Source organism: Bufo bufo, chromosome 1 (genome assembly GCF_905171765.1).
Source record: "Bufo bufo chromosome 1, aBufBuf1.1, whole genome shotgun sequence".
NCBI lineage: Eukaryota > Metazoa > Chordata > Amphibia > Anura > Bufonidae > Bufo > Bufo bufo.
The window spans coordinates 275,446,454-275,557,634 of record NC_053389.1 but is presented as its reverse complement, the minus strand read 5'-3'; the positions used below and the strand labels follow the sequence as shown (position 1 = coordinate 275,557,634).

At 41.8% G+C, this 111,181-nt stretch overlaps 1 protein-coding gene across 1 annotated transcript; it reads left to right on the top strand.

Annotated features, from left to right (window-relative positions):
• Nucleotides 1-3,577: 3,577 nt before the first annotated feature.
• On the top strand, nt 3,578-81,341 carry RFX4 (regulatory factor X4). The gene is given in 19 exon segments (XM_040439592.1): nt 3,578-3,690; nt 3,692-3,813; nt 26,071-26,157; nt 28,535-28,595; nt 45,722-45,845; nt 50,005-50,066; nt 51,626-51,839; nt 52,610-52,687; nt 52,771-52,934; nt 53,979-54,079; nt 56,015-56,073; nt 57,184-57,328; nt 59,146-59,240; nt 60,430-60,547; nt 64,183-64,302; nt 64,869-65,027; nt 75,780-75,939; nt 78,750-78,888; nt 81,072-81,341. Coding segments are annotated over 19 exon segments (2,391 nt in total).
• Nucleotides 81,342-111,181: the final 29,840 nt, after the last annotated feature.

The following is a 111,181-nucleotide window of genomic DNA, read 5'->3' as shown; positions in this document are numbered from 1 at the left end:
GGGATGCCACGAATGAACACTGAACCTACAAACGTGAGTACTTACAAACCTCTCTATACATTGCCTGCAACAATATTCGGTATATGTATTCTCATCGATGAATGAACAGTGGAGCAAGAGACAGATACAATATATCGTTATCCCTCTGTGCAATGTGTGGTAATTAGAAACACTTTATCAAAGACACATTTACCAGGGAAACCTGAATAGAAGAAACAGATGAAGTTATACCAGAATAGCAGATAAGGCTCGATTGAGTGGCAGAGACTCACACAGCATTTTCTACACTTTGGAACTACCATCACCTTTTTTTAACCTATACTGGTGTTACACAGCTATACACCCCTCTTTTTATATTATATTTTTCTTATTTTTTTCTCATCTTTCTTTTTCCAATTCCATGTATTTTTTTTGGTTTACCTCCATTTCAGGAAAACTGTAATAGACTAGATGTAACTTATCTACAGACAGAACCGTCTTTATAACTCAACATCAATCTTGACTGTCCTAAGGACAACTTTCGAAAATATTGGCGTAGATTTATCATCTCCCTTGTGGCAGAAAAGTTTATTTAAAAGGTCGCAAGCTGTGTTATTGTGACTTTTTAATTGCAACATTTTGAGAAAAAAATTTTTTTTTTCATTTTCAACAATTTTCTAGTGCAAACTGAGCTGTCGTAGATTTCTGTTTAGGCGCACGGACTGCCGGAGGAGGCCTCATCATAAATTAGTTGCATCATCCAGCAGTGCAGGGGATATCAAGACTAGCATAGAAAGCACCGGTCTTGATGACTCTCCCCCAATGTGCTTAGTGCAAATTCATTGTGTTCTTAGGCTTGTACACTACTTCAAGCTCCGCTTGTCATTAACTGCTCCAGTATCCGGCTGATTCTGACACTGCTGGTTACACTGTACCTGGACTGCAAAGCTGTAACTTCTCCTCTTGTGGCTCTGGTTTTAGACTCTGGCTGCTCTGGTACTCAGGTTCTGGCTCTGACTGAGCTACACATTATCTCTGCACACATGTACACACAATGGAGCAGTATTCCCTGCCCAATTCCTGTTATTTCCATGCACACTAGATGACTGCAGATCATCTTGTAGTACTAGCCACAGACATTGACAGTTGAAGGGGTTATCCCATGAATAATGTAAACAATTATACATAATCTAGTACATGAAAAACAGCCCTGTACCTCACATTCATTGTTCCAATTGTCCTGCTAGATTTATTTCAAGCTGCCAGCTCGGGGGCTTGCCTATTTTCAAGGGTGTGTCCTTTCTGCTGCAGTTGGTGGCAATTGAAGAATGGAACTGAGCATGTGCTTCCGTGTTCCGTTTTTGAAATCACTCATTATAACTAAATCTATCCCTACACATTAAGGGAGTTGCGTCACTTTATCATGCAGAGAAAGGTAATACAAGCCACTTACTAATACATTGTGATTGTCCATATTGCTTCCTTTCCTGGCTTCATTCATTTTTCCATCCCATTATACACTACTCATTTCCATGGTTATGACCACCCAGCAATCCAGCAGTGGTGGCTGTGTTTGCACACTCTCTGGTGGCCCAGGACCATGGGAGCTCACATAGGCTGGTGCTTTTTCCTATAGCCTGCAAGCACGGCCACCGCTGCTGGACTGCAGGATGATCGTAACCATGGAAATTACCAGTTTATAATGTGATGGAAAAATGAATCCAGCCAGCAAAGGAAGCAATATGGATAATAACAATACATTAGTAAGTGTCTTGTATTAACTTCCTCTACATAATAAATGCTATTCGCTGAAGTAAGACAACCCCTTTAAAGAGGCAATTTCTTACTACTGAGGATATAGGGGTTGCAGTGGCACCAAACTTGAGCTATTGGCTGGGGTGCACCACCAATGAGGCCAGGTGAGGCGATCACCTCAGTCAGCACCAGGTAGGGACAAGAGGGGGGCAGCAGAAGGTCCATGGGCAATGAGCGTTTTCATCGTGGAAACGCTCATCTCTACATATTCAACTGCATCGCATACTCAGGACAGTAATACAGTTGAATGCTGCGATAGGGCACGGGACCATTGTCTCCCTGGCCCACCGTTTCCCCTAATAGGTTTTAGTCCTAGTTCCTGTAGCCTATCAGAGGCCGGTGTCATCATTATCGCGCTGCCTGAGCCGGGCATTTTAGTTTTCGCCTCAGGCAGCAGAAAGGCTAAGTGCACCCCTGGCCATTGGCACCTCTTCCACTTAAAAAGGTGGCCCTATTACTTATTTTCAGTGGTCGGGACATCAAGTAATGGATCTGCAAGGATCAACTCACATCGTGTGATTAACGTATCTTTATCTGGGATAAAGCATCATGCACACAGCAATGCCAAAAAAAAAAACAGCTCTATCGGGACTCCATGCATCTAGGGAAAAATGTCTGTGAAAATATACCTCCATGTGCCCCTGTATAAAACAGAACCATACGGACCTAAACAATCCATGGGCACCATAGACACAACCTGTGTAATCCACATCCCAAATACGGCCGTGTGCATGCTGCCATCCAGCCCCGAACTTAGATATAATGCAAATAAAAATTATAAATAAACCTTTTTTATTAAATTTTTTTTAATTCTTCTTTGGTACAAATAATTGTCAGTGCCAACCAAGCGAGCGAAATTTGTGGGACTGGTAAAGAACATTATTACTACTATTACTAAGAGTAATAGTAATAGTAGTAAAAGTTTAAAATTGTAGTAAAAGTCTAAAATTGTATGTGGAAAATCCCTGGTAAGGGAAAGTGATTTAGTAAGAGCTGCCTTGTTCCCTCTGCAACACTGGTATAGTTTGCTGTTTGCGGAGGAGGGAGCAGTGCCCGTATACACGGTGAAAGCAATTCATCTGTAATCTCTTTTCTCTTTCCCTGTTGGAGTTCTATTCATATTCTAATCACAGATTTTCCTTCCTTAAAAAAAAAAAAAAAAACAGCCACTTTATCATCGCCCCAAAGCCCTGGCTTTTCACTTTTAACACATCTAATTCCAACTCCTAAAACTCTGCTATGGTACCTTTAAAATCTGCCAAAGCTAGATTATCACCTGACCCAAGAGATCGCAGACCCTAAATCTAAACACTTTGCAAAAGTTGGTAGATGCAACTTTTTGTTTTTACTATTTTTTCTTTTTGTTTTCTTTTATTTTGCAGTTTTATGTCCAGGATTAGTCTACATAATGTATGACACATGACGCGCAGATATTCAGCAACATGTGTGAATTATTACACGTGAAGCACAGTTATGTCTTATTAACGGCATCTAGTATCCGGCAAAGCAGTTTCTGCATGGTACAATCGAGTGTTGATTTGTGTAGAGCAAACATCAGTTTATGTAAGGAAGGGGAGGACAAGCCTGTGGAAGTATAAGTAATAAAAAAAAAGAGGTTTTATAATAGAAAGGGGGGTTGAAGTGCTGGGATTGCGTAGATTTAAGCCCCCCTTTTTAGAGGAAAGTCTTTATTATTCAAAACAGCACCACAATGGGCTTCACAGAGAGCCTTGCCACATCCCCATCTGACTACCAGCCATTCATCAGGCAGCCTGGCCTATCAATGACATGTCTCCCATCAGGGCTCTTATAAAATGATGCTTTTTCCCATGCAACATCAGCAAACATTGTGACTGGTCTGTCTCTGCCCTGCTGGATTTACCAAGTGTCCATTTTCACTCCTTGCTCCCTTCACTGAGATAGGGGGTCTCACATCCCCTAGGATTTTGGTCTTCTGTTCTGCCCATGGGAAGATCATGCATTGTGGGTTATTGGAGGAACCAGACATGGATTCCACAGGTTAGTTCAAGTTTTGGCTTAAACAACTAGATCATTTAACCAATTTAGTTCCCCCCCCCCCCCTCTCCATCCTCTAATTTATGCTGGGGAACTTTTTGTTAATATTGTTTTGGAATTATGGAATACACCAGAAGCCTAACCACGGAATGATCTAACAGGGGGTGGTCACTAGGTTATATTATATTTATTCTTTTTTTTTTGTTTGCTTTTTTTATAGTTTTTGTGAGGTGACCTGGGATACTTTACATACATTTCCAAAGTAATGCCTGTAAACTTTTTAGCTCCTTGTACATATTAATGACTTTTTTTTTTATGCTTTCGTTTTTTAAGTAGTAACTTCTTTAACTCTTCTGCTAATACACCTGTTGCATGGAATCAATCCGATTTGACAAAAATAGTATAAAAACATATGAAGCAAATGTAAAAAAAAAAAATCTGTGCAAGCAGATAGAAATGATATTTCTAGCAATTTATTGTACTGGAGAAATATATGATTCAATAACCGTATATTATATTGTGCAGGAAGCATGAACAGCTACTCTCCAAGTTATTAGGACGTTACTCCCTTTTTGAATACTTGCACTACTAATGTGCTAACTATACCAAATGTACATATAAAAACATCATATACACTACAACTTGTAAGAATTTTCCAAATTTTACACTTTTTGCTACTTTTTAGAGGAATGAGCCCTATCTAGACTTATAATGACTAAGTGAAAATCCAGGACACTTCTCAACATGGAAGCCATTCACCACCCCACACCCGGTGTGCCCCTTTATAGTCCTGATATGAGGTTACCTATTAAATATGGAAAAGCTTTTTCAGCCACTGATAAAGTTTTTCCCCAATTTATTTTGCTCCATTTTATCACTCGTACAAAGTTTTACAAAATAAAGAGGCATTGATGGTTAGTTTTTGAATCTGGTAGTCATTCGAACAAATATAGAACTTTTTGGACATTTTTCTACATGAAATATGTTTCTATATAGCAAGTCGGATTACACTGATAAAATGTGTGGTCATAATAAATAAAAATAATAGCACTGAATTCTTATCATAATCATAAATTGGAACCAGAATCAAAATTCACAATAAAAAAATCCTTACTGGTCAAAAAATTTCCGTCCTTTTCTCGTTAATATTTGCATAATTAAGTATCTTCTGGTCAAACCCTAGCACGTTAGCACTCATATATTGTATTACGTACCGTTATATATTTGACCTGTATTTCTTAACACTTTTGGGTGGTGTCATAAAGCACTTATACTGGAAGCAACAAGTGTTAGGTGCAGTCATTCTTTTGTAATGGGGCACAGTAGGCGCCCATCAGTATAATCTGTTTAATGACTTTCTTTAGATCACTATATTTCATTGTATGGCTCATCCTTTTCCCGTCTGATCTAATTATTCAGTAGAATGTTAATACCACAGCTGCGGCCAGTGACTTCACTCCTTACAAAAAGTTTCACGCAAAGTCATCCCACCAATGTCTGCAGTGTTAGAAAATGTGTTTCATAATAACTTAAAATACAAGAAAATTTAGATAAAAGAAGAGATTAAAATATTTGAATAAAACTGATTTATTCGTAATTTAATTTTTCTTTTTATTTTTTATTTTTTCCATGCCTGCAGACTTTAGGACCCATAACCAGACTTTAGGACCCATTAGAAAAAACACAAATAAATTAGTATTTTTTACTTTTTAATAAAAAATGTTAATCGATCACATTTTAACTTAATTTAGATTATACATTTTCTGAATGGAGGTAAAAAAAAATCCGAAAATAAAAACTAGATAAAGATATAAAAGAATACAAAATGGACTCCTGCGGGACATATGACATTATGTTTATATTTATACTGGGTGTTGGTAAGGAGGCATTTCTGAGAAGTTACTTTTAGAAGCAGTGGGTAAAGTTTGCCGGGGCCCGTTACCATGGCAACTGTCCATTGGCCTGTTGTCATGGACACCACTGTGGAGGAAAGAGATCCGCGACAGCAAAATATTATGAGTTAGCAGTTCTGTGCGGAGGAACACCAGGCGATCTGCTTCTTTTAGGAATAAAAAAACAACAAAAGGGATTCAGTGTTGAGGCAGTGGGATTCAATAGAGCATGCGTGTCGTCACATAATGTCGGATTCCTGCGGACTCTAGAACACAAGAGTCTGTATAATACTCCGCAAACACAAATCACCCGCTAGTAGGCTTCAGTCATCCCGGTCATCTCCTGTACCACAGATCACACCTCTCTCACAACTTCTATCTGTCTCATATCTATGTAATATCTATCTATTATCTATCTATCTATCTATCATCTATCTATCTATCTATCTATCTATCTATCTATCTATCTAATATCTATCTATTTATCTATCTATCTATCTATCTATCTTATACAGTATCTCTCTCTCATAATATCTATCTCTTATCTATCTCATATCTATTTATCTATCTATATCACGTTGATGATCTATCTATTTATTATCTATCTATCTACTTTATCTACTGTATTTATCTACTCTATCTCATATCTATATATATCATATCTATCATCTGTCTATATAATATCTATCTATCTAGCTATCTTATACAGTATCGCTCTTTCATAATATCGATCTCTCTTATCTATGTATATCATATATATCTAATATCTATCGATTATCTATCTATCTTATACAGTATCTCTCTCTCTAATATATATCTCTTATCTATTTATCTATATATATCACGTTGACTATCTATTATCTATCTTTCTATCTATCTCATATCTATCTATCTAATATCTATTATCTGTCTGTCTATCTATTTCTGTCTATCTATGATCTGTCTATATATCTATCTATCTATCTTATACAGTATATCTCTATCATAATATCTATCTCTTATCTATCTATCTATCTATCTATCTCATATCTATCTATCTATCTATCTATCTATCTATCTCATATCTATTTATCTATCTATATCACGTTGATTATCTATCTATATATCTCATATCTATCTATCTATCCTATCTATCTATCTATCTGATATCTATCTATCTATCCTATCTATCTATCTATCTATCTATCTATCTATCTGATATCTATCTATCCTATCTATCTATCTATCTATCTATCTATATATCTCATATTTATCTATCTAATCTGCAGGAACATTCTATCATATTGCTCTTCACTTTAGACTAAAATATGGCATTTCAATTTACCAACCAGTTCACTTTATATAAACCTAACATATGGCATTGATACTGACACACAGTTATTATCTCATTTTATGATCATATTAATTAATGGACTAGAAATAAATTACATACCTACATAAGTACTGTGTAAAAGTTTTAGGCAAGTGCGGAGAAAATGCTGAAAAGTAAGAATGATTTAAAAAAATAGAAGAGTTAGGCTACGTTCACACTTGCGGCAGAGTGATCCAGCAAGCAGTTCCGTCGCCGGCAATCTGCATGCAAACAGACAGCATTTGTAGACGGATCCGGATGCGGATCCATCTTACAAATGCATTGCAAGAATGGATCCGTCTGTCCATATGTCATCCGGAGAAACTGATCCATTATATATTGTTTTCAAATTTTTACCGGTCTGCGCATGCGCAAACCGGAAGGACGGATCCGGCATTGCGGTGATCCGGCACCAATACATTTCAATGTAAATTAATGCTGGATCCGGCATTCCGGCAACTGATCCTGGATTTTGGACGAAGATAATACCACAGCATGCTGCGGTATTATCTCCGTCCTGAACAGTCAAAAAGACTGAACTGAAGACATCCTGATGCATCCTGAACGGATTTCTCTCCATTCAGAATGCATTAGGATAAAACTGATCAGTTCTTTTCCGGTATTGAGCCCCTGTGACGGAACTCTATGCCGGAAAAGAAAAACGCTAATGGTGAAAGTACCCTTAATAGTTTATTATCAAATAACAAAATGCAAAGTGAATGAACAAAAGTGAAATCTAAATCGCATCAATATTTGGTGTCAGAACAGCATTAGTTCTTTTAGGTACACTTGCATAGTTTTAGAAGGAACCCGGCAGGTAGGTTATTCCAAACATCTTGGAGAACTAACCACAAATCTGTGGTAAGTAGGCTTACTCAAATCCTTCTGTCTCTTCATGGAATCCCAGACAGATTCGATGATGTTGAGATCAGGGTTCTGTGGGGGTCATTGTTCATCTTTACGCTGAAGATAGTTCTTAATGACTTTGGCTGTGTGTTTGGGGTTGTTGTCCTGCTGTAGAATACATCTGGTACCAATCAGACGTACTGTATACCTGATGGTATTACATGATGGATAAGTATCTGCTTGTATTTCTCATCATTGAGGACACCATTAATGCTGACCAAGTCCCCAACTGCTGACATACAGCCCCGGACTTGTAAGGATCCTCCAGTCACTTGGACTTGTTTCCACTCAATTATGCACAAAAACATAGGAAATGGGGTGCAGAAAAATAGCAGCAGGTGTTCAGGACTGATCAGCCATAATCTGAAGGCATTCTCACTGTGCAGCCTTTTTTCCACAACTGCCTAAAATATTTGCAGAGTACTGACTATCTTCTATCTATCTATCCCATATCTATCTATCTATCTATCTATCTATCTATCTATCTCCTATCTATCTCCTATCTATCTATCTATCTATCTATCTCCTATCTATCTATCTCCTATCTATCTATCCTCTCATATCTATCTATCTATCTATCTATCTATCTATCTATCTCCTATCTATCTATCTATCTATCTATCTCCTATCTATCTATCTCCTATCTATCTATCCTCTCATATCTATCTATCTATCTATCTATCTATATATCTATCTATCTATCTATCTATCTATCTATCTATCTATCTATCTCCTATCTATCTATCCTCTCATATCTATCTATCTATCTATCTATCTATCTATCTATCTCCTATCTATCTCCTATCTATCTATCTATCTATCTATCTATCTATCTATCTATCTATCTATCTATCTATCTGTCTGTCTGTCTGTCTGTCTGTCTGTCTATCTGTCTGTCTGTCTGTCTATATATCTATATATCTATATATCTCTATCTATCACTATACTATTGAATAATGTATTCACTCAATACCTTTATTTCTATATACCTAAAACAAACCTATTTTTGCCTCACTTTTTACTATAAGATGATTCCGCAACAAGTGGAGAGATTCTATCGCTTCACTTAAATTTATTAAATAACTAAGCAATCTATCCGTCACTATGGCTCAGGGGAGATAAAATCTTTAAATTCTGAAGTAATCTCAGTTGATAGCACTTACTTTTTCTTCCATTTATACATAAGTACCCGCTATATACATAATGTTTATGTCGGGAGCCCTGGTAATTTGCTTCTGGCACCTAATTTTTTTAGTTTTTTTTTTCTTATTTCCCAGCTACTAGGATAAACCATACTGACACGTGGAGTACTTGGCTTGACTCCTAATATCTCTAACAATTTTTCTATTTCTGATTTTGTAGCTTTCATTGTGCTAGTGTTCACAAATACATCATTAAGTATAGATTCACAAAATAAATAAAAAATAAAATCCCCAGTTTAAGATTGGACATTAGAAATTCGAACTAACTTACTGTCCCCAAAATTGTTCTATATTTCAGGGAACTACCGTAAATCCCTGTTCCATGGACCAACTTTATGTCCTGTATCATCTGCATCTTTTTTCTAATTAGGACTAAGTTAAGGATAGTTGCACATTTTTGTGATTTTTGTAAAGAAATAAATATCAACCAGTAAATCAAGAGTCTGAATAATTCAGTTACAGTGTATGGTTGTTTTGTAAAGTTCTAGTTGTTCGCGTACAAGCAAAAGCTATGGATTTTGATATATTTGAATGCCTATGAAGATAATACATAGTATAAGGACTAATGTTGGCTATGTAGTTCCTAAAGCTTTGGCCGGCGCCTCTTCAGCTGATGCAGAACTAAAACTCTTTTCATGTCCTGATAGTTTCCAGCTATCAAGACTTGATAAGAGTTGTACTTTTGCAAAAGTCACAGGTTGGAAACCGTTGTTTTAAATCTAATGTGCAATCTAGTGTTTAGATATAGGTATAAAATCGTATAGTGGCTCACTTGTCTACCCACATGTAATAGGTGCTCTATGTCTGGCTGATTCACCCAATCAGTAAAAAATAAATGAGAAAAGATATTGTTTAGACAGGCACTCTATATCCGGAGTCATGCAGAGGCAATAAGTACAATTTATTAAATAAAATAAGAAATAAAACATAGAACATAAGATTTTCCCCCCAAAGAGTGCAACTAAAAATATTAAATAATAAATATTTGCAAAAAAAGACACAAAAAGGGCAAAAACAACAAATATCGACACCACCGGAGAAAAGGGTATAGTAGGTTATTGGCCGTGCCTGGTTGATGCACTAGGCCTTACCTAATTAAATTTAGATCAGATCAGGTATAGACACATATATAAGCAGTAGGTACAGTCTGCAACGATTAAATAAAGAATCTTTTCCCCCAGATGGTGCAGATCATTATCATCTCCATCAGGGACAGTTTCCCATATCCAGGATTAGCGGACAATATACGGCGTCCCGCTAATGTACAATGAAATGGGGGCGTGGCTACAAAGGGCTAGCATTGTCAAAGTGAAATGTTGTTATGTTGCCCCAATGTGGTTTCAGGCAGCCGCTAGTTCAGTCCCAATCATTTATACTGTGCAGCATAGAACGTGACTAATGAACTTGCTTGAAGTTTTATATCCAATGTTGTAAGTCACGGGCGATTATGTTATAATGTTTCAAATATGTTTCCAGTGATATAATTGTAGCTTGATATAGTTCAGTAGTATAATCAAATAAATTGCATTGCACAGTAGTACATATAATCACTTGGGGCACTGATGCCAATGTTGTGGATAGCTAAGAATTATATTGCAGTAGTTGGAATATATGTCCCATTCGTTAAAAGTTGTTATAGTAGCGAACCAACACTACCCAGTGCTTTTAGTGGCGTCCCACCATGCACGGTTGTGTTGGCCGCTATTACCTGTCCCGGCATCTTCACGGGCTATTACCGCTGGTGTGTGCCTGGTTCTCCGTGTGCGTCTCACGGGGTGCTGTGAAGCTTGGCGTCCCACAAGTCTATTATTCAGTTTGTTGGGATGCGTGCACAGGCCAGGGCAGACAGGTTTTTAAATTAATGGAAGAGCTTCCACTCAGTATATGAAGTCTGGTTCCTTTCGAAATGGAGTATGCGGGTATTATAATTGTTATACCAGACGCGTTACGAAGTCCAACTCGGACTTCTTCATCAGTGGTTACCCGCATATCCCCAGTGCGTTCTTTTTATACACTTATCGAGCTGGACTTAAAAGCTGGAGTGGATATTCTTTCTTTCTTTGGGAACATTCCACCGCAGTCTGCATGACTCCGGATATAGAGTGCCTGTCTAAATAATAACTTTTCTCATTTAGTGTTTAGATATCATTTGGTCATTTTCCGCTTTCTGCATTCAGAGCTTATAGGAGTCTTTCCACCATTAGAAGTGATGACATAAAACTAGGATATACTGTCACCTACCGATCCATGGGGCTAGACTGATAACGACCCACCAATTTTCAGACTACAGGACAATAGCAGCTCCTGCACAATATTCTCTGGTCCATTCAGTTACTTGGGACTGTATCGCAGGTCGCTGCACAACAGGTGGATGGTAACCCCACTGTGCAGGGAAGAAGATAAGGGGATCTCATTCCCTTTGTTCTAAGGAATAGCAAGGGTTCCAAAAGATCAGCCCCACATAATTGTAATAGTATGGCATATTCTAATGATAGGAACTTAGGGTTCAAGGAATGGAAAGGCCATAGCCATTGCCCGTCTTTCGCTTCTGAGCCATCTTTAGAAGTTGAGATAGGCAGACTTGGACAGCTGGGCTCCATAGCAGGTGCCATGCCTGCCACCCTGGCAGCTATAGCCATGTTCCCATTAAAAACCCCTTCCCAGGACTTGAGAGCTCCTGCTTCTTCTGCGGATGATAATGACACTGGAGGTTTAGACTGTTTTGTGAGTGATATGTGAAGAACTATTCCGTCAGTATGGGTCATCTGCAGCAGTAGGGATAGGGATACAAGCAGACATGTTTCTACATTGCTGCAAATGGTGATACCTTAAAGCTGGGGCGTAGCTAGAGGTGGGGCTGGTGGCACATGTGCCTTGGATATTGAGTAGCATATCTCTATGCTAGAAATATCACTAGTCTAGGTACATACTTTGCACTAAGAAATTTTAAAATATACTTATGTCTGTTTGTACAACGCTTTACCAAACTGTAGTAAAAACTATTAAGTGAAAATGACATGGGTTCTCCACCTTGGACAATACCTTTTGGTTTGAAGACTCCCATGTCAATAAGAATTAAATAGGTTTCCTGCAGTTAGGACCTCCAACAATCATCTGTAGTTTTTGAAGAAACCTAACAGCAAGTGTTCAATTCCTCTACTGCCCCACTACAGAGAATATGAAGCATTACACAGTTGTCATTAGGATCAGTGGACTGCCAATGCAATGCGTGAATGTGCTGGATACTCCAGAGTTAGAGATACTGTAAAGAGAACCTGTCACCATAAAATGCAGTGCAATCTGCAGGCAGTATGTAATAGAGCAGGAGTAGCTGACCAGATTGATATATGGTTTTGTGGGTAAAGATTTAGCAAAATATATAGGGGGTCATTTATCATACCAGATACATCTGGTTTTTGGTCTAAAAATGTTGCAGTTGCCATGACTTCCGATCTTTTTTTTTTTTTTGCGACATTTAAGGTGAAATTTTAGAGACAGACCACTTTTCAATGTGGTCTATGTTTAAGTCAGAAAAGTGAGATTAGACCTGGATATGGCACATTTACTATCTGCAACACTTGAAATGTTGCAAAAAAAGTCATATCTTACACCACGCAGCCCTCTGGTGTATTTTTTAGAAGTAAGTTATACAACACAGTGCAGTGCACCAAATACATGAAAACTGCAGCAAACTTAACCAAATTTAAAACTGAAAACTATCACTGATAACACCTCCCCTGAGTACAACTATCAGTGGCTGACACCTCTGTATACAGACTTACACAGAGAATGCTATCAATCACTAATAACACCTTCCCCGTGTACAACTATCGGCTACTGACAGCTATCTCTGTATACACAGTAACACAGAGATAGTAGTCAGTTACTGATAGTTGTACAGGGTGGAGGTGTTATCAGTGATTAATAGTATTCTCTGTGTAAGTGTGTATACAGAGATAGCTGTCAGTAGCTGATAGTTGTACACGGGGGAGGTGTTATCAATGATTGATAGTATTCTCTGTGTAAGTGTGTATACAGAGATAGCTGTCAGTAGCTGATAGTTTTACACAGGGGGGGGTGTTATCAGTGATTGATAGCATTTCTGGTGTAAGTGTGTATACATAGATAGCTGTCAGTTACTAATAGGTGTACATGGGAGGTGTTATCAGTGATTGATAGCATTTTATGTGTATGTATACAGAGATAGCTGTCAGTCACTGATAGTTGTACACACGGAGGTGTTATCAGTGATTGATAGCATTCTCTATGTAAGTTGTGTATACATAGATAGCAGTCAGTCACTGATAGCTGTACACAGGGGTGGTGTTATCAGTGATTGATAACATTCTGTATGCAAGTATGTATACAGAGATAGCTGTTGGTCAATGATAGATGTACATGGGGGACTTGTTATCAGTGATCAATAGCATTCTCTGTGTAAGTGTGTATACAGAGATAGCTGTCGGTCACTGATAGCTGTACATGGGGGAGGTGATATCAGTGATTGATAGCATTCTCTATGTAAGTTGTGTATACATAGATAGCAGTCAGTCACTGATAGCTGTACACAGGGGTGGTGTTATCAGTGATTGATAACATTCTGTATGCAAGTATGTATACAGAGATAGCTGTTGGTCAATGATAGATGTACATGGGGGACTTGTTATCAGTGATCAATAGCATTCTCTGTGTAAGTGTGTATACAGAGATAGCTGTCGGTCACTGATAGCTGTACATGGGGGAGGTGATATCAGTGATTGATAGCATTCTCTATGTAAGTTGTGTATACATAGATAGCAGTCAGTCACTGATAGCTGTACACGGGGGAGGTGTTATCAGTGATTGATAACATTCTGTGTGTAAGTGTGTATACAGAGATAGCTGTCGGTCACTGATAGCTGTACATGGGGGAGGTGATATCAGTGATTGATAGCATTCTCTATGTAAGTTGTGTATACATAGATAGCAGTCAGTCACTGATAGCTGTACACGGGGGAGGTGTTATCAGTGATTGATAGCATTTTATGTGTATGTATACAGAGATAGCTGTCAGTCACTGATAGTTGTACACGAGGGAGGTGTTATCAGTGATTGATAACATTCTGTGTGTAAGTATGTATACAGAGATAGCTGTCAGTCACTGATAGTTGTACACGAGGGAGGTGTTATCAGTGATTGATAACATTCTGTGTGTAAGTATGTATACAGAGATAGCTGTCAATCACTGATAGTTGTACACGAGGGAGGTGTTATCAGTGATTGATAGCATCCTCTGTGTAAGTATGTATACATAGATAGCTGTGATCACTGATAGTTGTACACAGGAGAGGTGTTATCAGTGATTGATAGCATTCTCTGTGTAAGTGTGTATACATAGATAGCTGTCAGTCACTGATTGCTGTACACGGGGGAGGTGTTATCAGTGATTGATAGCATTCTCTGTGTAAGTTTTATATACAGAGATAGCTGTCAGTCACTGATAGCTGTACACGAGGGAGGTGTTATCAGTGATTGATGGTCTCCTCTGTGAAAGTGTGTATACAGAGATATTTGTCAGTCACTGATAGTTGTACACGGGGGAGGTATTATCAGTCATTGATAGCATTTACTATGTAAGTGTGTATACATAGATAGCTGTATATCACTGATAGTTGCACACAGGGGAGGTGTTATCAGTGATTGATAGCATTTTCTGTGTTCTTGTGTATACAGAGTCTTCCTCTAAAAATTGGACTTGTCCCTGTAAGATACCTTTATATTGGCTGACTAGATTACAAATGCAAGCTTTTTAAACAGTTTAGGTATTTTCCCTTTAGTACTGTACACAAAAGGCAAGATATGTTCATTCCTCAGCTATTTTTTGTGTGTGTTTTATGCTTCCTGACGGTTAAACATGTGTAACATGGCGATGTGGTCTATTTTATAGCAGAAATAAATTCCTGTGAACTGCAAGTGCACAAATGGTGGTCAATCAAGACAGGAAGTACTGGTGTTACTAGCCAATCTGAAGCATTACAGCTTGTAAAACACTAAAAGCTGCAAGGAAGATGTATACTAATTAATTTTTGTGGAAAACAAAATGTTCTACAAATGATAGATATTAAAATTGATGTGTGTTTGTAATGGGCCTATTAGATGGAGCAATTAGAAGAGAAAAAATGTTTATACAGCTCTTGAAAAGTTTTTAGAAAACTTGCAAAGAACAGAGGTGGCGAATTATCATCTCCCTGCGTTGCTTTTGTGGCGTAAAAAGTTGTAAACACCATGTTTGCAAGTTTTCACACGCCACTTACTACAAATTCTGTGGCATTTCTGCACTGTCCTTGCCACTTTCTGAAAAGGTGGCCTGGCTAGAGTTGGGAGTGGCCCAACACATTTATCTTTATTTGTGCCTATTTTCAGGCACAAATGAAGACAGAAATCTGTCTCACAAGGTAGCTTTTCACAGTCTGGGCAAACTTGTGGCCATGGAACACAGCATTCTTACAGTGTCCACTCCAGCCTGCAGTGCAGGGCAATGTTCGTTCACTCCACGATCGGGTTTGTTCACTGTAACTTGTGATATTCAGCACATCATTAGGTCTCAGCCTGTAATGGTGGTACTCACTCTTACCTGAACCAAGGTGGTTCGGAATCCCCAATGATTGCACCTCCTTGCAATTCTCTAGTTTCACATAAAAATACTCCAGCCTCTATTTCACACTGTGTCCGACTAATAGTCTTCCCACTCTAGCCTGGCTGCGTAGTAAGGACCCCCAGCTTTTTATAGCAGTTTCTTCTCTCACACCTTGTGGCTTCAGCTACACACTACTTACTGTTCCCTGCTGCAAGCCATTATATAATATGCAAAAAGACCATAATGTCAAAGGTTAGTATATAAAATGAGAATGCTTTGACTGGGAGAAAACGTCTGTAAGTGGGTAAGTAACTGGCTCAATGATAGAAAACAGAGGGTGATTATTAACGGTACATACTCAGATTGGGTCACTGTCACTAGTGGAGTACCTCAGGGGTCAGTATTGGGCCCTATTCTCTTCAATATATTTATTAAAGGGTTTCTATCACTTCGTTTCACCTATTTAGCTTTCAGACACTAGCGATCCGCTAGTGTCTGCTTTATCTAACCATCCTAATATAAGAGCTTATTGTCCTGCCGTTTAGCTAAAAAAATAACTTATATAGATATGCAAATGAGCCTCTAGGTGCTATGGGGGCGTGATTAGCACCTAGAGGCTCCGTCTACCTTAACAAGCTGCCGCCGCCCAGCGCGTCCCTCCAGCCCGCCCATCTCCTCCGGAATGCGATGCTCCTCGTATTCGGCGCATGCGCAGTGAATGTCTGATCGCTTCCCTGCTCAGACATCTCCACTGCGCCTGAGCCGATGACGTCATAGTGCTCCGAGGAACAGGCGCAGTGGAGATGTCTGAGCAGGGAAGCGATCAGACATTCACTGCGCATGCGCCGAATACGAGGAGCATCGCATTCCGGAGGAGATGGGCGGGCTGGAGGGACGCGCTGGGCGGCGGCAGTTTGTTAAGGTAGACGGAGCCTCTAGGTGCTAATCACGCCCCCATAGCACCTAGAGGCTCATTTGCATATCTATATAAGTTATTTTTTTAGCTAAACGGCAGGACAATAAGCTCTTATATTAGGATGGTTAGATAAAGCAGACACTAGCGGATCGCTAGTGTCTGAAAGCTAAATAGGTGAAACGAAGTGATAGAAACCCTTTAATGATCTTGTCGAAGCCTTGCATAGTAAAATATCAATTTTCGCAGATGACACTAAACTGTGTAAAGTAATTAACACTGAAGAGGACAGTATACTACTACAGAGGGATCTGGATAGATTGGAGGCTTGGGCAGATAAGTGGCAGATGAGGTTTAACACTGACAAATGTAAGGTTATGCACATGGGAAGGAATAATGCAAGTCACCCGTACATACTAAATGGTAAAACACTTGGTAACACTGACATGGAAAAGGATCTAGGAATTTTAATAAACAGCAAACTAAGCTGCAAAAAAAGTGTCAGGCAGCTGCTGCCAAGGCCAATAGGATAATGGGTTGCATCAAAAGGGGCATAGATGCCCGTGATGAGAACATATTCCTACTACTTTACAAATCATTAGTCAGACCACACATAGAGTACTGTGTACAGTTCTGGGCTCCAGTGAACAAGGCAGACATAGCAGAGCTGGAGAGGGTCCAGAGGAGGGCAACTAAAGTAATAACTGGAATGGGGCAACTACAGTACCCTGAAAGATTATCAAAATTAGGGTTATTCACGTTAGAAAAAAGACGACTGAGGGGAGATCTAATTACTATGTATAAATATATTAGGGGTCAGTACAGAGATCTATCCCATCATCTATTTATCCCCAGGACTGTGACTGTGACTGTGACGAGGGGACATCCTCTGCGTCCGGAGGAAAGAAGGTTTGTACACAAACATAGAAAAGGAATCTTTACAGTAAGAGCAGTGAGACTATGGAACTCTCTGCCTGAGGAGGTGGTGATGGTGAGTACAATCAAGGAATTCAAGAGGGGCCTGGATGTATTTCTAGAGCGTAATAATATTACAGGCTATAGCTACTAGAGAGGGGTCGTTGATCCAGGGAGTTATTCTGATTGCCTGATTGGAGTCGGGAAGGAATTTTTTATTCCCCTAAAGTGAGGAAAATTGGCTTCTACCTCACAGGTTTTTTTGCCTTCCTCTGGATCAACTTGCAGGATAACAGGCCGAACTGGATGGACAAATGTCTTTTTTCGGCCTTATATACTATGTTACTATGTCACAAGGGAACACTACCTAATGTAGCAGCACACTACTCCATGAGTAAAGATACATGCAAACACTTGAAATATGGGTTAAGTTGAATTGCAATACTGATATACTTACCGTACATGAAAATTAGAAGTTCTTTGCCACATATTTTTTCATAATTGTATAGGGCCCATCTACCAATGGCAAGGCGACTTCTGTAGATGGGGTCTACACTAGCTGACTTGTTGTTCCTGGGCCTAGGTCTACAAAATTGAGAGCAATGCAAGATCTTATACTATGATCTTTGTAGTGTGCACCTATCACATTGTTTGGAGATGCTGGTCTAACCATAGAACACTACGTCACCCATTAAATTACATACAAAAAATGTTGGGGGCAGCATGATACAGCAGTTTTCAATATAATACAGTGAACAGGCTGAATACACATATCCATAGTCCCTATTAGCCCGATGGGGGCAAAAAGAGTGTCCTTTTGTCTTCCGTATAAAAAGGTATGGATTGGGCTAGTAGCCCAGGTTATTCTATGCAACAGCAGCCATTAAATAAAACTGTACCACGTGATATACATATTTTTTAATGTGGGACCCTATGAGTGATATATATCACTGTATGGCATTTGTCACAGGTCGCCATCTGACATATATCTGTGGAGCATTTCTCGGTGTATGTGTCAAATGGACGCTATTAATGTGATGTGAGCACTATATTATTCTAATATATATATGTCATTAATTGTCATTTTGCAGTAGATGATGTCCAAATACCGAAATCATAGTTAAAATAAATTATAAAATACTAATGAATAGCCATAGGTATGTCTGGCGTGGCAACTTAGTCCCATTTACTTGAACAAGGCTAAGATGCAATGCTAGACACAGACCATGGACAAGAGTGGTGAGGTTTGTAGAAAAATATGAATCTCTTAACACTTCAATGGGTAGAAATCTTTAGAGGTAACAGATTAACATGTTTTTATTGTGAATAGTGCCCATATAAAGTCAATATACCATTGGATAATTGGAAGGTGTTTATAATACCTTTACCATGTATGGTGTTACATATGCATGATGAAGACTTCTTTGACAATTTTCTTCTAACTCATGTGACCTGATCATTTACAATTCAATATACAATCAAAACCTGATTTTTATTGTCTATTTTGGAGGTCCCAGTCCCATCAGACCACCCTCTTCTCTGCATGACCCTGTCATTGGCAGTTCATCTCCTCCCCCATTACTTCCCTTCAGTGTTTTCTTTGTTATTTTGTAATTGGCCAGAATTCCTTTGATTTCAGTTCTGCATTTTATTACTTTTTATGTTAATTTTATATGCACTCATTGAAACTGTATGGGTATTGCTATTTTATGAGATGCTTGTGTTTAGAATTCTACAATGCAGCAAATATAGCTTAGATCTTGTATACATCTACATACACCAGAAAGAATATGACCTTATAGTAAAAAAATGGTTATGAAATGACCTTCTTGGTAGAAAACTATCAGAAATTTGATTGAGCTTATGTGTTTGCATTTCTAATTGGGGTTGCACTACTACCTTGTAGAACTGGAGCCCTGGTTCCAAATCAAAACAGAGGCAACATCTACCATGGGATCTCCAAAAGAAACCAGAATTAATTAATAAAATATTGTATATTTATTTGTACATTTTGAAACTTCAGTCTCCGTCAAAGTATTTTCCATTTGAAGCAATACATTTGTCCAAAGTTTTTTCACTGCTGAAAACATTTTTTTAAACTCAACGTTGTTGCCTTTTGTTGCCTCGTTAACATCAGTAAAACATTTTCCTTTGAGGTTTTTTTTTATCCGAAAAAATAAAAAAAAGGTCCCACAGAGAGAGATTGGGTGAATATGGAAGAGGCAAGGGTGTTATGCTATTTTTTGTCAACAAACTTAGCACTGTGCGGGCAGGTACATTGTCATGATGAAAGAACCAGTCACCTGTTTGCCACAAATCAGTACGGTTTCTCCTTAGCCCTTTCAGCACAGGACGATTTTTTGTTTTTGTGTTTTCATTTTCCACTCCTTGCCTTCCAAAAGCCATAACTTTTTATTTTTCTATTCACTTAGCTTCATGAGAGCTTGTTTTTTGCAGGCCAAGCTGTACTTTCTAATAGCAGCATTTTACTACTGCATTCAATGTAGTAGGAAACTAGAAACAAATTCCAAATGGGGTGGATTTTAAAAAAGTGGAGTGTGTTTGACCTTTTGATCACTTTTTATTTATTATTTTACCATTATGGCATTCACCATAAGGGATAAATACATTTATACATTTATATTTTAATACTACAGGATGTGGCGGTGCAAATAATCACTTGTTTTATTTACCTTTAATATAGAGAAAGGTGGGTGATTATATTTTTAATATTTTTTATTTTTTCCAAAAAAAAGTTCTCACTTTTTTTTTAAAGTTCCCCTAGTGGACTCTAAAATACTAGAATTAGTTTCTCTCATAGACTGCATTTATTTAAGAATGCAGCCTATAGGAGATTCAGTATATTAACTGCCACCTGCAGGCATCCATAGGAATATACCTGTGGTAGGCATGTTAGTCTTGAGCAGGCTCCAGGCTATCACCATCAATGAACGTCTTCGTCAATCTGAATGTGGGGAAGTCATTTGGGCCCCAGGAGAGCGCTTCCTGGCAAAGCCACTTCAGCTGCCTTGGTCACAACTGACCACTGTATCTGAGGGGTTAAATGTCTACGATCGGCATTATCACTGATCACAGACGTTAGCCTCGGGTCTCTGCTGTTTTAAACCCAGCATTTATGGTGGCCTCTGTGCTCACAAGCGGGCACCATGTTTAAAGACCCGACTTCTAGCAGATATGTACGGCTGTGGTTGGTGGTGCAACCTTCTCATAACTTCAAAGTAAAAACAATGGTTGACTGTTTGATCCTGAGTTACAAATTTTTAGTGCACAATCCCTCTCACATCAAAAAAACATACCAACCGTTTCTGCTGCTTTATTCCCCCAAAGGGAAACAAAATTTCACAGCTGCACATTGTTCATATTAAGCAGCCATTATGAAATAGGCAAAAGATTGAATAACTTGTTGAGAAAAAAAATCACTGGAGCCAAACGTAACCTTCTCCAACAATGTCGGCTGGCATACTGAATCAGAAGGGTTCTGCGAACATTCACCTAGCAGCAGAAGCGTGTACTACTAATGCTCTGCCTCCAAGAAGACAATTTCTGTTCCTTTGGGAGACTCCCTTGTATATGGAGTTTGTATCACCCCATGTTTTTATCAGTTTCCCCAATGGTCACTGGTCACTGGTTTCTTCTCACACCCTAAGAAAACATCCTAATAAGTTTATTGGCTCGCTATGGTGATTGATATGTTCTGGTACCTTTAGACATAACTGGAGGATCCCCCTGTGTCACTGGTGTTTTTTTTTTTGGGGGGGGGGGATTTACTAAAATATATCAGCTTAGCTTATAGTACAGTTAAGATTTAGTTTACGTTGAACTCTATGTACACTAGAAAAAGATCCTGGAGAATATATTCAAAATATCTATAAGCCCCCACTGACCCAACAGAGGCCAAAAGAGTGTCCTTCTGGAAGGTACAGTATCTGTTAGCATAACTTTTGCCCAACTATATAAGTTGTTTTTTTTTGCAATGGCAGCCCATGGGTGACAAGGTATACATTGGGAGCGTACACCTTCAAAGGAAGGTTCCAATGCTGTGTGCACAGAGCCTAGATATGCACATAATAGGCACTTACCTGTACTGCTGATGTGTGGGGCTTGAAGTGTTTCTTACAACTGGTCTGTGGTGTCCAATATGATACTTAATAAGCCAATTAATTCTCAGAAAGGTATTTCTGGTGCTGAAGGGGTTAAATATAAGATTAAAGACCCTGTCCAGTTTAGAAAGCCCATCTTCATATACTGTATCAGAGAACTATGAGTTAATAGAGAGGGTCCTGTATTCAGTATTCTCATCTCTAGGTTAGAGTGTAGATCGAATAGAAAGTATTTCTCATTCTGGAGGACCTGTCGGTTCCTGCGTTACACAGAGAACCTATTGATTTGAATGGGCACTGTGTAATGCTTAGTTTCACCTGTGGTGGCATTGCAGGGAAACTGAGCACTAAGACACTATATGATCAGCTTAGTTTCAAATGATCTTTCTAACTGGTGGGGATTGTCCAATGCAGGCATTGTTTTAAATGGGAGATTACAGGTTGAGCTTATTTTATTTTTCCATGGGCTGCTGACAATCCTTTAAGGCTAAGTGCACCGTTCCAGTATTGTGTTCCTGCATAGGAACAGAATACCAGAACCGTAGGAACCGACATATACTGGGTGCTTCACTGTAATGGAGTTGGTCCGTTGGGTGTCCAGCATGAATACTGGCAAAAAAATACTGCTGTGTGCATAATCTGTGACGGAACTTCCACAGTATATGTGAACCTAGCCTTAGTTAGGTTTTACATACTTGTTGCTATGTTGAATATTCTTCTTTATTAGTTGTTCAATTTACTTTTCTATATACCATCTCCAAAGTATTTATGATGAGCAAAATATAGAGATTCATATCCTACTTTATGGAATTAGATACATCGAGCTTTCATCATCGGTGGGGAGCCATAAATTGCAACCAAGTCCTCTTCATACTAGCATTGGGTTCAATCTTATTGCTCCCCATTTATTACTAGTATGAAGACTACCTGAATCTTAGGACTCTAATAAATAAGTTCTAAAAATTAGAGTCCCAGTGAAAAAGCCAGACATGTTTCCATGACACATAGGGGCACATTTTTTAAGACTGGCGTTTTTGATGACTGTCTTAATAAGGCGCTGCACTGGCGGTGGATCCGCTGAAGTTATATAGAGGCGCCGGCCTCTACTTAACATTGGCGTATCCACCACCACTTATAAATGGAGGACAGAAAATGGTAAATGAGATGGGCCTGCCAGCCTGTCCCGCCCACTTTTTTAGACCTGGCGTGAGGATGGAAAAGTCGCAGATTTGCGCCGCAATCTGCACCAGAAATACGCTTAAGATATATATTTCATATTTCTGTTTAATAAATGACCCCTATAGTCTTTATATGCAGACTAGGTTAAGGGTGAACCAAATCACAATCCACCCAAACATGGAACTAAGGACTATATTACACCAACAGATTATCTGACAGTTTTTTTCCTTGTCCTCAATCAACTTACAATATACAAGTTCCACTTGATGTGTTCCCTTCACCAACCAGTAATTCTGTTGTCCCATTACCCCAGTTAAATCAATCTCTTAGTGTATAAATGAACGGGTATTCAACCTTTAGATTCATTCCATTGTCTCTGGGTAGACCTCTCAGCATTTACTTGTAGCCATTTGCTCACCGACTTAGGTTTTGTGAGAATGTTCCTTTGCTTGCCAAGTCTAATGACCTGATAGGATCCTGGTTATGGATAGCAGTATGCACCGCCCTTCAGGAAGGGGCGGATAAATGGCTACCGGTTGCATCTGGCATCGTCTATCTCAGGGGAAACAAATGAAGACAGATAAAATTCCCTCTTGTTCTATCCTTGTTTCCAGCTGATGTTGAGAGTCCTTAGGAAAACAGCCAAATCATTCAATAGTTTTTTTTTTTTATCTCTGCTGTGCTATAAATAGAGACATCATATAAAGTGTTAAAATAAGAGCGGGAGCAGATTTTGGGGTCGCTTTTGGCCTCTTCGACAGTTAAAACATGGATGTAAGAATGCCAGGATAGCCCTGCAAGTCAATGTACCTGGCACTCTCATGACAGTGGCACTTTGTGTTTGTAATATTGCTTATTCCTCTTGACCCCTATAAAGTGCAATAAGCAGAAGAAAATTGAGACTTTTGGAAGGTTTTTTATAATCGTGTGTGCAATGGTGTTCCTGAATACATGTAGTGACATGATGATTTCCTAGTGAGTTCAAAGGATATTTTCTCAAATAATCTATATATTAGGCATTATCAGCATTTGTTCTGACCGAGGGACACAATAGAGTCTTTTGGGTTGTAATAAGGGCTGCGCATTGCCTGTTGTGTTATAATTATATTAAAAAGTGGTTATTTTTGCATTTTTCCTACAAAAGAGTAATACATTTTGTGAACTGTTTGATGGTTTAGTTCATTGGGCTGTAACCTCTGGAATCCAACTCCCAGCATGCCTGCCTGTGGTGTATTGTATACCTAAATGATTTCAAAATAGCCTGCCTTGACTTATCTTGTAATTACCTTGAGCTGTTGCATGACTTCATATCTTCCTGCATTCCCCTGCTGGTTCAGTGTCTGTAGCATGTCTGTTCTTCTGATTGCATAGTAAGATTGTGAATGCATTACTGAATGCAGTGGAAAGTCTACTTTCACACTCGCGTTTTGGCTTTCTGTTTCTGAGATCCGTTCAGGGCTCTCACAAGCGGTCCTAAACCGATCAGTTTGCATTCTAATGCATTCTGAATGGAAAATGATCCGCTCAGAATGCATCAGTTTGCATCAGTTCAGTCTCTATTCTGCTTTGGAGACTGACACCAAAGCGCTGCTTGCAGCGTTTTGGTGTCCGTCTGATGAAACTGAGCCAAATGGATCCGTCCTGGCACACAATGTAAGTCAATGGGGACGGATCCGTTTTCACTGACATAATCTGGCACAATAGAAAACGGATCCATCCTCCATTGACTTTCAATGGCATTAAAGACGGATCCGTCTTGGCTATGTTAAAAATAATACAAACAGATCCGTTCTGAACAGATGCAGACGGTTGCATTATCTGAACGGATCCGTCCATGACGGATCCGGACAAAACGCGAGTGTGAAAGTAGCCTTAATCCATATAATGGTGTAAAGCTCATTTTCCCATATCTCTCTTGGATCAGTATTATCTCTCCTTGGGGTGAGGAGACTTATAAGCCATATATGCTCCTCTAGAATTCTGGTAAGAAAGGGATGCAAATGAGCTCTTCACAAGCTCTGCCTCTAATGCCACCAGATGTAAGTCAGCTATCCTATAAGTCATGTCTGACCCTTTAAATAGGCCCTGAGACATGGCTTGGATATTAAATAAGCCAGCACCTCTTCTGCAGACAGCTGTTTCGGGGTGATTGCCCCTCATCAGTGCAGAGCAGAGAGTACCGGCTTAACTGGGTGAGAGGCCTAAGTCAGTGTAACAGTGGATCAGTGTAACAGCCTTCTTCATAAATGAGCATGCTGCTCTTCTTAAGGTTGTCAGGGAGCATGTGAGATCCACATCAACCTAATTTGTTGAGATTGAAAACTCCATATATGAGTCGCCAATGAGCATTTAATTTCTGCTGGAGAACAGCCTGGTGGTCCAACATCACGATCAACAAGTCCCTGCTGCAAGGTCTGCCAGTGAATCTTACATTACTCAAACAATACTGCCACACAAAGCTCAAGATAATACCACCATACAAAGCTTATATAATATATGAAAATGAACATACATATACTCCTACATACTATACATACCTATCTTGTAAACGATTGCCTCTATTTGGACTTGTGTCCTTATCTCTTGGTTTATGATGCGGCAGGAAACAACTTGTACCAAATGTTGCCGAAGGCTCCCTGCAATTTTTTGAAAGGATAGTTGAGGAAGAAGAGACCATTCATGATCATCCATATTACGATAGAATGTTCATAGAGGCAGCCATATGCAGAGAAGCTTTTGGTCCCCAATGCATATTTTGTAACTGGGCTCCCAACTACCATGTGCCATTTATAATACCAATATCTTGTATGTGGCCTATGGATCTCCTCAGAACCCAGGCGCTTCCTGTGCACCCTTATAGATACCTGGCCATATGATATCACTCATATGGCTACTGTAGAGAATGATTATGTTAATTAAACAAGACTCATTAAAAATATTGTGAACTTGTACAGGTTTCAGTTAACAGTATAGCTGGCAGTGGGTGGTGCAATTAGGAGGTAGGCCCATTTGTGCCTTCTGACCAGAGTCCTGATGCAGTACCCCCTTATACTGCTCAAAGTAGGGCTCCTTATTAACACAAGGCTCATAAATATAGAAAGATACATACATTAATTCATACATAACCTAACAATGTAATACATGCTCTATTTGTATTTTTTTCAGAAAGTTGGATTGAACGGTGTCTCAGTGAAAGCGAAAATAAACGGTATTCAAGCCACACATCCTTGGGCAATGTTTCTAATGAAGAAAGTAAGTATTTCTTCCTTACAGTCAAAAATAAATCTGTACTGTCTTGAGCTGTTTTGAGTGAAGCATTTATACCATGGAGATTTGCATTCTTATCTTCAACGAGACATGGTACTGGGACAAAACATATGGCCCTGTATTGTAAAGAAGAGACAAGACAGGAACATAGTAGAGGGAAGCTGGAGGAATAAGCAAGAAGTGTTTTATGTTTTTTTGCATCCTCCATGACCGTGCGTCACACAACACCACATAATGTCCGAGGTAGCCACAGCACCAATACCCTTTGGGTTTCTTGGCCGCCACCATTTGCATCATCTTCTGCACTACAGTTTTTAGGGGATATTATTTTGTCCCACTGCTCTTCCATCCAACACCATGGCACTATCTTAACTGAAACCTGTCAACTTTACACCAAGTTGTGATACCGTGATGTTAACGGTTTGAATAATTATGTCTTGCTGCAATGTTTGCACTTCAATGTAATATTTGAAGGTGTTAAAGTTATTGAAAGATGATGAAAGTTGTGACAAACTGGCACCACTAATGTCTAAGGCATGGACAGTTTATTGAAGGTCAGGAATATTCTCTGTGCAATGAGGGTGCTATGGAGTGGCAAATGGGTGGCATAGACACGTGAATTGCAGCAATAACTTTTATTGAGGTAAATTGTATGAGGTCAATACAGTGGCCAAATCAGAAGTAGTACTTGGGCCACTTCTGACAACACCACCTTTTTTTCTCACATAAGAGGCACAGCTCTAACACAGTCCTACAGTCCACACTCACAGAATACCCAGAGTGGGGAGATGCAAAGTATAACAGCTCTTCACTGATTCAGGGGTATATGGCAGTTTAGTGGCTTTACGTCACAGAGTCTTCCTAAGACCTCCATGAGTCGTGAAGGTATCGTTGCAGAGATTCCCTAAAACCTGTTTGTAGGCCAAACTCTCATCACTTCCTCCTCCTGCTATCACAGTCACTGTGGCTAGTGTTGCCACGCTGATTGATATGGAAACAGGCCAAGTAGACTAGTTGCCAGTAACACTAGCCCTTACAGTGTCCTCCCAGGCTGAAGCCTTGCAACAGAACCTGGCTCATCACAGCAGTAAAGCAATTTAATTGGCTTCTGCCCAACAAGGCTACCCAAACTCCATCAGGGTAGGAAGGACATCCATTTCCATAAATTTACCACTGAATCACGTAAAGAAAGGGGTACCAATGTACTCTCATGTGGCAAGGGGCCACAAATCATGGAATCTGGGGAGCTGACCTACCTTACTAGCACCATATCAGAAAGGCCATAGCTAGTATAAAGTGCTCTTCAAAGGAGAAAGGACAACACCACCTTTTTTTTCTCACATAAGGAGATAAGGCACAGCTCTTATAATAAAATTGGAATGGTTCCAAAGTATTTTAGGGGATTTCCTCCACACCTTACAAATATATGACACTTTACTTTACATACTTGAATATACAGATTACACAGCATAACTACTATACGTAATGGGGAACAATATAATGAGACCCTATATAATGTGTTTATTAAGGGCTCGTTCACACGAACGTGTGAAGCCCATGCTGTGGACCGCAAATTTGCGGTCCGCAATGCACGGGCACCGTCCGTGAGGCAGCCACATGGGGATTGTGAACCCATTCACTTGAATGGGTCCGCGATCCCTCCGTTCCGCAAAAAGATAGAGCATGTTCTATCTTTTTGCGGTGCGGAGGCATGGAACGGAACCCCAGGAAGCATTCCGTTTAGTGCTTCCGTTCCGCATCTCCGGATTTGCGGACCCATTAAAGTAAATGGGTCCACATCCGTGATGCGAAATGCACACGGAACGGTGCCCGTGTATTGCGGATCTGCAAATGCGGTCCACAATACGGCAACGGGCAGCACACGTTTGTGTGAACAAGCCATAAGGCATAAAACTCAAATTATTAACTAGCAGTAACAACTGGTCTCCAATATAAAAAACATAAGGGCAATAGAAATGTATATATGGAGTTCACACATGCTTAATACAATTAATAAAACTGGAATGGTTCCAAAGTATTTTAGGGGATTTCCTCCACACCTTACAAATATATGACAGATCAGAAGAGTCTCCAAAATCGATGACAAAAATTTCCCCATTTACTGTAGGAAGCAACATAGAAGCAGAATTGGTAATATGTTTATTTTAGTAGAAAATGGTGCCTAAAAATTACAAAAAAATTGACTTGGTAGCAATATAGGCTAAAATCAATAGATTTATAGACTAAACTTTACCAATGTTATTTTTTAGTTGGCTCAGCTAAAAAAACTAATACTAATAATATTCTATCATTTTCATACTATATATTATAAAATAATTATTGTGTTTCTTTCATTTTCTAGCAGATGAAGAAAAGGAAAACAGGGCATCGAAACCGCACTCCACCCCAGCCACTCTACAATGGTATTCAGACTTTTTATGTCTATGTTTTACATTGTAATATATATATATATATATATATATATATATATATATATATATATATACTAGACATTAAGCCCGTTACAATAACGGGCGCTAGAACAGTAGTGCATAAACATTAGTAGGAAAAGTCTATATTAAATGGCAAGGGAACTAACTGGTGGCTGTGGCTGAGACTGCTGGCACTGACTAGTGGCTGTGGCTGAGACTGCTGGCACTGAGTGCTGGCTGTAGCTGAGAATTCTGGCACTGACTGGTGGCTGAGACTGGTGGCTGTGGCTGAGACTGGTGGCTGTGGCTGAGACTGCTGGCACTGACTGCTGGCACTAACTGGTGGGTGAGACTGGTGGCTGAGACTGCTGGCTGTGGCTAAGACTGCTGACTGCAGCTGAGACTGCTGGCACTGACTGGTGGCTGTGGCTGAGACTGCTGGCACTGAGCGTTGACTGTGGCTGAGACTGCTGGCTGCGACTCATGGCTGAGACGGCTGGCACTGACTGGTGGCTGTGGCTGGTGGCACTGACAACTGGCACTGACTGGTGGCACTGACAACTGGCACTGACTGGTGGCTGATACTGCTGGCACTGTGACTGGTGGCTGTGGCTGGTGGCACTGACAGATGGCTGACACTGCTGGCACTGACTGGCACTGGTGTGGGCAGCACGGTTGCAAGTGAAACGTCGTGTGTTGATTGATAAGCGCGCCGTGCATGCGCAGTTCAATTATCGGCACACACGCACGGACACTGAGCACGCACACAGGGCTTTTATTACAAAGGATACTGACATCTAGTGGTATATTATCGTGTTATACTGACATCAGTTGGTATATTATCATGTTTTACTGTCTTGTTTGCACTCTCCCTTTATGAATACTTATCAGGTTGTTTTCGTTGGGCTGTAGCGCCAGTGGCGTGCCTAGGGTGTTTGGCACCCAGGGCGGGTCCTTTCTCTGGCAACCTCCTACTTTTAAAAAATTGTACCCCCTCACAGTAGTTATGCCCTCTCTGTGCCCCTTTCACAGTTGTAATGCCCTCTTTGTGCCTCCTTCACAGTAATAATCCCCATTGTTCCCCCTTAATAGTAGTAATGCTCACTGTGCTAGTAATGCCCTCTGTTCCCCCTCCATATAATAATGCCCACTTCATTGTAGTAATGCCCTCTGGCTCTGTGCCCCCTCCATAGTTTTAAAGTCCTCTGTGCCCCCTCCATAGTGATAAAGACCTCTGTGCCCCGTCCATAGTGATAAAGTCCTCTGTACCCCCTCCATAGAAATAAAGACCTCTGTACCCCCTCCATAGTAATAAAGTCTGCTGTGCCCCCTCCATAGAAATAAAGACCTCTGTGCCCCTCCATAGTAATAAAGTCCTCTGTGCCTCCTCCATAGTAATAAAGTCATCTGTGCCCCTCCTTAGTAATAAAGTCCTATGTGCCCCCTCCATAGTAACAAAGTCCTCTGTGCCTCCTCCATAGTAATAAAGCCCTCTGTGCCCTCTCCATAGTAATAAAGACCTCTGTGCCCCCTCCATAGTAATACAGACCTCTGTGCCCCCTCCATAGTGATAAAGTCCTCTGTGCCCCCTCCATAGTGATAAAGTCCTCTGTGCCCCCTCCATAGTGATAAAGTCCTCTGTGCCCCCTCCATACTGACAAAGTCCTCTGTGCCCCTTCTGTATAAAAAAAAATCACACTAACTCACCTTCTACCGTTCCTGTAGCTAACATACCTTTCTTCCCTGCAGACACAGATCGCTCTGCAGCACTGTGTGGGGGCAGAGCTTATACTAATTTCCAGGCTGCAGGCTCCGCCCACACTTGCTGGCAGCGCGATCCGTGTCTGCAGGCTGAATAGTGGAGCGGGGAGAAGTCTTCCTGCTTCACCATTCAGAGAGCCGCAGACTTGAAGGAGTGGAGGAGCACGGGGAGCTGAGCGGTGAGTGATGGGACATCAGCTCCCTGCGCCCCCCCCCCCCTTAGTACGCCACTGTGTAGCTCGCTCTCGGTTCCCTGCCTTTTGCCTTTTCCCTGCCTTTTGGTGTGGGCGGTGCGGGTGGTGTGCCGTGTGTTGATTGGCTGGTGCGCCGTGCATGCGCACTTCAATAATCGGCACACATGCACGGACACCAGCCCTGAGCACGCACACAGGGCTTTTATTAGTATAGATATTTTTTGGAAGTGCCGTGGAGTTTTTATTTCTTTATATATTTGGTTGGTCGATCGCACCTATAGCCGCTGGCACTCCTACTCCTCAGTCTTGATTGCGCTGCTGCCCAGTGTTATATTTATTATATATATATATATATAGCAAACAAAAAATACACAGCAGCACTAGTCCAGTAGTACTGGTGCAAAATCCTCCCAGCCGCAGGCTCAACGGCTAACAGATAGACATACGTTCAAAAGATGAGGCAGCACTCCAGACGTAAAGTGAAAAAATTATGGACCCTTTATTACTCCTCTGCAACGTTTCAACCACTCAATGCAGTCTTTATCAAGCATAAAACATCGTGTCTCACAGAGGTATATATACCTAGAATACATAGCAGCAAATCAAGTGATAATCAATTAATAAATAATATAATCATAAGAACAAGTGCAAAAATACATACAATATCTTCATATAGTGAACAATGTATCAATAATATAATTTACATGATGTGTTCCAATGTGCAAATCAATAATATTCATGATTAGTACAAACATATACCATAAACTGTGTAAATTGTACTCATTAAAACAGTGTTACATCACCTGTGTATAAGTGTTAGCAATAGCTATAGTTAATAAAGATAAAAACTCACTCAGCGGGGACAGAATAGCGGCGCCAAAATCCGCGTCCTCCAAGTCAGACTGTGCATGTCCAGAAACCTAGCAACCGCAGCTCAAACAGACAGAGCCAGGAGACGCCACCCGGGTCACGTGATTGATCACCTGACCATCCACATGACTCACAAAGCCATCGCGAGACCAGTCCGAGAGCAGCGCCTAGACTCGCCACGCCAGCGGGGAGGGGCAAGCGCACAAAGGCCAACACTGCCAGTAATACTGGCGTCGTTGCCCCAGTAACAGCCGGCCGCACACCGCAGGCAAAGCGAATCCCAGCCAGAAGAAAGGAGACAACGCAGTCAAGACATCAGGGAGAGGGGGAAACAGAAGGCACAACAGAGAGAAAAAAAAGGTCAAAAGACCAATAGAATGGATGTCAAAATTGAATGACATAATTAAATGGATAAGGACACCCGACTAGTCGCTGTATTCAGGTTATAGTCTGGAGCGATCGTGGTACCTTTAATATCAAGACACACAGGGGGAAAGCCCTATAAAATAAATGCCATACACATTGAGAGTAAATGGGGAGAGACCAGTAGTTATATTATTTCCATGATCATCACCACGGGCCTATAACGGGACGGAGGTCAAGGACACGTCCATGCCCAAACACCTCCAGACCCAATATCTCCCCTAAACTCTACAACCAGGTAAATTAGGACCACCACTCACTTAGCAAAAGCCCTATACAAGCGGCCAGAGTAATCAATAGTAATAATAAGTCTAAAAATAATTGTGCCCCATGATTCCCCTCCCTCCCACAACATGTAGAGAGAGGCCCAGGATTCCGCATCCGCCATCTGTCAAAACCGCTGCAAAAGCATTGATAGAAAAGATCTAAAAGATAAAAAAAAGAAAAGAAAAAGGATAACTATAAATCCAGTTGTCAAAATTAGATGTACAGTAAATGACACCAATTGAATTCCAACAACCAGGACAAGAAAAATAAAAAAACAGCAGAATGATGAGGAACCATATCTATATCACACTCCATTTAAACTCGACATTAAGACCAACTGGTCTCAGAGTATTAAGGCGATGAATCCAACGTAGCTCTCTCTGTTTGAGAGCCAATGTCCGATCACCCCCCTCCTTGACAGATTGATCTGATCCAATATCATGAATTTTAGATCCTTCTCCCTATGACCTACCTCAACAAAATGTTTTGGAACTGGCAACTCTTTCCTCTTGCGTCTGATTGAGAAACGATGGTTGTTTAAACGTGTCTTCATGTAACATGTGGTCTCCCCAACATATAGAAGACCACATGGACACGAAAGCACATAAACAACATATGCACTGTCACATGTCAAAAATTGACGAATGTCATAGTGGGTTCCCGTTACAGGGTGAATAAATCTGCCCCCCTTGATCATAAATGAGCAGTTCACACAACTTCCTTCGGGACCCAATGTGAGTTTGTACCAAACCTTTGACTGGGATGTCAGCCCGAACCAATTTGTCACGCAAATTGGTGGGTCGCCTATAAGATAGCAGGGGAGGTACAGTTAAAGCTGCAATATTGGGCAGATTGCTTTTCAATATAGACCAATGTTTGCGAATGATTTTGGCAACCATCCCACTTTATTTGGAATATGTGGATATGAACTGAATCCTTACCGCTTTATTAGGTGTAGTGTCAGTTACAATCTGCAGTGGATCCCTAACCTTATTCAAATGTTTATCAATCACCCGAGGGGCATAACCTCTCTGTCTAAACTTGTGCACCATCTGGGAATACCGGATAGGTAGTATCTCAGAGTCCTGTACTATCCTTTTAACTCTAAGCAATTGACTATATGGTAATGAATCAATAGTGGAACTAGGATGACAGCTATTATAATGCAACAAAGTGTTGCAATCAGTTGGCTTAGTGAAGATATCAGTGGATAATTTGTCACCAACCATAGTGACAGTGGTATCAAAGAATTGCACATGAGTGTCAGAGTATGTCAAAGTAAATGCAATGTCGGGATCCAAATCGTTCAAAAAAGTGTGAAATGACTCCAAAGAAGTGGAGTCACCATGCCAAATAAGGAAGACATCGTCTATGTACCGCCACCACCCCAGTACATGACTGAAGTGGTGGGATATATAGACAAGGTCCTCCTCGAGGGCCACCATGAAGACATTGGCGTAAGTGGGCGCCACATTCGACCCTGTGGCGGTCCCTCGTAGCTGAAAAAAAAAAAATTCCATAAACAGGAAATAATTATTCCTCAGTACCAGATCCAGTAATTGGATAATAAAATCTTGACACTCCAAAGAGTATTCGCTGTCCAATAGTTGCCTCCGGACAGCAGACACCCGCCTTGTGTGATCAATGGAAGTATAAAGACTCGTGACGTCAAAAGAGGCCACAAGACAACCATCAGGTAACGTGATATCAGAGATTTTATCAAGAAAATCTCCTGTATCCCTAATGTAGGATCTGGCACTGACTGCATATTTACGGAGTAAACGATCCAAAAAAATGGAAATATTTTAAAAAATGGATCCGGTACCAGCGACGATTGGCCGACCTGGAGGATCAACCATCGATTTATGAATTTTTGGTAACACGTATATGACCGGTGTACGTGGATGTTGTATAATCAGAAAGGAATAAAGCTCCTTATCAATAATGTCCCGACTCAAAGCGACATCAAGGACCTTCTTGATATGTCGAGCAATTTCAAATCTTGGATCACCCGCCAATGCCTTGTTTACACTCTGATCACTCAGCTGCCTCTTGATCTCATGGATATATTTGGAGGTATCCATGACAACAACCTTGTCAGCGGGTTTAATTGTGAGGCTGTTGTCATGGCGAAGCCCCTCAAGCAATTTGACATCAGAAGTAGTCATATTAGGATGTTTAAGAGGCGTATTGGCAACCTCATTACGCAAGGTGGTCATATCCACAGAGATAGCCTTAATAAAGGTATCAAGTGCAGGTAGATTACTATGAGGTGAAAAATCACTCTTAGTAAATACCCCAAATGACTTAAACCTCAGCTCAGTATGTGTCACTATACCAGTCGATTGGTCTGTAGGCGGTCGGTCCGCAAACCAAACCTTAAGTTCGATATTCCTATACAGACGCTGCAGATCGACCTCCAACTGAAACCAATCAACTTTGGTAGAGGGACAAAAAGAAAGACCCTTAGAAAGCACATCAATTTGCATATCAGACAGAGGTACAGAAGAAATATTTGCCACAGTGGATTTACATTCTGACTCATTATCCATTAGGCCTGGTTGCCCTTCTTGCGGAGTGCCATTGGTTTTGTCAGTTTTAGAGATTTGGAGTTTCCTCCATCTGTGGTGCCTTCTACCACCCCGTCTGGTTCTTTTGCTGTAGTTGAACCCATCTCTAAAAAAGACTGTGAAGAAGGTGAAAAAGAAGTGGCTGTAGACGCAGACTGTCCAGACTGCTGATATTTCTTGTTAACAGGCCGGTACGAGGACATCTGTTTCTTTAGCCCTTCATTCTGCCACGTATATATCTTTCCCTTAGCATAGTCATCAGCGTCCCGCTGCCATTTTTTCCTTTTTGTAGCTTCCTGATCTTTAATGAATTTGGACACGTAGACCATACAGTTATCATCATATAGTTTCCATTCATCAGGCCCCAACATGGATTGCAGTGCTAGTTTAGTTTGAGACTGCCGAGTCCTGCTTTCAACCAATTCATGCTGTAGATATTCCAAGTTGAGAAGGATTACATCAAATGCATATTTGTTTGAGATCTGAACAAACTTTTGTGCAAATACTGAATCAGTGGGAAATAGATTAGGCTTTAGCTGTGAACGGATCCCTCTAGGGATCCTATGATCCTTGAAATACTGGCCAAGGGTCATCAGGTGTAAATCAGTGGACGCAATCTTCTTAGCATCAGCTTCATAACATCTTTTTAAATCAACCAAAGTAGGAGTGGACAAAAATGTAGGCTCACCCACCAGACCCTGCAAAATTCTCTCCTAATCCGCCCTGGTATATGTAAAAACATCGGGGAGATCCATAATGATGATTCTGAGAACACAGATAAAACTTGGATGCAAGCTGAGTGAGTCCAGATAACCAGCAAACAAAAAATACACAGCAGCACTAGTCCAGTAGTACTGGTGCAAAATCCTCCCAGCCGCAGGCTCAACGGCTAACAGATAGACATACGTTCAAAAGATGAGGCAGCACTCCAGACGACGTAAAGTGAAAAAATTATGGACCCTTTAATCCCCCTCTGCAACGTTTCAACCGCTCAATGCAGTCTTTATCAAGCATAAAACATGGTGTCTCACAGGGGTATATATACCCAGAATACATAGCAGCAAATCAAGCGATAATCAATTAATAAATAATATAATCATAAGATTTATGAATTTTTGGTAACACGTATATGACCGGTGTACGTGGATGTTGTATAATCAGAAAGGAATAAAGCTCCTTATCAATAATGTCCCGACTCAAAGCGACATCAAGGACCTTCTTGATATGTCGAGCAATTTCAAATCTTGGATCACCCGCCAATGCCTTGTTTACACTCTGATCACTCAGCTGCCTCTTGATCTCATGGATATATTTGGAGGTATCCATGACAACAACCTTGTCAGCGGGTTTAATTGTGAGGCTGTTGTCATGGCGAAGCCCCTCAAGCAATTTGACATCAGAAGTAGTCATATTAGGATGTTTAAGAGGCGTATTGGCAACCTCATTACGCAAGGTGGTCATATCCACAGAGATAGCCTTAATAAAGGTATCAAGTGCAGGTAGATTACTATGAGGTGAAAAATCACTCTTAGTAAATACCCCAAATGACTTAAACCTCAGCTCAGTATGTGTCACTATACCAGTCGATTGGTCTGTAGGCGGTCGGTCCGCAAACCAAACCTTAAGTTCGATATTCCTATACAGACGCTGCAGATCGACCTCCAACTGAAACCAATCAACTTTGGTAGAGGGACAAAAAGAAAGACCCTTAGAAAGCACATCAATTTGCATATCAGACAGAGGTACAGAAGAAATATTTGCCACAGTGGATTTACATTCTGACTCATTATCCATTAGGCCTGGTTGCCCTTCTTGCGGAGTGCCATTGGTTTTGTCAGTTTTAGAGATTTGGAGTTTCCTCCATCTGTGGTGCCTTCTACCACCCCGTCTGGTTCTTTTGCTGTAGTTGAACCCATCTCTAAAAAAGACTGTGAAGAAGGTGAAAAAGAAGTGGCTGTAGACGCAGACTGTCCAGACTGCTGATATTTCTTGTTAACAGGCCGGTACGAGGACATCTGTTTCTTTAGCCCTTCATTCTGCCACGTATATATCTTTCCCTTAGCATAGTCATCAGCGTCCCGCTGCCATTTTTTCCTTTTTGTAGCTTCCTGATCTTTAATGAATTTGGACACGTAGACCATACAGTTATCATCATATAGTTTCCATTCATCAGGCCCCAACATGGATTGCAGTGCTAGTTTAGTTTGAGACTGCCGAGTCCTGCTTTCAACCAATTCATGCTGTAGATATTCCAAGTTGAGAAGGATTACATCAAATGCATATTTGTTTGAGATCTGAACAAACTTTTGTGCAAATACTGAATCAGTGGGAAATAGATTAGGCTTTAGCTGTGAACGGATCCCTCTAGGGATCCTATGATCCTTGAAATACTGGCCAAGGGTCATCAGGTGTAAATCAGTGGACGCAATCTTCTTAGCATCAGCTTCATAACATCTTTTTAAATCAACCAAAGTAGGAGTGGACAAAAATGTAGGCTCACCCACCAGACCCTGCAAAATTCTCTCCTAATCCGCCCTGGTATATGTAAAAACATCGGGGAGATCCATAATGATGATTCTGAGAACACAGATAAAACTTGGATGCAAGCTGAGTGAGTCCAGATAACCAGCAAACAAAAAATACACAGCAGCACTAGTCCAGTAGTACTGGTGCAAAATCCTCCCAGCCGCAGGCTCAACGGCTAACAGATAGACATACGTTCAAAAGATGAGGCAGCACTCCAGACGACGTAAAGTGAAAAAATTATGGACCCTTTAATCCCCCTCTGCAACGTTTCAACCGCTCAATGCAGTCTTTATCAAGCATAAAACATGGTGTCTCACAGGGGTATATATACCCAGAATACATAGCAGCAAATCAAGCGATAATCAATTAATAAATAATATAATCATAAGAACAAGTGCAAAAATACATACAATATCTTCATAAAGTGAACAATGTGTCAATAATAAAATTTGATACATTGTTCACTATATGAAGATATTGTATGTATTTTTGTACTTGTTCTTATGATTATATTATTTATTAATTGATTATCACTTGATTTGCTGCTATGTATTCTGGGTATATATACCCCTGTGAGACACCATGTTTTATTCAAAGACTGCATTGAGCGGTTGAAACGTTGCAGAGGGGTAATAAAGGGTCCATCATTTTTTCACTTTACGTCTGGAGTGCTGCCTCATCTTTTGAACGTATATATATATGTATATATATATATATATATATATATATAAACAATAAAAGTCTGCAGCACTCCTTGCTGGGAGATTAAAGCTGTATTTCTTGTATCAAACAAGCAAGATAAAACTTTCTTCTTAGGTCGCGGTGCTTCACACTGCATTTCACAAGAAATACAGCTTTAATCTCCCAGCAAGGAGTGCTGCAGACTTTTATTGTTTATTCATCATCCTGAATCGAGGGATTACCGCGGGCACCCTTTTTCTCAACTTCCAAGGGAGTGCTGCCTGACTTTTTATGGAGATACATATACAGTACAGACCAAAAGTTTGGACACACCTTCTCATTCAAAGAGTTTTCTTTATTTTCATGACTATGAAAATTGTAGATTCACACTGAAGGCATCAAAACTATGAATTAACACATGTGGAATTATATACATAACAAACAAGTGTGAAACAACTGAAAATATGTCATATTCTAGGTTCTTCAAAGTAGCCACCTTTTGCTTTGATTACCGCTTTGCACACTCTTGGCATTCTCTTGATGAGCTTCAAGAGGTAGTCCCCTGAAATGGTTTTCACTTCACAGGTGTGCCCTGTCAGGTTTAATAAGTGGGATTTCTTGCCTTATAAATGGGGTTGGGACCATCAGTTGCGTTGAGGAGAAGTCAGGTGGATACACAGCTGATAGTCCTACTGAATAGACTGTTAGAATTTGTATTATGGCAGGAAAAAAGCAGCTAAGTAAAGAAAAAAGAGTGGCCATCATTATTTTAAGAAATGAAGGTCAGTTAGTCAGCCTAAAAATTGGGAAAACTTTGAAAGTAAGGGCTATTTTGACCATGAAGGAGAGTGATGGGATGCTGCGCCAGATGACCTGGCCTCCACAGTCACCGGACCTGAACCCAATCGAGATGGTTTGGGGTGAGCTGGACCGCAGAGTGAAGGCAAAAGGGCCAACAAGTGCTAAGCATCTCTGGGAACTCCTTCAAGACTGTTGGAAGACCATTTCAGGGGACTACCTCTTGAAGCTCATCAAGAGAATGCCAAGAGTGTGCAAAGCAGTAATCAAAGCAAAAGGTGGCTACTTTGAAGAACCTAGAATATGACATATTTTCAGTTGTTTCACACTTGTTTGTTATGTATATAATTCCACATGTGTTAATTCATAGTTTTGATGCCTTCATAGTCATGATTTACAGCCAGGTGAGGTCAAATATTAGGATCGGATTTTAAATGCCAATCCGGGTTTTGGCAGCACCTGGCTGTCCAAAAATAGGCAGCTGGGCTCAGAAGCCATGTCTCTGTGTTGGGATCTGGGAGCTTTGTGTCTGGATGAGGGCTTTCTACCTGTTTGGCGTGAAAACAGGTTGGTGCTGCTATCAGCAAGGACTCTTTGAGGCAGAATTGCCGCATGGTATGAATTACCACCAACACGTGGCAGCAAGGTGACTTTTTGTTTGAATATGACTGCTTGTTTTGTCACTTGCCTAAAGTGTGAATAAAACACTGAACTGTTTGATACAAAGAACTTGTTGCCTCTATACTGCGTCCGCTAATCCTGTCTACCAGAGCAAGTCCTCACAATTGGTGGAGGATGCGGGCAAGAGCAGTGAGGCTGGCATGAATGACGATATTTTTGGTTTCTGCATTTTTCAGGCACGGTTGTTTGTCGTACATTAAACTAGCTGTATTACAACCAGTGCCCCACAACAAAATGGAGGCTGTTGTGAAGGCCCTCATAGAGGCTAATCTGCAGCAGCGATAGACAAACCTGCAGCAACGCAAGGCTAATAAGCAGCAGCAGCAAGAGACTAACCAGTTGCCGCTACAACACGTGATGTCTTTGCAAACAGCAGGACCAACCCTGAGCGTCCACGATGCCCGGAAAGCAGTCGGTGCCGCGATTTCTAAGATGACCCCCGCAGACGACATCGAAACCTACCTGGCGATGTACAACCTCATAGGCCTAGTACCGAAGTCTGCCAGAGGGCATCAAAACATCTTAGTCATTCTAGACTACGCCACTCAGTACCCGGAGGCGGTGACACTGCGACGTACCTTGGCCAAACTCATAGCTAAGGAGTTAATGGAGATCTTTTCCTGAGTAGGACTACCTAAAGAGGTTCTGACCGACCAAGGGACCCTTTTTATGTCCAAAGTGATGAGGGAACTCTGTAAGTTGCTGCACATAAAACAACTACGGACGTCCGTTTACCATCCGCAAACGGACGGTCAGGTAGAACGGTTTAACCAAACATTTAAAAATTGGTTGAAAAAGGTAGTGTCTAAAGATGGGAAGGACTGGGACCTCTTTCTGCCCTATCTCATGTTCACAGTGCGAGAGGTACCTTCTCGCCCTTGGAACTGCTACAGTATATGGCAGACACCCTCGCGGTCTCTTGGATGTGGCCAAAGAGGCATGAGAACAACAACCCACTACACATAAAAGTGCCATTGAGTACGTTACCCAGATGCAAGATCGGATAGAGACAGTGTTGCCTCTTATTAGTGAGCATATGGAGGAAGCTCAGCGAGTCCAGAGTCGGGTCTATAATCGGCAGGCTCGGGTCCAGATCTTTAACCCGGGTGATTGGGTTTTGGTTCTGGTGCCGACCGTGGACAGTAAGTGGCAAAGTGACAGGGGCCCTACGAGGTACTCGAGAAAATTGGAGATGTAAACTACAAGGTACACCAGCCAGGGCGGCAAAAGCCGGAGCAAGTTTACCATGTGAATTTACTCAAACCATGGAAAAATAGGGAAACCTGTACAGAAAACAGCCCGCGGCCGGGTTTTCTAGGAGAAGAGGTACCGGTCCCTCTGTCTGATGCATTAGAGGCGGCTGCCACAGTAAAAATTGCTTATAGCCTCTCCTCTAAACAGACTAAGGAGGCCAGGGAGTACGTTAGTCGGGACACGGATGTGTTCTCGGACCTCCCTGGACGCATTTCCATAATCCAGCATGACATTGTCACTGAGCCTCAGGGGAAAAGTCTGATTAAAACCATAGGCTCAGCGACAAGCCATATCAGAGGAGGTGCAGATAATGTTGCAGCTAGACGTCATTGAGGAGCCAAAAAGTGAGTGGGCCAGTCCTATAGTATTGATACCCAAGCCGGACGGGACGTTGCATTTTTTTTAACGACTTTCGAAAACTTAACGAGGTTTCCAAATTCGATGTGTATCCCATGCCCGGGATGGATGAGCTCATCGAGAGGTTAGGACAAGCCTGGCAGGTGCCATTAACGGAGGCTGCCAAAGAGAAAACTGCCTTCATTGCGCCTGAGGGGCTGTATCAATATAAGGTCTTACCCTTTGGTCTGCATTGTGCCCCCGCCACTTTTCAGCGACTAATAGACATTGTGCTTCGCTCACAACGTCGGTACACTTCGGCTTACCTGGACGATATTGTCATCCACAGTACCGACTGGGAAAGTCACCTACCCAAAGTGCAGCCTGTAGTGGACTCCCTTCAGAAAGCTGGCCTAATCACTAACCCAAAATGTCCGATAGGGTTAGAAGAGACTAAGTACCTGGTGTATGTCATTTTTGTTTGAATATGACTGCTTGTTTTGTCACTTGCCTAAAGTGTGAATAAAACACTGAACTGTTTGATACAAAGAACTTGTTGTTGCCTCTATACTGCGTCCGCTAATCCTGCCTATCAGAGCGAGTCCCCACAACATATACAGTACAGACCAAAAGTTTGGACACACCTTCTCATTCAAAGAGTTTTCTTTATTTTCATGACTATGAAAATTGTAGATTCACACTGAAGGCATCAAAACTATGAATTAACACATGTGGAATTATATACATAACAAACAAGTGTGAAACAACTGAAAATATGTCATATTCTAGGTTCTTCAAAGTAGCCACCTTTTGCTTTGATTACTGCTTTGCACACTCTTGGCATTCTCTTGATGAGCTTCAAGAGGTAGTCCCCTGAAATTGTTTTCACTTCACAGGTGTTCCCTGTCAGGTTTAATAAGTAGGATTTCTTGCCTTATAAATGGGGTTGGGACCATCAGTTGCGCTGAGGAGAAGTCAGGTGGATACACAGCTGATAGTCCTACTGAATAGACTGTTAGAATTTGTATTATGGGAAGAAAAAAGCAGCTAAGTAAAGAAAAACGAGTGGCCATCATTACTTTAAGAAATGAAGGTCAGTCAGTCAGCCAAAAAATTGGGAAAACTTTGAAAGTAAGGGCTATTTGACCATGAAGGAGAGTGATGGGGTGCTGCGCCAGATGACCTGGCCTCCACAGTCACCCGACCTGAACCCAATCGAGATGGTTTGGGGTGAGCTGGACCGCAGAGTGAAGGCAAAAGGGCCAACAAGTGCTAAGAATCTCTGGGAACTCCTTCAAGACTGTTGGAAGACCATTTCAGGGGACTACCTCTTGAAGCTCATCAAGAGAATGCCAAGAGTGTGCAAAGCAGTAATCAAAGCAAAAGGTGGCTACTTTGAAGAACCTAGAATATGACATATTTTCAGTTGTTTCACACTTGTTTATGTATATAATTCCACATGTGTTAATTCATAGTTTTGATGCCTTCAGAGTCATGAAAATAAAGAAAACTCTTTGAATGAGAAGGTGTGTCCAAACTTTTGGTCTGTACTGTATATATATATATATATATATATATATATATATATTGATATCAATATGTCAGATAGAACCTTTTCAGTGGTGAATACGATTCTGTTTACAGTAGAGTCAATCTAGGCACTCTCCCATGCCAACTCTTATGTGATTGATGCCCAAAATGTTGCCATTGTCATGATGTTCACCATCAAATAACATCTCTTTATGATCTGCCAAACTGTGAACTGTGACATCACTTCTCTTTGTCTCTATTAAATCTAATTACACGCACATACCAAGCACATTCAATGCTCCGCACTTAGCAACCAGCCATCAGTATATATAAAAAACTGTTAAAGTTTAGGTCAATTAAAATTCCTGTCTTCAGAGAATAAATGAAGTTATTCCGAGCCAGATCACAGAAATATAGAAAGACAGTAGACATATACGGAGAATCTGTTTGGTAACTGCAAATTGCATTGTAAGAGAATAGAGAGTGTGTTTCTGATCATTAAAGACTGGATTGAAGTAGATGTGCTTATTATAGTCATGTTAGATTATTATTCCACCTCCCCATGTCTTACTGGTGCTCATTCACAATAGCACCACTTTTTCCTTTTGGAAAGTAGAAAGGTGTTAGCGCTAGTTTCTTCTAGAAGCACCGAACAGGCATATTTACCTTGGAATTGAACTACTATGGCTCCAAAATGGCTCGAGGGGCTGTGGAACATTAACCCTTTTGTATGTGTGTGCCTTGTGGCTTACTGATTTTTACATAAATGTTTCAAACTACCAAGTTATTTCTGTTTGACAAAAATAAGTAAAATCAACAAATGCCTTAAAGTGAACCTAAACCTATAAATAAATGCCCTAAAATGATTTGTTCTAATATACTTTTTATTTATTTTTTGGGTTTCCATGCAATCCATGTGGACCCTGCTAGACCCTGGTACTAGACCCTGCACCATGCAAGGTTTTAGCAGCAGGCTCAGACAGGCCCACAGATCCCCCGGTGGGCCCCTGAGCAAGGGGGGTCCCTAATCCCCCACCCCCTGCACAAGTGGCACATGGCACACTGCCTGCACTGCATATAGAAAGGCAGCGTACAGCATCTCAACCAGCCTATGTGATCGAATAGAAAACTGGGTAGATTATTTAACATAGTGCCCAGTTTATTATTATAGACGCATTGGGTGGCTGAGATGACTTCTTGGTATAGATTCAGGCTAATTAGAATCCTTTTTCCACAGATACATTCCCTCTCACTGCAGGGCCCATAATCATATTGTAGCATCCTGCCTGCTGCTGCTGTGTGAGCGGATAGTATATGCATGTTGCTATACACTGCGCCCCCAGAATGAATGTTACTGGTGGGCCCTAGGCACCCCAGTCTGACACTGTTTGGCAGTGCATAACGAGCATGCTCAGGGCAAGAGCTCAGCAGAGCACATTGCTCCTCTGCCTGTCCCCCCTGCTTTGCTAAGGTGTGGCATTGATGACAGGAGCAGTGATGTGCTATGGAGCTCCTGCCGCTGTGTGGCCGCAGGGTAATCCGTACTCCAATACACAGCAGAGTACAGTGGTACGGGTTTGAAAGTGCTATAGGTACCTGAACTTCAAGTGCATATATAGAATGGAAAAAAAATAAACTATACTAGAAATATCATTTAGGGAATTTACAGTGGGTTTTAATAAACTTTATTTATACAGTAAGTTAAAGAGGAACTGTAACCTCTCCAGACATGTCTATTTGCATTCCCCATATAACTTTTTGCTAGGTCATTCCTCTATTATTTCTATTAGAAGTTTCTGAATGACTTGCCAGAGGTCAGCTGTGCATTCTGAAACTGGCAGCATTTATTGGATAGTGTCAGACTGTGCAGGAACTCACCCCTAACTGGTAACACCCAGGTGAACCTTTATTGCAGCCTGCTGGCAAATCATTCATAAACTTCTAGTAGGAATAATAAAGATATGGTACAACATACAATCATAAGAATAGATGCTCCAATATTGTTATTATATGGGAATGCAAGTAATTACTAATACAGACATATCAGGAGAGGTGACAGGTCTGCTTTAACCACTGCCCAGGCGTGATTATTTTTTTACATGTTGTACTTGGACATTTTATATTGCATTTTAGTTATCTTGGACAAAAATATTTTTTTTTCTATTAATCTGTATTAAACATTTTCAACAGTTTGTCTTCATCTTTCACTGGATCTGCAGGCTGTTCCTTCTCCTTTTCAGTGAAACCTGGCTGAGAGCTCCTTTGACAGCTCACTCAATCTGTAGCCCTTATCTCGTTTCCTGAAAAACTAATAAGAATATGTTTCTGAGTTGTCAGAAAAGTACATATAAGAGCTACAGAGCAGTCATCAGAGCAGATCTCAAAGGGTTTCACTGAGAAGGAGAAGGAAAAATCTGCAGATTCAGTGAAACTGAAAGCTGCTGAAGACACACTGTTGAAAATGTTTAAAAAGGACCATGTAATGAGCAGTGGGAACCAACTGTACCAACTAACCGGCTAGTCCTAAAGGTTTTATCCTGGTGATTCCCTGGTTTTCACCCTTTAGCACTTGTACAGGGATCCCGCCTTCACAGCAGAGGACCCACTAGGCTGCTAACTCTTGGAACATTCCCAGTGTAGTTGGCAGCTGACCCACGGGGTCAGAGACACCAGTGTGAAGCACCAAGGGAACAGGCAATGCTTGTAGTCAAGAAACAGGCCCAGGTCAGGTCAGGCAGAATTTGTGTGTATCCGTGAGACTGGGCCGAGGTCAGAGCATGCAGAAAATGTTCAATATGGTAGTCAGGATACAGTCAGTGGATGATCAGAGTCAACGAACCGGCAGAGGTACGATACTCGGACAGACAAACACATAAGCACACCTTTACTGGAACACTAGGAAGCTAGGAACCTAAAGCTCAGGGAAAGGGGTGGAACAAACAGCCCAGAATAAATAGGAAGGTTGATCAGCACCTTAGTCAGCACTGAATACTAACCTCAATACAGACGGGGTGAGTGGAGCAATGCCCATATTCACCGGAAATATCGGGGCAGCGGCAGAAATGAGTCTCCAATGCAATAGACCAATTGGAAAAATAAATTTTAGTTCAAGATAAGTACAATGCAATAATAAAAACTGTCCTCAAAGGTGTCCATAGTCTTTAAGCAAAATATTTCTAGAACTGTATTATATTTTGTTTATGTGGATTTTGAATTTTTTTGATAGGCTGGAAGAAAACTATGAAATTGCAGAGGGTGTCTGCATCCCCAGGAGTGCCCTCTATATGCATTACTTGGATTTCTGTGAGAAAAATGACACACAACCAGTGAATGCTGCCAGTTTTGGCAAGGTATGCTCATTATTCACAACAAAGATACAATCCAATTGTTTATTTACAATTAATATTCCTAAATGCACCAGTTTACTTGTTATATTAGGGGAAACCATTTTATGGAAGGATCTTTTTAAGAATTTAAAGTATCAATATCTTGGAAATCAGTCACATGCACAAATCCATCTCTAATGAGTACCTGATGAGATAGATCACAAATGAGAGGTCATTATTTAGGTTCCCTGCTTTTTTGGCAATCCATTCCTGTTAGAAAGGTCCCCTAATGATACATAATTCACAGAATGTCCTGCTGATGAGACACTCAGCAATCAGTTGCAATATATGGGGAAAGCAGGCAGTAAGTGTTCAATTTCCCACTGGTGCCACCACAGTGGAAACAGAGTAGGCTTCAGGTGTAATGAACTGTTGGGCCAAGTCCTTTACAGCAAAACTATGGCTTATAGATGAAGGTCCTGAATTGGGTACTGACTCCATTTAATCAGAATTAGGATTTTTTTCCAAGACACTTTCTAAAATTACCTTTGCAATAAGGTAACTCCCAGGGAAAGACACCTCTTTGCATATTCTTTTTCCCATGTAGCATTTCCAATAAGTCTAAATACGCAGCTGGTCTTTTAAAGGGTTTCTATCACTTCGTTTCACATAATTAGCTGTCAGACACTAGCGATCCACTAGTGTCTGCTCTGCCAAACCATCCTAATATAACAGCTTTTGGGGCAGCCGTTTTGCTAAAAAAAGAACTTTTATTAATATGCTAATGAGCCTCTAGGTGCTATGGGGGCGTCATTAGCACCTAGAGGCTCCGTCTACCTTCAGAAACTGCCGCTGCCCAGCGTGTCCCTCCAGCCCGCCCATCTCCTCCGGAATGCGATCCTCCCTGTGAGCTCCTGTATTCGGCGCATGCGCAGTGAATGTCTGACCGCTTCCCTGCTCAGACATCTCCACTGCGCCTACGCGATGACGCCATAGTGCTCCGAGGAACAGGCGCAGTTGAGATGTCTGAGCAGGGAAGCTGTCAGACATTCACTGCGCATGCACCGAATACATACGCTCACAGGGAGGATCACATTCAGGAGGAGATGGGCGGGCTGGAGGGACGCGCTGGGCGGCGGCAGTTTGTGAAGGTAGACGGAGCCTCGAGGTGCTAATGACGCCTTCATAGCACCTAGAGGCTCATTAGCATATTAATAAAAGTTCTTTTTTTAGCAAAACGGCTGCCCCAAAAGCAATTATATTAGGATGGTTTGGCAGAGCAGACACTAGCGGATCGCTAGTGTCTGACAGCTAATTATGTGAAACGAAGTGGTAGAAACCCTTTAAGGAGAACCAGCACTCTGCCTAAGCTTAAATTACCTTTAATTTCTTCATAAATTACATTTGTATGGTTTTATTTCTTAGGAAATATAGATTGTGCTTAGTTAAGATTATTATACCAGTTTTATTAAGAAAAAAAAACACAAAAAAAAACAAACAAGTAAGTGATTTTGCAGGTCCCAACCAACAGAAATCTATAACCCAAGTCATCTAAATCTTCTACATGGACCAAAAGGATATAGGCCCATTCCTTGATACCACTGTCCACCTGTTGAAAACACTGATTAGAATTTCATTGCTTCTGATTATCACTATTTGGTCAACAAACAAAACTGTACAAAAATTAGGGTTTGTTAAAAAATCTAAATGTGTCAAAATTCAGTGTCTAATAACATAGAAAACGTGTTAGGCCGAGGACGGTAGTCCCTCAATAGGAAACAGAGCTTCTTTTGTCTTCATTTTTAACACACTGCAAAGTGTAGCTCCCAAGAAAGTAAAAACGTTCACTTTCCAAGTTACGAACACTTGCTTTTCCTATTCTGTGCTGCCTTTAATTGGCCTTCAATGGCTTAACCCTTGAGCTCCATGAGCGAACATAACCCCATGGTGATTTCCCCCCATCACCCCCTTTGGAAAGGGTTAAATGAATTTGGGTATTGAGTCAAGGAATGTTAGATCAGTAGCTGGAACAGCATGGGGTGTTCTTATGGCAAGCTTCATTGAGTCTATACAAAAAATTGCAGAAAGACAACTGCCCAGCCTGTCTGCTCATTTATCAAAGTTCTGCGCCTCCTCACAAAGTTTCTCCTTTTTCTGTAATGTTTGCTGAAGTTCTGCTCCAAAAATAAAACCAATGAGGGCAGAATCCAGAAACACCAAGGCTTAGTGCAGATGTGTAAACAAATCTATTGGAAATGTGTGATCTTAAGGTCACTCTCGCCGTGAATGACTTTTAATAACATAAACCCTCAGTTACAATGGATAGAGAAACATCTTGGAAATTCATCAAGTTTACACCTCTTTTCTTTGCTGATATTAACGGCTGAATGCATACGCAGCCATCTGTTTGGCAAATACACAAATGTTTTGTAATAAAGTTTTTTTTCGTTCAGCGTTAGTTTCATGTATTCACACATATGTGAACTAAACCAGGAAAACATCATTGTACCAGTGCTCTTCACACCAACTGTTTCCATCAAGAAAATGTAAGACCCTAAAAGATGTTCAAAAAGAGCTGTTCTTTAGGATAATACAGTTTCTAACCCTAATAAGTTCTACAAACAGATGACGTATTATGTCAAAAGAAAATAACATTTTCATAAAGTACCTGAGAAGTGCTAGAGTATAAAATACAAAAAGTTCAATAAATAAATCAATAGATCAGCACACATTAAAATAAAAAGTACAGTATAGAAAATGACTGTTATAACTGCCTATCTTTGGTCAGTCTTTTGCTTTTGACCTTGAGTGATTCCAAATTACCTTCCTTTTTTTTTGGCATGTGCTAATTTGAATTTTTGATGCCAGGTTAAAGTTCTCTTTGTTTGTGGTACAAGTGAATGGGACAAAATCAAGCACAGGGGCTATGAAAAGTGTAAAACTCAATATAAAAGATGAAGATACTGCCGCATATAAGATGATTGAAGGGGAAGGGGTGATGGCAGTTCAACACCTACTGATTTAATATTGCTGGTCATCTATCCTAACAATAAGCAAGCAGTTTTAAAAATCTGAATAACCCCTTTCAGTTCCTAGAAGCTAGATCATAGTTGTAAAAATATCCTGTATATTGTAGGACGTTCAGTCTAAGAAAATTGTTCAAGCCTCCTCCCTTATGATGTATCATATAGAGACCAAATAATATAATCATGTAGTACACAACTACATATAACAACTACATATAACTACTATAACTATACTACATAGTGCTAAATGAATGTCATGATACAATGTAACCATCTCATACAAAGCACAAATACAACAGCGATAACACTGACTAATCACTGGGCTATGATGCTGGATCCAGTAAGCTGTCTTTCTATTGGTTTCCTATTCTGGTACCAAGTATGAGATGGGGAAGAGGAGCAAGGTCCAGGAGCCTAGATGATTAGGGCCAGTGCTTAATGGAGTTTCAGATGTGTGGGCAGGGTCCAGGAGCCTAGATTGTTAGGGCCTGTTTCCCCCCTTTTTATTGGTTGTCAACATGTTTAGTTACAATTGACCCAAATGTACAAGTGGAGTCCAATAGCAAAAGTTAACATGAGAAAATATTACTAGTGCTGTCCCATGCCACCATAACCAACAATCATCCCCTTTTATTTTTATTTTTTACTAATGCAGTGCTTGTAGACTTAGAGCTCTTTTTACCATAATCAAAGTAGTTTGTTGTTGCCACCCCAGGATTGGCCAATAACAAGACCATTGCTCTGGCAAATATTCTTTTAAGAACCCCAAAATACAAAATAAAAAGTCAAAAAGGAAGATGAGGAAAGAAGAATTAGAAAAGGAAAAAGAACAAAGAACAGGAGTAAGAGGCCAAGAGATTGTAACTCCAGCAGGAATTGAATGCTCTTGAAGGATTATGTCCACCATGCCAAACAAGGAGCAAAGATGTAAATCTCATCCTTGATCACTATTCAGGGGTACCAAGTAGACCGGAACTGCAGTAGGGAATTGAGACCCAAATTGTTATACGGGTTGTTATAAAATATAATATAGGCTTGTCCATATAGACTTTTTTGCAGGAAAACATTTAGGTTTACTGAAACAAGGTTGTGACCCTAAACCCATTCTATTTTTATAAATTTGACTGACCTATGGTAACACATTTTATTTCTTGCAGATAATTAGACAGCAGTTCCCACAATTAACCACAAGGAGACTTGGGACCAGGGGACAATCAAAGTGAGTAGAAAATCGAGAGCAGAATTCCAGCCTTCTTTATTACCCCATATTAAAGGTCATTTCACACTAATTTGTCATTTAACATTTTTGTGGATGTGATATTTTTTTTTAAAGAATAACATTTTTACATTTTACACTTTTTGGTACCTGGGACGCTGAATGGTGCATTATAAAGAAATGGGAAAGTTTTAGACAATTCAACTTCACTCAAAAATTGTATTAATTTGTTTTAGTTATATTTGTTTCTGGTAAAGCAGGGGGGTATCCAATATGGCTGCCTTTACAGTTACCACAGGGGCTTTCCAGGTCTGCTCTGCTCGCTAGTTACAAAGGCTTAGAGGGAACCAACCTAATAATCAATCATAACGGTATACATAGGTCATTTGCAGTATATTAGCTTATTCTGTCATTGGACCCACACCTAGCTTTATAGACAGAATGAAAGTATCAACTCCCTCTATCTCAAACTTTTCATATACAATATTTGCAAAAAAATATGAAAAACAATATTGAAAAAAAAAGTCACACCAGTCCCAGGAAAGACCGTGGCTCGTTGAAACAGACAATTGCCAACAGTGTTTCTGCACATTGTGGGTAACAATCGGGGTGGACTGGCCATAGACCCAACAGGGAAATTGCCCGGTGGGTGAATGCCTAGGGGACCACCCAACCCCTCCTCCTGGCTTTCAGCCAGGTACATAACAATATAATTCTCTCCTATGCGCTTGCCAGCAGCCCCAAATGTCCTCCCGAATTCAACTGTATTGCTGTCCTTACTCCTCAGGATGGTGATACACTTGAATACTGTGGAGGAGGCAGCAGTATTTTGTGTTGCACTGTGGTATTTTGTTCTGCTAGGCCCCTGCACTTCTGTTGTCCCTGACTACATATGTTGGCCCTGCCTACTTGTGTTGCTCTGCTTTCTATTTTGGGCCACTTAGTTTTTTTTCCAGGGCCACTTTAAGTTCCCACTTCACCCATGGTGACAATATAGAAATGCACTGGTGCATGGGGGTCTGTAGTGGTCACCACTGAACTGCAGCACTTGTCGATCATATTCTGGGGTTCACTAGCAAACAGCGTGCATAAAAAAAACTTTCTGATTATGGGATTTGAAGGACTTCCAATAAATAAACAGGACACTGTTTAACATTGGTGGCAATCCAAGCTGTCGGACCCCCACCAATATAATAGTTGACCTCTTTCCTGTGGATAAGGGATAACTTTTAACAACCAGAGTACCCCTTTAAATAGGTTGTGTGAAAAAATAAAAATATGGCTGCCTCTTCAGGAAATGGCACCACTCTTAACCATGAGCTGGATGTAGTATTGCAGTTCAGCTCCATTCAAGTTACTGATGCAGAACTGCAATACCAGCCACAGTCTGTGGATAAGGGTGGTAATGTTTCTGAAATAAATAAAAAAAACATGTATTTTTAACCTCAGGCAACTCCTTTTATACTTAACAATATATATTTTTTATTATTAACTTCTTGTTCTGCCCTGTAAGAAAACCTCTGATAAATATCTTTAGACGCAGCAATATTGTCTTCCCCTAGGTATCATTATTATGGCATTGCCGTCAAAGAAAGCTCCCAGTACTATGATGTTATGTACTCCAAGAAAGGAGCAGCGTGGGTGAATGAGTCGGGGAAAAAAGAAGTCACCAAACAGACAGTGGCGTATTCACCACGATCCAAGCTTGGAACATTACTGCCTGAATTCCCAAATGTCAAAGATCTAAATCTGCCAGCAAGCATCCCAGAAGAAAAGGTATATACAAAGCCAAATTAGTTCCCCGGAGTCTCTTGTCTATTCATTTAGATCCATCACTTGTAATGGTAAGAGGGAAGATAAAAATACAAAGCAGGCTCTTTAGAGTAATACCCTTACCTGACAACTTTTTAAAGTTAGCTTGTGGAAGAATCCATAGTGTGGTGTACCATTGAAATAGTTTTGGCCATAGACCTGTTTTCCAGGTGACTAGTGTGGCGCATCATCAAAAAGAATTTAACCGTGGAAATGGACCTTTTTTCCAGGCCCAGCTCCCTCCCATTTTGTACGGTGCCCTACCCCTTCAATACACTTCAGGAACCAGTGACGCAGTAACGCAGAATCCCAGTGACGCACACAGTTACAGTATGTCCAGGAGAAAGCAGCACCCCCCCTGTGCTCAGAGATTTGTCAACTCTTCCGGGAGGTCTCTCCTTATTGCAGGAACCTCCCGGATGTTTGAGAGAGTTGGCAAGTATAATGATAACCTCAGGTTCAAGGGCCTACATTTCATAGCTAATGTGACTGCCACAGGGCCCTTGAAGAATCGGAGTACCAGCACTGGTTTGTCTTTTTACCTTAGCAGTTGGGTGGTAAAACGTAAGATTTTTTAGTTTAATAGAAAACGGGCGTGGGAGGGCAAACATCAAGATCTGGTATCTGGTGGACCATTATCATCATTGCTATGGTGTCCCCTCTCTACTATATGCTACAGTAGCTGAAACAACCACTTTAATGGAAAATGTTTCTTTGTTTTACATGGGCTACAGATCTCAACATTTATAATGATGTATCGAACTCACTGCCAAAGGATTTTGGACACTGTAATACGAGCCAACTTTGACGAGGTACAGTGGAAAGCTGCTACAGTTTATGTGTACAGTTGTGATTTACTACATAAATTGTAATATAATTGCCTTTATTTTCCTAGGTTCAAAGTTTTCTTCTGCACTTTTGGCAAGGCATGCCCCCCCACATGCTGCCAGTCCTAGGCTCGTCCACAGTGGTGAACATAGTGGGAGTGTGTGATTCCATACTGTATAAAGCTATCTCTGGAGTCTTGATGCCAACTGTACTACAAGCATTGCCTGACAGGTTGGTGTGTATTATCATCACCGACTTGTGCCATAAATATACCTTATGACCATTTAGATCCTCTGAAAGATTACAGAGAATTTGAGTTTTGGATAGGGAGAAGATAGAGCACATTGTAGTCAATTATATCAATCATCGCATTAATCACAATAACAGGAGAAGAATTGATCTTGTGGGGGCAGTGACTTGTCTACTCATGAATTTCTTAGATAAGATCTTGTGGCAGACAGTGTCATCACGTGAGGTAGAGATTGGAGAAAGTGGAAGGACACAAATTATTTAGAGAATAGGGGTCCAAATGATATTTTACTAGAAATGGATAAACTTGTTAGCTTTACTTTCACATTACAAACTCTACCCTGATGCAAAATATGTCAGAAGACCCCCACCTCTATGCATAATACTGGTGTGGTAGAGGGCCCTTTGGGCTCTCAGTCAGCCGGGTCTGGGACCCTGCAACCTTTATAGCTACGCATCTGGAAGAAAAGGTGGAGAAAAAAAAAACACCTCCAATTTTTCTATGACCCCATGGCGACACTGACAACCAGAATGAATCTATAACAGTCAACCAACCAAATTGCCTCCCTAAAAGGCAGGTCCTTATAACTTAAGATGCCCATTCCCAGGTCCTTATAACTTAAGATGCCTTATAACATAAGATGCCCAGCCAAATGCTCATTCATAGGCTACTCTTCCTGACTCTTCTAAAACATATGCAAGCTCAGCCTTATTTGCAATAGCACAAAGCACAATACAACAGATCTCTAGACTTCACAGACCTGCATAGCAATTATGTCTAATGCTGTGGTGTCTGAGGACAAGCAGATGTTAAGAACCTTCATCAACCATCACTATCAAGTATCTGCCTATATATGTCCACAATTAATCCATTGTGACCTACATTCAAGCAGTAAATGTATTCACCATAAAGTTTCAGAGCTCATGATCTGTAGGAGCTCCCTATAGTTCATTGTTTGAGGCAAGGTTGGAACTTCTCCCTATATGATAAAAGTAATAACAAGATTTTTTCTTTTCACCCTCAAGTTTGACACAAGTGATAAGAAAATTTGCAAAGCAGCTGGAAGAATGGCTAAAAGTTGCTCTTCACGACCTTCCTGAAAATTTACGAAATATCAAATTTGAGCGTAGGTATTGATTTTATTTGTGTTCTTTTTTCTTGTGTGTGTAATACATAATAAAGATTTCCCCCAAAAAACGGAAATCACTGTACATAAGCACGTTTGTCATGTTGTAGAGTTGTTTGGCATAAATGGAACCTGGTAGAGACCAGATAGATTTTTTGGATTAGTGGATGCTGGATTAAAGCAAAAATAATGTAAATCAATATGGCCACCAATATAGCTTCCTCAGGGGTTGTCACCCAGGGTTTCCACACTTCTATATCCTGATTTTCAATATCGCTGTAAAACCAGGCAGATTTGTCATTCACAAATGGTGCAACAGCTATGAGTACTTGTGCTAACTTCAGTGGTTATGACTTAGCTTTCCCGCACAAAGATCTAATTATAATTAAAATGCAAGGATTTACTTTTTTTCATACAGTTTGGGGGGGGGGGGGGGGTTACTGCTTTTTCAACCCATCAAAGAGTAACTTTTGCTTCTATTATTTCATAAATCAATAGATAATAAGAAAACTTGTAATAGCTCCAAATTCATTACTTAAATTGTCTGCAGCAAGGCAGAGATGAAGTTAATCAGCTCTCTAAGAGATCAGGTTGCAACTGATGTCTAAAAAATAAGGTAGGAGGAGCGAGTAACTGCAAAAAGAGAGGTACAGGCACACACTAAGATACTGCTGCTGCCTCTAGTCACCTTTACCCCAGTGCTGAATTCACAGCTACACTGCTATATGTAGGATACAAATGTAGGATAAAAATTATCAACTGTCTATGAAAAGTATTTACTAAAGCAGAGATATTAGTAGAGCTGACTGGTATTCTTTAATACAGATTCTAACCAGGTTGTTACTTTGGTAGCTGCTTCATTTTTCATCGCTAGACTAAATATTCCTGATTAAATTGTCTACTGAATGTGCTTAATCTTCCAATATTCCTAAAACGTTTGGGTAGGTGGCGAGCTTAATTAATATTTTTAAAGGCCTTTTATAAGGGCGAGTGTAGTGTCCTTCATTATAGCACCTTTTATTCAATAGCTCCAGTAATGCAATTTTCCTCTATGTTAATCTATACTCATGAGTCAGGAATAAAAGATGCAGATTAATAATACCATGTACAGAAGAGCATTATCAGATGACTTGGTCTCAGCGGGTAGTTAGCCATTTATGACTGTGCTGCAGGATCCTGCGGTGGATGAAGTCCATCACCTGCACATAAATCCTTTCTCATTTGAAAGCTTAGATGCTTTCTCCATTAAGAAAAACTGTTCAGCATCATCTAGTAATTAAGAAAAGGGATTAGCTGCCGATCAATAACAAGAGCCAGGAGGATGTCATACCTAGGTTAATCAGCAGCATAATACTGCTATAAGAATAAGCACGTAATATGGGAATACTCAAATGACATAAACACCCAGAAAAAGAAAATAGCTTTTAATTTTTGAAATTTGCATTTTATATATTAACCAGGTTTATTATTTATAAAGGACTATTAAAGGAGCTATCTGAATAAAATGAACGGAGGCCTCCTGTTTGGGACTGTATGATTTGCATTAGTCACAAGAAGCATTTGTTCATAGATAGATAGATAGATAGATAGATAGATAATGATAGCTGATGGATGCAGAAATAATTTTTGTTACTTTAAAAAGGCTTCTATTATTAGCATGTCTTGCATAATTCAACAGAACATGTTGAACTGGATAAAAGGAATCTGGATCTCAAAAGCTTCCATAAGGCATACAAGGTTTTTGATGTGAGGCTGTGTGAGATACTCGGTGTTAGATAATAGTTCATATAATGGCAGAGATTTAGATAGATATGAGATAGACAGACATACAGATGGATAGATAGATAGATAGATAATCTTTTCACATGTAGAACTAAATTAATGCAGTCTGAATCTTGAAATAAAACATTTTAATTCATCTTTTTTTTCTCCTAGTGTCAAAAAGATTTTCCCAAATTCTTCGACGACAGACATCATTAAACCATTTATGCCAAGTAAGTATTTTTCTGTAATTCACCTTAATAGTAATATAATACGGTAAAATCCACCCGTCTCCGGTGAACCCAGGCCAGTAGAGAGTGTGGGATACTCTGAGTTTGGTGCCAAGTTAAAAAAAAATTATCCCCCAGAATGAACTTTAACCCCCTCAAGACCAGGCCAATATTGGAAACAATGTTTTCAAATTTTTCTCTTTGCCTTCCTAGAGCCATAACATTTTTATTTTTCAGTTCAGGGGTTTTAAACATTTTTTCAATTTTTTTTTCAATTTAAAAGTGTTTTAACAGGTTTTTAGTCACCTGAACATGCAATCGCTTGTACTATAGTGATGGTGATTTTATCAGTATTCTATTGCACCTTGCCACAGGTAGGGTGTAATAGGAGCCTTAACATGACAGGCCTAGGGGCCTTTACAAGGTGCCCAGCTGCCTTAAATCCTACGATTGTCCCCTCACTCTGTGTAAACATTCAGATGCTGCAATAGCTATTGACCATGTCATCAAGAGGTTAAACGGCAGGGATCAGAGTTATCTCAATTCCCTACCACAATAGGTACCCATCTGGCACCCACTTGAGGCCACTCCATACACTTCTTACACACCTGTGACATATAGATATTTCGGGGTGAGTAAAGGGATTAAAAGGGTTATTCTTGTAGCACCACCACAGAAGAAATGAAGCATTACATTGTAATGTCTGGATGTGCTAGGTCCTCCAGGGCGAGGGATACTCTTTGTAGCCACATTTTATTAAGGTACTTACTGAAGGACTCCCCTATATTTACTTAGAATGCCTGGACCTCCCAGCTATGCTTACCAATGTGACTTTTTAGTATTTAGTAAACCTGCTATGGCTTTTTATATTCTCAGTTATGCTGCACTGATGCTGGCATTGATTTGGTTGTCACCACGTGTGTAATAAAAAGTAGATATTTTAATATTTTTACATCAATTATTATTGAATTCTGCATTCATTAAGGCCAATTTCATGATGGCTTAATATGGGCATAGAAATACGTCCATATCGTGCTAATTTTTTGCATCACTCAATATTTTATTTTACAGTATTTACATCATATTGGACAAATTTTGTGTGATTTTTTTCAGGCCTCACGAACGGTTATACACAGTGCCGATATCACATTTCAGATGCTGGAAGACTGGAGGAATGTTGACCTTAATAGCATTACCAAACAGAGTCTTTATACTATAGAAGATTCCAGAGACGAACACAGAAAACTCATTATCCAATGTAAGAGATACAGCTTGTAATGGTGAATATAAATTATTGGTGCATTGGCCTGAAAGGGTTAAATATTAAAGTATCACCACTGCAGGGTTCCCAGCTATACATACATTTTTTTAAGTCCATAAAAATAGAGATTATTTTAGCGCCCGTGAAAAAAACATGGAAGCATCCATGATTTATTTTTTAATCTGGAGGGATGTGTACAGATACTGTGATTATCATCATTTTACAGTTCATAGTCAATCAATATTCTGAGCTTTCGATTTATTATGATTTTTCAATTTGTCAGAAAAGTTTTTTGCTGTGATTATTTTGATAAATTGTCCAGCCTGTATCCTTCAAGGGAATCTGTCACTTCCAAAATCAGTTTCAGAGTAAACATATGGCTTGTAGGATAGATGCCCTGAAACATAACTGCACCTTTCCTGTGAAAGTCTATTCCTTTAATAACTGTTTCTTTTTATGCAAATATGTTTTTTCTGTGCACTGTGGAAGGAGTCACTCCCTCCAGTTGCACCTGGCTTCCGCTACAACATCACTACTAGCTCTGAAATCTTAGGGACTGTCCATCAAACGAGGGGGAGAAACTGTGTGGCGGTACTGACAAAGAAATGGTGCGCCAAACGGAGCGGCATGCCTATAGCGCACCAAAAACCTAATTTATATAAAAATGACAAGTAGCATTTTTCAGTAACAGAGGGCTGGATTTTCAACAAGAAAGGTATGGTTATGTTTCCGGGCACCTACCTTACATGGTATGCTTATTTTGAAGCCTATTTTGGAGCTGATGGACTCCCTTTAATACTCCAGAAGTGACTCATAAAATGGCAGAAATTTAAGAGTTAATTTTAGTGCTCTTCCTATTGCTTCTAAATTTACATGGCATAAAAAATATGGTAATGATAGGGAGTCTATGGGGGATTGCAGCACTAGTTTTTGCATTGTTATAATATATTTGCTGCTAACATAAGTGAAATATATGGTATTGAGGCCCATGGAAGAAGAGCTGACCTGACACCAGACTGTCTCTCTCCAGGATTCCCATTCCTAATTTAAAAAGAACTTGTCAGGAGACAGGTTCCCTGTTTACATACAGCTATAGTCCCCCCGCTGGATTCTACCCTACCAGCTTGCCTCGATTGACAGGCTTCTCCCTATATGCAAATAGGAAGAGACCTGTCAATCAAGCTGACAGGATGGGTTCTTCCCATTTTATGCCCAATCTTTGTCAGAAACACACTTCGATGATAAAATTATAAAAATCTCAACATACATACAAAAAAGTATGTACAAAGTTTCTTAACTTTTAAAGTAGTAGTAGGCTTTTTGCGTGGGGAGCCTAAGGACTCAACATCTAGAAGGAGTTTTATTTTCATTTTTCGAGTCCCGTCCTTTACATACAATCACCCTTGACTGACAAATTTTTCAAGGGGTTCTCTGGGAATGATTTAAAATGGACAAAAGAAACCGGTCCTAGAATGTGAGCAGGACTTGACACTCTGGCACTTGCCTATACTACACATTGGTGAGTTTGCTGCTAAGCCATGATGGTATATCATAGGAAGGATCATATCATTGCCATCTAGTGTAGAGCAGTGTAGTGTGTAGTGAGGCCACAACCCCTAACCCCTCTAGACAGCTCTGCAACTGGTGGCAACCAGTCCTTCTCAGATTCTAGGACAGTTTGCAGGTGGCCATTTTAAATCAATCACGGAGAACCCCTTTAACAAGGAACTAAAACTTACAATTCCATAAGGAATGACCAGTATCTACTTTGAGCAGTTCTGTCTTACTGATACATTTAACCTTTGGTTCTTCAGTGTATCAGGAGTTTGACCATTTATTAGAAGAACAATCACCAATTGAATCATACATTGATTGGTTGGATTCCATGGTGGACAGATGTGTTGTGAAGGTGAGTTTACACATGTCTAATAATCTAAAAGTAGTATATTTATGGTATAGTTCAGTAAAAAAGCATCTATATTCTCTATTTTTGGGTAAACTTGCAGGATTAGGACTTCCATGGTTAAAGGGAACCTTTCACCCCGTTTTCTACAGTAATACATGAGTAGTACTGCAAATATATCCAGATCATTATTTTTTTTATTTTCCTACTGCCCCTCGTTCCCCCGCTATCAGCTGCATTAAAATAAATTGTCATGACTGCTCTGCAGTCCTCTCCATTATGTTAGAACAGCACAGCAGTCCTGACAATGCATTTCAGTACAGCTTTGAGTCCTGACAATGGGGTAATGGGGACAGTAGGGAAATAAAAATAGTTATCTGGAGTCGTCATCTGAAGTACTATGCATGTATTACAGTAGCTAATAATCCAAATTAGGATGACAGATTCCCTTTAAGCAATTTAGAATTTGCTTCTCCATTAGAGGGTGGTTTTAACAGCACCACTCTTGACCATAGGCTGTATCCGATACTGCAGCTAAAACACATTTCTTAGAAGTTGCAGAACCCCATTCACCCCTTGGACAAGAGCAGCACAGTTTCTGACTAAATAGAACAGACCCGTTTTTCGAATCTCAGACACTCCCATGAAGACGATTAATGCTGAATTCTAATTGGCTGTTATAGACAACAGGGACATTTTCTTTTAGGGCAGTTTTCATACATGTGACCTCTGGTTTACTCTAATGACCATTAGATCATCTAGGTTATTATACTAAAAGCATGCCTGGTTTGATCATTGAACTTAATTATTCCTGCACAGTTTTTGTTGGCTTGTAAGGGATCAAATCAGAGTTGAAAGTTTGCTCAAGCTAAACAGACTGCAATCCTACTCTCTTCCAGATGTACCTTACTTCTTGCTAATTTGCCAAAATTATACTAAAAAGTAGGGAAGAGATAGAAGGAAGTGTGACTGCAGGATCAGACAGAGTTTGTAGTCTGTTACCATGGAAGCACATAGGTCAGAATGGGAGGTGTATATACAAAATGGTAGTATGATGCTTCAGTTTTCTAATTTAAAGCTAAAAAAAAAAAAAGGTTGCATATAAATAGTCTGATGACTTGTGTGAATGGTAAATCAAAATAATAGCTTAATCTTTATTATAAAAATAATTTAAAAATTTTCTTTTAAATTCTAGGTAGCGTCCAAAAAACCAGGGTCATTAAAGAGGGTGGCACAGCAGTTCCTCTTAATCTGGTCTTGTTTTGGCACAAGAGTCATTCGGGACATGACGTTACACAGTGCACCAAGTTTTGGTATGTTTAAAACTTCTGAAGTTTGTGGAGTGAAAGGAGCATCCTATACCAGTTGCAATGAATCTGTTTATCTCATAGTGGTTGTACCTAGTACCAAAGTCATTGTGGATGCAAAAGCAATGGTTTGCCCTGAGATGTAACTTTAGGCTCCTAGATTTCAATGCAAAATCTGAATTAGACCTGCCCCCACTTTGCATGGGGCATTTATAATACTAATGTATTTTTATTTGTCAGGAGGGCTGTAGAAATGCCCTTGGGTTAATCATATAATGGGCAAACAAGTATAATAAAACCATATAATTTATAATATAGTGCAATATACAAAATAAATATGGTATGACTCATTAAAGGGGGTGTGCCACAAAAAATATTCTTAATTTTTCAAACCAGCACCTGATTCAGAATATTTCTTTAATTGCATGTAATTAAAAATTTAGTATAGCCAATAAGCTATTTAATAAAATACAGCCAGGTCCATAAATATTGGAACATCAACACAATTCTAAAATGTTTGGCTCTATACACCACCACAATGGATTTGAAATGAAACAAACAAGATTTGCTTTAACTGCAGACTGTCAGCTTTAATTTGAGGGTATTTACATCCAAATCAGGTGAACTGTGTAGGAATTACAAAAGTTTGCATATGTGCCTCCCACTTGTTAAGGGGCCAAAAGTAATGGGACAGAATAATAATCATAAATCAAACATTTACTTTTTAATACTTGGTTGCAAATCCTTTGCAGTCAATTACAGCCTGAAGTCTGGAACGCATAGACATCACCATACGCTGGGTTTCATCCCTGGTGATGCTCCGCCAGGCCTCTACTGCAACTGTCATCAGTTCCTGCTTGTTCTTGGGGTATTTTCCCTTTATTTTTGTCTTCAGCAAGTGAAATGCATGCTCAGTCGGATTCAGGTCAGGTGATTGACTTGGCCATTGCATAACATTCCACTTCTTTCCCTTAAAAAACTCTTTGGTTGCTCTTGCAGTATGCTTTGGGTCATTGTCCATCTGCACTGTGAAGCGCCGTCCAATGAGTTCTGAAGCATTTGGCTGAATACGAGCAGATAATATTGCCCGAAACACTTCAGAATTCATCCTGCTGCTTTTGTCAGCAGTCACATCATCAATAAATACAAGAGAACCAGTTCCATTGGAAGCCATACATGTCCACGCCATGACACTACCACCACCATGCTTCACTGATGAGTTGGTATGCTTAGGATCATGAGCAGTTCCTTTCCTTCTCCATACTCTTCTCTTCCCATCACTCTGGTACAAGTTGATCTTGGTCTCATCTGTCCATAGGATGTTATTCCAGAACTGTGAAGGCTTTTTTAGATGTCGTTTGGCAAACTCTAATCTGGCCTTCCTGTTTTTGAGGCTCACCAATGGTTTACATCTTGTGGTGAACCCTCTGTATTCACTCTGGTGAAGTCTTCTCTTGATTGTTGACTTTGACACACATACACCTACCTCCTGGAGAGTGTTCTTGATCTGGCCAACTGTTATGAAGGGTGTTTTCTTCACCAGGGAAAGAATTCTTCGGTCATCCACAACAGTATTTTTCTGTGGTCTTTCGGGTCTTTTGGTGTTGCTGAGCTCACCGATGCGTTCCTTCTTTTTAAGAATGTTCCAAACAGTTGTTTTGGCCACGCCTAATGTTTTTGCTATCTCTCTGATGGGTTTGTTTTCTTTTTTCAGTCTAATGATGGCTTGCTTCACTGATAGTGACAGCTCTCATCTTGAGAGTTGACAGCAACAGATTCCAAATGCAAATAGCACACTTGAAATGAACTCTGGATCTTTTATCTGTTCATTGTAATTGGGATAATGAGGGAATAACACACACCTGGCCATGGAACAGCTGAGAAGCCAATTGTCCCATTACTTTTGGTCCGTTAACAAGTGGGAGGCACACATGCAAACTGTTGTAATTCCTACACCGTTCACCTCATTTGAATGTAAATACCCTCAAATTAAAGCTGACAGTCTGCAGTTAAAGCACATCTTGTTTGTTTCATTTCAAATCCATTGTGGTGGCGTATAGAGCCAAAAATGTTAGAATTGTGTCAATGTCCCAATATATATGGACCTGACTGTATATCCGTGTAGTACCACCTGCTGTTTATTCTTTTCCTTATTTCTTGTCCACCTCACTGAGGTGGTCACACGCGCTCTGTAAATCTTCAACTGTCACTATAACTTCTGTTAGAAACTGGTGCAGTTACAGGGAAAGAGCTACAGCAGAAAGGACAAGCCCCCCGAGAAAAAACACACCCCCTGAACTGCCAACCTGAAACAAAACTAGCAGAGCAATTTGAGCAATGAATGGGTCGATCTCTGGATCTATGTGAGGTACAAGACCTTTGCTTTGTAAGGAAGAGATTGTCAGGTGACATATGATAAAAAGTAGTATAGACTCACTCCACTTACAATTCCGGATTGGGTGCTCTAGTCTCAAATTGATTCACTCAAATCAACAAAGGCGTAATAAAAAGTATATATTATGTAGTATGAGACTGGCACTCCCTCGCATGGAAATAGAGCAATAGTAATAGTGTTGTTACACAATATTTAATTGGCAAAATATATTAAAATACAACATCACAATACAATATTAAAATAACAATCGCTGCAGCGGAGACAATATCAGTCCCTAAAAATACCTAAAATCTAAAACTTCAAGTGGGGGTCACTTGTTGGGGATGTCTTTTCAAAGACATCCCCAACAAGTGACCCCCACTGGAAGTTCGGCTACTAATATCCGGAGATACACAAAGAAATTGGAGCGCTCCAAAGATAAAGACCCGGAATTTCAGCCATTCAAACTGGTCAGTACAAGTATAAGTTCACCTCTCGCGATATTACACCCTGATCGTATAACCGGATCTGGATAACGATCGAGAGAGACCAGAGACGAATGAACCAGGTGGGACGCTAAACACTGAGAACCACGTGAATAAATACCGTGAGTAAAAATCAAAAGGATTGAATATTGGGACTGCAGGATAATCGACATTCACCTGTGAGTAAAAACTTGGTGTCCGATTGGATACTTTATCGAATATTTATATCGGACAATTCTGAATATTTGAAAAGGTGCCTTGCATGGATTTTGCATGTTATATTGCATATAAGAAAGGAATGCCAATACTATTATAAGGAATAGACTGACACTTTTGGCTTGCGATATTTTTGCACATTCAGGACGTATGGTCCCCTTCTTTTTGGACTTTTTTTGAGTTTTTATTGAAGTTTTAGATTTTAGGTATTTTTAGGGACTGATATTGTCTCCGCTGCAGCGATTGTTATTTTAATATTGTATTGTGATGTTGTATTTTAATATATTTTGCCAATTAAATATTGTGTAACAACACTATTACTATTGCTCTATTTCCATGCGAGGGAGTGCCAGGTGACATATGATGTCTGGTTTTCATGTGTTTCTTCAATCATGGTATAACCCCTTTAAAGAGGTTTCCTGACCTTTATGACATGATATCAGACACTTTATGTTTGTCTCCATTGTATGAAGATGATATGTAAAAGATTAATTTACAACTTCCTTCCTTCAATGTACGGAGATGAAATGTAAAAATCTTATGTGTAATTTCTTTCCTTTAACCAGGTTCTTTCCACCTCATTCATTTAATGTTTGATGACTATGTCCTTTATTTGTTGGAGTCATTACACTGCCAGGAGAGAGCCAACGAGCTTATGAGGGCAATGAAAGGAGAAGCTCATAGCGGTAAGTGGGTTGCTCAATGACTACTAAGAGTAGGTTACATAACATTGTAGTGATACATATCAGGCCTAAATATGAATCTGACCTGTAATATTTTAGAGATGTAACTGAGTACACTAATACTTTGGAATCTTATGAACAAAATGGATTACCTACATTGTGGGTATATATATATATATATATATATCTAGTACCACTTATCTCAGAAAAATAACAAAATTGAAGGTTTGATATCCAACCTGCACAGTGTAAATGTCTCCATAGACAACAGACTAGATTGCTGGCCGTTTCCACCAAAAACAGCTGGTTCGGCAATAGAGAACGGGATGCTCCTGTCTGAATTTCAGTGCCTGATTTTTTATTCTCACGGGAGATAAGCCACTGCCAGAGGTTTCTGACAGCAGCTTTCTTCTCTTCCCCCACTGAAAATATATATGGCCAGGTGTGTATTAGTATATAGATACTGTATAGGGGAGCTGGGAGAGATAGGGGTTGGCTGATAACTATTGAAATTATACAAGCACTTTTAGACTGTATGAGTTGATTGAGTTTCACATTTTTTTTCTCAGAGGACACAGAGGAGATTATACTAGCAGAACCTGCAATTTCCACACCATCTCCAATTCCATTCTCACCGAACACATCTTCAACATCCATTGACCTCACGTCAGCAATATCACCTGTGAGCAACCACTCTCCAGAGAGTAGTGCATTGGCAGTAACAACAGGTAGGACACTCATTAAATTTTTGCATTGTGTACCATGCTCTACTTTGGTAGTTTTTCCTAGTTTCATGAAACTAGAGCTGATAGTTTTAAAGAGGGTTGTCTGAGTTTATTAAACGGGTTACCCTCATATATTAGCCAGGCTGCAGTGGAGCTATGAAGAGCATCTCTTTTTAAAGGACTTGGACATCCATGTATGATATAAACATTCAGTCTGTGGAAACTGTGGTGATTGTCCAGCAGGTGAAATGATCTAGTTGCTGGACCGAGCTGCAGAACACCCTGTGATCATCTTATTATCTGGTACTCTAAGAAAAAAGGGATTATGCAAATATATATCTTACATATATAGTTTACAATATTATGTTAATTTTTATAATAGTGTTATTAAGGTATTATTGATATAGTTCTTTTGACTGCATTATGCCAGGAGGAAATGTTGGAAAATAACTCTACATAAGGGCAAGGAAAACATGGAAGACCATTACATGAGATCTATCTGACTGGAATCAGCCATGTAGTTGGTGGGATCATGTTGAAGACTAACACAGATGAGTCCTCTCATGTTGGTTGATAAATACATTGAACTTGGCATCTCCTTCCTTCACATCAAGATATGTTTCACCAATGGAAATAAGAATATTTAACACCCATGCCACCAATATTATTCACAAAATGTGAAGGTTGCTAGCATGATTCCTGAGCCCTGGAGCCTTACGTCCCCAAAGGTAGCTCGGCCCAATATTATAAATTACTCACCATAGTTGGGTGCCTTGTTACACATTTTGTGTTGTGGTCAAAGAACTGCAAGTTACCCCTTGGGACTCACTGTGTCTGTCATCTATAACTATTTAGATACCCTTCATTTGTTATTTTAAGACCCATAAAGAAAAAAGATTTCCATAGGAATGAATGCAAGTGTATGACAAAGGAACCATTATGCAATCAGTCTCATTAAAAATCAATTGGATCCATCAATACAACAGTTCCTTTTTTATAATTATAGACATATACATTTAAATAAAACACTTGTGTGAACATTACCTAAAATCCCACAAAAACAGGTGCGATTCTAGTAAAGTGATGCTGTTTTAACATTTTACAGTCTACTATGTAAACCCCTATTCACCAGTATGAGGCTGCCTTTATTGTCTTGTTACTTTCCCTTGGGCAAAAGGTTTCTGCTTTACATTCCACGGATGTCTGTATTGTTAAGTTGGCTGTTTATAGAGCTGTGATGTATGCCTTTCTGGTCAATGCCCGGCCTACAACTTATGATGGGACATTGTTGCCCATTACAAATGCGCGCAGCTTCTATTCAGCTCATCTATCTTGCTGGCTCCCAATGGAGCCTTTACTTTACGGCCTAAAACACTGAGCCATTCTCACACTTGGGAGCTATTTGTTTGGGTACTCTCAGAAAGTTTACCCTCCAGTAAAATGTTTAAGGACTCAGAAGTGGTGACCTACAGTGCAAACATTATAAAATACAAAAAAAAAAAAAACTCTGCATAGAGGCAGGCCTGACCTGAAAGAACCAAGTTTAACCTTTTCAATCTACGATCTGTATTTAAGCACCTTAATAGATTTTCAAAAGGACTAAAGTCTACATTGTGTGAGTTTAAAGGAAAATCACGTCGACATATAAAAATAGCATACATACAGTATACAGTATATAACAATGACTCAATATTAATCATATAATATACTAATATATAATATAATAATTAAAAACTACAAATTTAAGAATTAGGATGTGAAATATCAACAAGATTAGAATATACTTGTAAAGGAATTAAGAGCATATATATTTTTGGGGTCGGGGGAAATAATATTTAAAAAAAACACCCTCCCCCCCAAAAACTGTAGAAATTTACATGAGGTTTGAGCCCTAAAGAAATTCTTGTAGGGCAACTCTGCCCATATGATGTTTCTTAAAATTCTTGTATTTGACAATTTAGACAGCACTCCAATATTGATTAAATGCTTTTTATTAGCCGGACATAGTGGTCCTTTTTAGAACTGAGGCAACGTTTCGGGCAAAAGGCATGCCCTTCATCAGGCTGGTTACGTACTCATGGGGGTGAATGGCCGGCATGAAAATTCTGGATTTATTTATGCAAAAAGAAGGTATACTTTGAAGATAGACACCCTGACGATAGATACCCCACAGGTCTAGCTCCTGGAATCTCTGACAATCAGCTGTTAGCACTAGAGGAAGGTGCTGTGCCAGGGAAATATACTCATTACATGCCTTTCATTCAAACGAATGGTCAAACACATGATATATGAGCAAACTGGGTCCACCAAAGTGGAAGCTGCTCTTAATTAGTGGTTCTCCACTCTTGTTCATAAAGGGAGGTCTCTAGCAGGTACTCCCCTCTATGACATACACTGGACATGCCTTAAAGGGAATGTGTTCTCAGAAAGTGACCTATTGTTTAAAATCACGTTTTCATGCTAAACATATTTTTTTTAGAATTTTGGGTGATTTTATTTTAAATTTTTCCATGTTACTACCTATATTCAATTAAAAATCTTAAAATTGTGCAGTTTTCACACTGGTCACTAGGACAACAATATATCAATATTTCCTGTCTTTTGAGAGCAGCTACATGGGCCACAGACACAATGGAAAGGAGCTGACCTCATTGACTTGTATGGTAGAGATTTCTAGGCATACAGAAAGTCTCGACATATTTTAGGCCTAGAGGTTAGCAAGACGTAAAATAAAATAAAAAAAATCGACAAGAATGAAAAAAATAATATATAAAAATGTGATTTAAAAAAATAAGTCATTTTCTAATGGCACACCTCTTATAATAGTGTTTATGGCACATCCACTCAGAGGGGTTTCTCACACCTAAACCCCATTCCACCTGATGCTGATTGCTGTGAATGGTGAGGTGACATGGATGTGCAACTTTTTCTATTCACTTCTATGGAAGTTCTGAAAACAGCAGACCATGAGACATAAGAGAACCCCCCCCCCCTTCAGGAGATATGTATGGGTCTCAGTGGTGGGGCCTACAACTATCAAACATTTATGGCCTTTAAATGGGCATGTTGGTAAGGGTATTCCCTAAGACAATCCATTTAAAGGGTAACTAAACTTTTATAAAACTTTTGACGTGTCATATCAACTCTGAGCAGAGCATGTGGTCTCCAGACCCTGTATACTTTCTTTGAATGTGTTCACAGCACGCTCTGTTGTCAGGGAAGAGCCAAGCAAAGCTGATGAAAGCCAAAAGGACTGTGCTCAGATGAACACTAATGCCCCTTCGTTTTAGTGATCAAAACTTCTGACATGTCACAAGAAGTTTCAGTGCACTTTAAACCAGGGGTACACGACCATTTTTGCTCTTAGGGCCACATTGTCTCATCGTTCTATTTCAAGTGGCCACAAAAAATGTTGATAAATGCTTGTTTGCATTGGCCTATTACACAGGCTGATGCAAAGTCAATGGGGAAGGAATGATCGCTTCCATAGTGATTCCTCCCTCATTTAGTTCTATTACACTTGTTTCCAATAATTGGCTGAATATCATGCAGTGTAATAGGGGCTGAAGTGGTGACATTTCCTTCCCTGCTATGCTGCCTCCCATTCAGAAATGAATGGCTTCCTTCACTGCAGAGGACGGTGATCATTGGTTATTACCGCTGCATTTATAGGTTATATCTGTGTGACAGGCACCATGCAATAACCAATATGCACTTTCCCTTCCTAGCAGGTAAAGTACTCATCTTTGATCACCAGGTCTAAAAAGGCTTTTTTTTAGCGCACATGATGGTTTAACGGTTGTAACTTTTTATTTGTTACGTGATTGGGGTCTCTAGCGAGTACTCACCTCTATGACATCACATCACATAGGACTTTTTTATGTTTTTTTTTAAATTTATTTGGGGAAAACTGCAAACATTTTTAAAAAGTCATTCTTTTGAAACTATAGCTCCTTATTATTTAATCATGCAAATTGACACCAAAATAAATTATTAAAATAAGTTCCCTATTTTGTCTCAGTCGTTTAGATATATAATGCGTATAGTTTCGTGTGAACTGGCCAACTTTGGCGACAGTTTCGGTTGGTGTTTTCTACTTATTTTTAAACGTATTTATTTATTACGTCCCCTAAGAGGTGATAATAGTGACAATGTCTGTTGGCGTGAGCAGTTTTATTTTATTTGTAATTTATTATATTTTTTAACTTTTATTTTTGGCACATAATACGTCTGCTAAGAGGTGATAATGACATCTATTTCGGTTGGCGTGTGCGTTTTTATTTTTTATTATTTTAATTGTATTTATTATATTTTTTTATATTTATCTTTGACACATAACATGTCCCCCAAGTGGTGATAATAGCGACTTTCTGTGGGCGTGTGTTTTAATTTATTTTATTTTATTTGTATTTATATATTTTTTTTACTTATTTTTACAAAGACCTCTGGAGACAATAACGTTTTTTGTTGTATTTTCCACTCCACATCCAAATGAGCCCCAGTTACAGGTAATAACAGCCACCTGTGGGGGCATTGTACACAGGCAGAGATGATCAGGGTCTGCTAAGACCCTGCAGCTCTGCTCTGCCCCCGAGACACTTGGCGATCATGTGATCACTGGATCCAACAGAGGCAGTGGAACATCTGCTTCCTCAATTCACTGCATAGCACTCATGGATTGCTATGAACAGAAGAAAGAAGAAGGTAAGAAGTGGTAATAAACCATTTCTGTCTTTCCTGCAGGGTCGCTGATTATCACTGATAACTGGGAACCCAACCTGCTCCTACTAGATAGCAGGAGCTTTAATCCAGCGGCATGTAGCTTTGAGGTCAGAAACACAGGTGATCGCAGAGGCAGACGATCAGCTGTGTTTCTGTGCAGCAAGACAGAGGTTGTGCTCCACAGATTGAAACACACCTAGTAGTCATTTTAAATTTTTCAATATTAATTGCTTTCTTAGTTAAAGGGGTTCTGCACTTTCATTTAACTGATGATCTATCCTCTGGACACCCGGGACCCCCGCCGATCAGCTGTTTGAGATCACTTGAGATCACTTGAATGGAGCTTAGCCCCGCCAACGCTAGTTGATACTAGTCGTGACGTCAGTGGGCCGGCGGTAAACAGTGAGAAGGCCGCGGCACTGCTGGAGCGCCGCTGCCTTCTCAAACAGCTGATCGGCGGGGGTCCCGGGTGTCGGACCCCCGCCGATCAGAAGCTGATGATCTATTCAGAGGATAGATCATCAGTTAAATGAAAGTGCAGAACCCCTTTAACTTCTGATGAAAATGGTGTATACCCGAAATCACTGGAAGTTGATACACCATGTACAGTAGAAGACCTAGTGGGTAGATAAAGATAACCAGATCAAACCAATTTATTTATTGAGGAAAATGATACAATATCACAGGGCTGGCCAACCTGAGGCTCTCCAGCTGTTGCAAAACTACAACTCCCAGCATGCTCAGACTCCCTACAGCTATTAGCCTACAGCAGGGCATGGTGGGAGTTGTAGTTTTACAACAGCTGGAGAGCCACAGGTTGGCCATGACTGCAATATCACATGTCTATGAGTGGCAAAAGTATGTGAACCTTTAGGACTAGCAGATAATATGAAGATGAAATTAGATTCAGAAGTTTTCAATCAATGGGATGACAATCAGGTGTGAGTGGACCAGACTAGGGCTTAAAATAAGCAGGCCCCTCAGAGGCTATACGTGGCCACATCGCATTATTATACTATGAAGCTATCTTGATATAACTTCTAACACACTGAACACATACAACACTTGACGCACAGGACTCATGCTGCATACACCACTGACACACTGGACACATGCTGCATATGCCACTGACACACAGGACTCATGCTGCATATGCCACTGACACACTAGACTCATGCGGCATACACCACTGACACACTGGACACATGCTGCATATGCCACTGACACACAGGACTCATGCTGCATATGCCACTGACACACTGGACTCATGCGGCATACACCACTGACACACTAGACACATGCTGCACATGCCTCTGACACACTGGACACATGCTGCATATGCACTGACACACAGGACTCATGCTGCATATGCCACTGACACACTAGACACATGCTGCATATGCCACTGACACACTGGACTCATGCTGCATATGCCACTGACACACTGGACACATGCGGCATACACCACTGACACACTAGACACCTGCTGCACACGCCTCTGAAACACTGGACACATGCTGCATACAAGACTTGACACACTGGACACCTGCTGCATACACCACTAACACACTGGACACATTCTGCACACACCACTAACACACTGGACACAGCTACACACCACTGACATGCTGGACACATTCTGCACACACCACTAACACACTGGACACAGCTACACACCACTGACATGCTGGACACATTCTGCACACACCACTAACACACTGGACACAGCTACACACCACTGACATGCTGGACACATGCTGCTGATGGAGGGACATGTGACCAGGCAGATCACCTTCATGTGAGGTCCCCTCCGTTCAGACAAACTGCACCTGCACTAAACGACAAACAGAACAAGTGCAGATGGCAGGTGCAGTGTGTGTGTGTGTGAACGGAGGGGACCTCACATGGAGGTGATCTGCCTGGTCACAAGTCCCTCCATCAGCAGCCATTTTATGGACAAGACCTCTGTGTGGACAGCACAAAAGACTTTGTGTACCCTATGAAGTGTAGAAATATTAGCATCATATAATCATCTTATATACACATTGGTCAACAATAACCAGAAAGTGGCCAACCCCTTTAACTCTCAACTCTCTAACCTTCCAGGTCCTGCTATGTAAATAATCCCCTCCAACTGCCCCACCCCACATCAGCATGTATAAACCTGCCTGTGCATTGGTCCCCGAATAGCATACCTTGCAGGGACTGATTGATGAATCTCAGCCAACCAGTGCTAGTCAGGGAGAAGGTGAGTTTTTTTTCTCCCTGGCTGTGACGCTCTGTGCTGCGCGGAGAAGAAACGCCCACAGAGCAAAGCTGATGTCTCCTCCCTGGTGTTCTGATGCTGTTACTTAGCATACAGCGTGCAAGAATGTAACGGGAGCCACAGCAGCGCAACGGAGCGGCGCCCAGAAATAATAGTAAGTGCAGGGACATCCCCCATGTATGCCCTACATGTCCTGTTACTTAGTTAATAAAGTATGGATCCATGAAAGGTCCTCCAGCCTTGGGCCCCCCAGGAGCAACTGGGCCCGGGGCAGCTGCCCCTTTTGCCCCGCGTTAAAGACGGCCCTGTAGATAGATAGATTAGATAGATAGATAGATAGACAGTAGAATCATATCCTTTGCAAAGGTATATTAATGCAAATACTACTTTTCATTACTTTTTCTACTTTTTTGTAGTTATAAACTTTGGCTTATCATACTGTGATTAGATAGTGACCATCGTTCCCCCCTCCCAGTTTCCATTAGAAATCTGTCATGCGCACCGATGTCACTGACTGTTCTGGTTGGCTGTATATACATAAGCCTTTAAAGGAATGCAAATGATAGCTCTCATTGCCTCTATTGTTTGAGGAATTTGACATTTTTCACCAACTCATTTACATAAGTAAATACTAATGAGCTAACTAGCTGGGTGGTCCGCACAGCAAAATCCTTCCTGTAAGGGCAGAAAATGTGGTCTTCACTTCATAATGGCCTGATTCTACAAAGTCAAATACACACAGGGCTGTCCAAGTAGCTCAAAAATCATAAGATTCAAAATATATATGAAGCAATAAAAAAAAAAAAAAATGTATTAAATTTTAAAAGCAGACATCTTGGAACCAAGTCAATATTTTCATATGTCAAAGGGTGCATGTGAGATATGTATATAGAGAATTTGATGAGTAATCCAAACTTGTGCTTATATGTGACATACCTTTATTCCTGCCAAACTTATTAAAATTTTTCTCTTTGTTACAGACACAGATATGGCTGCTAAGGGTACTTTCACACTAGCGGCAGGACGGATCCGACAGGCGGTTCACACTGTCAGATCCGTCCTGCCGCTATTTCGCCGTGCCGCTGGACTGCCGCTCTGTCCCCTTTGACAATAATGGGGATGGGGCGGAGCTCCGGCGCAGCGCGGCAGTGCGCAGTGAGAGGCCGCCGGACTAAAAAGTCGGAGATGCAGTACTTTTAGTCCGGCGGCCTCTCGCCGTGCACTGCCGTGCTGCGCCGGAGCTCCGCCCCATCCCCATTATTGTCAATGTGGACGGAGCGGCAGTCCGGTGGCACGGCGAAATAGCGGCAGGACGGATCCGACAGGGTGAACAGCCTGTCGGATCTGTCCTGCCGCTAGTGTGAAAGTAGGCTAAAATAACATGTTTGGAGACGACAGAGATTGTGCTTATCTCTGGGGAGCACAGTACCTGAGTCATTGCTGCGGATTTCAATGCTTGGAACCCTAAAAGAACACCCATCCGCCATGGCATAGTTGGAAAATTGCCAAATTTTTGGCAAATAGGTTCTGTGTCGGACCCACCAAAAAGTGGATGTAGCAAAGCTGGCACAGACAAAGCAACTCTCTGCTTCATCATTACAGGCAACTCTCTCTGCATCCTATGGAAGCCGAGACAGCTGCCTGAAAGCGGGATATACCTCACCCGTTCCGGGACCACGGGATAGCCACTGAAATCCGGGACTGTCCCGCCGGATCTGGGTCGGTTGGGAGGTATGTTGTAGCACCTTTGGGAAAAGAAAATGGTGGCTCTCTCACTTTTCTACTTCTGGAAAGGTGCACTACCCCTCAGCACTCCCAAATGCTGGTAAATGGAGATAGATATAAAGTTTGGATAGGGGGTCACTCAATATTAGGCAAACACACAGTAAATAGGTATCCACATATATTTTATAGGCTTAAAAAATAAACACACTACAATATTACATATAAAACATCTCATAAAAACAATTAAAAATATACCGCAAATAGTCAAATGCACTGAAAATCTGAGATTGATTAGTGCTAATACGTCCCTGGGAGGGGCTATTTTTCAATAGCACTAGCACCCTTGGAATGGCTGTATGGCCGTAGCTGTTAAATGCTAACTCCAAGCATCATAGTCCTGAGACTGTTATGGTTGTAAGTTCCACATTAATTGAGGAGTTGTTAGTATATCCACATTGCAGCACTACTTAGATTTGTAATTATGCAGGGTACTTTACCGCTCCTATGATCGGTCCGCTTGTACACCAAGGTTTTCAAGTGTAATGCTCTGTTGTGAGCTGCAAGGACCTTTAGGCAAAGTCTATATATGAAGTTCCCCACGCTCCTGGATATGTAGTAGCGGTGCTGCTTGATATCACCGCTCTGACCTTCCAAGACCTGTGTGGTGTCCCATGTGGTTTGCTGGACAGGTCAGGTGAGCTGTAATTCCAGGCGGGGTTTTCAAATCTCTTTGGTGCAGATAGTTTAAAGCTTTCAATCCAAGTGTAGATACACGATTGTAGATAATTCTTCTTAGCAGTCCCTCACTGTCATACCAAACGCGTTTGGGGGTGAAGAGACCCCTTCCTCAGTGGTTTCACTGATGTGGATACCAATTTACTGTGTGTTTGCCTAATATTGAGTGACCCCCTATCCAAACTTTATATCTATGTTGTAGCACCTGTTGTCTGTCACAGGGGAGCGGGATAAGTTGAACCACCATCGGGCAGATACGGGTTACACACAAATGGCATACAAGATTCAGTTGCTGCATCATCTCAATAAGGACGAATGGGTGTCAGAGCAATTGCAAGGGGACCCATATTTGGCAGGTCCAACACAGAACCTGTTTGGTGAAATTTGGCAAGCAATTTGCCAACTGTGCCATGGAGAATGGGTGGTCTGTTAGGGTGCCGGGTTCCTCGTACAGATACATATGTCACATGCACTCCATACCATTTGAAAATATCAACTTGGTTTCAAGGTGGCAGCTTTCAAAATGGCCACCATGTTGGACACTGCCCCTCACAGATTTGCCCACTTCCCCTTAGCAACATGCCACACACAGACTGTTTTCCATTTATTCAGGTGTCTCCATACTTTTGGACCACCCTGTATTATAGATCCATACATGTTTATATGCATGGACGCTAAAAGGGAACCATTCTTACCTAACCACATTTGTGCAACCAGATATCATGCATTATTGGGTCTAATGTGTACTTCACTTCATGTTATGCCAATATGGTGATCACAAACAATTCAACATATGACTTATAATTTGATGTTAATTATAAATGACATGCAATTTTTTCCCCATTGGGTTATAACAAAATTGCATTTGATATGTGATTGAAGTGTTTTATGATATTGAATTTTTTTTTATATATTCTTTTGCCCTGAATTTGAATTTAATATTCACAGGCAATATACACATATATATTGCATGCACTTTTGAAGTACAAGATTGTATCGCAACATGCTGCATGAGATAACTCACTGTACACCCTGGATTTATAAGTTCACCTCCATGGCCATCATGCAATACTACTTTTCTCTGCAGCAGACTGGTACGAAAGGAAGAGGGTACAGGGGGTGAGGAGGCAGTTAAATGAACTGTCCGCCCAACAAAATATGCTGCACTCCAGAGTGGAGGGACGAATTCTAAAACCGTATGTTTGGGCAACAAAACAGTTTGTCCTGTCCCTAGTCAGAAATCTAGTTTCTGGAAGAAGATCCACCCAAAATGGTTAAGATTCATAATATGGTACTAATTTTTACAGGTGCAATGCAGTCATACACATGGTCACTGACCTATACTGTCACCACAGCTGCCAATGGACCAGGAGAGAATACACAGTCGTTACCCTGTATGAGAAGTCCACACATGCCTACAACTGTCACACACAGAATACCTGTCTATCCACACCGAGAGGAACATGGGTAAGTAGAATCTGAAAAAAAAAAAGGCTACCAATAGTAGTGGTGGGGAGGAACGTCTATCACTTTATGCAGATGATATGTTGTATATATTAAAGATTTGGCACAATCTGTAACTTCCATTATGAGCACTATCTCCAAGTTTGGGAAGAGATCTGGTCACTGAATAAACTGAGACAAAGGTCCTTCTTCCCCTAGACCGATTCCTCCTCTTATTCAACTGGGGCATACTTGTTGTCCAGAGCCTCAAATATCTCAAGGCATTAGTGTTTCTTCATAGGCCTCTTGACTACTCCTGATAATGTTCATCTACTTCCCAGATAACTTTCATTGCCCCAATCACTATATCAAATCAGAGAAATGAATTGTGCACATAGGGTGCCAGTATACATTGATTGCTGCTACCTTGTTTTTGTGCACCTAAGGTGCTTGTGCATATCAGCTCTTGCCACCTTCTAGTGTCCGACACTGATTGTATAAGTGTAGACACAGCTGTCTTTGTTTCCAAAGAGCCCCCCCGAGTGTGGGACTGTGGAAAATTGTATTTTGCACTCAACCTCTAGTATATTTTGAGGGATATATTTTATATTGTATCAAAAGTAAAAGTCTTAATTAATCCAGATCACTATTCACTACTCCTTTCTTACCAATCACTATATCCACTCCTTAAAGGGTTTCTGTCACCCCACAAAACTCTTTTTCCGATTCTTTAGAAAACGAAGTTTTATAATATGTAAATCAGGGCTCTACCAGCAAGTAGGGCGTCTACTTGCTGGTAGCCGCAGCAGAAAACCGCCCCCTCGCCGCGTTGATTGACAGGGCCAGCCGTGATCTCCTCCTCCGGCCGGCCCTGTCAGTATTTCAAAAATCGCGCGCCTCTGGTCATTCGGCGCAGGCGCTCTGAGATGAGGAGGCTCGTCTCCTCAGCACTCCCTCAGTGCGCCTGCGCCGATGACGTCTTCTCTTTCGGTGATGTCATCGGCGCAGGCGCACTGAGGGAGTGCTGAGGAGACGAGCCTCCTCATCTCAGAGCGCCTGCGCCGAATGACCAGAGGCGCGCGATTTTTGAAATACTGACAGGGCCGGCCGGAGGAGGAGATCACGGCTGGCCTTGTCAATCAACACAGCGAGGGGGCGGTTTTCTGCTGCGGCTACCAGCAAGTAGACGCCCTACTTGCTGGTAGAGCCCTGATTTACATATTATAAAACTTCGTTTTCTAAAGAATCGGCCGCATGAAAGTAAGTAAGACTATTATATTCTCCTATATCGCGCTATAAGGAATAAACTATCCAAAAAAAAAAAAAAAGAGTTTTGTGGGGTGACAGAAACCCTTTAATTCTTCTATCTGGATTCCTCAAATCCCTGGATCTACAGTACTTTATAGCAGCACAGCTACATCATGTTAAGAGTTGGGGTTAGTTGGATAAGCTGAGTTCCTCAGGGAAATGGACAGGTCTGGTTACTGGGCGTCAGACGCCATTTGCTGTTATGGAGGCAGGTTAGACTGGGAATCTGGAGTTCCTACTGTCTGTCTAATGGTTAAAACTTGGACCAAATTTTAAGATTTGATGTAAATCAATGGGTACATGTCTGTAACTCCCTTGTGGTGGAATCCTAAACTACTAGAAATATTTCGATTGGATGGGTTCTATTCTCTATGGGAAGGAAAGGGTATTATATTTCTAGAGTAGGTATCTAATGTTTGATCAGCTCAAAGAGGAATTTGGTCTGCCAGAGTCGTTATTTTTCCAGTTTTTTCAAACATGCCTTCAATGCACAGTTTAGGGGCGGCTCTGTAGTATTTACCTCCAATTGATTTAGATCACTACTAAAAAAGGCAGGAGTAAGGGGTTCATTTCTTTAATCTGTAAATATCTGTATGGGAATCAAACATACATGGGAATGTGATGTGAGCCCAGTTTCAGATAAGCAGTGGTCATAAGTGCTTGCCTTAAAGGGGTTGTCCACCTTTTATTAAGTGATGGCCTATCTTCAAGGATAGCCCATCACTATCTGATTGGCTAGGGTCTGACACCTCTGCCAATCAGCTAGTGATGGTCAATTCTGGGGATAGTCCATTACTTGAATTATTCCTTAACTTAATTCCTTTAAGTTAACATTGTGCAAGGCCTAGAGGCTTTTGCAGCTATTTCTGGTGCATAGAGTATATAAGAATTTGCTTTTTCTACATATTTATATCAGGTAAGTAAGACCCTTGCTCATCATTGGATACAGTCTAGTCCGCCCACTAGGAAGGAATTTATTTAGTAGGATGAATAGTATTATTAGGCTGGAGAGAGGGTATTTAAAAAGAAAATGTATCGTTAGGTATCAGTCTATGTTGTGCAAGCGGATACATTTGCCAACTCAGGCTTTTCTTGATATTAGACTCTTTGAGGGGCATTTATCAATGTTTTTATGCCACTATTGCAACGTTTTGAGCTTCTTGATGATGTAGAAAAGGTAGGGGCTTAGCACAGCCCGCGGGATTTACTATAAATTACACCAGAAACTGGTGTAAGTTATATCTCAAGTCTGCGCCAGCTCCTAGCTGGCGTAGATTTGGACTTCTGGTGCACAGAGTGCCAGAGATGCGCCTGATTTATTTAGATGCATCTTGCTCCTGCACAGGGAGATCAAGACTAGCGTGTGGGAATGCCATGACATATTTTCTGATGGGATGTAATGTTGGACTATGCACGCTTTATATTGTATGGTAAGGGTTTTAGTGTATGGTTTTAAAAAAAATCGTTTAATAAAATTATCTGATTGCCCCATAATTTTGCATAAATTACAATCTATTTTTTTTCAGCTACACAGGTAGTTATAATTATGGAACCTACAGCAACCAGAATCCAATTCCAATTGCATCACAATATACATCTTTGCCACATGAATCTGGGATTACCACACCACTTCATTATACGGCGTATCACAGAAGCTCGTCTCAGGTTGGTACCTGTTCAATCATTTGAAGTAGTATGCATACTAAGCTTGATGACATACCTTTAGGAGGACCACCCTATTAAGTTGGTGCACATCAAACCCACTCCCCTGTGGGCTGTGGAGACACTACAGCAATCTTTGTATAGACAGTGCAGCTGCAATGAATGTGAGTTAATAGAGAAATGTATAGAAAATGTCAATAGATTAACACCTTCTCCTGTACGAGATGAAGTCCCTTCCCCAGAAACCAGGGAGTGACTGGAAAGCTGTGTGTATAGTGCTGCTATCCTGCCTTATCTGGGTCACTAACAGTATAATAGAGATGTGATTTGCCATTAATCCACTCCCAATTCTAATGAGATGACTCTACTGATCCTATTCCAGTTTACATAGAAAAACTCTAAAGTAAGCTACAGAAAACTAGAAACATCAGCCTACTGTATGTGCCCCAAAATATTTTTTTTTTAATGGAAAGCCACTCCAGCAGTACAGTAGAGATGTGTTTTGTCATTAAATCCCCCCTAATGATGAGATGACTCTGCTGATTCTACCCCAGTCTACTTTACAATTTTGTATGTAATCTACAGAAAACGGGAAACATTAGCCTGTTAAGTGTGCTCTAAAATACATTTTTAATGTTAAGCCACTATATAATTCTTTAATCATACATTGCCGATGAACTCTATAAGCCTATTGACATTTGCCCCCAACTTTTACTAACGGGTTAATATTCTTTGCTAGCTTAGAGCTTGTTGCACCAGAAAAATGGTAATTTCCTGTCAAGAATAGCACAACAAGTATCGCCTTTATTATCAACGAAGATCACTAGGAACACAGAGCCCAAATATCCTTCATTAAACCGGATGCTCAGTGTGAGAGGTGACAGAGGCAGCAACATGCCAACATCTGTGCAGATGGCATGGCTTGTAAAGACTGAATAGAGAGTTCACTGGAGAGTTGGTCAGACGCATGCCAGCAACACGGTCTTAAAACATTGTCTTTCAATGGTCTCTTCACGAAAGCTAGAGGAAAAGAAAAGTAATGAGTCATTTTCAATTAGCTGACCCATGATGACAAAAATTTCCATCTTCCCGTCATAATAGCATTTATTATACAGCACAAGTTACTTACAGTCTGTATTATTTTTAGAATATACTTTTTGTCCTTTAAACTTCTGACATTCACAGCTGTGACTGAGAAGCTGGAGAAATAAAACATCTCTGTGCTGTTGTCTACTTTTCACAATCCTCTAACTTGTAGATAAGTAGGAAAACTGTCGAACCCAAGACAAGTGACATATTCACAATGGTTACAGCTTATGTAAAGGTTGTGGAGTCTGGATCTGGTTTGTAAAGTGTGTAGCCTTAAATATATAAAGAAAAATGTGAATAAAACATGTATATATAAATGTTATAGTTTTTTACAAAATATAATTGCTACTATAATGACCTATAAGCTGAACTGTAATAGCTAGAGGGCAAATAGAATATAGTGAAGCCCAGTAAGAGCCAAGCGTTTCATATGAGACAAGACGATATGAATCCATGCTTCATAAACAGGGACTGTTTATAGCATCAAGTTTTATAAAAATATGTGTTAACATTTGGTCTTATTTTGGCCAACCCTTAAATGTATGTGTTTTTTAACCAATAGACAGAGGTACCCAATTGGAACCCTACTGTGTTTGCTTAGGCCTAGAACCTGGTCAAAGGGAGCAGTGGGCAGCTGTCATGGTTATACACTGTGCCTCTCAAACTAATTGTGTGGGCTCCCAGTAGTGAGACTGTGCCAACTCAGCTTGTTGGAGGTGATGCATGGCAAGGCGATCACGTTTATCTTATGGTCCTGAATTCTCATAGATCCAGAATATCTTAACATAGTCCCAAACCTAGAATTTTTAGGAACCAAATGCCAGTTTTTTGGGTGCCATTTATAATGAAATGTTCCCAAATTAGATACAACTTATGGTTTTTGACCAATTGTTTGATTGTCAAGACATACATTGTAAAGGCTGATCTACACTGCCGCAGATTGGCCAAACAAGGATACATTGTACAACTAGATTATCAGAATTTCATGTACATGTAGCCAAATACATGTACATGAATCATCAAGCCAATGGTATTCCAATTAGAGTCATTTTTAATGCTACATAAAATAATTATTCTTTTATTTTATTTTTTTGCAGTATCCATTCAACAGCCAGACACGGATGGAACCTTGCCTCATGACCAGTACTCCAAGACTCCATCCAAGCCAGGTCGCACCACGGTGGCAAGAAGTGGCATCCAGCAACTCTTGTTATACTAATCCAACCATGCACTCTGCCAGATATGGAAGCTCTACTGACATGTACACATCGCTGTCTACAAGACGTAACTCTGACTATGAACACATGCAGCATTTCCCCGGCTTTGCCTATATAAATGGAGAAGCTAGCACAGGGTGGGCTAAATGAAGACTGTGGCTTGGGAATATTTGGAACCAGTAAAACTTTTTCCTGAGATTCTGTGGAAGGGATTCATACATTGGGCACATCTTTTTAAAACAATGGACAAAAAAAACATTCTTGTAGCAAAAGAGAATTTATTGATACTGTAGAGCACTATGTGGTGCCAATTGGTGCCTTTTATATGTTAATAATTTCCATTGATTTCACCATGTGTGGTCCCAGTTCCAGACAGTAATTGATTTCTATTCTAACACTGTCCTACACTATATGTTCTTTGGAGAACCACTGTTCTGTATTTATTTATAATATATATAGATCCATAGTTATGTTGAGACACAGCCGATCAAGCAAGGCAGCTGCCTAAGGACACCTGAGAGGCATCTGAGAGGTGTCCACACACATCAGTCTTTTGTGTCATTAATCTTTAATCTCCACATATGTCCATACTAAGATGATCAGGAGGCACTTATAATAATTTGCCTGGGATGGCTGGCTAAAATGAATGTTGGCCTTATTAGCATAGTACCCATTACCATGGTTTAACCCTGAACTGTATCTAATTTTGATCTATGTTCCTGCATCTTTGAGTAAAATATACAGAAGAAATATATTTGTACAAAAGTCTGCTTCTGAGACCATACAAGAATATAACATGAATTAGTCTGGTATGCATTTATAAAGTGGCCTGTATGGTTCATAGCTAAACTTTCTTTTACCTGGGGCAAATATTCAGTTTGCTCCCCTAGCCTGCATCCAGCTCCTGGGACACGCCTGATACCGCCAGCTATGCCCTGTCTGTATGACCAAGATTCACCCTTATCATGGCTTATGAAATATGACTACATAGCAGCTGTGGCATTGGACATGTTACCCAACATTTGAATTCCCATTCTTGATACACCCAGGAAAGTCTTCTAAAACTCCCAGAAAAACTTGCTTTGGCCATATTTGCATAAGCGCCACTCCCTCTGAGGTCTGTTGTGGTGGACAGTCCTATGGAACACAGGCCTGCTGTCCTCAGTCTTTGTCCTGGGTCAAATAAGAACGTTGGATGTAACCGATCACCTCCCATATACCATGCAGCTTATTTCCTAGAACTAGTGGTGCCTTTCAGGGGAAGGTTTCCCAATTAGAACTAATGAGTCCTAGATTGAGACCTGATAAATGAGATGTTGGTTCTTCAAAAATTGCCTGGCTGCTTGTGGACAGAGCATAACTATAGGGGGTGGAAAGGTTGCAGTTGGACCCAGGGCCTTGTTACTGCCTTCCTTGTGTTACATAGGTGAACAGCAGTACAGTAACTGGCACATCATAGTTTTGGAGCATTATAGATCTGCATTGCAGCAGTCTAGGAGCTCAAAATGACGCCTCTACTTGTGAATATTACTTGCTTCAAGAAAATGGCTGCCGCCATATCTGCAATTGGGATGTTCATTGCTGGAACAAGAAAATACAGAACTGAACATTTAGCATGTAAGCTAATTGGTTTTGTGTATTGCAGAAAATGAAAATCCTGGGTGTCATATTGAGCATTTTCGATCCTTATAGCTCAATTTTTACCCTATTGTCAGATGAAGATAATGTAAGAGCACCATATTGTGGACAGTTTTTCACTAATAGTGAATTATGTGGAAACAATCACGGTAATCACTACATACAACTGTGACTAGAGTAATCCGATGCCGAGGACAAATAGTCATATGGCTATAGCTGGTAATATACATATGAATATCGTTAATGGTCCTAGTGATTGCATGTAACTTCAAGGTCTTAGGCCCCTTTCACACGAGCGAGCTTTCCGCGTTCACGTCACGCATTGCGCCTGCACTGAATCCTGACCCATTCGTTTCAATGGGTCTGTGTACATGAGCGTTTTTTTATTCACGCATCAGTTCTGCATTGCGTGAAAAACACAGCATGTTCTATATTCTGCGTTTTTCATGCAGCCCTGGCCCCACAGAAGTGAATGGGGCTTCAGTGAAAAATGCATTGCATCCGGAAGCAAGTGCAGGTGCAATGCGTTTTTCACTGATGGTTGCTCAGAGATGTTGTTTTTAATCCTTCAGTTTTTTATCACACACGTAAAAAACACATCAAAACGCATTGCACCTATGTGGAAAAAACTGAACGCAATTACAGACAAAACTGACTGAACTTGCTTGCAAAATGGTGCGAGTTTCACTGAATGCACCCTGAACGCATCCGGAGCCAATCCGTCACGCTTGTGTAAAGGGGGCCTTAGGCCCTGGTGCAAAATATGTAACAGGGTTTCAAATGTATCATCCTCCTATGAGGTTAAGGAACCTTTTGACACCATGAAGTCCCTGATGTGACTGCAATTTACGACCCTCCTATAGTTACACCCCTGTTGCTATATATTAGTATATAGTATAGTCTAGGCCCTGTTGTTTACTCACCACTGGGTAGTCCTTTTGGTCTCCATGCTGCATGCTGTGTAAACCTTCACCAAGCATCCCCTCTTCATCATATTTAGGATGCCTTCACATGCTGCTGAATTTTCCGCAACTGAGAATCAGTTCCATTAACCTGAAATCCATGTGTCTACCTCTCCATTCAAATGAATGGAACTGATTCTTTAGGTGCATAAAATTCTGTGACGGCACCCTTAGTGTTTAGGCTAAGGCTACACAGCTACATGTGTCACAACAAGAAAGTTGGCACCATGCACCCATACACTTTCGTGTCGCGTGACTTGCTATCGCACTGCACATATCGCCGTGTGGCCTTACCCTTATCCACATGGGCTCAGTGTGAATGCCATAGATTTAGGGTCAGATTAAGAAAAAAACTTTCAAAACTGATGGGATCTGATATTGACCCCACGTATTTATTGAGTACAGTGTTTTGTTACTAAAGACACTAATATCAGCAGAAATACCCATTAGTCATAACAAGTTTTACGTCAAATAAAAAATACACTATGATGTATAAGCCAGAAAGAAGCAAAAAAAAAAAAAGAATTGTGCATTACAAACATTTGATAGAATGTAAAGCCTCCTCTTTGGTTTTTAGAACGTTCTCCTGGATGGTGCAATCACGTCAGCTCTGTAGGTATGTAAGATTACATTCATATCTGCATTAATGGTAATCTGGTAGTCAGGGGCAGACTGGGAACTTAAAGTGGCCCTAGAAAAAACCTAAAAGTAGCCCCATGTTGGAGGTGGTTCCAAAGTAAAAGAAGGTAGGGCAATACAAGTAGGCCGGGACAACAGTAGTAGGTAGGGCAAGTGCAGCACAAAATACTACCGCACCAGATGCAGTATTCAACTGTATCACCATCCTGAGGACTTGAATTGAGGGGGGAACCTACAGCCACTGGTCAGGTGCATAAGTATCTGATTCTTCTAGCATTCATTAATGCTAGAGCAACAGATCACTACGTTTCTGGCTGGCGGTGTGAGGAGGGCTTGGGCAGACCACCCACCCCGGCCAACTAGGAAAAATTTCTTGTAGGGTTGATGGCCAGTCCGCCCCTATCAGTAGTCTGTTCTGACAAACAGACTACCAGAGTTACCGTATCTGGCATAGCCAATTGACTATAATGGGATCTGACAGCTTTTTAGCATAAATGCCGGCTTTTGGCCAAACAAATACTGCTGCAGCAGAAAGCCAGAATTTATGCAGGAAAGCTGCCGAATCCTCGTCGAATCCCATTATAGTCTCATTACACATTACTCTCTGTCACTTGCATAAACCACACATTGGTGAGTGTTCCTGTCAGGCTGCTCAGCCATGATGGTATATCATAGGCAGGATCTCATCATTATCATCTATTTTAGAGTAGTGTGTACCTCCCCCGTCTCTACAAGTGGTAGCAAACAGTCCTGTTCACATTCTAGAACAGGTTTCTGGTGGCCATTTTTCAATCATTCTTAGAGAATACCTTTAATGGCAAATGGTTTGCCTTAATATATAAAGCCAGCCTTTTGGTAGGTATTTTTTCACTGATGGTTTGCATCTAAACTACCAATGTGGTCATCACTAGCTGGTTGGTCCATCTACACTCTAGAATCTGGAAATTTGGCTTCATTGAAGCATACAGTTTATTTCATTATTGTGGATGGCAGGTCCCAATATTCTATTTGCTGATGTAGACGTGTCTTCACCACAATGGCAGTAGTGCCAGTGTTCAATATACACAAGCACATTCAGTATTTCCAGGGTTGGGTCAAGTCACTGAGATGCTCCACTCTATAGAGCAGCTGTCCATATCAAAAAGAACAAATCGGTTCTTTCAACCCATGGAAACATTAAAGCTGTAATGTCATTGTAACTACTACGCTTTTTGTTTGCAATATTTCTATATATGAAGCCTATAATGTAAAATTATTGAATATGCAAGTTAATTGGTAATCATGCTCATGACTGTAGAGGACAGGGGTGCACCATGGGGTGACAGCATTTTGGAAGATGCACTATTTCCCTGCAGCAAAAAGGCTAGGAGCTCTTTTAGGTGTGAATTTGCTATGTCTCAAACACAAGGCTTAAAGAGGTTGTCCAGGTTAAGAGCTGAACCCGGACATCCCTCCATTTTCACAGGCAGCCCCCCTGACATGAGCATCGAAGCAGTTCATGCAACGATGCTCTCCTTTGCCCTGACTAAATCGTGCAGGGCAAAGGCATTTTCCGGAGTTCTGGCGACGTACCGGGCTCTCCATGGGGCTGCCAGGAAGTCCGTTGACATCACCGGCACTGATGGGCGGGCTTTAGCGGCTAGGGCAGCGCGAAAGCATGCCCATCAGAACCGGTGACGTCACCAAACAAACTGCCGAGCGGAAGCTTCCGCCCGGCAGTGCGTTATTGTAAACAAAAGAGTCCTTGCCCTGCGCAATGTAGCGCAGGGCAAGGGAGCACATCAGAGCATAATCTGCTCCGATGCTCGTCAGGGTGGCTGCCTGGGTGAAAATGGAGGTATGTCCGGGTTCAGCTCTGAACCCGGACAACCCCTTTAAAGGGGTTGCTCAACCCCCCAAAAAAACTTTAGTAATGGCCCAGAAACTGTTTAAAATAAAGAAAAAAACATACACCTACCGATTCACTGCTGCTCAGTTCCAGTGGCGAGGCTCCCGTCCCCACTCCTTCTAGTCTCTAGTGGACCCTAAGTATGACGTTCCTTCTGTGGCCAAGGGCACTGCTGCAGCCAATCACTGGCCTCAGTGGTGATGTGTTCCCCAGGCTGCATGTGACTGCAGACGGTCAGCAGGAGCCTCGCCGCTGGAACAGAGCAGCCGTGAATAGGGCAGCCCCTTCAAGTTTTCTACTCATGGTCACTAATGGTCAGCTCTCTTGACATGTCTGTTTTAGTAAGTCATTGAATTCCTCATAAAAGAACAAAGCTGGAGCATCTTTTCTTAGAACTGTGTTCTGTTGTTCTTCTGTTATTCCTTCTAGAAATGTATTAATAAATTGAAAACTGAGCATTACCATTCCCCTTGTCAAAGGGTGTGTTCCTCCGCAGTCTGATTCTCACAGCACTGACTGGACAATGTAGGGCAGGGATGCTCAACCTGTGGCCCTCGAGCTGTTGCAAAACTACAATTCCCAGCGTGCCCTAATAGCTGTAGACTCTCCAGTCATGCTGAGAGTCCCTGAAGTAGGGGAACTACCCCACTGACTAAAGTTAGCAACATAAGGGCTCTTTTATTCACGTGGATTTCAGCACATATTATTACATGCTGAAATTCGCTTGCTTTTGTTTTTCATGCTGTACTTTATATGACCTGGTAATTTTTAAGCATGGATTTGAAATCTATGTTAAAGGTAAAAGAAAAGCAGCACATGCGGACTGGCCACAGTAGAATGGGGCCAATCTGCGCATGCAACCGTCAAAACTTCAAATTTGCAGCAGAAATCTGAGGGCCGGCCCTAGTTATATATTTCGAAGAGGAATGGCAAAATGAGTTCTAAAAAAGATACTCCAAAATTGAACTTTTTACTAAACCAGACACGTCATGAGAGCTGGTAGGTCATAGTTAATTGGTTATTTTACGTTTGTTGCCTCCCTAACTTGACGTCCATCACTAACTTCACGGTGTAATATGAATCAGCAAGCAAGCCAGTGCCTTGAGGGAATTGCAATGCAGTGTTAGTGTACACGTGGATTGTATCATGTTTAATTGTAGTGCTGTAGGAATATATATTTTATGAAACGCACTGAGGAAATGGAGTGGACTTATTACCCCATGGGTAAGACAATAAGAAATGGTTTATATAACGTCTCAGCAATGTGTAGATAATATATTGCTAGCAGCGAGTGTGATAACTGTGCACATTGCAGATGGAACTATTCATATTATTTGTACAGCTGTAAAGCAAGTGTTGATGCCAATAAACTCTTCTACTGGAAATGTACTACTCCACTGTTCTGCTTGTACTGGTTGTAGTCGTACAAAGATATTAAGATTGGGAAAAGGTAAAAGCGCCTCAATACTATTATTATTATTATTTATTATTAAAGAGCCATTCATTCCATAGCGCTGTACATACGAAAAGGGGTATACATACATAATACAGACAATTGCATTAAGCATAAACAAGACAAGTTACAAACTGGTACAGAAGGAGAGAGGGCCCTGCCCGTGAGGGCTTACAATCTACATGGTATGGGAGAAGGACACAGTAGGTGAGGGGGAAGCTGGTCATGGCGGTATAGAGGCAGCACTGTTGGTAGGCTTGTCTGAAGAGGTGGGTTTTTAGGTTTCTTTTGAAGAATTCCACTGTCAGTCTGATATGTTGGGGTAGCGAGTTTCAGAGTGTGGGGGATGCACGGGAGAAATCTTGGAGACGATTGTGGGAAGAGGTGATAAGAGGAAAGGAGAAAAAGAGGTCTTGTGAGGATCAGAGATTGCATGTGGGGATGTATTGGGAAAGTAGCTCAAAGATGAAGGGAGGGGAAAGGTTGTGGACGGCCTTGTATGTATTTGTTAGTATTTTGAACTGAATTCGCTGGGCAATGGGGAGCCAGTGAAGGGATTGGCAGAGGGGAGAGGCAGAGGAGTAACAGGGTGAGAGGTGGATTAGTCGAGCAGCAGAGTTGAGGGTAGATTAGAGGGGTGCGAGAGTGCTAGTTGGAAGGCCACAGAGGAGAATGTTGCAGTAGTCTAGGCGGGAGATGAAAGTTGAGGAAAGCGCAGATGTGGGAGATGTTTTTGAGTTGGAGGCAGCAGGTGGTGGAAAGGGCTTGGATGTGCGGTCGGAATGAGAGGGCAGAATCCAAGGTCACTCCAAGGCAGCGGACTTGGTTGACCGGGGAGAGAGTGCAGCCTTTGATCGTGACAGATAGGTTTGCTGGGAGGGGTTGAGCAAGATGGGGGAAAGATGATGAATTCTGTTTTATCTATGTTAAGTTTTAGTAAGCGAGAAGAGAAGAAGGATGATATAGCAGATAAACATTGTGGGATTCTGGATAAAAAGGTGGTGATGTCTGGACCAGAGAGGTAGATTTGTGTGTCATCAGCATAAGGCTACATGCACACGAACGTTGTTTGTTTCCGTGTCGTTCCGTTTTTTTTGTTGATAGGATGCGGACCCATTTGTTTCAGCGGGTCCGCAAAAAATGCGGACAGCACACCATGTGCTGTCCGCATCAGTATGTCCGTTCTGTAGCCCAGCAAAAAAAATAGAACATGTCCTATTCTTGTTCGTTTTAGGCTATGTTACAATGGATCCCCCCAAAAAAATATAAATAACGGATGGCATACGAATGTAATCAATTATTTTTTGTGGATCCGCAATTTGCAGACCTCAAAACACATACGATCGTGTGCATGTAGCCTAAGAGTGATACTGACAGCCATGGGACTCTATGAGATATCCCAGGCCAAAAGTGTAGATAGAGAAGAGCAGGGGTCCTAGGACAGAGCCTTGCGGGACACCAACAGAGAGGGAATGAGACGAAGAGGTGGTGTGAGAGTGGGAGATGCTAAACATTCGGTCTGTGAGGTATGATGTGATCCAGGAGAGGGCCAGGTCAGTGATGCCAAGAGATGAGAGAATTTGCAACAGAAGGGAGTGGTTGACAGTGTCAAAGGCAGAGGACAGGTCAAGGAGAAGGAGGACAGAGTAATGTTTTTTGGTTTTGGCTGTTAGTAGGTCATTGGTGACTTTGGTAAGGGCAGTTTCATTTAAATGGTGGGGTCGAAAGCCAGATTGTAGGTGGGAGGGAGCAGGAGGAGAGGTGAGAGGACAGTTCCGAATGGACATGTTGTTCAAGTAGCTTTGAGGCATACGGAAGAAATTATATGGGGCGATAACTTGACAAAGAAGATGGGTCAAGTGAAGGCTTTTTGAGGATGGGTGTAATGGTAGCATGTTTAAAACCAGAGGGGAAGACACCAAAGATTAGTGATAGGTTGAAGAGATGAGTTAGGGCTGGGATCAACACTGTGGTGAGGTTAGGGATGAGGTGGGATGGGATTGGGTCAAGTGCACAGGTGGTGAGATGTGATCTGGAGAGTAGAGTGGAGACTCTTTCTTCTGTAATGGTAGAGAAGCGGGTGTTGGGAGAAGAGGACCGAGCAGTTGTGTAGAGGGTCTGTGGGGACTGTGCACTGAAGCTTTCTCTGATGTTGACTATGTTTTGTTTCAAGTATGCGGCAAAGTCCTCGGCTGAGATGAGAGGAGAGGGTGGGGGCGCTGGGGGACGAAGAAGGGAGTTAAAAGTGTTAAAAGGTTGCTTAGGACTGTGGGCCAGGGAAGATATGAGAGATGAGAAGTAGGCCTGTTTTGCATCAGCAAATGAGGATTTGAATATGAGGAGGGATTGCTTGTATGCGGTGAATTGACCTTTAGAATGGGATTTCTTCCATCGCTGCTCAGCAGCCCTGGAAGCTTATCTGAGTTTTTTGGTCAGGTTGGTGTGCCAGGGTTGTCTGTTGATTTTTCGGGTTTTGTTGTGTGTGAGGGGGGCAACAGTGTCCAGAGCTGTACTTATTGTGGTGTTATATAGGGTGGTGGCAGCATCTGGGTCTTGGAAGGAACAAATAGTAGAGAGTGGCAGAAGAGAGTCAGAAAGAAAGTGAAAGTCGAGATGTTTAAGGTTCCTGTGGGGTGTGCTAGTGTGTGGACCGGGGGAGCAGCAGAAGAGACCAATGAGGAGAAGGTGAGTAGGTTGTGATCGGATAGGAAGAGAGGCATATTAGAAAGGTTAGATAGGGAGCAGAGGCGGGTAAAGATAAGATCCAGAGTGTGACCATCTCTGTGGGTGGGAGCAGAAGACCACTGTGAGAGGCCGAAGGAGGAAGAGAGCAATGGGAGTTTAGAGGCGGCTGAGTGGCAGGTGTCAATAGGGATGTTGAAGTCACCCATGATGATAGTGGGGATGTCGAAAGAAAGAATGTGTAGTAGCCAGGTGTTAAAGTGGTCAAGAAAGATGGTGGCTGGGCCTGGTGGGGCCGTAAATGACAGCTACTTGAAGGTATGAGGGAGAATAGATGCGAACAGCGTGTACTTCAAATGAATGAATGTCTGATAGGAGAAGACCAACTCCTCCACCATGTTTGCACCCGGAGCAGGGGGGGGGGGGAGTGAAATGAAATCCGCTATAGGAGAGTGCAGCAGGGAAGGAGGTGTCAGAGAGTGTCAGTCATGTTTCTGTGAGACCCAGAAAGGAAAGTTTTCGAGAGATGAAAAGATCATGAATGTACGACAGTTTGTTACAGACAGAGCGTGCATTCTATAATGCTCCTGCAAGAAGAACCAAAGGAGCAGAGGAATGGTTATTAGGTTTAAGGGGTTGCAGAAATTTGTAGAAGGAGATTTGTACTGGGACGTAGAGGTTATAGTGGGGATTTGCTTAGGGGGGGCCTGGATTTGGAGAGATATCACCAGCAATAAGGAGAAGCAGAGAAATTATTAGTAGGTGAGAATAAGAGAGGGCAGGAGGTATCTGTGTGTGTTTGGGAAGGAAGTGTTTTACGTTGCCAAACAGGTTTGTGCAAGCAGTCAGATGAGAAGGTAAGATGGAGGGAGAGATGAATAGTTCCTTGATGGGTGGATGGGTAATGCGTTTTGCACTCGCGTGAGAAAAATCACGCATGTTTGGTACCCAAACCCGAACTTCTTCACAGAAGTTCGGGCTTGGGTTAGGTGTTGTGTAGATGTTATTATTTTCCCTTATAACATGGTTATAAGGGAAAATAATAGCATTCTGAATACAGAATGCTTAGTAGGTGATCAATTGAGGGTTAAAAAAATAAAATAAAAATTAACTCACCTTCTCCTCTTGTTCGCGTAGTTCCCGGTCTCTTCTTTACTTCTTTAATGATGAGCTGTGGGCTAAAGGACGTGTGGTGACGTCAGATCACATGCTCCAATCACATGGTCCATCACCGTGGTGATGGACCATATGATTGGAGCATGTGATCTGACGTCACCACAGGTCCTAGCCGGTAGTTCATCATTAAAGAAGTAAAGAAGAGACCGGGAACTACGCGAACAAGAGGAGAAGGTGAGTTAATATTTATTTATTTTTTTTAACCCTCAATTTTTTTAACCCTCACCTAGCAACCATGCGTGAAAATCGCACCGCATCCGCACTTGCTTGCTGATGCTTGCGATTTTCACGCAGCCCCATTCACTTCTATGGGGCCTGCGTTGCGTGAAAAACGCAGAATATAGAGCATGCTGCGATTTTCACGCAACGCACAAGTGATGCGTGAAAATCACCGCTCATGTGAACAGCCCTATAGAAATGAATGGGTCGGTATTCAGTGCGGGTGCAATGCATTCAACTCACGCATCGCATCCGCGCGGAATACTCGCCCGTGTGAAAGGGGCCTAAGAGTTGCACTTGAAAGATGTTGCATCGAAAAGACCAAGGTCTGAAAAGACCTAAGGACTTAGATTTATACCACTCAGTATTCAATCAGGTGTGAACAAGAGGTTGAGAGGCTACATATGGCCTAATCAAGGGAGCACCAGATACAGGGGTGAAATAGTCAATGTAAACAAATACTCCATAAATCCAGCAGGGAAACAGACATTAAAAGTTCAATGTAGACAATACGAACCTGAACCGTAAAAAGCACTGCTCACATATGTGTGTGGCTTCCATTTATAACCAGTGTTCCCTCAGAGACCTTGTAGCTAGTGAGCGGGGATGCTAGTGCTGTTACTTCTATATTAGGTGATCCAAAACAGCCCCAAACAGTTACTGTTGTATACAGCCGAATAATATAGCAACAGCCCTATGGTCTAGGGCAGAGAATGGATTAATGCCTGAAACACTTGTGGTCCAGGGAAGAGTAAGGGGTTAGTGTCGATATCCCTGGTGGTCTAGGACAGAGAAAGGGTTAATGCTCCATACCTGGCGTCAAGTGGATTACTCGACCCTTCAGCAGGGGCGGATTGGCCTTAGACCCTACAGTGAATTTTCTGGTAGGCCGATGCTCAGGGGGCCACCCAAGCTCTCCTGATGACCGCAGGCCAGGTATTTAAAGATCTAATGCTCAACGGCCGCAGTTGCCCTCCCAAACGCAACTGTATTGTCGTCCTCGGAATGATGATACAGTTAAATATCGTGAAGAGGGTAGCAATATTTTGTGCTGCACTGTGGTATTTGATTCTGCTGCGGCGGTACTTTGTGCTGCACTATGGTATTGCAGGCCCTGTCTACTTCTGTTGTCCCTGCCTGCTTACGTTGCCCCGTCTTATATCAATTTAGTCCTGCCTACAACATAGGGCCACTTTTTGTTTTTTCCAGGGCCATTTTAAGTTTCCAATTCGCTCCTGCCCTTTAGGCTTACACTGACAAAGCTCCCTGTGCCTTCCTCTATTACAGAGACTGCTCTCCATGCCCCCACGTCTCTCACAGACTGCCCCCTACGCCTACCTCTTTCAGAACCTGCTCCCCATGCATAGTCTACTCCCCATGTTCACTTTCTCATAGACCCCCAGGTTCTTATTCTCTCTCACAGATTGTTTCCATGACCCCTCTGTTACACAGGCTGCTCCCCATGCCCCATTGCTATAAGAATTCCCCCTATGCCTACCTCTCTCAGAACCTACTCCCCATGTTCCCTTTCTCATAGTCCCCCAGGTTCCCATTCTCTCTCACAGATTGTTTCCTTGACTCCTCTGTTACTGTAACAGTCCTACAGGCTCACCTGAGTCAGAGGACCGCTGGCTGGAGGTAGGAGTGGAGCCCAGTGGCAAGGACCGCAGGCAGGTAGTAGGTGCAGGAAGTCTGGCAGAGGCGTAGTCGGTAGGCAGGCGGTGGGTCAGGGCAGGAGGCAGTAAGCGTGGTCAAACAATCCGGATGGCAACGGTGGTAGCAGTTCAGTAGATAGGGACAAAGCAGAAAAGTAGTCGGTAGGCAGGCGGTGGGTCAGGGCAGGCGGCAGTAAGCGTGGTCAGACAATCCGGATGGCAACGGTGGTAGCAGTTCAGTAGGTAGGGACAAAGCAGAAGAGTAGTCGGTAGGCAATTCCTGGTCAGCAGTGGACTTCCAGTAGTAGCAAGAGCAGCAGATGAGGAGAAGCTTGATCAAGGCTCAGGAGCTCAATAATCAGCAAACTGTAGTGCAAGGGGCTGGACTTATACTGTATATGGAAGTACCAGGTATGGGGAATCAAGGCTTGGCAAGACTGAGGTTAACTAATAGGCTTCAGGGAGGAATGTCCAGAGAGGACGGTAGCCTAGTAAGCAGGGCTACCGCCTGGGATGTGGCTGGTCATGGGTTCGAATCCCGACAGTTACACAGATTGCTCCCATTGCTCCCCTATGACGCAGACTGCTCTCCATGCCTCCTCTCTCACTTCACCGGAAGTTACAGTTACAAGGATACAGTTTGGTAGATAGGGTGGTTAGAGGTGCCCTCCTTACATGCACACTCAAACTTTTCCTATAATTTACATACATGAAATGCTATAATTTACATACATGAAATGGACAGTTTTGAGTGGGGCATGTTCAGAACGTTAAACCCCAGCAGTAGAACAACATGCTTGGTGTGGTTTAGTGCTCTAATTTCTAGTGCTTATACACTACCCCAGTATGGCGGTACATGGAGTCCATACAGGTTAGTATAATGAAGCCATAAACACTCTATGTGTCTCCTTATGGTACCTCAATGGGGTCAAGTGGATTACTCGACCCTTCAGCAGGGGCGGATTGGCCTTAGACCCTACAGTGAATTTTCTGGTAGGCCGATGCTCAGGGGGCCACCCAAGCTCTCCTGATGACCGCAGGCCAGGTATTTAAAGATCTAATGCTCAACGGCCGCAGTTGCCCTCCCAAACGCAACTGTATTGTCGTCCTCGGAATGATGATACAGTTAAATATCGTGAAGAGGGTAGCAATATTTTGTGCTGCACTGTGGTATTTGATTCTGCTGCGGCGGTACTTTGTGCTGCACTATGGTATTGCAGGCCCTGTCTACTTCTGTTGTCCCTGCCTACTTATGTTGCCCCGTCTTATATCAATTTAGTCCTGCCTACAACATAGGGCCACTTTTTGTTTTTTCCAGGGCCATTTTAAGTTTCCAATTCGCTCCTGCCCTTTAGGCTTACACTGACAAAGCTCCCTGTGCCTTCCTCTATTACAGAGACTGCTCTCCATGCCCCCACGTCTCTCACAGACTGCCCCCTACGCCTACCTCTTTCAGAACCTGCTCCCCATGCATAGTCTACTCCCCATGTTCACTTTCTCATAGACCCCCAGGTTCTTATTCTCTCTCACAGATTGTTTCCATGACCCCTCTGTTACACAGGCTGCTCCCCATGCCCCATTGCTATAAGAATTCCCCCTATGCCTACCTCTCTCAGAACCTACTCCCCATGTTCCCTTTCTCATAGTCCCCCAGGTTCCCATTCTCTCTCACAGATTGTTTGCTTGACTCCTCTGTTACTGTAACAGTCCTACAGGCTCACCTGAGTCAGAGGACCGCTGGCTGGAGGTAGGAGTGGAGCCCAGTGGCAAGGACCGCAGGCAGGTAGTAGGTGCAGGAAGTCTGGCAGAGGCATAGTCGGTAGGCAGGCGGTGGGTCAGGGCAGGAGGCAGTAAGCGTGGTCAAACAATCCGGATGGCAACGGTGGTAGCAGTTCAGTAGATAGGGACAAAGCAGAAGAGTAGTCGGTAGGCAGGCGGTGGGTCAGGGCAGGCGGCAGTAAGCGTGGTCAGACAATCTGGATGGCAACGGTGGTAGCAGTTCAGTAGGTAGGGACAAAGCAGAAGAGTAGTCGGTAGGCAATTCCTGGTCAGCAGTGGACTTCCAGTAGTAGCAAGAGCAGCAGATGAGGAGAAGCTTGATCAAGGCTCAGGAGCTCAATAATCAGCAAACTGTAGTGCAAGGGGCTGGACTTATATATGGAAGTACCAGGTATGGGGAATCAAGGGTAATGAGCAAGGCTTGGCAAGACTGAGGTTAACTAATAGGCTTCAGGGAGGAATGTCCAGAGAGGACGGTAGCCTAGTAAGCAGGGCTACCGCCTGGGATGTGGCTGGTCATGGGTTCGAATCCCGACAGTTACACAGATTGCTCTCATTGCTCCCCTATGACGCAGACTGCTCTCCATGCCTCCTCTCTCACTTCACCGGAAGTTACAGTTACAAGGATACAATTTGGTAGATAGGGTGGTTAGAGGTGCCCTCCTTACATGCACACTCAAACTTTTCCTATAATTTACATACATGAAATGCTATCATTTACATACATGAAATGGACAGTTTTGAGTGGGGCATGTTCAGAACGTTAAACCCCAGCAGTAGAACAACATGCTTGGTGTGGTTTAGTGCTCTAATTTCTAGTGCTTATACACTACCCCAGTATGGCGGTACATGGAGTCCATACAGGTTAGTATAATGAAGCCATAAACACTCTATGTGTCTCCTTATGGTACCTCAATGGGCCACCATACTTTCCTTCTAGATGCAATGGCTGGGACGTGGTAAGATTAAGTTTTGGTTGTATAATCAAAGCTGCAGGCTTTGGTCAGCGGGTAGCAGGGATAGAATTTGTGACTGTACCATATTTACATCTTTAGTCAATTTCAAATCAAAGAAGCAGCCTGCTGGGGACATGTTCAGTAACACTGCTAATGACGTTATAACTAATGACTGAAGTAACGGTCCAAAGAGGCTTGAAAAAAAAAGTAATGTAAATAAAGCTAATTTAGAAGAATATCACGGCACTCGGTCAATTGTCAACATATGCTTTTACCTTTTATTAATGCGTCCAGTTATAATAAGTTTGGCAAGGCCAACGTTTCGGTCCTTCCCTGACCTTGATCACGGCCTACATCAAAATAAGAATAAATATAAAACACATTAGGTCACACAGGACCACACAAGTATACAGGTATTATAGCGGGTATGTAGTATACATTAAATGGTATATATCCTCAAAATAGTCGGTTATGAACCTAAAATAGGCTACAATTAGATGGTGGGCATAGATGGCAATGAGTTGCATAGAGCAATATTGGAATACTAAGGTTTGTATAGAGACTACATATGGTAGGTTTGAAAGAAAATAAAGCAAGCGGTGTATATATCAAAAAGTTCCTGCTGGGAGATATCTGCCTTGATTGGAAAAGTGTGCTGGATGCCGGCTTTCCTAACTTGGAATTTCGCATGTCTGCTTATAAGCCTGTAATGGCGTGATGACGAAATGCCGTCAGCGATGGTGTATTGTTGCGCTAACTACAGGAACCAACAGTCTCTACGATTTTACTGTACCTTATGGATATATTCTCATCTAGTCTGTAAAGGAATTTGAAAGGGGACCAATTAATCAGAATGTTACATACAAAAGTCAAAATTATGATTCAGACCATGAGGAGATAGGGTTTTTAATTTGTGTATCCAATAAGCTTCCCTTTTACTTAACATCAGCATACGGTTTCAACCCCTCCTGGGTAACGCAATATGTTCCAGAACTTGAAATTGCAATTGAATAATGCCATGTCTTGCATTTATGAAATGATGTGGAATCGGGAGTTCTGTTTTATTGCACCTTCTTGTCAATTTGTGTTGTGAAATACAGTCACGTACAGTCACGTACAAAGTTTCTCCCACATACAGTCCTGATCAAAAGTTTAAGACCACTTGAAAAATGGCAAAAAATCATATTTAGCATGGCTGGATCTTAACAAGGTTCCAAGTAGAGCTTCAACATGCAACAAGAAGAAATGAGAGTGAGACAAAACATTTTTTGAGCATTCAATTAATTGAAAATAACTATTAAACTGAAACAGGCTGTTTTTCAGCTGATCCAAATTTTAGGACCACATGCCTTTAAAAGGCCAAATCTGTGCAAAGATGTGGATTCATTGTCATTTTCTGTCAGGTAGTCACACGTTGTGATGGCAAAGGCAAAAAAACTCTCCCTTTTTGAACGTGGTCGGGTTGTTGAACTGCATAAGCAGGGTCTCTCACAGCGCGCCATTGCTGCTGAGGTGGGACGCAGTAAGACAGTCATTTGGAATTTCTTAAATCATCCTGGGGGTTATGGAACAAAAAAGTCACGTGGAAGACTCAAAAAAATTTCATCAGAACTGAGCCGGATGATCCAATTGGCTGTCCGTCAAGACACTGGACGATCCTCGACCCAAATTAAGGCCCTTACTGGTGCTGACTGAAGCCCCATAACCATCAGACGGCATCTGAGACTGAAGGGCTTCAAAAACAAAAAACGTCTTTAAAGACCTCGTCTCCTTGAACGCCACAGAACTGCTCGTTTGGACTTTGCAAGAGAGCACCAAACATGGGACATTCAAAGGTGGAAGAAAGTTTTATTCTCTGATGAGAAAAAATGTAACCTTGATGGTCCTGATGGTTTCCAACATTACTGGCATGACAAGCAGATCCTACCTGAGATGTTTTCTGAGCGCCACAGTGGAGGGGGCGCCATAATGGTTTGGGGTGCTTTTTCCTTCAGTGGAACAATGGAGCTTCAGGAAGTGCAGGGGTGTCAAACGGCCGCTGGCTATGTCCAGATGTTGCAGAGAGCATTCCTCATGACTGAGGGCCCTCGTCTGTGTGGTAACGACTGGGTTTTTCAACAGGACAACGCTACAGTACACAATGCCCGCAGGACAAGGGACTTCTTCCAGGAGAATAACATCACTCTTTTGGCCCATCCTGCGTGTTCCCCTGATCTAAATCCAATTGAGAACCTTTGCGGATGGATGGCAATGGAAGTTTTCAAAAATGGACAACAGTTCCAGACAGTAGATGGCCTTCGTGCGGCCGTCTTCACCACTTGGAGAAATGTTCCCACTCACTTAATGGAAACGCTTGCATCAAGCATGCCGAAACAAATATTTGAAGTGATAAACAATAACGGCGGAGCTACTCATTACTGAGTTCATGTTTGGAAGTTGGATTTCTGTTTTGGGGGGGGTTTAGGTTTTTTTTGGAGGTGTGGTCCTAAACTTTTGATCAGTTGAAAAACAGCCTGTTTCAGTTTATTCATTGTTTTCATTAAATTGAATGCTCAAAAAATGTTTTGTCTCACTCCCATTTCTTTTTGTTGCATGTTGAAGCTCTACTTGGAACCTTGTTAAGATCCAACCATGCTAAATATGATTTTTTGCCATTTTTCAAGTGGTCTTAAACTTTTGATCAGGACTGTATGTGAGCCCGCATGGGCACTTAATGAGATAAACTACAAAGGTAGTGGAACAAGTATAAAATCCTTGGGGGCGTGGCTTGCTCATGGCGGAGTAGGACGCATGGAAGTGAAGCTCTACAGCCATCTCCACATTTCTCGCTATTCTGACGACTTTACCTGCCTATCAAAGGTCTAAAATGGGTCTCAAAACAGCCAAGGGGCCACAGGAGCCCGCTCATCAGCCGGAGGGTTCCTGTATCCACAAGTTTTTTGGCTCACAGACGACCGCTCCGGGACCTCCAGAGACGCCCAAGATGGCGACCGGGAGAAGTCTCCCCGCGGCAGATGGAACCACGAGCCCGCCTTCCTCCGACAAGGAGACCAGGAGCCCGGCATCTAGTGCCCCGGATGGGGATTGGGACCTCCGTTCTTATCTACAAGCGCTGCCCACTAAGGAGGACTTGGCGCAGTCGGTTCAGAGGTGTCACGGATGGTGATGCAGAAATCATCAAACTAAGGAGCATATGGGTGAGCCCTATAAAACCCCTAGAGCTCTCCCTGACTGCTATGCCCATGCAAAGGTCTTTATGGTAGACGATTGCAGGCCCACGTACCTTATACTGTGTGACACCTGAAAACCCTATAATAGTGAGGGGACACGACCACTGGCTCCCTGCATTTAATACGGAGGGAGTCAGGGTCACCTAGAATCAAGCCAGTAAGGAAACACAAATAAAGGAAAAGGACTTATCTGAGGAATCAGCAGTGAACAACTCATCCAGGAAGAAGTATAAACCGCAAAGTGAGGCAGTATGGGAGGGAATATAAGGGGAGACAATTAGTGTAAATAGGGGACAGCTGGGAGAAGGAAAGGAGATGACAAAGTGAAACCAAAACAAAGAACCTCATGCAAGAGGTAGAGAATAACGTCTAACAGACCTTCTCACAGAACTGGCGGTGACAAGAGGCTGGAGCGGACTTACCGTTCTGAGATGGAGACCCTCAAGGGGGAGATTAAGCACCTGGGCGCCAGGGTGGAGGCCTCGGAGAAGACGCAGGAGGCCTTCCACGACCAGCTGGAGGATCAGCATAAGGTACTTTCAGCCCATTCCCAGCAGATCACCCACCTTCTATCTCATATGGATGACCTTGAGAACCGACATCGCAGGAATAACTTGCGGATCTGGGGGGTGGCAGAGTCTGTCCCCATACCTGAACTGGAGGCGACGATTCAAACCTTCTTGGGTTCTCTGCTAGGGGACTCTGTGTCGCTACCGGTGGAATTGGACCGTTTTCATAGGGCCTTGGGTCCCAAGTCTAACGATGCCTCCAGACCGAGGGATATAGTGTGCAGAGTGCACTTCAGGATTAAAGAAGATATCTTGAGAGCGGCCAGACAGGCAGATACTCTAGAACTAGGGGGGTCTGCTGTTCAAATACTGCCGGACCTTTCCAGGCGCACTCTACAACTCCGGAGGGCGGTGAGGCCCTTACTCACCCTATTGAAGGAGAAAGATATCTTATACAGATGGGGCTATCCGTTCCAGCTGCATGCCAGGAAAGACGGCAGAACGGCGGTGTTCAGAGACCCGGAGGACCTCTCCAAGTTCCTGGAGATCTTCTTGCTCCCCCAAGTCTCATTGCCGGAGTGGCCGGCAGTTCCGAGGCCTGCACCATTGCCTTAGAGGGAGCGGTGGTCCGAGGTCTCCCCTAGGGCCTCCAAACAGAGGAAGACGCCTTGACTGTGGGTCTGCTGGTTTAGGGGTCACATCAGTGACGCAATTGCTGATTATTCGGCCGCCTGTGAGAGAATCAGTTGTTGCCCCCCTCTAGAAGGGGGTTACAGTCGGCAGGCTGCCTTGTTATGTTCTTTCATGAAGAGTTGCTCAATGTCAGGGGACTCATGGGGAACAAGAGTTCTGTTTATATGGGGGTATGTTTTTTCCTTATATAGTATTCAGCAGGGGTGTCGTGGGGCTCCAAAGGTTAACAACTGTAGGTCAGAAGCAGGATGTATTCTTATAGTCTTGTTATTTGAATAGCGTATTCTTGGATGTTCATTTGTCATATTTCCTCTGGGGATGGTGGGGAGGGGCCTTCTTTGCCAAATGGGGCTTCCTCTTCTCCCTAGGTTCTTTGGGCAGTGGATGGGCATTCTAGTCCACCACCTAGTGTTACTTATATGTTCTATTATTGCCTTGTATTACGAGGGTTTACATGTTTTACGTGTTAGTTTTGTGCTTCCCCCGGTGTGTCTTGTCTTCCCTTGTGTGGTGTTCCTACCCCGTAAACTGTGGTATCCATACTCTTCTATGATTATTATTCTTCAGCGCTATGTCTTCCATTAAGGTTTGCTCTTACAATGTTAATGGCCTGAATGGAATGAACCGGTTAAGAGGAACCAGGTTTTATATAACCTCCTCAAACAGAGAGTGGGAATCGCCTTTTTACAAGAGACCCACTTCAAAAAGGGCCATGTCCCCACCTGTAGAAATAGATACTTCTCCACGTGGGCTCACAGTACTTATGCTGATTCTAAGTCCAGGGGGGTTGCCATAGCCATTCACAAATATGTCCCATGCACCATTCTGGACTCTACCCAGGATGGCCAAGGCCGCTATCTGTTTATGAAAGTTAATATTGGCTCTAGATTGCTGGTTCTTGCTAACATTTACTGTCCCAACACAGGTCAAAAAGGTTTTGCAGATGCGGCCTTTGCGGCGTTGGAGGACTTTGCGGACGGCATGTCGATTGTCCTGGGCGGGGACATTAATCTCCCCCTGGATGCTAAATTGGACACGTCTTCAGGTGGGTCTTCTATCTCCCCTGGGGTGGCCCGGGGCTTCCAGAGACATCTACACTCGCTCCGTTTTGTGGATGTTTGGCGGGTTCTTCACCCTACGGTGAAGGACTTCACGTTCTTCTCCCTAGCTCATAACTCCTACCACCGCCTAGACTATGTATTCATTTCACACGAACTGTTGGATCTGCACCCGACAGCAGGGATAGAGCCTGTCCTCTTTTCTGACCATTCGCTGACGTGGGTTGCTCTGGGTTTGGGGGATCCCACCCGTACGAAGGGCTCTTGGAAGTTAAATGATAACGTGTTGAGGGATAGTGTTTGTGTGGCTGACATTAAAACGGCTATCTCGGATTTTGTGGAAGTTCACAAGTCGGACCCCTCTAGTTCTACCATTAAGTGGGAGGCTCTAAAATGTGTGATTAGGGGTTGATTGATTTCACATGCTTCCAGATTAAAGAAGATGCGCTCCATACAGATTGCCGAGCTGTTACAGAAATTGGTCAAGTTGGAAGGGCGTCATAAGGACAGCCTTGACCTGAGGGTCTATCAGGAGCTGTGTGATGCTAGGACCGCCTTGCGGAAACTCATTGACCAGTAATATCCAGTGGCCAGAGATAAGCTCAAGCGATTATTTTATGGATTGGGGGATAAGAGTGGTAGGCTTCTAGCGAGGACATTGCGTCCATGGATGGCCTCTGGTTATATTCAATCCATTAACTGCAGAGTGGAAGGGAAGGTGCATGCTACCAGGGACATACTGAAGTTGAACTGAGTTTCAGGCCTACTATGTGAAGCTGTACAATCTGAAGGGGAAGTACGTGGACCTGACTCCTGAACTTAAAGCTCAGAAGATCAGACAGTACCTGTCAAGGTTGAAGGGGCCAAAACTGTCGGCTGAGGAAAGGGAAGACTTAGAGGGGGAAGTGTCTGAGCAGGAGATTCAGGGGGTCGTGAAACAGGTAGAGGTGGGTAAGTGTCCGGGCCCGGATGGGTTCACGCCACGTTTTTACAAAAAAATTCTGGACGAGGTGACAGGTCCTTTGAAGGATATGTGTAATTCCATTGTAAAGGGCTCTCTGTTCCCGTCGCAGGCCCTGATGGCACACATCTGTGTACTCCCTAAACAAGGGAAGGACCCTTCGGTTTGTAGTAACTACTGACCAATTTCTTTAATTAACATAGATATACGATAAAGATATACGCTAAAATGATAGCTAACAGACTGAAGGTCCATATACCTTCTCTGATATATGCAGATCAAGTGGGGTTTGTACCTGGTCGGGAATCGAGAGACAATACTATTAGATTCCTAGCACATATTGCAAGAGCTTCGACCACGAACTCGCCTTTATGCTTACTCTCAGTCGACGCGGAGAAGGCTTTCGACCGCGTCGACTGGGATTTCCTGAGAGAGACCCTGAAGGCATTTGGCCTTGGTCCTAACATGATGCTTAGAATAATGTCTCTTTATCATATGCCAAGAGCCCAGGTGAGGGTGAATGGTGCGTTATCATCCTCTTTTGAGATTCACAACGGGACTCGGCAGGGGTGCCCTCTATCTCCTCTGCTGTATATTCTGGTCATGGAGTTTCTAGCAAGGGCGCTTAAGTCTAATGCATCCATACGGGGTCTCTGTTTTGGATCCCTAGAATCTAAAATCGCCATTTACGCAGATGACCTATTAATCTATTGCTCCGACCCGGTGGTCAGCTTACCGAACATTGCAAGAGAGTTTTCTTTATTTGGGGATTTAAGTAACTTCAAAGTGAACTTCCATAAGTCCGAGATCTTGAATGTCATGGTTCCACACACTACTGTACAATCCCTGAGACAGGCTTTTCCGTTTCAATGGAGGACGGATAGCATATCTTATTTGGGGGTGTCTATCCCATCCCGACTTAAGGACCTGTACCAGTTGAACTTTGCCACACTGCTGTCAGAGATTAGGAGAGACTTATCTGCCTGGAAACAATTGCCATTTTCATGGTTTGGGAGGATACATGCGTTGAAAATGAATGTACTACCCAGGATTTTGTACCTTCTTAGGACCATTCCCATCCCACTGCCATATGTGTTCTTCAAAACCATGCGTACTATGTTTCTTGACTTTATCTGGGCAGGGGCATCCCCTAGACTGGGGATTAAGTTTGAGACCAAAGGTGAGGGGAGGGGCGGGAGTCCCTGATATACCTTCATACCACAGAGCGGCGATCCTTGCGTATATATTGGATTGGTTTCATGGTGGGGCATCTAAACGGTGGGTTAGCTTTGAGAAGAGCGATGTTGGGGAACCACCTCAGAATCTTCTATGGGTACCTAAATCTTTACGTAGTAGTAGGGTCTCGTTCCTCACGGCAGGTGTTCTTCAGGTGTGGGACAGTTGCGCAGTTCCATCGGGGTGTACGTCCTTTCCGGGTCCTATGACGCCCATATTTGATAACCCTAGCTTCCCGATGGGAGTGGAGCGGGGGGAGATATTGGGAATACGCAAGGAGGATAATGTTAGAGTATATCAGCTGGTAACGAAGACCTCCGTTCGCCCTTTTGGACTCTTTCCCGGGACGAAGTGACAGGGGGGCTTGGATACTTTATAATGGGGTTAAGAATTTCATTTTATCCCTGGGCCCGATCGCTACTTTATCCAGGGACCTGTCATCTTTTGAAGCAATATGCATGCAAACATCCCCGCCTACTCATTTGGTGTCTCTGGTGTACGGGCTGCTCCAGGAGAGTGATGGACCTCCCTCCTCCTTGCCCTATGTTCGGGCGTGGGAGAAAGAACTAGGCAGGGAATTCTCTGCAGAACAATGGGTTAAGGCATTTACGCTGTCTCACAAGTCCTCCATCTGTTGCGGGCTGCAGGAGAGAAATTAGAAGATCCTCTCCAGATGGTATAGGACTCCTGCCGTCTTGCACTCCTTTTACCCGGCTTGTTCAAATATATGCTGGAGATGTGAGGGGGCTGATGGCACGATGTCCCATATTTGGTGGCAGTGCCCAAAAATAGTTCCTTTCTGGACAGCATTGAATGATCTATATAATCAGGTAACAGGTGCTACGTCCCGATGGACTCTGGAAGGGGCTTTGCTATCGATGGTTCCAGGTTCCATTCGGTTATCAAATCGGGGCCTCCTGAGATTTTTTGTACAGGCGGCCTGTTTGGTGATGCCGAGGCACTGGAAGTCTCGGGATGCCCCACATGTGGGGGAATGGCTGGAGATTTTCGAAAATATACGTAGGATGGAGGAATTAATAGCAGAGGATGAAGGGGAGGACCAGAAGTATTTGAAATTATGGACGCCATGGCTTCTTTTTAAGGGGTCTCAAGCGTTTCATGATTGGTTGGAGCGGGCCAGTAACTCTCCAGTTGCTCTGGGATGACTAAGTGTGGTTTCATGTTGGGATACCTTCCTTGTCTGTCTTCCCTCCCTTATGTGTCTTGTGTGTATTGTCTTGTTCTGTCTTGGTATGTCTTGTCTTGTTATGTCTGCATGTGTACTACTGGTCAATTATTCCTGTAATGGCGGGATACTACTATGAATAGGTCTTATTAACCGTGTTCAGTAGCCAAACGGTCAATATTTTGATGTGCATTCCGCAATGTAATTGTACATGATGTTTTATCTATTTGTGCTTTTATCCTTAATAAAAGTGATTGAACAACAAGTATAAAATCCTTTACTCAGATAGACCTCTCCAGAATGTGGATGTAGAATCCTATTGCCCTTTATCACGTTAGAACATTGTACACATGATAAACACGGATATGCACCTGTTTTCTGTGGTGCTAGTGTGATCTGTCTCCACGTACTTGTTAGGGGGTCTGTGTCTGCTTGTACTAATCTATCCCTCAAATTTTTAGGGAGTTTATAGCACATTCTAATAGGATTTTGGAATTCACATATGTCAGGGTATGCTTTGTTCAAGAGAGGACAATGTTTATGTATAATTTGTTTTATTTTTGGTATGAATGAATGGTATGTAACAACCAAACATAATCGTGGACCATCTTTTAAAGCATTGGTGGCAGTAGGTTGATTAAGGTGTAATCTTTCCTTCTGTAATAGTTTATTGGAATAAACTTGATCAGCAAATTTTGAGGCCATATCGTCTAGTTGTTTTTCCCTTAGTTCGGGATTGCTAATGATTTGCGATACTCTTTTGAATTGGCACCTGGGTAATGCGTTTTTTTGTAGTTTTAGGGTGATTACTTGTATAAAGACTAGAGTAGAGTGTTGTGATCTGTAGGTTTTGTGTAAATGTTGGTATTAAGAGTCCCATCTTGTTATTTAATAATCATGGTGTCCAAAAAATGAATGCTCTTAGAGTCGATATGTGATGTAAATTTTAAGTCTCTCTCTATGTTATTGAGATATTGAAAAAAAGTATCAAAGGTTTGTAGGTCACTATGCCAGATACAAAATATGTCATCAATGTATCTACGCCATAGAATGGGGTGTTTGAAATAGCATATTTGTGTACACCCTAGTATCCTCGAAATGTGCCATATAGGGATTAGAGTAGGGGGGGGCTACATTTGACCCCATAGCGGTCCCTTTTCGCTGTAGGTAAAACTGATCCCAAAATATTAAGACATTTTTGAACAAAGCTAAGCAAACCAATGCAAAACTCTTAATGAATAAAGCTCATGGGCCTAATGGTTTACATTCTAGTGGAAGGGGTTATCCACAATGTGTGCTAAAAGGTTCCCTGCTGGCTGTGGATGGCCAGCAGCAAACTTCTCAACAGCTCCTCATTAAGGCTATATCCTTAAAAAGAGGTCACCCCCTTCAATGAACTTAGTTCTATGATTTGTAAACCATTATTTTTAATATCTGAATATTCAATACATACAGATAGGGTACCAATGGACTGTTGAGAGGCTAATATTATTCCTATATTCAAAACAAGTTTAAGGATAAAGTCCAACTAGTATTGGTAAGTTTAACGTCTATAGCTGGAAAATGTCTTGAATGTTTAGCCCCTTGCCACATGCACCGTACACGTACGGTACATGCCAGGTTTTTAAAGATGGTGCTCACTACCAGAGCGATCACCTTAGCCAACAGGTGCCTGGTGTTTTACACAGAAGACACCCAGAGCTTATGTCTGACATATAACCCCTCAGATGTCATGGTAAATTGCGACCACAACATCTAAAGGCCTTTCCCCGAAGTGCAGCGCTCCCCGTGGTGATCAAGGGAGCTGTTAAAGGGATTCTGTCACCAGGTTTGACCCCTGTCAGCTAAACATATGCTGATGTTCAGGGCGTCTTCACGATTCCTAATGTGGGCTTATAAATGTCATCTGTGGGCTTATTTAGCTAAAAAAACAGCTTTTACTAACCTGTCAGTCAAACAAATAAGGTGCCCAAGGGGTTGTTAATGGGTGCAAGATGCCCGCCGCACCCACCGCCGTTCGTGCCCAGCGCCGCCTTTCCGGACTTCTGCACCGCCTCCTAATCCTCTGTGCCGCCTCTCGCTCTCCCTCCCTCCCCCCTCCTTCTGCTGTAAGATCTCGCGCATACAGGGGTTGAGCGAAGTGCCGGCGCATGCGCACTTCGCTGTTAGAAGCCAAATGAAGAAGTCCGCACGGGCGCATCAGGCAGAGCCCTAGGCGCAAGCGCGAGATCTTACAGCAGAAGGAGGGGGGAGGGGGGGAGCGAGAGGCGGCACATAGAATTAGGAGGCGGCGCAGAAGTCTGGAAAGGCGGCGCTGGGCACGAACGGCGGTTGGTGCGGCGGGCATCTTGCACCCATTAACATCCCCTTGGGCACCTTATTTGTTTGACTGACAGGTTAGTAAAAACGTTTTTTTAGCTAAATAAGCCCACAGATGACATTTATAAGCCCACATTAGGAATCGTGAAGACGCCCTGAACATCAGCATATGTTTAGCTGACAGGGGTCAAACCTGGTGACAGAATCCCATTAAGTTGCTATGCCACAGCTATGTTCCTACAGAGCCCTGCCTGCCGCAGGGCTTCATAGGAAGATAGCGATTCTTTCTTAGCCTGCAATGGTAATTGATTTCTCTAATTAAGCAAAAATTCCGGCACACAAGCTGAACTATTTAAAAATCATTATTTATTGAAAAAGTCAATTAAAAAAAAAGGATAACATGACACATAGCCATCTGACTTGGGCTCTGTGTCATGTTACCTTATTTTTTAAATGGAATTTTTCAATAAATAATTATTTTGAAATATGGTAGTCCAGCTTGGGTGCTGGAATTTTTTATTAATTAGAGAAGTACTGAACCTCCTGCCAAATCAGCGTTTCCTGGACACCAAGCACGAACATATGGACAATGCTATTGCGATACCAAGTGGTGAGCGAAAAATTCTCTGTTTATTTTTGGTATTCAATGGTAATTCATTGAAGTCTATGGGACAAACAATCTGATGATCACATGTTAAAGTCCCCTAGGCGGACTTAAAATAAGTGTCAAAAAAGACAAAAAAAAAGTAAAAAAAATATATAGTGTTATAAAAAAGTATTCATACCCCCTGAACTTTTCCACATTCTTTTATTTTACATCCACAAACTTAAAGGGTTTCTGTCACTAGATTTAACCCTATTAAGCTAGCTGACATTAGCAATGTGCTAATGTCAGCTAAACCTAACTAGCCTATTCCTACTTTTATCTATGCCCCCGTCGCCTCCCTCCAAGTCCTGATTGACAGGGCCAGGCAGCGCTTGCATCTGTCTGCCAGCCCTGTGCTCTGGTGAAATCTCACGCCGTTCAGCATTCGGCACAGGCGCGGTGAGGGAAAGACGCTCGCAGGCTGCCAGCTTTCTCACCGTGCCTGTGCCGAATACTGAACAGCGCAAGATTTTACCAGAGCACAGGGCTGGCAGACAGATGTGAGTGCTGTCCGGCCCTGTCAATCAGGACTTGGACGGAGGCGACAAAGTTGGGAGAACGGAGCCTCTAGGAGCAGGAACAACGCCCCCCCCCCCCCATCCTAGAGGATAATTAGCATATTATAAAAGTTAGATTTCTGTCGTAACGGGGGCATAGATAAAAGTAGGAATAGGCTAGTTAGGTTTAGCTGACATTAGCACATTGCTAATGTCAACTAGCTTAATAGGGTTAAATCTGGTGACAGAAACCCTTTAAATGTATTTTTTGGAGTCCTTATGTGATAGACCAACACAAAGTAGCAATTATGTGTGAAGTGAAGAAAATGATACATCGTTTTTAAAAGCTTTAATAAATCAAACTGTGGTGTGAGTCAATAGTCACCTTTCATTGCAATTTTCAGCTGCAAGTCTTTTGGTGTATGTCTCTACCAGCTTTGCATATCTAGAGGTTGAAATCTTTGCCCATTGTTCTTTGAAAAATAGTTCAGACTTGTGAACAGCGATTTTCAAGTCTTGCGTTGTGACATACTCCTTCCATTTTCAGATAATGGATTGAACAGAGCTCTGTGAGATGTTCAGACCTTAAGATATTTTTTTTATAACATAATCCTGCTTTACACTTCTCCACAACTGTATTTCTGATCTGTCTGGTGTGTTCCTTGGTTTTCATGATGCTGTTTGATCATTAATGTTCTCTAACAAACCTCTGAGACCTTCACAGAACAGCTGGAGTTATACTGAGAATGAATTACACACAGGTGGACTCTATTTACTAATTAGGTGACTTCTGAAGGCAATTGGTCACACTGGATTTTTTTTAGGGGTATCAGAGTACAGGGGGATGAAATCATGCCACGCCACACTTTTCAGATTTTTATTTATAAAAAATGTTGAAAACCATGAATCAATGTTTTCTCTCCACACATACTTGCTACTTTGTGTTGAGTGTAACGTGAAAAAAAATATGGAAAAGTTCAAGTGGTATGAATACTTTTTCAAGGTACTATATATATATATATATATATATATATATATATATATATATATAAAAAAATTGGAAAAAAAAATCAGTTTTTTTTGTTGCTTCACCTCTCCCCAAAAATTGAATAAAAACACACTCCAAAATGGTACTAAGCTACAAAGCACCCCTAAAAAATCAGCCCTCATACAGCTGTGTAGACGTAAATATAAAAGAGTTATGGGGTCAGAATGTGGCTATACAAATAAATTATATATATTTTTTTTATTAAAACACAAAAAAAAAACGATATAAATGTGGTAATATACTAACAGTTGTCTAGGAGACCCGGCTATGGGCTGAATCTCCTAGGCTTCCATAGAAGACAGGTCCCGATGCCTCTGCAAGGCATCGGGCTGCCTTCTCACCCATCGGGTCCCAGTCACCGCAGCGCGGGGACCCGATGGAGATGCTCACCTGCCGCAAACACTTTAAATGCCGCTGTCAGCGCTGATTGCGGTATACAAAGGGTTAATCCATATAGCAGGGGCCTGGGCAGTGACGTAATAGTACGTCAAATGGCAGGAAGTCACCTGCCGCTATGACGTACTATTATGTCATTGGTCAGGAAGGGGGTTAAAGGGGTTGGCCCATCTCAAACATTGGTGGCATATGACTAAGATGTGCCAACAATGTCAGATTGGTAGGGTTCCCACCTCTGGGACCTGCACCTATCTCTAGAATTGGGCCGCCCAAAGTGAAGGAGGGTGCATCGCGAAGGAAAGCCGTGCTCTCCATTCACTCTACGAGAGTTCCAAAAAGAACTTAGCAAACTTGCTTAGTCATTTTTTGTAACTCCCATAGAAGTGAATGGTAAGCCCACCGCGCAAGCGCAGCCACCTCTCCAATCACCTCTATGGAAGTTCCGGAAATAGCTGAGCCAGAGCTTGTCTATTTCCGGCACTCCCATAAAAGTGAATAGAAGGTGGCCATTCTTGAACAGTGTTCCCTCATTTACTTTGGGGGGCCCTTGTACAACTATGAGCGACTGACAGCTATCTTTGTATACATACTTACACAGAGAATGCTATTAATCACTGATAACACCTCCCCTGTGTACAACTATCAGTGACTGACAGCTATCTCTATATACACACTTACACAGAGAATGCTATCATTCACTGATAAAACCTGCCACATGTACAACTATCAGTGACTGACAGCTATCCCTGTATACACACTTATACAGTGAATGCTATCTTTCACTGATAGCACCTCCCCGTGTACAACTATCCAGGGGCGGACTGAGCGGTCGGGCACTTCGGACGTGGTCCGAGGGCCCGGCTGGGATTGGGGCCCGCCGCAGAATAACAATGTGTTATGCCCAGCGCCCCTATTCCGAATGTTATGCTGGCCTGGTAATGGCAGCGGGGCCCGGTGCACTCACTGTATTCTATTACACCGGGCCCCGCTCACTGTAATACTAATATTCATATGTGAACAAGAGAAATCCTCTGCGATCCTCTCCCTCTCTGTACTCACAAACTCAGTAGCAGGCAGGCCGGGCGGCAGCGTAACTCACTGATGTCACGCGCCTGCTTCATTCATAAAGTGGGAGGAGCAGGCGCGTGACTTCAGTGAGTTGCG